The following is a 144179-nucleotide window of genomic DNA, read 5'->3' as shown; positions in this document are numbered from 1 at the left end:
GATGACAGGGTTCTTTTTTCTGATGACAGGAGCTTTTCAGTTTCATGAGGTCCCATTTATTGACTGTTGATCTTAAAGCTTGAGCTGTTGGTGTTCCGCACAGGAAGTTGTTTCCTGTACCAATAAGTTCAAGGCTCTTCCCTACTTTTTCTTTTAACAGATTCCATTGCTGATGGGAACATAAACTTGCATAACCAATTTGTAAATCAGTCTGGCACTGTCTTAGAAAATTAGGAATAGTGCTACCTCAAGATCCAGCTATACCACTTCTAGGCATATATTCAAAATATGTTCAAATATACAAGGACATTTGCTCAATCATGTTCATAGCAGCTTTATTCGTAATAGCCAGAATCTGGAAACAACCCTGGTGTCCCAAAACTGAGGAATGGACACAGAAATTGTGGTACATTTACACAATGGAATACTACTCAGCAATTAAAAACAAGGAAATCATGAAATTTGCAGGCAAGTGATGGGAACTAGAAAAGATCATCCTGAGTGAGGTATCCCAGAAGCAGGAAGACACACATGGTATGTACTCACATGTAAGTGGATATTAGACATATAATATAGGATAAACATACAAAAATCTGTACACCTAAAGAGGCTAAGCAAGCAGGAGGACCCTGCATAGGATGGTCAATCCTTATTTAGAAAGGAAAATGGCAATTGTGACAGACAAGAAGAGTGATACAACAGGGAACAGGATATGAACTCAGTTGCTGGCTCTTTGATCACCTCCCCCTGATGGAAGAACATCCCTGCTAGGACACAGAGGAGGTCATTGCAGCCAGTCCTAATGAGACCTCATAAGGTAGGGTCAAATGGAAGGGAGGTGGACCTCCCCTATCATGGATAGGAGGAGAGGTATAGGGAAAGAAGAGGGAGGGAGGGTGCAATTGGGAGGGGATGAGGGAGGTGGCTTCTGCTGAGATACAAGGTGAATAAATTGTAATGAAAATAAATAAATTAATTATCAAAATAATAAAATATGTTTCAGATTCTTTTTCTGTACCCACCTTTTCTCATTTGCATCGGCTTACTGAGTAGTTACTGGCTTGTTTATACACTTACATATACACTGATGAACTAGTACATTTGTACATTTGCCAATATAGCAAACGTTGCTACAAAACTCATCCATTGTCCTCAAGGATCCCATGTCAGTAAACAGTTAAGTGTTTTGTGGTTATTATTATTAGTAGTATAGTATTATGATATTATGTTTCACAAAATACTATATGAAAAACTTTTTTAGAGTTGCTACATAATTTTAAGCCATTTTATGGCTACCTGTAATGATTTGTGTACTGAAGGTTGAACCCAAAGCATCATATATCTAAGGTTTGTTATTGCTAAGCTGCACCTGGAGCAATTTTAAAAATAAATATTTTCACTTTGAATATTATTTTATTTGAAAGTTTAAATTAAGTTTATTAATGATGTTCCAAACTTAAAAAATAATTTCCAGAATCCACTAAATTGCCCTAGTTTATTTTCAGAGAAATCTACTCATTTGTGGTTTATGACCACAGATACTTAAAAATTATTTGCTTCCACACATCCTAATTACAAGTAACAGCAGATGAGGAAATTAATGGGACTAATTTCTTTTATGATGACATAAAATGGAATATACTACAAAAGCTTTCCAGCATTTAGGGCTTGGAAAGAAAGTTAATGATTTTTATTAAAGTACAGACTTATTTACTAATTATGAGACTTCGAAAAATGTACTTTAATTATCATGAACAAGGAGATGCAGCTAATCACATATTTAGGTACTGGAGTTATCCATTTACTTCTAGAGTATTTCCTGCTCATAGACATGTGAGTGCTGAATTTACGTCATAATCATTTATCTAACCGACATTAATGTTGACTTTTATATGTATGCCACTGTTGAAAATAAAGTTATATATAAGAAAATGTCCACCTAATGCATTTAATATGTTTCAGTAACTACATTACAAATATTTAATTTTTCCTTATTGAGCATTAAACTTTCATTAAAGAAAATATGCCTTCTAACTACTGTATATCCCATAGGCATTTAAGTGTAATAATTTTATAAAAAAATGATTATAAAGACAAAATTGCAACTTCATTAGTCTTCTTATAGATTTACTGTCTCTTCTCCCTTATATTTTATTCTGTTTACTGTCCAACCCTTAGCTCCAGATGGCAACACATGAAAATTTAGGTATAAAGCTAGTTGGAAATATGAGCAATATCATAAAAGTAAAATTAAAATGCTGACGTTAACATATTAGAAAATAAGTTTTTGAAATGTTTTTCCTTACAATGAATGATAAATATTTCATGTGAAATAGTTATTAGTTGCCTTAGGTTTGTTATTAAGTATTAAAGACATATCAGACCATAAACCTGTGCCCCATATATATTTACAACATATCAATAAACATTAATTTGAAAATTTTTCCTTAATATTTATTAAAAAGTGGTGCATTTACACAATGGGCTATTTAATTATCAAAATGTATTAATTTTTCAGGTAAATAGATATGGTTAGAAAAATCTTTACAACTGAAGTATTGCTGACATATATATATATATATATGTATATGTCTATGCTTTCTATTATATATTGCTATTACTATGAAGCCTTCTATAGCTTTGCTATAATCCATACACCAAAGATATTCATATAGATATAAAGCAAGTAACAAGTGCAAGAAGAGTAAGAGGGATCTCCCAAAGAAGTGTAAAGGTAATATATTGTTATAAAGAGACAGAGCAGAGACTGGAGTTTGAAGATTATGTGGGAAAGTGGAACAAGGAGAAAGAATACAGGGAAGGACAACTAATAAGGATTATATAGAAAATTATTGCTTCAAAAGCCTGACTAAATTCATGCATGTATGAAATATCTAACTGGATAATCAAATAATGGGTAGACAATTCCTAATTACACATCTTCTGTCATCTACCAGTGTTGACCTCCTACAAAAATTATGGTGAAATAGTGGCACTAAAGTAGCAGGACTAACAAATCACTCTCTACTTGGATTTAAAACCACTCCATGCCATGGAACACATGCCTGATATTGCTCCTATAGTTAAGAAACTGAGACAATATCGGCCATGGGCCTAAGGTAAAACCAAATGGTATTAATCTGCCAAAGGAACTTTATATTAAATTGACTCCTATAGACAGTCTCCTGTACCCATAGATCAGTGTCCCAGTTGGCCATTACCAGAGAAACAGAAAATTGAAGATGTGAAAAAAGTGAGAGTTTTTGAAACACTCATTCCTAAATGGGATGTCTTTATGAATACCTTCCCCGCCAGGCTCAGGAAGTTATACAGAAGAGGATGTAAAAAGGTAATACGAGCCAGAGGGGAATGATGATTCCACAATAACATTGTTTTCCAGATGAAAATTTACTGATGACCATTAAACTCACAGAGATTATGGCAGCAAGCACAGGGTCTATACCAGTTCAATCCAGATACAAACTCAGATGTAGAAGGAGGAATTGGATATGGACATTTATCTCAAATAAGGGGCAATTTGAAACTGACACCCATTTACAAAGACGAAAAATAGCTTTTTCATTGAAGTTTCTCTGAGTCAGGGTATATCTTATGCTCAGAATTAGATTGACAACAAAAATTAACTCAGTGGTATTTTTATACACTTTATGCCTCATAATACATTCTTTGTATACATTTTTTTTGTCTTATTGACTTGTTTGTATATCTGGTTTTTAGTTTTGTGTTTTTTGTAGTGTGTTGTGTGTGTGTGTGTGTGAACTTTTTACATTATTATTAATTTTTCTTTTTCATGTTTGTTTGTTATTCACGTGGTTGTTTTTAAAAAGAAAATGAGAGAAATGCTATGGTGTTGGGTGGTTGGGGAAATGGGGAGGATCTAGGAGGGCTGATGGAGGGAAAATCTATAATTGAAATATATTATTTTTTATTTAAAACAAAATAAATAAAAATATAGCTTCCCCTAACCAATTTGCTTTCAATGGTTATTACAATTTGTGTTCATAACAAAATATTGTATCTATGTTACATGTGCTTGTGTACAAACAGACACTGGAGGCTGATGATAAGTGTAATGATTTATGACTCAGTACCTTATTATCTTGAGAGACGAATGCCAATGAAGCTATAGTTATGATGGAAGCCAGAAACCAGTGATACTCCTGTCTCCATCAATCATCGAAAACCCTGGGAAGACAACAAATTTTGCTCCTTATCAAACCAACATATTTTTTTCCTGTTGCATCTGTTCTATATCCTTTAATTTTGAGATTATAATATAGACCATAGCACTTACCCCTTATATTTTCTTATGCTAGTACCCTCCTTTATACCCCTTATTGCCCTCTTCAAATTCATTACTGATTTTTCATTGATTGTTATTTGTTATTGTAGGCATATATATATATATATATGTGTGTGTTTGTGTGTATGTATATACATGTATATTCAAGTATATACATGTATATTTCTAAGTAGAACCTTCACACTCTGTTTAATGTTTCTTGTATGTGGTGTTTTAGGGACCATAATTTGGATCTGGACAATGGATTGTTGTGCTCTTCCCTGGGGTAGAACACCAAACCCACTTCCAGCTTTCTTTCTTGCTGTAGTTATTTGTTTTATAGGGTTAAAGTCTCATGAGCTCCTTCCTTTCAGCTTTGGTTTATTCATTGGTGTGATCCTTGTTCAGCTCACATTTGGGCACTCATATTGGGTCTGAATGAGCTAAGCTTCTAACAATAGTAGAGGACACAATCCCACGACAAACTCCCTGATCCTCTGACTCGTATAGTCTTTCTGCCCCCTCTTCCACAATGATCCATTAGCCATAGTTGTAAGAGTTTTATAGATGTGTCCATACGGACTGGACTCCACAACTCTACATTTTTATTGTTGTGGTTTTCTAAAAATCATACCATTAAATATTTATCTTAAAAAAAGATAAAATCTACCGAATACAGTGTACATAATTTTAAATTTTATTATTATATTTTCAAAATTTATCCACTTAGTATCCCGGGTGTAGACCCCTCCTTCATCTCTTCCTGGCCCCAACCTCCATCCCTCTTACCCCCAGTCCACCTCCTCTAGTCTAATGATAGTGGAAGTCTTCCTTCTCTACTATCTGACCCTATCCTATCAGGACTGCCTGGATCCTCTTCCTCTGTGATGTAGTGAGGCCACAGCAACAGGGTTGGTGATCAAAGAGCGGGCAACCAAGATCATGTCAGAGACTGCCCCTGCTTCCTTTTTAGGGAACCCAACTGGAGAGGGAGTGGCCTATACTTTACATTTGAGCAGGGTGTCTAGGTCCTCTCCATGCATGGTCCTTGGTTGAAGCATAAGTCTCTGCACACCCCATTGGGTCCAGATATATTAGCTGTGTTTGTCTCCTTGTGGAGCTACTGTCCCATCCAGGTACATTTTTCCCCACCTTCCAGAAGACTCCCCTTGCTCTGCCCAAAGTTTGATTATGAGTCTTAGCATCTTCTTTGATCCCCTGCTAGGTGGAGTCTTTCCGAAGACATATGTGGTAGGTTCCAGTTCTGTTTCCTTTTTTAAACACTTCCAATAAAACCTTTTGATTTGGTCAGTCAGTGTACCCTCCAAATATGACTTAAGAAATATCCAAAATAACAGACATGAGAAACTCTTTTTTGAGTTGTTGGACATTTTGCTGTCCCAGAGACCCCCCAAACTAACTTACAGCCTATTGTTGTTGCCTTGGTACTTAGGAAAGAGTGCCTTTTGATACCTGAGCTACAGCTTTGTTTTCATGGTACTGTAAGACATCATGCAAACTAGAAAAGAGAGTCAACCAACCACTAATACTCAGTTTTGATATCTGTTAATCACATCAATGAACAGCGTGACATGATAACTCCAAGGATACAGTAGTGGCATGCATACATTAGTAGTAACAAACAGCTCTGGGCTTTGATTAGGACCCAGAAAGTAAGGATAAAACCCCAATTAATAAATGTCAAAATAAAAGCCTCAACGCAAAAAAAAATAATCTTTTTCATCACACTAGTTTGTTACTGAGCAATAATTCGGTTAGATATACAAAACAGTATTATGCTATTGCCTCCAAACTCTGTGTGTGGGTCTGTCTGTAGCATACAGGACTCTTAGATATTTTAGATGAATACCCTGAATAATTAAAAAGCCTTTCAACAACAATATTTATATTGGAGAAAGTTGTGCAATTGTACACGTAATGCTCTCTGTCAGAGTGTTTCACAGATGACGAGTTCCATCTTCCTTGGGTTTGAACTAACAATATGTACACAAGAAGATATATAAGATATGCTTCTCATGTTGTGTGTGGAGATGTGTAGGTTTTCTTCAAAAAGGAAAGAGAACAAACCTACCTAATCAGCATCAGTTTTAACAGATCCTCCAGAAAATTCAAGATTAATGATTCCAAACTTGTTTCAAGTTGGTGAAAGAGCATTCAGATTACTCTTTTTGCTACATTACACAGGGTAGACATAGTAGGGTTCCTATTACTTGAAGACTTGTCAAGTTAATACTAGAATGGCAATTGGAACAGCAGTGAAAAGTATACATCCTCTCTCTCCATGTCTCTCTCTTTCTCTGTTGGTCTCTGTCTCTTTCTCTTTGCACACACTCACACAGAAAGACAGACTCACACAGAGACACACATTTACCTTTCAAGTTTTACATTAAGCACATATTTCTAAAACTTCATGATACACATTAGAAAATGCCATCAAAGCTGTAAGAAATTGAAGAACTCAGCCTCATTATAGGAACTTACAGAATAGTTTAACATACTGATGTATACAAACATATAAAGACCTAAATGATGATAAGTTCAAGATTTTACTATCACCTTAGCAGAACAATAGGAATAAGAACAAGTGAATTTCTAAGTGCTTACATGAGAGATTCCTGACATTTATATCTTACTTTTCTCATGACTGTGAGTAAGCCAACCAAGTTTAAAGGTCAAGGGACAGGAGATTGACTCAGACCTCATTACTGAAATCTACACCAATCTGTTTCTTACTAGGATATCCATCCATCATCCATATCTACATTGCTCTCTGCTACAGACCTTCCAGGTCTGATATTTTTTTTGACCTAAATTTCTAGCTCTTGAACTCTCTTCACTCTTTACTTTAAACTTATGTTCTCCTGGTTATGATATTTTTAGACTGATCTCTAATCACTGACCTTTTGGCCTAGGTCTAGAATTTATTATTATTATTATTATTATTATTATTATTATTATTATTATTATCATTGCAGAGGAGCATGTCTGAAATGCTGGGAAGTGTAGTGAGAAACTAATGTAAGAAAACATACTATTATTTTCAGTTATGAAACTGAAAATATATTTATTGTATAATATCAAAATAATAAATATATAATATATTTATATAAGTAATAAATAAAATAATACATACCACATCTAAATAATAGACATGGGTGATTATGTACCTTACCAAAAAAGTACTGGGTCTTGAGTGTTGTGGGCTAGGTATGTTGCTTTATGTTAGTCTTTTGTAATAAAATCATAAACCCAGAAGAAAAACAATGAAATTTTTGACATTTTTTCACATTATCATAACTACACATAAACTTGTTCTAATAGACTTCTGCAGAAAAGTAGAATAGAATTGAAGATGGTGTTGGCATAATAATAGCTGTAACGTTTTATGATTAAACACATTGTTAAGGGACAATGAGAATATAAATATCTAGGAAAAAATCTACAAACTCATATTAATGTCACAGATCATGTTGATATCTTAAGGTAACAAGGGGTTGAACTGATTGAAAGTGCATGACAGAGCATCTGAAGCACAAAGAACAGCTCCTATGGGTGAAAAAATCATGACTGCAATACTTCAGTCTGTCGGTCTCTGTGCAGTCACAGCTGTCCTGCTGAACAGCCACAGTGGTCAATATTCACCACCATCTTTGTAGTTATATGTCTATGGCAGGAACCAGGAAATCCTGAAAACAAGTATAATAAGCATATTTTGTAATAAATATATTTTACATAGCAAAGTGTGTCTCTACAATGTAATACTGTATTTCCCAGCATTCTATGACGGATTCAAAACAAAGAGGGATCATTGTTCATTCTTGAATGGAAACAACGAATGTATACAACCTGAGTACACAATTGTAATCATGTTTTTCTTTTCAACGATAATGTGGGATTGCCTTTATAAAATGCATTAACTGAGCAATGTCTTAGCAAATTCTACATGTCTTTCTAAATGTTGAACTTTTACATCTTGACCCAAACTTTTTTAATCAAAAGAGATATTTAAAATTCAAGTCAATGCTTACTTTTCTCATTAAATCTTATGATGTTTGATTTATTTATATATGGCTGCTAAGCTATTTTTTAAAATGGTCCACGATATATATATACATATATATATATATATATATATGTATATATATATACACACATATATATAATTTATATAATGTAAACTTATTAATTCAATCAATCCTGAGGGATTGTGGTATTCTAATACTTCACGGTTCTTTTAGTTGCTAAGATGGATTATCTTGGTTGTCAACTTTACATCTGAAATCAAAACATAATTTTTTGGGAAGTCCTTTACAGAGCCTTCCTGACCAGATTGTCTAAAGCCAGATATCTCAAATGTGAGAAACTCTTTGTGGTGAGGTCTAAAAAAAAAGGTATGGAAGAAGAAATCTTCTTTTTGGCTACTTGTCCCAGTTCTTATCTGAAAATTCATATATGCTGGTGATATCACATTCCATTGATGATATTAGGACCAATCTATTCAGTCATCTACTATAGATTGAATACAGCTCTCCAGGAATCATGTATGCCTTCAATACCAGATTGGTAGTAGTGTTACATCCAGAGAAGTGGATTGGTTAACTATAGAATATTTATCTCCTCCAGAGTAAGACCACCATTGTTGGACTACTTGGACCATAATGTCAAATTAATTCCTGTTTAATATATATTTTTGTTGGATAAAATTTGTTGTGGACTTGGAAAGGGGCATGCATGCAGAAAGTGGGGGAGGGACTGGGAGGGGAGGAGGTAGGGGCTTATGGGGGGATATAAAATGAATAAAGTGTAATTAATAAAAGTTAAATAAAAAATTAAAAAAAATTGTTCTATAGAGAACCCTAGTTGCAATCTTCTTAAAATGAAATGACTTTACAAAAAAAAAAAAAAAAAGATGATAACATTGTTAGTCTCACTCTCTATATATTAACCATATATTAAATAATGCTAAACTTTTTACACATTAAATGTTATAATCACTATAGGGACTAATTCACTTAGGGAATGCACTACTGGGTATGTGTGACTTTGTGATGAGAATATGTGTAAGATCAAATAGCTAACAATGATTTTTTTAAAAATAAACTTCTTTAGTGTTTCCAATATCATTTAAAAATCCCTCTTCATCCATCCTTATTTCAATCCTGCTGTCCTATATTGGTCTCTTAACTCTCTTGAGAATGAATATCTTTTCTCATCTACCATTAACCTTAGACTTAATGTTCCTAAGACTCACTCCAATTAATGATTGCTTCGTTATATAAAAAGACACCATTTTATAGCCCTGTGTAGTCTCTTGTTTTGTGTTAGTCTTGTACCTTCATTTCTGCAATCATTTTTTATGGAGGGATTTGTGTGCTTTGTTGTATCTGCTTAAATATAATTCAAGTAAGCAGGAAAAAATGTAGGAAACAGGCAAAAAAACCTTCTGTTAGTAAAAACAAATAAACAACAAGAATCTATAAACGTATGATAATCCACAGTGCTTTACCATGCTTCAGGGAAATAAGCAATTTTACAACATACTCTCATCAGGAAAAGATGAAGACATGTAAAGCAGAGGTTTCATTGTATTCATGTTAAATTATTTTTGCAAACCATGGAACATTTTAATATTGCTAATTTTGTTGTACAAAGTAATCTTTTTGTTATAAGGATTGCCCCTTAGTCACATAAAATATGTATGGTGTAGAGAGGATGAATATTACTTCCTAGTAAACATTCCCTTGCCTTGTGCATTCTAACTCTCACATTTGAACAAAGCCCTCAGTGTTTCTATTGTTCAGCATTACAATAGACTTTATAGCACAGCTTAAAGCATTTTTTGTAGTGCAGTAATAGCAGCAGAGTCAATTTCCTCGTTTGAGAAATAAGACATAACTCTGAAAGAGGCAGTAACATTATCACAATGACCAGGATGTGAGGAGAATATCACAAGGTTACTCCAACAGCTTATTTGACTCGAGCTTTATATTCAATCTCTTGAATTTCTAAGCTTTTGCTGAGGCATTTTGTATGAATACAAAACTTTAAAGATGTAAGGTACTGCCATTAGAAGGATACCTTGAAGTCATTAACTGGCATGTTGGTTGGCATGCTTAGTATCCTGGTGGATGAGTTTGAAGGTGACTTGGGTTGAAACTCCTGTTTATAAAAATACTTTAACATGTGCAGATCCTTTGGCAAGAGTATATTTTACTTATCCAAGGGAAGCCCTAAAATTCTACCAATGAGCCTATAAGTAGAAAGATATACCGCACTACTTGACCCAAGATATCATTCTAAGTATTCATGAAGCTACAGTATAGGTCATGCTATGTATAAAATTTCCATCTGATAACAGTTTAATCAACAGTTTAGAGGTTCAATTAGGAAATCCCTTGCGATAGCTTAGTAAGATTAATAGGGTATGAACATGAATAAAACACATGATATGAAGATGTAAAGCTATAAAAATGATACCATTCTCTTATATGCTTATTGTGAATCAGAAGTTCAAATATACCTCACTCCTTTTCAAAGCAGCCAAATAACTCAACATATGGAAGTAGATGCTGAAGAAATCTTTATTACGTTCAGAAAAACCTTACAGATACAGCACAACAAGTTTGCATTTCACAGTGAGTGAAAGGTTTAAACTTTGAGGAAGAAAATTAGTCAAAATACGCAAATTTATTTGAAATGTGAGAAAACAAAAAATAATTCATAAATTCACATCACATATGATTTTTGAACCTTTGACAAACTAAGTAAAATAAGTTTATAACATACTTGCCTGACAAAACAAAAGTAAGAATGTGGAATTTAATCTGAGATTGGAAGAAGGAAATGGTATCAGAGAGAAAAATAGATACAATTAAGAATAATATTATATGAATATATCAATACATAAACACACCATAAAGGTAATTGACAGAGATGCTGAAAGAATTTGGTCAGTGCCTATAATAAAGACATTAACACCCATTGGAACAATGGTCTATGTCTTGAGAAGCTGTGATTTTCTGGTAACCATTATTTAAATTTATCTTTACTGGGAGTGCTATGAGTAGAAAATAATAAAGAAATAATACTACAAATTTGAAAGTATATTTTCAATATAGAACATCTGAAGGTGAATCCATCAACAGTAGTAAACACACAGAAATGCATCCAGATCATTTCCTGAAGAAGGTAGTTATTAAAAAAAACTTTATTTAAAAAATGATATTTACTTTTGAAAGAGAAATGTTTCTGTGCATAGTATAAATTAAATGATGGACAGAAGTAGGTAACTCTTAGCAGAAGCTTCAAATACATTTGTTTGTAGACGGAAGGTAATTGTCCTCTGTCTCTGAAAGGGACCAGAAACATCTGTAATCCTGGTCAGAGAATGACTATGCCTTTTAGTCCAAGAAGAAGGAGCAGAAACTTCTATTTCTTGATTTCAGTGGCAATGAACTGGCTTCATCTTTCTTGTATCATAGAACTCAAGCACTGTGAACACATCCATGATTGTAGATATCAGAACAGTTGAACATGGCCGTTCCTAATGGAACTTTCATTATCAAAACTGAGATAACAGAAATGGAACAACATGAGGAATTGGCAATGTCATCCCCATGAAAACCATGAAACCCTTGCTCCAAAAAAGATAATACAATGTCAGGTTCTTATTTTTCGCTAAAGCTGGTAGCATTTTTTTTTTTCTTAACTCTATAGACTAATAAGTCTTTTTAGATGAAGTTGAGCAGTAATGGTTTCCTTTGCTTTCTTTCAAAGACTACCTTGATAAAACAATTTGAATATAGTCACCATATGTTATGTAATTGCTATGAATTTTCTCCAGTATAACTGAAACACCTAACACTATACTGCTAAATATGTAATCCCTGACTTTTCATAACAGCAGCAATTTGCGCTTCATCAAGGTTTGGCAAACAATGTGCAGTAACTGTATGTCTGAGTTATCTTTGTCTTTGAATTCTATGGTGGCTTTGAATGGAATTTACCCATTTATACTCTATATAGGTATGTCCTTGTGAAAAGAGAGAAACATCTGAATTATTTACACATGTAAGTGGCAGTTTAATTGTTCCTGGGTATTCTCTTAAAATAATTAATGCCTGTAGCTTAGCATCTTGGAAAACGTGACAGAGCAATCATTTATCTTAGTTTAAGTAAAACTGAAAATATAATATAAACACAGGCTAAGGAAGAAAAATTGTTTGTCAGTAAAGTCCAGAATGGGTCTAGGCTGTCATAAAAGAAACAAAAATTTTATTTATTAAAATAAAATAATACCCAAATTCATTTCTAATAAGTAGACAAGTATTTTGTCATATACAGATATATTCAAGGCAGTCAACAGAAATTAGAATTGTAAAAATTTAATAACCATAACTATATGATCTAATTATAAGATATTACAGTGAAGCTGAAGAAAAGGAGGGATGTTAGTTTTGTCTGAATTATACTATACATTGGCCCTTAAGGAAAGAGTCTTGTGTATTACTTTGTCCTCTGATTCTGTGTTAATAAAAATTCCTACTTGCTTTTTGCACATTCTTGGGATTGCAAATTATATTTTATTTGAAAACTGAAACAGCAGACAATGCCTCAAGAATGGACTGAAGAAACAAATCCCCGCTTCCCCACAATGATTAAGGATCTGTATCAGTGGTAGAGCATTTGTAGAGCTGTGTAAAGCCAGTGGTTCAATTCCTAGTTCTGCAAAATAATTACATTACTAAGGAGATATATTAGTATGCTTAACAAGTACAATCTTTCTATTAAACCAACTTAAATAATATTAAAGTTTGCCAAGACAACTTTACCAGGGTAATGATAATTAACCAATGACTTAAAAACAATGTATCTGAGAAAATTAGTTCACCTTAATAACACCATAATCCTTAGCAGATTTGGGCATATAATATTCTAGTCTCTGTAGTCTTTAAACCAATGACTTTGCAACTCTCTTCAGCATAGGAATTTACTCCCTAGTAGCCACAGGAAAAGTAAGAATAAATAAGAACCTTACCAAATCTCTATGAATTGGTATTCAAACATTCTCTGTGAATGATCAACATTTGTTCCAACTGGCTTAAAATAGTAATATCCAAGCAGCCACACCCTGGCATTTTTTAAACCATACTCCTCTGACATTTCTCACAAGTGATCAACAGTAATTGTTCAACATTCCAGCTAATTAAAATGGCAGTAACAGTTGAGAATAGTAACATGCTAAGTCAATAAAAAGGATAAAATATGAACAAGCTGCCCATGTAAGCCTGCTGAAATGTTGAGGAATTGTTCACCAGTTAAAAGCATGCACTGCTCATGTAAACCACACAATTTCAATTCCCAGCTCCACCTCAAAGTCACCTATAGCTGCAACTTCAATGAAGGGTTACATATTTAGTAAACACCATAAAACATGCTCACATGCATGCAACACACAAACACACACACACACACACATGAACACACACATTATTTTAAATATTAAAAAAATATAGTAGAACTCTAAAGACCATGTACAAACTCACACCTGTATTATTCTCCAGAAAACATGTGATGAGGTTCTAATTTCCCATCTATGCTTGATCTTAAGACTTTGTACAAGATACATGTACAGCTGTGAGAAGAAATAAGATACCTGATAAAGCGCTAACAATTCACCTCAAACCATTCATTAAAGCTTGGAAAACTTTTAACTTCAAATGCTTACCTCATTTATGGTGTAATAATTAATTGACTCATGACATACTCACTGAATACATATCAAGGTATCCACATAATAAAATGTACTACTCAGCAATTAAAACAAGGGAATTATGAAATTTGCAGGCAAATGGTGGGAATTAGAAAAGATTACCCTGAGTGACATATCGCAGAAGCAGGAAGACACACATGGCATATACTCACTTATAAATATATATTAGGCATATAATATGGGATAAACATACTAAAATCTTTACACCTATAAAAGCGAAACAAGAATGTGAGCCTTGTTTAAAATCTCCCCACCCCCGAAGGGAGGAGCAGTCCTGTTAGGCCACAGAGGAGGGCTTTGTAGCCAGTCCTGAAGATACCTGATAAAACAGGATCAGATGAATGGAGAGGAGGTCCCCCCTATCAGTGGACTTGGAAAGGGGCACGGTGGAGATGAGGGAGGGAGGGAGGGACTGGGAGGGAATGAGGGATCGGGACACAGCTGGGATACAGAGTTAATAAAATATAACTGATAAAAAAAATAAAAAAAAATGATCAGAAAACATAGGTTCTACTGTCAGGCTGCTTCTGGCAGAGAGATCTGGGCCTGGGATCTGGGATTGAGAACACTCAATCTAACTCTTTCCCGAGCTACCCCGGGAGCAGTCAACATAACCCCTCCTGGCAGAGGGAAAGGACAGAGAGGCAGCACACAGGAAAGGTGGACACCGAGTCATGCGGCCACAATGCCACAGAGCTGACTGTTAGCCTACCCACACATTTTCCGCAGCAGGAACAAATCAGAGAGTAGAGAGCAAGGGGAAACGCTGTGCATTCCAACTGGTCCTGCAAGAGAGTGAATGAGCCTTCTAGGGAGAGTTTGCCCCAGACCCAGGGCCTCTCCACAGAAGCAACCAGATGAGATCCCTGCCACCCATGCCCCTAGTGTGGGCATCATAGGGATTCTTGGGATAGCAACCCCAATGTTGCAGCCTCTGCCTTGTGGGTCCACAAGTATAATCCAGGCAAACAATCCCTGGATCTCAAACAGAACTGCGTAATAGTGGCCTGCAGGCCACTGCAATAGTCAGAGAATCCACCCATGCACACTGTGCCCACTCCCACTAAAAGCACATGCGAATAGGGCCAGCATCACATTCGATACTTCAGCAAAACTGAAACCACAACGCACATTCCCAAACCAGTGAACCTCTCTCATCTTCCTGAAAAAACAATCCAGAAAACAGAAAGAGACAATCATAGCCTGAACTACAAACATGAGGAACAAACAGTGAGGGTTATAAATAACCAGATGGCTAGAGGCAGACATAAGAACACACCCCCAAAAAAATCAGGACATAATGACCTCACCAGCAACCCCACAAACCAATGGACACTTCAATTCACTAGATATACAAGAAAACGACCTCAAAATTATGTTTCTCCAGCTATTAGAGGCCCATAAAGATGAAATGAACAAAGCCCTCAGAGAAATAGCCATAGAAAATGAGACAAAGAGGAAAGAAATAGAACTCTCAGAGAAATGACCACGAAAATTGAGGCAAACAAAGAAGAAATGAACAAAGCTCTCAAAGAAGTGTCCACACAAATGAAGGCAAATAAAGAAGAAATAAACAAAGCTCTCATAGAAATACGGGCAATTATAGCCAAAGAAGTAGAGGCACAATTAGTGATACAAAGAGAGGAAACAGACAAAAAATAGAAGCTGTCATTGAAAAGCAGGACTCCACATTCAAAAATATGAAGGAAATGGTGCAAGACATGAAAACAGAATTAGAATCAATAAAGAAAACACAAATAGAGAAAAACCTGGAGCTTGAGAACATAGAGAAAAGATCAGGAAATACAAAAGTAAGCATCACCAACAGAATACAAGAGATGGAAGAAAGAATCTCAGGAGCCGAAGATACACTTGCGGAAATTGACAGGTCTCTCAAAGAAAAAATAAAATCAGAAAAGTTCCAAACACAAAACATCCAAGAAATCAAGGACACCATGAAAAGACAAAATCTAAGAATAATAGGAGTAGAAGAAAAAGAAGACATCAGGCTAAAAGGTCCGGAAAATATTTTCAAGAAAATTATAGAAGAAAACTTTCCCAACTTAAAGAAGGAGATATCCATAAATATACTAGAGGCCTACAGAACACCAAGTAGACTAGATCAGAAAAGAAATTCTTCACGACACATCATAGTCAAAACACTGAACCTACAGAACAAAGAAAAAATTCTAAAAGCAGCAAGAGAAAAAGGCCAAGTAACATATAAAGGTAGACCTATCAGAATCACACCAGACTTCTCAACAGAAACTATGAAAGCCAGAAGGGCCTGGACAGAAATCATACAGTCCTTAAGGGACCATAGATTCCAACCCAGACTACTATACCCAGCAAAACTTTCAATCAACATAGACGGAGAATTCAAAATGTTCCATGACAAAACCAAATTTAAACAATATCTGCATAGTAACCCAGCTCTACAGAAGTTACTAGAAGGGAAACTCTAAACCAAAGAAAACAACTACATCTAAGGAAACAGGAAATAGATAACTCCACAACAACAACAACAACAACAACAACAAAAAAAAAAAAAAAAAAAAAAAAAGAATACAAGCAGTGAAACTCAGTGACACCACCAACCCCACATCTAAAGTAAGTAACAATTTTTGGTCACTAGTATCTATCAACATCAACGGACTCAACTCCCCAATAAAAAGACACAGACTAACAGAATGGTTGCGGAAACAGGATCCAACATTCTGTTGCATCCAAGAAACACACCTATGCAACAAAGATAAACACTACCTCAGAGTAAAGGACTGGAAAAAAGTTTTGCAAGCAGATGGTGCCAGAAAACAAGCTGGAGTAGCCATCCTAATATCTAATAAAATAGACTTTCAACCCAAGTTAATCAAAAAAGATAAGTAGGGCCACTATATTCTCATCAAAGGAAAAATCCACTAAGAGGACATTACAATTTTGAATATCTATACCCCAAATACAAGAGCACCGACATTCGTAAATGAAACATTATTAAAGCTTACATCATACATTGATCCTAATACCTTAATAGTGGGAGACTTCAACACTCCACTCTCACCAAGGGACAGATCAACTAGACACAAAACAAATAGGGAAATAAAAACAATTACAGAGTCCCTAAATCAAATGGACCTAATAGACATCTACAGATCTTTTCATCCAAACTCAAAAGAGTATATCTTCTTTTCAGCACCACATGGAACCTTCTCCAAAATAGACCGTATAGTTGGTCATAAAGCAAGCCTCAACAGATACAAAAAGATTGAAATAATCCCTTGTATACTATCTGACCACCATGGACTAAAGCTGGACATCAACAACAACAGAAATAACAAAAAGCCAACACGTCTATGGAAACTGAACAACTTGTTACTCGATGACAGCTGGGTTAAGGAAGAAATAAAGAAAGAAATTAAAGACTTCCTAGAATTCAATGAAAATGAAGGCACAACATACCCAAATTCATGGGACACATTAAAAGCAGTGCTCAGAGGAAAATTTATAGCACTAAGTGCCTGCAAGAAGAAATTTGTAACATCACATACAAGCACCTTAATGGCCCAACTGAAAAACCTAGAAAAAAAAAGAAGCAGATACACCTAAGTGGAGCAGAAAGATGGAAATAATCAAACTCAGGGCTGAAATCAATCAATTAGAAACAAATAAAAGTATTCAAAGAATCAATGAAACAAAAAGCTGGTTCTTTGAGAAAATCAACAAGATAGACAAACCCTTAGCCAAACTAACTAAAAAGCACAGAGAATCTATCCAAATCAGCAAAATCAGAAATGAAAAGGATGACATAATTACAGACACTGAGGAAATTCAAAAAATCATTAGGTCATACTACAAAAGGCTATATGCCACAAAATTTGAAAACCTAAATGAAATGGATAATTTTCTTGATAGATTCCATCTACCAACATTAAGTTAAGATGAGGTAGAAAGACTGAATAGCCCTATATCCCCAAAGGAAATTGAAGCAGTCATTCACAGTCTTCCCTCCAAAAAAAGCCCTGGGCCAGATGGTTTCAGTGCGGAATTCTACCAGACCTTCAAAGAAGTACTAACAGCAATTCTCCTCTATTCCACAAAATAGAAACAGAAGGAACATTACCAAAATCGTTCTATGAAGCCACAGACACCTTGATACCTAAACCACACAAAGACCCAAAAAATAAGAGAACTTCTTATGAATATTGATACAAAAATAAGGAATAAAATACTTGCAAACTGAATCCAAGAACACATCAAAGATATCATCCACCATAACCAAGTAGGCTTCATCCCAGGCATGCAAGGGTGGTACAACATACAGAAATCCATCAATGTAATCCACCACATAAACAAACTGATAGAGAAAAACCACATGATCATCTCCTTAGATGCTGAAAAAGCATTTGACAAAGTCCAACACCCATTCATGTTTAAAGTCTTGGAGAAATCAGGGATAAAAGGCACATATCTAAACATAGTAAAGGCAATATACATCAAGCCTATAGCCAACATCAAACTCAATGGTGAGAAACTTAAATCAATCCCTCTGAAGTCAAGGACAAGACAAGGCTGCCCACTCTCTCCATATCTCTTCAACATAGTACTCAGAGTCCTAGTCAGAGCAATAAAACAACTAAAGGAGATCAAAGGGATACAAATCGGAAAGGAAGAGGTCAAAGTGTCACTATTTGCAGATGATATGATAGTATACATGAGCGACCCCAAAAATTCAACCAGAGAACTCCTTCAGCTGATAAACACTTTCAGCAAAGTGGCAGGATACAAAATCAACTCAAAAAAATCAGAAGCCCTCCTATATACCAAAGACAAAAAGGCTGAGAAAGAAATTAGGGAAACAACACCCTTCACAATAGCCACTAATAACATAAAGTACCTTGGTGTGACTCTAACCAAGCAAGTGAAAGACCTGTTTGAGAAAAACTTCAAGTCTCTGAAGAAAGAAATCGAAGAAGATATCAGAAGATGGAAAGATCTCCCATACTCATGGATTGGTAGGATTAACATTGTGAAAATGGCCATCCTGCCAAAAGCAATCTACAGATTCAATGCAATTCCCATCAAAATACCATCTCAATGCTTTCCAGACCTTGAAAAAAAGATTCTGAGCTTCATATGGAGAAACAAACAAACAAAAAAGAAATCCCAGAATCTCCAAAACAATCCTGTACAACAACAGATCATCTGGAGGTATCTCTATCCCCGATCTCAAGCTGTACTACAGAGCAATAGTAATAAAAACTGCATGGTATTGGCATAAAAACAGAAAGGAGGATCATTCTGAGTGACATATCCCAGAAGGAGAAAGACAAACATGGTATATACTCGCTTATATAGACCTATAAGATATGATAAACATAATGAAATCTTTATACCTAAAAAAGATAATCAAGAGAGTGGACATGGGGTAAGATGATCACTCCTCGTTTAGAAAGACAGATGGGATGTGCATTTAACATATGACAGGAGTCTACTGAAGGCATCTGAAAGACTCTAACTAGCAGTGTTTTCAAAGCAGATACAAAGACTCATAACGAAACCTCCAGCAGAGTACAGGGAATCATATGAAATAAGGGGAGTTAGTCTGATGGGGAAAGGATAGGAGCTCCACAAGGACCAAATATATCTGGGCACAGGGTCTTTTCTGAGACTGACATTCAACCAAGGACCATGTAGGGATATAACCTAGAACCTCTGCTCGGATATAGCCCGTGGTAACCAGTAACCAATTGGTTTCCCATAGTAAGTGGAACAAGGACTATTTCTAACAGGAACTCAATGGCAGGCTCTTTGACCTCCCCACCCCCAAGGGAGGAGCAGTCCTGTTAGGCCATAGAGGAGGACTTTCCAGCCAGTCCTGGAGATACCTGATAAAACAGGATCAGATGAATGGGGAGGAGGTCCCCCCCTATCAGTAGACTTGGAAAGGGGCAGGGTGGAGATGAAGGAGGGAGGGTGGGATTGGGAGGGAATGAGGGAGCAGAATACAGCTGGGATACAGAGTTAATAAAATGTAACTGATAAGAAAAAATAAAATTAAAAAAATAAAATAAAATGATCAATCTTCACTCAGAAAGGCAAAGGGACAGACATCGGAAGAGGGAGAAAACATGGAACAGGACAGGAGCCTACCATAGAGGGCATCTGACAGACTATACCCAGCAAGGTATCAAAGCAGATGCTAAGTTTCATAGCCAAACTTTGGGCAGAGTGCAGTCTCTTATGGAAGAAGAGGGAGATAGAAAGACCTAGAGGAGACAGGATTACCACAAGGAGAGCAACCGAACCAAAAATTCTGGGCACAAATGTCTGTTGTGAGATTGATACTACAACTAAGGACCATGCATGGAGATAACCTAGAACAACTGCACAGATGTAGCCTGTGGCAGCTCAGTATCCATGGGCTCAGGGACTGTCTCGGACATGAACTCAGTGGCTGACTCTTTGATCACCTTTCCCTGATGGTGATTAGCCTTACCAGGCCAGAGAGAAATATAATGCATCCAGTCCTGATGAGACCTGTAAGGCTAGGGTCAGAAGCAAGGGGAGGAGGACCTCCCTTATCAGTTGACATAGAGAGGGGCATGGGAGGAGAAGAGAAAGGGATGGTAGAATTTGGAGGAGTTTGAGGGAGGTGCCATAGCTGGGATACAAAGTGAATAAACTGTAATTTATAACAAATAAATAAATTTGAAAAAGTACAAAAATATCAAATTAGACAGAAACAACAGATACTGTAGAAAATTGAAAATCTGACTTGGCATGTGGTTATTTTATTTAAAATGTTCATAAAAAAATCAAGGAATGTGAGAATACAAAGGAACAGATTGACCTGTGTGCAACCAACCAAAAGAGGAAAAAATAATAGATAGTCTGTAGGTCTTGTTTTTGGTTATGCCGAAAAATAGGACTTCTGGCAAGAGGGTTAAAATGAGCCCTTTGTAATTTTGCCACAAAGACGAGAGAAAACTGAGTCTATGGCATAAGGACAAAAGTGAAGCTATGTTGTCAAGTATAGAACAGCAGTGAGTGCACTGTTGGAATTTGCAAGTCTTATACTGTCCTGCGATTTGAACCCATGATCTCCTGAAGTGGTTTGGGAACCACCAGGGCATGGAAACAGATGTGGAATTTGAAGGTTATAACCTTCTATGGACTTCTATCTTCCATTTAGATCCCTGTCTCTGTCTCTATTTCTCTATCTCTACCTCTGTCTTTTTTTTAAATCTTCTATTATAATACACCACTCTGGTAGTTTCACCCTCCCTCCACTCCTCCCGTCTCCCTCTTTGTTTCTCTTGACCTTTTGCAATCTGAGTAGTTTATGTTACATGGCATTAAATCAAGAAAATGCGTCTCCACCAGCATCCTTCACTCAGTCTTCTGAAACTGAAAGGCAAAAGAAACTTCATTTCCTTATGTTGTTCTTTCAGATATTTTGTTAAAACTATGACAAACACACTTAAAAGAATACTGATGCTGTGAAGTGGGACTGTTTTTTATGATAAGCCTGATAAAGTGTTTTGAAACATTTGGAAGTGATTTCAAGGAAGTTTTCAGCTGTGGTCTAGGGATCAGTCTACTATGAATTTGGAAGATCAGAACATCAAGAGATGTATTAACAATAAAGGCAGTGTTGTTTAAATGATGAACATGGAATCTATCAGGAATAGGACTGGAGAATATTTTTTTGTTATATTTTGACAAAATCCTCTGGCTAGACTTTATCCTGTCCTAAAATTTTAAGTGAAGGTGAACTAAAATGATGGGGAAATTTATTTGACAGATGATATTTCAAACTAAAATATCAGTCAAGCTACAGCACAGCTATTACTGCCTACAGGCTTACAGTGAGAATAGAGAGAAAAAAAAAATCCTGTGAAGCATAACAATGTGACGTTTTCTAGTTTTAAGGGCACATGTAAGTTAAAACTCCAGATGAGGTGTGTTAGTATACACTGGCCACTATTGTCAGTATGAAATGTTTTAAGAACATACTCAATGATTTTTCTTATCAATGCATGTTAGCTAAAATACCTTAGCACATAAATTCTGAGCATTATGCTTAGCTTTTATTTTATTTTTTCTTTAATCTTAAGAATATTGTCAAAATAGTCTTCTCATTTTTTAGGTTATATGTATTGGTGAACTGAAAAAATATTTTATTTTTTTCTTTTTATTATTAGTTACCTTTTGTTAACTCTGTATCCCAGCTGTATCCTGCTCCATCATTCCCTCCCAATCCCACCCTTCTTCCCTCATCTCCTCCCTGTCCCTTTCTAAGTCCACTGATTGGGAGGACATCCTCCCCTTTCATCTGACCCTGTTTTTTTTTTTCTTTATTAATTACACTTTATTCACTTTGTATCCCCCCTGTGGCTCTCTCCCTCCTCCCATCCCAATCCCTTGCTTCTTCCACCCTCTGCATGCATGTCCCTCCCCAAGCCCACTGATAGGGGAGGACTTCTTTTCCTTCCTTCTGATCCTGGTCTTCAGGACTGGCTGGAAAGTCCTCCTCTGTGGCCTAACAGGACTGCTCCTCCCTTGGGGGTGGGGAGGTCAAAGAGCCTGCCATTGAGTTCCTGTCAAAAATAGTCCTTGTTCCCCTTACTATGGGAAACCAATTGCTTACTGAGCTACCACAGGCTACATCTGAGTGGAGGTTCTAGGTTATATCCATACATGGTCCTTGGTTGAGTGTCAGTCTCAGAAAAGACCCTGTGCCCAGATATATTTGGTCTTTGTGGAGCTCCTATCCTTTCCACGCCATACTAACTCACCTTCTTTCATATGATTCCCTGTACTTTGCCAAAGGCTTGGTTATGAGTCTTAGTATCTGCTTTGAAACACTGCTAGGTAGAGTCTTTCAGGGGCCCTCTGCAGCAGGCTCCTGTCATATGTTCAATGCACATCCCATTTGTCTTTCTAAGTGAGGATTGATCATCTTACTTCGTGTCTGCTTTCTTGATTATCTTCTTTAGGTGTACAGATTTCATTATGTTTATCATAACTTGCAGGTCTATATAAGCGAGTATATAGAAAAGATCGTTCTGAATGAAGTAGTATCCCTGAAAAAAATATTTCAATTGAGGTGTTAGAAATGGTTTCACTAAGATTGAAACCAAGATCAATTCATTGCTATGCAAATACTTGATTCACTAACTCAGTTTACTCTTCTTATTTAACACCCAATGAAGAGAACATATTTAGTCACATAAATGAAGCAGAGTTTTGTTGATTATCAAATCCTTTATCAAAGAATTATAATGGGAGTCAATTTTCAGTATTATTACCATGAACTTCCTTCATCTTATTATTCATGAATCCAATTGGATGAGGTCATCTCTCTCCAGGAGTTCTCTCATTTTAAAATGTGTTTGCAGATATTAGATAATACTTGGTGGACACAACAATAAGCATTATGCAAATGACAAATAGAAAGAAAATCCTCCAGCAAACAGTCTATGGAACAGAGGTAAACAAGGAAATACAATCAGAAGTGGGCAAAGCCAACTTACACAGACAGGCAAGATTAAGCAGAGTGTACATGGTTTCCAAGCTGTTTACAGAGGCTTTCCCTCACACAAGCTACAAGGATCAGGTTTTGACGTTCATTTTTAAACCCTTTTGATGTGAATTTTGGGGAACCTATCTTTTGATGGCATCTTTTCAGTCTTCTAAATTCTTTCTATGCAGTAATTTATTTTATGTTAATTTTGTTTACTTGCTTATTTAATGTTTCTTTCATTGAAAATCACAAAAAAATAACTTGAATTTTAGGGATAAGTCTGAAAGGAAAATTAATTTTCACTTTTTGCAGATGGATCCAAACCCATGCAGGGTTAGTAAAACTAAACGATTTATCCTCTAAAAAATGAGAGCCTTTTTTCTTGTGCTCACTGTACTTCTACACCAACACTCACACCACTTTATTATAAATTTGTATTAGGTACATTGTCTTAAATAAGTAACATTTCCTTGTTTTACTTTTACTTTTTCTGTTTTTATTTTTCTTATTCTCAAATACAATAAATAAACCAGTTGTCTGTCAGAACATTTGCTTCAGGGACCCGCTAAGCCTTTTAGGGGCTCTCTATAATGAACAATTCTAACCTTCTGACCTTGAGAAATCTGCCAAATCTCCGCATTAAATAATTTTATAGTATTATTTTTTTTTTCTTGGCCATACCAAAAGAATAATTTACTTTCAGCAATTTGAAGCAGACAGTCTATCTCCTAAATCAGATAAAGTTCATAGCAGAGTAAATCTCCAGCTTATGCTGCTGGAGTTTGTTGCACCCTTCCACCACGGCTGGTCTTTGCCTTAAATTTCCTTCCTAACATATCACAGTAGGGATATCATTCTTCAAACATATATTCTAAATGAACAAAAGGTTGAATTTTCACCCTTCCTTTGAAGGTAAATTTTCAACCACATTTTAAGAGTTTAAAACTGTTCAAAAGATCAGTTTTCATTATGATGCCGCACTGTAACTCACATGCTAAGGGTCGCTGTCAGTGCTGTGCTGAAGGCATTTTACGAACACGCGGTGGACAGAACTGGCAGATGCCATGGCTGGATCTGGCATTTTGAAGATTCTTCTATTCTCCTCTAGTCAGACCAATGTCGTTAATTAATTGCATAAGTTTAAATATTACAATTAGTTACTATCCAAGTAAGGTAGATGCTCAACACCAAGCAGGAGATATTATATCCAGATTGGGATACACTCCCAAAGAGTCTGAATTTTATTTTCAAGAAGGCCTGGGGGCTGAACCAATCACTCATCAGATAGGAGCTCAAACTGTTCATGCAAAGGACATGAGTATGGTTCCCAACATCTCTTAGCTGGCTCAAAACTTTTCAACTCTAGGTCCAGAAGGATCTGATTCCACTGGGTACTAGGACATATATGCATATATTACATGCAGACATACACCCATACACAATATTAAAAATAATAAAATGGTACATCCCTGTTACACAGGGGAGCATACCATTATCATTACTCAGAGCAGAATGTCATTATTACTCATGGGGCACATCATTATTACACAGGGGAGCATGTCATTATTACACAGGGAAGCATGTCATTATTTCATGGCAGAGCATGTCATTGTTACACAGAGGAGCATGTTATTATCACACACTAAAGCATGTTGTTATTACACAGGGAATCATGTCATTATTACATAAGAGGACATATATTTTTTTTTCTTTTTTCCTTCCCTCCTTTCATTTCTTTTTTTATCTTTCTTTCTTTCTTTGCTCCTCCTCCTCCTCCTTCTTCTTCTGCTGTTTTTGTTTTTCTAGACAGGGTCTCTTTGTGTAATCTTGGCTGTCCTAGAACTATCTCTGTAGACCAAGCCAGCCTCTGCATACTTCTGAAGTGTCCACCACTAAAGCCTGGCTTAGAGGCAAAATATTATTAAATAGGAGAGCATATCATTATTACACAAGGGTGCAAAATATCGTACACTGTTCCAAACAAGAAATGGTGTTAGTGTGGACAGTTTGTATAGTTTGCTTACTGAAAGTATTTCTGCACATGTGAATTGTAATTTACACACATAGACATGCACACACTTTAACCAAGTAGTTTCTTTCTCTGCAGAGCATGCAGTAGGGCGTCAGTCACTTGAAAGAATAAATTTCAATTGACACTTAATAGGTTTTGTTAATAGTCTCTCTCTGTGTGTACCTATGCATATGTATACAAGTGAAAGGTTTTAAAAAAATTAATTTTGAGTTTGAATTTTACTTAGCATTAATTGTTTTTAGAATTTATTCCATATCCTTTAATATAATTAATGAAAGTTTCAAAATGGTAATATAAAGATTTCTTTATCAATAAACATTGTAGGACTTACATAGACTGTAAAAATAATGGTTAAAATGTCTTTTCTCCACTGGCCTGCTTGTAAATAAAAATTTCAAAGAAAAAAACAATAAAATGGAATTATTTAAAAATAAGATAACAGGATTTATAAGTAGAAGTTAAATGAATGACAGCACATCCTTGAAAATGATAATTGTATTAGAAAATCACAAAGAAATGTAACAATATAAGTGTTTTGACAGTTTCATTACAAGAGAGTAATAATTATAGGCACACAATCAAGTCATACATGGCTTACTCATAATAAACAGATTTACTATTTTAAACTCACTAGGCTTCATGTTTATATACCATCAGCAAATATGAAGCTTACAATCAGTGCTGGCGTATGGGTCATTAAAGAAATAATAAAATCATGAATCGAAATAGGTTGGAGAGATACAAGCCATTAAATACAATTATGTGACTAAATTTCTTAGTTTCAAAATCATATTTCTTGCCATTCACTGTATTTCTAATACTCGGCTTTTCATTGCTTTAGTAACTCAGTGTTATATTCCGACATGAACGCAAAAACCCGCACTAATATAGAGAATGATATTTTTCAGGGCCTCTGCCTGCAGAGCTTATAATCAAGGCATCCAGTTATTTCTACATGTGTTTGTTATTCCTTCAGTATTTTTGTTCAAGCAAAATACCATATAAATAATATCTGCAATACTGGTAAGGAGTATGTAAACTATCTCTCTAACTAATATTTTTATAATTGTTTTAACTAAGTGAGAGTGAATATTTTGGAGATAGAGAGTTTGGAGAATGAAAAATGACACAAATACCTCAAATTGCTGTGAAGACACACATAGTTTTATATATTAAATGTGTGCCCACAAGCAGAAATAATAAATCTGATGAAACTGTGTGACTAACTCTTCTCTGAGAGAGACAAAGCTTCAAATTTTGTCTTCTGGTATAATGTCCATTATCTAATTAGTTTGAAATCATACAGATGTATTCTTGGTTGGTTAGTGATTGCCTTAAATGTTCATTGCTATCTGATTAGTAGCAGCCATAATCGGATTGGTAAAGAGGATTCTGCTTCCCATTGTGACTTGAATTTAAACAAATCAATATATTCATCATACAGGAGCTGAAATAATTCTTTTCACATAAAATACCAGCTTTTCTCCGGCATATTTGATTCACATTTGATCTCATTTTGACCTGTCTTTTCTTAAATTTTATACTTTGTGCTTTCTTAATTTCAGAATGTTTCTGTGTTTTGTTTGATTCACTTAGGGTGACTTCATGCCTGAAACAAATCCTGTGGACAAGAAGGTAATGTAGATGAGCTATGAGATATATCTCTGCTCTATACATATAAGTAACTTCATTTGCTTAAGATAGGCTTTATCTTAATTATGAATTCTGTGTACTGCTTTCTTTGCTAAATATATTGCATTTTATCCCTTATAAAAGATATAAAGTTATTGTTATGCTTTTATGTTTCAAAATATGCAAATATCAACCAATTTCTTTGGAAATTACCTTAAAAACACATAACCCAGTTGAAGCTCAATTTATCACTGGCTCTTATTTTTATTTTTGTTATAAAAGAGGGTCTTCAAAAAGTTTGGCAATGAATCTCAACATATGTTTTGATACTCTGCTTGGTAGAGTTTTTCAGAAGCCCTCTGTGATAAGCTCCTTTCCTGTTTCCTGTTTACTCCCTCTTCTGATGTCCATCTCATTTGCTTTTCTGAATGAAGATTGGGCTTCTTGCCAGGGTCCTCCTTCTTGATTAGCTTCCTTAGGTATACAGATTTTAGTATGATTATCCTATTGCAAGGAATCTTATGAAAGAGGGGGAGATAGAAAGACCTGGAGGGAACAGGAGTTCCGCAAGGAGAGCAACAGAACCAAAAAATCTGGGCACAGGGGTGTTTTCTGAGACTGATACTCAGAACAAGGACCATGCATAGAGATAACTTAGAACCCCTGCACAGATGTAACCCATGGAATCTCAGTGTCCAAGAGGGTTCCCCCAAAATAGAAACAGGGACTGTCTCTGACATAAACTCATAGGCTGGTTCTTTGATTACCTCCACCTGACAGGGGAGCAGCCTTACCAGTCCACAAAGGAAGACAGACAGTCCTGATGAGACCTGATAGACTAGGGTCAGATGGAAGAGGAGGAGGAACAACCCTATCATTGGACTGGGGGAGAGACATAGGAGAAGAAGAGGGAGGGAAGGTTGGACTGGGAGGGGCTTAGGGAGGGGGCTACAGCTGGGATACAAAGTGAATAAATTGTAATTAATAAAAATAATAAATAAATAAAAATTAAAAAAAAGAAAAGTAAAAAAATAAAATAAAAGAGGGGTCTGATTTTTGTCTCTACTCATGACTACTGAAGGCCATCCTGCTTTCAGAAATTTCAATGTGTTTGTTTGAGATCATCTTTCACTATGTTAAGAGCTGGAGTTTTCTCTCTGTCTAATACTCTTCTATTGACTTTTATGGCACTGTTCCCTTGAATAGATTTCTGATAGCTTCCTTCTTAATCATCTCCTTCTCCAAGTCTTTTGGCCCAAGCAACCTACACTCAGGCAGCCCAAGTGTATTAAAAATAGGAAAAAAAATGTAACTGTGAATAGAGTTGTTCTACGGATCAGACACAGAGGTCACACAGGAATTATTTTCAGAAGCATGACATAACAGTATTATTCAAATTAAATATTTCACTAGAAATATAAGGTAATAGTAAACATAGATGAAGAGAGTAAAAAATGTAACTAGTAAAATATGTCATGCAATGTATATACTACATAATGTTTTCTCAACAAGAAATAAATAGAAATTTTTTTTAGACAGAGAGCAAATACACTCAAGTACATCACAAGAACTTAAACACAGAAACACAGAAATCCTTGAATGGTAAGAGTATAGCTATTCTTTGAATAAAAGAGGGATCTTGGAACTAAATCTAAGAAAGCTCTGTGCAGAAACTCTAAACCTTGGGAATCTCAACTATGATGAACTCTGTAGACATAACGCTTGGTCTTTCTCTCAGTATGCAAGTGTTTTATAATTGTTTGACTGTAAGAGAAAGACCTTGTCATATTGAATAGCAGGTGTACTCCCACCAAGACAACACCATCTCTCCTGAGGTAATGTGAAGTTACTATCTAGAAAAGTATAGAGTACAATAAAAATGATTACTGAACTCTGTAGAGTAACTTAAGACAATAGGTATATAATCTATATGGGAGAGTGTAAAGATTATTTTTTTCATGCATAGAAGTTGAAGGGAATAGAGAATAATGCACCCCATTCAATAAGAGTGTTTATGAGCATAGTCATAGTCTACCATCAACCTAACAAGATCCTAAAGATTAGTCAGAAATACCTAAATCTCAAGTTAAGAATTTTTTGGAGGTCAGAGGGGCAAGATGGCGGTGCCGGGAGGACTCTCATTCTGAGCAGCAGCAGCAGGATCAGCACAGTGACCAGTAATCAGAACTCACGGGCATAAAACACAGTCAATGTGTTTCCCAGGTGAGAGGATACCCCATGGTGGGGGATTCAATCAGCTTTTAACTCACCTGGCTAAACCACAGAAGAGATCCTGGTTCCACCAGATGCTTGGCTGCTGGCCACCAGCCCCAGCCCCAGCCCAGAGCCACAAGCCAGTGTCTCTGGTCACGGTCCCAGACTGAACTGTGTGCATCACACTATCAGAGACTGGAATTTTCAGTCGAGAGATAACCCCAGGGTACAGGAAACGATTGGGACCGGCCTTAGGTCACCCAGACATACCCTGGAAAAGGCTCGGGTTCCACGGGCACCCCAGGAGCCATCCCGGAGCCAGAGCCGGGGACCCAGGCTCCAGCACAGAGCCCTGCCTGCCTGTGCGCCTGATTCGCCGCCTGAGATAGAACTGTGGGCACCAGGGCACCAGCGAATGAGTTTCACTGTCCAGTGCAAACACACAGGGAGGGCAACGGTTGGTCTGATCTCAGAGCACTCAGCCGACACCCCCAGCCTGAAAAGGTTCCTGGAAAATTACCCACCTTAGGGAGGCTCCTAGGCTCCCAAAGTCAGTAAAGGCAGACACAGGCAGTTTCTGCGCACCAGACAGCTGGCAGAGACTGAGCAGTACGCACCAGGGCAAAAAAAGACACTGGGAGTCCTTGTCTCCAGAGAATCCACAGGGAAGGAAGGAAACTGTACTGACTTAAATCACCCAATCCTTCCCTAGAAAAAGTCTAGCAGACCAGTGGGGCCGAGGAGCCAACACTCAGCTGTGCTACAGACACAGGCACAAACAGTTGCTGCTCGCCTGATGTCCAACTGGGTCACAGCAGCTGATCATTAAATTTACAACAAGAAACCCAGAAACAGGGCAGCTGCCCTCAGGACTTCGCTGGGTGAGAGGAGAACCCTTTTGACTAACAAAGACCACAGTTACCACTCAGGTCTATATCCCTGAGGTGAGCAAATCCTGAAAAAACACCAGCCATCCAGGGACTATACCTTCAGGTATATACCTTCAGAAGACATCCTTCAGGAAAAACTAGCTTTCTGCAAAAGGGATTCTCTCCACCACAGGATCCCCAGGAACCACCAGAAAATAACCCCAAACACCTAAGATAGCACAACGGGTAGAGGCCAGCGTAAAAGCTCAAGCAACAAAAGACAGAGCAATATGGCATCTCCAGAACCCAGTTACCCAGGGGCAAGTAGCCCTGGACACCCCACCATAACTGAAATCCAAGAAGATGACCTAACAACTATGCTCATGAAGATAATAACAGAGGAAACAAATATACGTAAAGACATAGAGGAAGATAAACTCAAACAGAATATTGCCATCGATAAAGAAATAGAGGAAGCTGCAGCCAAACAGTTTATGGCCTTTAGAAAGGAAATGCTTAAAGCACTGAATGAAATAAAAGAAACAGAGTTGAAGGAGCTAAAAGAAAAACAGGAAAGTACAATCAGACAGGTGAAGGAAGTAAACAAAACAACTCAGGACCTGAAGATAGAATTGGAAAAATTAAAGAAAACACAAATGGAAGAAATAATGGAAAGGAAGAATCTAGGGAAGAAAACAGGAACTACTGAGGTAAGCATAACCAACAGACTACAAGAGATGGGAGAAAGAATCTCAGGTGTAGAAGATACAATGGAAGAAATCGATGTATCTGTCAAAGAAAATGTTAAATCCGAAAAATTCCTGACACAGACTGTCCAAGAAATCCAAGACAATATGAAAAGACAAAACCTAAGAATAATAGGTATAGAGGAAAAAGAAGACTCCCTTCTCCAAGGCACAGAAAATATTTTCAACAAATCATTGAAGAAAATTTCCCCAAGCTAAAGGAGAAGCCAATTAGAATACATGAGGCCTACAGAAGACCCAACAAATTTGACCAGAAGAGAAAATCCTCCCGCCACATAATAATCAAAACAGTAAGTATACAGAACAAAGAAAAAATACTAAAAACTGCAAGGGAAAAAGGCCAAGTAACATATAATGGCAAACCCATTAGAATCACACCTGAGTTTTCTTTCTTTTTTTTTTTTTTCAATGCAGTTTATTCAGGAACCTTGAACAATCCTCGGACCCTGGGGAAAGCCAGCCCACAGCTTAAACAGCCTCTGGGTAGCCAACCCAGGCGTGCCACGTGGGCAATGCAGATAGGTCCACATACATGGAAGCAAGCCAGATCCTCGGCCTTAGCCAAATGTGGAGTTGTTCGTGACAGAGAGCACTCACCATCAGGAAGGTGGAAGGCGGAAACCAGCTCCATCTTTAAGGCATAGCATTCCGCAGCTCTCTACAGTTCCCCCTTTTTGTTTTAGACGCATCAGGCAAGAGTAGAGGTCTGATCTCTGATATTAGAAATAACTTGGGACTTTGTACCGATGTTCATTTAGGTGTCATCCACCCAAAGAGCATCAGACCCGTCCGATACCTTTTTCTCAGAGGCGGGACCTGGGGCATCAACCCGCATGCAATCAGACATGCTCTTCTCTGGGTCGAAAGCTGCTGACCCTGAGTGCAGTGCTTAGCCTCGTATCCTGAGCTTATCATTTTAGCTTTTTATGGTATCCAACCATGCTTCGGTAGAATGTCCTGCTTCAATGGCTGTAAAGGCCTGAATGATCATGGCTGCATCACACTGTTGTGAGACTCTAATCTTTCATATATACCACAGGCAAAACAAGGAGACCAACACCAGAAGGCCTGCTAACGCTCCCATGCCCACCCATTCCTTCAGATGATTCATGGCTGCAGCAATCCATGTTGATAATCCTGTGGCTAGTCTTGTGTCCACTCTGGTAGAATGTACTGTGACAATGGCCACTCTCAGCTGCTCCATCGTAGTATCGAATTCTCCAGTCCAATTACCTAAAATATAGCTCGACAATTGTTTAGACAAATTTGCAGCAAAGGAAAAATTCTCCTTAAATGACTTTCAAAATTGGAGGAAAACATGGAATTAGTCAATGGGCATGGAGCACGTCTCGCCCCTGGGGGCAATGGTCTCCTGAACCTACTCAGACCTCGGACACCACCACTGCTAGTTCTAGAACTGACGCAGGATGTTCCAACGAGGGGTTAAGGCTTCTCATAATATTTCCTATAAGCCCACACCACACCTGTTTGTTTATATCCCCCATTTTTATTCATTATTAGCCACATAGAGCCAAGTAATTGTGGTAATGATACTTGCTTTTTTGTCCAATGCTGGAATGCTACTAAATTTAGGTATGCCCTGGTTACTCGCATGCCTCACTGGGTGCCTGTGCCCATTGATGCCCCTCATGTTATGACTCTCTTCAGACAGAAAAGGGATCTTGGAACTACAGCCACCATTGCTACTACCATCTCATTGGCGGCTGTTGGAGCTACCACCAGGGCATTAGCCATGAGTCATACTGGGCAGACTGCTCAGACCCTGAATAATCATTTAGCCAATATAGCTCATGCCTTAGTTGTACATAAAGGAATTAATGCTCAACTAAAAGGAAGCTTGATTGTGGTCAATCAGAGGATTGACCTCTTGCAGGAGCAAATTGTTACCCTCTGGCAAATCGCTCAACCTGGCTGTCAATGAAAGTATGCTGGACTTTGTGTCACTAGCACACCTGACTTTTCAACAGAGACTATGAAAGCAAGAAGGGCCTGGATGGATATCATGCAGACCCTAAGAAAACACAGATGTCAGCCCAGGCTATTATAACCCGCAAAACTCTCAGTCCTCATAGATGGAGAAAACAAGATATTCAATGACAAAAACAAATTTCAACAATACCTACAAACAAAACCAGCATTACAGAAGACACTATAAGGGAAAATACAACCCAGGAAAACTAGCTACATTCAAGAAAACACAGGAAATAAATAACCTCACTTCAGTAAAACAAAAAGCAACCAAGCACACAAACTGATGACCACAGCCAACATCAAAATCAAGGGATCTAACAGCCACTGGTCAGTAATCTCTCTCAATGTCAGTGGACTCAACTCTCCAATAAAAAGACACAGATTAACAGACTGGATACATAAACTAAACCCAGCAATCTGTTGCATACAAGAAACACACCTAAGACACAAAGATAGACATTACCTGAGGGTAAAGGGTTGGAAGACGACTTTCTAAGCAAACAGACCCAAGAAGCAAGCAGGAGTAGCCATTCTAATATCTGATAAAATAGACTTTCAACCAAAATTAATCAAAAGAGATGGGGAAGGACACTTCATACTCATCAAGGGAAAATTCCACCAGGAAGACATCACAATCCTGAACATCTATGCCCCAAATAAAAGGGTACCCACATTTGTGAAAGAAACATTGATAACATATAAACAACACATAGATCCCCACACATTAATAGTTGGAGACTTCAACACGCCACTCTCAACAAAGGACAGGTCAACAAAACAGAAATTAAACAAAGAAACAATGTCCCTGACAGAGGTCATGAATCAAATGGACCTAACAGACATTTACAGAACTTTACACCCAAACGCAAAAGAATTTACCTTCTTCTCAGCACCTCCTGGAACATTCTCCAAAATAGACCATATAGTGGGTCACAAAGCAATCCTCCACAGATACAAGAAGATTGAAATAATCCCTTGTATCTTGTCTGACCACCATGGAATAAAGCTGGACCACAACAATAACAGAAATAGCAAAAAACCTACACACACATGGAAACTGAACAACTTGTTACTAAATGACAGCTGGGTCAGGGAAGAAATAAAGAAAGAAATTAAAGTCTTAGATGTTAGATCCCTTGATTTTGATGTTGGCTGTGGTCATCAGGTTGTGTGCTTGGTTGCTTTTTGTTTTACTGAAGTGAGATTATTTATTTCCTGTGTTTTCTTGAATGTAGCTAGTTTTCCTGGGTTGTATTTTCCCTTATAGTGTCTTCTGTAATGCTGGTTTTGTTTGTAGGTATTGTTGAAATTTGTTTTTGTCATTGAATATCTTGTTTTCTCCATCTATGAGGACTGAGAGTTTTGCGGGTTATAGTAGCCTGGGCTGACATCTGTGTTTTCTTAGGGTCTTTAAAGAAATCAATGAAAATGAAGACACAACATACCCAAACTTGTGGGACACAATGAAAGCAGCGCTAAGAGGAAAGTTCATAGCACTAAGTGCCTTCAAGAAGAAATTCAAGACAGCTCATTAAAAGCACCTTAATGGCTCACTTAAAAACCCTAGAAAAACAAGAAGCAGACACACCAAGAAGGAGTAGATGGCGGGAAATAATCAAACTCAGGGCTGAAATCAATCAATTAGAAACAAATAAAACAATTCAAAGAATCAATGAAACCAAGAGCTGGTTCTTTGAGAAAATCAACAAGATCAACACACCCTTAGCCAAGCTAACTAAAAGGCAGAGAGACACCACCCAAAATCAACAAAATCAGAAATGAAAAGGGGGATATAACTACAGACACTGAGGAAATCCAAACAATCATTAGGACTTACTTCAAAAGTCTATATGCCACAAAATTTGAAAATCTAAATGAAATGGACAATTTTCTTGATCGATTTGACTTACCAAAGCTGAATCAGGACCAAGTAAATCAACTAAATAGTCCTATATCCCCCAAAGAAATAGAAGCGGTCATCAAAAGTCTCCCATCCAAAAAAAACCCAGGACCAGATGGCTTCAGCGCAGAATTCTACCAGACCTTCAAAGAAGAGCTAACACCAATTCTCTTCAAACTGTTCCACAAAATAGAAACAGAAGGAACATTACCAAACTCATTCTATGAAGCCACAGTCACCTTGGTACCTAAACCTCACAAAGACTCAACAAAGAAAGAGAATTTCAGGCCAATCTCCCTTATGAACATTGGTGCAAAAATACTTAATAAAATACTTGCAAACCGAATCCAAGAACACATCAAAGATATTATCCACTATGACCAAGTAGGCTTCATCCCAGGTATGCAGGGGTGGTTCGATATACAGAAATGCATCAATGTGATCGACCATATTAACAAACTGAAAGAAAAAAAAACACATGATAATCTCCCTAGGTGCTGAAAAAGCATGTGACAAAATCCAACATCCATTCATGTTTAAAGTAGTGGAGAGATCATGGATCCCAGGCACATATCTAAACATAGTAAAGGCGATATACAGCAAGCCTATAGCCAACATCAAACTGAACAGAGAGAAACTTAAATCAATCCCACTAAAATCAGGGACAAGAAAAGGCTGCCCACTCTCTCCATATCTCTTCAACATAGTGCTGGAAGTCCTTGCTAGAGCAATAAGACAGTTGAAGGAGATCAAGCAGATACAAATTGGAAAGGAAGAGTCAAATTATCACTATTTGCAGATGATATGATAGTATACGTGAGTGACCCCAAAAACTCTACCAGGGAACTCCTATAGCTGATAAACACCTTCAGCAAAGCGGCCGGATACAAAATTAACTCAAAAAAATCAGTAGCCCTCCTGTATACAAAAGACAAAAGGGCTGAGAAAGAAATAAGGGAAACAACACCCTTCACAATAGCCACAAATGACATAAGGTACCTCGGAGTAACCATAACCAAGGAAGTCAAAGACCTGTATGAAAAAAAAATTTCAAATCTCTGAAGAAAGAATTAGAAGAAGATATGAGAAGATGTAAAGATCTCCCATGCTCATGGCTTAGCAAGATTAACATAGTAAAAATGACCATCTTACCAAAAGCAATCTACAGATGCAACGCAATGTCCATCAAATTACCAACACAATTCTTTACAGACCTGGAAAGAAAAATTCTCAACTTCATATGGAATAACAAGAAACACAGAATTGCTAAAACAATCCTCTACAATAAAAGATCTTCTGGAGGTATCTCCATCCCTGATCTTAAGCTGTAATATAGAGCAACAGTTTTAAAAACTGCATGGTACTGGCATAGAAACAGAATGGTGGATCAATGGAACTGAACAGAGGACCCAGAAATAAACCCACACACTTACGGACACCTGATCTTCGACAAAGACGCCAAAACCACTCAATGGAAAAAAGATAGCATCTTCAACAAATAGTGCTGCTCCAACTGGATGTCTACATGTAGAAAAATGAAAATAGATCCATACATATCACCCTGCACAAAACTGAAGTCCAAGTGGATCAAAGACCTCAACATAAAACCAGACACATTAAATCAGCTTGAAATAAAAGTGGGAAATACCCTAGAACTCATTGCTACAGGAGAAAACTTCCTGAACAGAACACCAACAGCACAGGCTCTAAGAACAACAATCAATAAATGGGACCTCATGAAACTGAAAAACTTCTGCAAAGCAAAGGACACCGTCATCAAAACAAAGCGACCGCCTACAGATTGGGAAAGAATCTTCACCAACCCTCTATTTGACAGAGGGCTAATATCCAGTATATATAAAGAAGTAAAGAAGCTGAAAAGCAGCAAACCAAGTAATCCATTTAAAAAATGGGGAACAGAGTTAAACAGAGAATTCTTTGTAGAGGAATACAGAATGGCAGAGAAGCACCTAAAGAAATGCTCAACCTCACTAGCCATTAGGGAAATGCAAATCAAAACAACCCGGAGAATTCACCTTACAACCATGAGAATGGCCAAGATCAAAAACTCAAGTTACAACACATGCTGGAGAGGTTGTGGAGAAAGGGGACCCCTTCTCCACTGCTGGTGGGAATGTAAACTTGTACAACCACTCTGGAAATCAATCTGGCGCTTTCTCAGACAACTAGGAATAGCCCTTCCTCAAGATCCAGCCATACCACTCCTGTGCATATATCCAAAAGAGGCTCAAGTACACAAAAAGGACATTTGCTCAACCATGTTTGTAGCAGCTTTATTTATAATAGCCAGAAGCTGGAAACAACCCAGATGCCCCTCAACCGAAGAATAGATGCAGAAATTGTGGTACATCTACACAATGGAATATTACTCAGCAATGAAAAATAAGGAAATCATGAAATTTGCAGGTAAACGGTGGGATCTGGAAAGGATCATCCTGAGTCAGTTGTCCCATAAGCAAAAGACACACATGGTATATACTCACTCATATAGACATACAACATAGGACAAACCCACTATAACCTGTGCATCTAAAGAAACTAAGCAAGAGAGAGGACCCTAACTAAAATGTCCAATCCCTATCCGGAAAGGCAAAGAGGATGGACTTCAGAAAAAGAAGAAAACAGGAAATAACCTAGGAACCTACCACAGAGGGCCTCTGAAAGCCTCTGCCCTACAGAGTATCAAAGCAGATGCTGAGCCTGATGGGCAACTGTTGGGCAGTACAAATGGAATTTTATGTAAGAACTGGGAAATAGTAAAAGCTGGAGAGGACAGGGTCTCCACAAGGAGAGCAACAGAACAAGAAAATTTGAACACAGGGAACTTCCCAGAGACTCATACTCTAACCAACGACTATTCATAGAGATAACCCAGAACCCCTGCACAGATGTAGCCCAGGGCAGTTCAGTGTCCAATTGGGTTACATAGTAATGTGAAGAGGGAATGCCTCTGACATAATCTGATTGGCCTGCTCTTTGTTCACTTCCCCCTGGGGGGGAGCAGCCTTACCAGGTCATAGTAGAGGACAATGCAGCCACTTTTGATGTGAACTGATAGACAAAGTTCAGAAAGGAGAGGAGAACCTCTCCTATCAGTGGACTTGGGGAGTGGCATGCATGCAGAGGGAGGAGGGAGGGTGGGATTGGGAGGGGAGGAGGGAGGGGCTTATGGGGGGATGCAGAATGAATAAAGTGTAATTGATGAAAAATTAAAAAAAACCAAAATAAACAAACAAATGAACAAATAAAAAAAAAGAATTTGAATTCAGAAAAAAAAAAAAGAATTTTCTGTGGCTTAAAGCAGAGGCCGTGTCAGAGGCAATAAGGGATGGGTTTCTCAATCCGTAGAAATCAGATAATATATATGATCATCTACCTACTTTATTAGAGAAAAAATGTGATGATCCAAGATATACTATGCAATTTTTCATATCCCTCCCTTTCTTCTTATGTCTTCTTCTCACATTATTCCTTTGACTTTATAACACTGTGTTCTATCTTCCTTTCTTTGACTACAACAACCCATGGCTCCTTTCTAATATACTTTACCCTCTAAGGATATTTCAAATAAACCACACATATCTAATGATTAAAAAAATAACATTCACAACATGCAATATTTGTCTTTATTGTTGTTGGTAACCTCATTCAGAATGATTAATTCCATTTCTGTTCATTTAATTTCAAATTTCATAATTTTCTTTTTCAATTCTGAAACTGAGTACATTAAACCATGCCTTGAACTTACAGATAGGGAGCTCAAAGTATACAGATAGAAGTCACTACTATTATTTTATGAAATAAGCATTGTATCAAACTGCTTTCCAAGTAATTCTTTTTTTAATTTTTAATTTTTATATTAATTACAGTTTATTTACTGTGTATCCCAAACGTATCCCCCTCATTCATCCCCTTCCAATTCCAATTGCCCTTCCACCTCTCCTCCCACACCCCTCCTCCAGGCCACTGATAGGAGCTATACTCCTCCATTTCCTTCTTACCCTAGCCTATAAGGTCTCATCAGGACTGGCTACAATGTCCTCCTCTGTGGCCTAGCAAATCTTCTCCTTGCTCTGGAGTGAGGGGAGGTCAAAGAACCTGCCACTGAGTCATGTCAGAGACAGTCCCTATTCCCCTTACTAGGGAAACCCACTTGGATACTGAGCTGCCATGGGCTACATTTGAGCAGGAGTTCTAGGTTAGATCCAAACAAGGTCCTTAGTTGGAGAATCAGTCTCAGAAAAGACCCCTGTGCTCAGAAACATTTGATCATAGTGGAGCTCCTGTCTTCTCCAGGTCTTACTATCTACCCCTTATTTTATATGATTCCCTGCACTCTGCTGAAGGTTTGGTTATGAGTCCCAGCCATGATCCAGTTTTGGTTAACTTTTCTATTCGTGCCACATTTGAGGCTCATTATTTTTCATGGATATATTTAATTGTTCCAACCTAAATGTTTTGAAACTATTATCCTTTCCCTACTAAATCGTTTTTGCACCTTTGTCAAACTCAGTCTTCCCCCTTAGAGATATTCAAATAACTCTTCCCCCAGCAACACTAAAGTTACATTGTTCTCAAGAGCTCATGAAACATACTTTAAGATAGACCACATATCAGTCTCAATAAATACAAAGCATACAAAGGATCTTCTAAGACCAAATCAGAATAAAGGTGGAAATGAGTAATGGAAGAGCAGGTAGACAACTTCAAAATATGTGGAAATTAACCAACACACAATAGGACAGCTGATGGTTCAAAGAAGAAATCACAGGGTGAAATGAAAAAATACATCAAATTTTATGAGAACAGAAATGCAACGTGCCAGAACTTACAGGCTGCAGTGGAGTATTCACTGGCTGGACACTGAGAGCTGTGAATCATTCCATTACAAAAGCAGAAAATATCAATCAGTAACTGACTTACACCTTGAATAACTAGGAGAAGAGCGAACCAAATCCAAAGGTTCCAGAGAACCATCATCCACATTACGCTAAGAAGATGGAACAAATAGGGTAGCCTACCCTTTGACACTAGCAGACAGGAAATAGTATGTTTATGGCATCACCACAAGGGAATTTTATTGTAAGGTCAAAAGAATAAAAAAAATGTATAGCTGTTAGGTAAATAATAAAGTTGACATTTGTATGTCATTTTTTATGAAATACGCTGTAGCTTTGGAAAACACAGATTTAACACATCTTGACCTTAAAATTCTACACATGGTGTTTCTGCATACAGATGTTTATTCTGAGGTTATAGTTCATATATAATATACTAATGGGGGTTATGTGGACCATCCTCTTTACCATAACATGTTCTCATAACATGAAGCCCCTGAAATATTCTTCTTTGTATAATAAAAGACAGACATGAACTTCTAAGAGGAATCATCAGGCATGCTTAGGGTAAAAATTTTAAAGATAAGATAGGCATTGATTACCTTTTGACCTCTGGAGTTAAAGAAAATTTCGTCTTACCTAGAGGATTTTGCTTTAACACAAAAATGACCAGTCCTGCCCATCTGTGGGATGTTTGAATTCTGTTTTATCTGTGTAAGAAATTATTAGTCATCATTCAGTTTCTGAGGAAAAGAGGCAATTTTCTGTTCTAGCTGACACACCAATAAAGCTAAACGGAAATCTCAGGATAATCATGAAGTTGACATGCCAGCATCTGCTTTGATACACTGCTAGATAGCGTCTTTCAGGGGCCCTCTATGGTAGGCTCCTGTTCTGTTTCTTGTTTTCTCCTATTTCCAATGTCCACATCATTTGTCTTTCTAAGTGAAGACTGATCATCTTACCGCAGGTACTCTTTCTTGTTTAGCTTTTTGGATGTACAGATTTTAGTATGTTTATTCTATCTTTTAGGTCTACTATCCATGTATAAGTGAGTATATATCATGTGTGTCTTTCTGCTTCTGGGATGCCTCACTCATGATGATATTTTATAGATCCCACCATTTGCTGCAAATTTCATGATTTCCTTGTTTTTAATTGCTGAGTAGTATTCCATTGTGTAAATGTACCGCAATTTCTACATCCATTCCTCTAATCAGGGAAATCAGGCATGTTTCCAGATTCTGATTATTACAAATAAAGCTCCTATGAACATGGTTGAACAAATGTCCTTGTTGTATAGTTGAGACTCTTTTGGATATATGCCTAGGAGTGGTGTAGCTGGATCTTGAGGAAGCACTTTGTCAGTTGTCTGAGAAAGTGCAAGATTGATTTCCAAAGTGGTTGTACAAATTTGCACCCCCACCAGCATGGAGGAGGGTTCCCCTTTCTCCACAACATCTCCAGAATGTGTTGTCACTTGAGTTTTTGATCTTAGCCATTCTGAGGGGTGTAAGGTGAAATCTCAGGGTCGTTTTGATTTGTATCTCCCTTATGGCTAAGGACACTGAGCATTTCTTTAGGTTTTTCTCTGCCATTTGATATTCCTCTACAGAGAATTCTCTGTTTAGTTCCATACCCCATTTTGTAAAAATTGGATTACTTGATTTGTTGCTTTTTAACTTCTTTAGTTTTTTTATATAATCTGGATATTAGCCCTCTATTAGATACAGGGTTGGTGAAGATCTTTCCCCAGTCTGTAGGTTGTCTTTCTGTTCTGACAACAGTGTCTTTTGCTTTACAAAAGCTTTTCAGTTTCACGAGATCCCATTTATTAATTTTTGATCTCAGAGCTTGGGCTGTTGGTGTTCTCTTCAGGAAGTTTTCTCCTGTGCAATGTGACTGGATACAAAATAAACTCAAACAAAATAAAATCAGAAACCCTCCTGTATACCCAAGACAAAAAGGCTGAGAAAAAAAAATCAGGGAAACAACAACCTTCACAGTAGCCACTAATAACATACAGTACCTTGGTGTGACTCTAACCAAGCAAGTGAAAGACCTGTTTGAAACAAAACAAAACAAAACAAAAAAAACTTCAAGTCTGTGATGAAAGAATTTGAAGAAGATATCAGATGATGGAAAGATCTCCCGTGCTCATGGATTGGTGGGATTAACAGAGTCAAATTGTCATTCTTCAAAAAGCAATCTACAGATTCAATGCAATTCCCATCAAAAGACCAAAGCAGTTCTTTACAGAGCTTGAAAGAAAAATTCTCAACTTCATATGGAGAAACAAAAAACCCAGAATTTCCAAACCTTCCTGAAAAACAACAGATCATCTAGAGGTATCTCTATCCTTGATCTCAAACAGTACTACAGAGCAATAGTAATAAAAACTGCATGATATTGGCATAGAAATAAAATGGTGGATGAATGGAACCGAATAGAAGACCCAGAAATAAATCCACACACCTAAGGATATTTTATTTTTGACATAGAAGACAAAACCATTCAATGGAAATCAAAACAAAACAAAAAACAAAAACAAACAAACAAAACCCAGCATCTTCAACAAATGGTGCTGGTCTAGCTTGATGTCTAAATACAGAAAAATGAAAATAGATCCATATTTATCACCCTGTACAAAACTAAAATCCAAGTGGATCAAAGATCTCAACATAAAACCATTCACACTAAATCTATTAGAAGAAATAGTGGGAAAGAGCCAAGTAATTCTTTATATCCACTGATGAGCATAGCTTCCAGTCCTTTTTCTGAGGTGTTTCATTTTGGAGTTACTATGAAATAATTCAAAGACATACAACTATATAAGTTAAAATATGTTGTTAGAAAGAATTGTATACTTCACTGCCTACACTTCATGGCTGAGGAAACATCATGAAGAGGTATAGAAAGACTAAAAATAAAATAGAGTAAAGATACTAATATAAAATTGTTTCTTCTGAATATGACAGAGTTGTGACTCACAATTTTTATTTTTTATATTAATTATAGTTTATTCACTTCGTATCCCAGCTGTAGTTCCTTTCTTCATTCCTTCCCAATCCCACCTTCCTTTCCTCTTCTTCTTCCATGCCCCTCTCCAAGTCGGCTGATAGAGGAGGTCCTCTTCCCCTTTCATTTGACCTAGTCTATCAAGTTTCATCAGGACTGGCTGTATTGCCTTCCTCTATGGCCTGGTAAGGTTGCTCCCCCATAAGAGGAGGTGATCAAAGGACAAACCCTTTAGTTCATGTCAGAGACAGTCCATGTTCCCCTTACTAGGGAACCTACTTGGACATTGGACTTCCATCTGTGCAGGTTTTCTAGGTTATCTCCATGCATGGTCCTTGGTTGGAGTATCAGTCTCAGAAAAGACCAATTTTAAGTAATTGTTTCTTTGACAAGACCTGCAAAGGATCAAGCCACTGTAGCTTGATACATTCCAGCATGGATCAAGAAGAGATTCACTAGTCCTAATTCTTAGCTATGGAATTATTGGCATCTGATAGCTATCAAGTACAGAGAACGAGTTTTGTTCAGCACTGTGGTCATTACTCGGTTTTCCATGCTCTACTGAATGGCCCTAAGCCCACACATACATGGTTATGATTAAGGACTCAGCGGGTTACAGAAATCAAAACAAACAAAACAAAGTTTAAGTTGAGAAAGGAATATGAAGGGAATCTAAAGAATTTTTTTCTTTATTAATTACACTTTATTCACTTTGTATCCCCCCTGTGGTTCCCTCTCTCCTCCCATCCCAATCCCTCCCTTCCTCCAACCTCTGCATGCATGCCCCTCCACAAGTACACTGATAGGGGAGGACTTCTTTTCCTTCATTCTGATCCTAGTCAATTAGGTCTCATCAGGAGTGGCTGCATTGTCTTCTTCTGTAGCCTGGTGATTCTGCTTCCCCCTCAGGGGAATTAAAGAGCAGGCCAATCAGTTCATGTCAGAGACAGTCCCTGTTCCTATTGCAATGGAACCCACTTGGATACTGATCTGCCATGGGCTACATCTGTGCAGGGGTCTTAGGTTATCTCCATGCATAGTCCTTGGTTGGAATATCAGTCTCAGGAAAGACCCCTGTGCTCAGATTTTTTGGTTCTGTTGCTCTCCTTGTAGAGTTCCTGTCCTCTCCAGATCTTACTGTTTCCCACTTCTTTCCTAAGATTCCCCGCACTCTGCCCAGAGGTTACCCATAAGTCTCAGCATCTACATTGATAGTCTGCAGGGCAGAGCTTTTCAGAGGTCCTCTGTGTCGGGCTCCTGACTTGTTCCCTCTTTTTACCTTCTTCTGATGTCCATCCTCTTAGCCTTTCTGGATAGGAATTGAGCATTTTAGCAAGAGTCCTCCCTCTTGATTAGTTTCTTTAGGTGTACAGATTTTAGTAGGTTTATCCTATATTATATGTCTATATGAGTGAGTATATACAGTGTGCATCTTTCTGCTTCTGAGATTGCTCACTCAGGATGATCTTTTCCAGATCCCACCATTTACCTGCAAATTTTATGATTTCCTTGTTTGTTATTCCTGAGTAATATTCCATTGTGTAGATATACCACAATTTGTGCATCCATTCCTCCACTGAGGGGCATCTGGACTGTTTCCAGCTTCTGACTTTTACAAATAAGACTGCTACAAACATGGTTGAGCAAATGTTCTTATTGTGTACTTGAGAATCTTTTGGATATATGCCTAGGAGTGGTATTAAGGGATCTGGAAAAGTAATATATAAAACACACACACACATATATAAATATGAAATTTTCATATGCTAACATTTTAAATGGAAAGAATAACAATAATAAAAACTAAATATAATATATTATGATAAATGTATACTTACATATATAATTACATATATACATATGTATATACGTATGCATTATATATAAACATATTATATATACATATATGTGTATATATACACTATATATGATATATAATTATATATATATCAGAACATAGGGCATATGAAATATTATTTTGAAAGCATGGCAGATTTTTAATGTTAAACATATATTGCTGACTCTTAATAAATATACTCTGGCATGTTAACAACACTCAATAAATTTTCCTAATAGAATGACCATTTTGTCTCTCCATTTTTCTGCAAATGATTTGAATGCTATGTTTTCTTTTTTCTTAGTTACTGGAAACTTGAAATTATAAAACAGTAGCAAATTGTAAAGAAGTACAAGTTGCATTTTTCACATGACATTCAAAAGCTTTAAATTATACTGAAATGCTTATTAAGGAACAATATTTGTATGCCTTTAACTTGGACCATCTTCTGCATAACTTACCAAAATACAAAATCCAAGATGAAATGCAAAGTGATGATTTATCAACACACTTGAGAATTTGTGATGGAAGGTCTAGGGTATCAGCTTAACAGAGGATCTTGCTAGGACAGAAAACCTGACTATTCTTCATATGATATATAAATGTTTCAAATGAAATAGCATAGGCAGATACTAGTGAATATGTATCACTTGGTTACATTCATTTCACATAAGCAGTTATTTGTTCTATGCGTTTGAACCAGTCTGTTTTAGTTTTGCATTCATTTCTACCACACACTTTTTCTGCTTATGATTTCTATTGTCTAGTCTGTGGTTTAGTAATGCTGCATCCTTAAACTGAGGTTCACTATACCCAGGTGAATCTAATTTTGTCAAATTATTATTATTATTATTATTATTATTATTATTATTAAAAAGGGAGCAATTGGGAGGAGACGAGCGAGCGGGCCACAGTCAGGATAAAATTTGAATAAATAGTAAATTATAATATATATATGTATATATAGAGAGATATACATTTAAAAGTATGAGTGTGGGCATCTGCTTCCATACCCTGATAGGTAGAGTCTTTTAGAGACCCCCTGTGGAAGGCTCCTGGCCTGTTGTTTCCTGTCTTCTACTTCCATTGTCTATCCTGTTTGCCCTTCTGAATGAGGTTTAAGGGTCCTCATACTTGCTTAGCTTATGTCTGTAGATTTTAGTATGTTTATCCTATATTATATGGTTAATATCCACTTATAAGTGAGCATATACCATATGTGTTTTTCTGGTTCTGAGTTACCTCACTCAGTATATTCTTTTCTAGTTCCTGCCATTTGCCTGCAATTTTCCTGACTTTCTTGTTTTTCCTTAGTAGTATTCCATTGTATATATAACATTGTAAGTATACAACAATTTCTGTATCTGTTCTTCAGTGGAGGGACACCTAGGTTGTTTCCAAATTCTAGTTATTACAAATAAAGCTGCTATGAACATTGTTGATCAAATTTCCTTGCTGTATGGCTGAGGATCTTGTGGATATATCACCAGGAGGGTTATAGCTGGGTCTTGTGGTAGCACTATTTCCAGTTTTCTAAGATAGTGACATATTGATTTCCAAAGTTGTTGTACAAGGTTACATTCCTACCAGCAATAAAGATGGGTTCTTCTTTTCCACATCCTCTCCAGCATATGTTGTCACTTGAGTTTTTAATCTTAGCCATTCTTATGGGAGGAGGTGGACTCTGAGAGCATTTAATTTGCTTTTCCCTGATCACTAAGGACATTGAACATTTTTATATTAATTTTTATTTTTTAATATTAATCACAGATTATTTACTTTGTATCCCAGCCATAGCCCCCTCCCTCAATCCCTCCCAATCCTACCCTCCCTCCCTCATCTCCTCCCTGTCCCTTTCCAAGTCCACTGCTAGGGGAGGTCCTCTTCCCCTTCCATCTGACTATAGCTTATGTGACATCTTCAGGACTGGCTGCAATGTCCTCCTCTGTGGCCTAGCAAGGCTGTTCCTCCCTCAAGGGGTGGGGGGAGGTAATGGAGCCAGTCATTGAGTTCATATGATAAAAGGGGTGTAAGTATGACCGGGTGAGGACAGGAGCTCCACAAGGACAAAATATTTCAGGGCACGGGAATCCTCCATGAGACTGTTTCTCCAACCAAGGACCATGTATGGATATAACCTAGAACCCCTGCTCGGATGTAGCCCATGGTAGCTCAGTATCCAAGTGGGTTTACCTAGTAAGGGGAACAAGAACTATTTCTGACATTAAACATTTGTAAGTGTTTTTCCACTGTTTGATATTCATCTGTTGAGAATGTTAAACATATATTTAGCTCTGTACCCCAATTTTTCTGATTTGTTTTATTTAATTTTTCTTTTTCTCACAATTTATTCATATTCGATTGAAGCCCCCTCCTATCTCTTTCCACTAGTCCACAGAAAGGGGGGGTGTTCTCCTCTTCTGCCATTTGCCCATAGCTTATCAACTCTCATCAGGGCTACCTGGATCCCTTTCCTCCGTGGCCTGGAAAGACCACATCTTCAGGGGCGAGTGATCAAAGCGCAGGCCACTGAGTTTATGGAAGAGGCTGGCCCTGCTCTCCTTACTCAGGAAACCCACATGGACACTAAGGCTGCCAACTGGATACCTTTGAGCAGGGGGTCTGTATCCTCTATGTGCATGGTCTTAGTTGGCACATCAGTCTCTGCAGGACCCTGTGGGCTCAGATATTTTAGCTTTGTTGGTTTCCTTGTGGAACCATTGTCTGTCCACCCTCCATGGTCTTCTATCTCCCCCACCCCCCAACCTTCTTCCATAAGACTCCCTGCTCTCTGCCCAAAGTTTGGACGTGATTCTCAGCATTTGCTTCGATCCCCTGTTGGCAATGCATCCTTTCAGAGTATCCTCTATAGTAGACTCCCATCCTGTTTCCTCTGTTTCACTGCTTCTGGTGTCTATCCTGTTTGCCATTCTGAATAAGTTTTATGCACCTTCCCTAGAGACCTACTTTCAGAGTACCCTCTATAGGTAGACTCCCATCCTGTTTCCTCTGTTTCACTGCTTCTGGTTTCTATCCTGTTTGCCATTCTGAATAAGTTTTATGCACCTTCCCTAGAGACCTCCTTAGTATTTAGCTTCTTTAGGTATGTAGATTTTATTATGTTTATCTTATATTATATGGTTAATATCTGCTTATAAGTGAGTGTATACCATGCCTGTTTTTCTGTTTCTGGGTTACCTCACTAAGGATGATCTTTTTCTAGTTCCATCCATTTGCTTGAAAATTTCATGATTTCCTTGTTTTTAATAGTTCTGTAGTGTTCCATTTTGTAAATGTGACAAACTTCTGCATCCACTCAGCTGAGGGCGGTCTAGGTTGTTTCCAGATTCTGATACTGGCATAGAAACAGACTGGAGAATCAATGGAATCAAACTGAAGACCCAGAAATAAACCCAACACCTATGGACAACTGATTTTTGACAAAGAAGCCAAAACCATACAGTGGAGGAAAAAAAAAGCACAAAAAGCAAAACAAAACAAACAAACAAACAAACAAACAAACAAACAAAAAAACATCCACCATCTTCAACAAGTAGTCCTGGTCTAACTGGATGTCTATTTGTAGAAAAATGCAAGTATATCTGTACTTATCACCCTGAACAAAAGTAAAGTCCAAGTGAAACAAAGACCTCAAGATAAAACCAGGAGGAGAAGAGGGAGAGAGTGTAGGACTGGAGGAGATAAGGGAGGGATCTACAGCCAGAATACAAAGTGAATAAATTTTAATAAATAATAAATAAAATGTTGTTACTTGGAGTATCCTCTTGAAAATCATTTAAATATAAAATCAAATAACACTCAGCTCTTAAAATGCACTTTACACTAGCATTTATCCATATTAATAAGGCTACTTATTTAATTAGCACAACAAATACAGAGCACGGTATAATTTCCCCCATATATATAAGATTTTCCAAAGTATTTTATTCTCTGATTATTTTGGACACTAAATTTTCTTTTTTTTAAAAGATTTATTTATTTATTTATTATTAATTTATTTATACAGTATTCTGCCTGCATGCCAGAAAAGGGCACCAGATCTCATTATAGATGGTTGTGAGCCTCCATGTGGTTGCTGGGAATTGAACTCAGGACCTTTGGAAGAAGAGCCAATGCTCTTAACCTCTGAGCCATCTCTCCAGCCCCTAGACACTAAATTTTCATTGAAATGGCTAACCTATTTTTAATCTGCTTATTATTTGTCCACAATACACTTAACTGATGTTAAGTTGAAAAATAAAATTTTCTATTTAAAATAAAACAAGGCCCTTGTAATCAACTATGCAAGGCACTTAGGAGCTCACAGACACTTAATTTTCAAGTACAGGGCTTATAGTGGTCTGTACCAGGTCTACAATGTATAATTTACAGATATTGGCCTAGTATTTTAACATATATATTCGAAAGTATATTTGAATATTTTGAATATATATTATAATATATAAGTATGTATAACTAATTTTACATTTTGACCACAGTTTTCCCTCTCTCCTCTCCACCCACCTTTTCCCCCATCCACTCTTCTCTATGTCTCTTCGGGAAAGGACTTATCTCCAATGGATATCAACATAGCCTAGTATTTTTATGTGGTTCCTGTCTCTAGAATGGGTATTTTCTGTCATTCCTTCTCTTGGGTTGCCTTGTCCAACTTTTTTAGGAACCTCTGATTTCAGCTTATTATATTTTATTTTGTAATGTTTGGTTGCTTAGTCTTAGAAGCATTTTTTTTCTAATGAGCAACAGAAATGAAGTGGATCCAGAGGAAAGGAGAGTTGGGGAGAAATTGAGAGAAGTAGAGAAATATTGAGTCAATATAAAAGCATGTTGTGGAGCAATGTTGGCCGTCATGAATCACAACCCTGTACAAAACAGATTCTATTCTCTAACAGCCATTAATTGCAGAAAAACTCACAGCTATTAGTAAGAATTTATGAATCTTTCCCTAATTCATATTGAGATTTTGGTCAGCTTGATCTTCTTAAAAACAAACAAATAAAAAACAGCTTCCATGAGTTCATGTTTATAAAGTCTTTCTTATATTCATCAAATTCTGTTTCCCTGAAGATGTCTATACCTTCTAGTTCTTAAGAGCTCTATGTTTCCACTAAGGCAGTGCTTTGAGCTTTGGGGGATTTGTATGATATGGATGCCCCATTTGGAACTGAATACTCTAATCTCCTTTTCTCTGTGCATTGACCAGTTGTTGATCTCTACATTAATTGCCATCTACTGAAAAAGAATCTTCTCTGATGAGCATTGAAATATGTACTGATATATGACTATTTTTCAAGTTCTCTTTAATAATGCCAATTTAATCATGATACCAAACTCATGGCAGGTCTGATAAATAATAATGCAAAAAAATACCTCACTGAAATATTTGCAAACAAAATTTTAAAACACAAAAATCATCTGCTTGATTAAGTCAACTTTTCAGAGGTACAGGTTTGTTTCCAACTATATCCATGAATAAATGCAATCCACCACATAAATAGAATTAAGAACAGAAACCACATAATCATCTCATTAGATGAAGAAAAAAGTATTTGACAAGTTCAACATTTTCATGATGAAAGTTTCCGTGTTGGATCAATCCAAGTGCTCTGTTCTAAATACATTTATACATGAACAATGTTTAATGGAGCCAGTGGATGACATTTGACAAGAAGGGAGTAATGAGAACAGTTAGTGTGGGGGGGTGTGGGGGATGGAGAAATATATGAATTTAGTGCTTAACTTTAAATTCTCATAAGATTATGAAATTTTAAACTATCATGGAGAACCTGGGTGTACAGGGTAATGGACAATAAATAACAGATGAAATCAAATTAAACACACTAAATTAAAAAAAAGAAACACTCAAAAGATTTCCACTAAAATTTGGGGGGAAACAAAGATCCTCACTTTCTTTAATTCTTTTGAAGTCTTAGCTAGACCAAAAGATGAGTGAAGACACAAAATGAAAGGAAGAAGTCAAATTATTTTTTCCCCAGATGACATAACCCTATACTTGGCCCCATAGACATTACTGGAAACTTTAGATCTGAAAAACACCTAAGATGAAGTTGCGGAATACAAAATTTTTATGAAAAACCCATTTGCATATACCAACAATGCACCCCAAGAAAAAGAAATTAGGAGAAATATCACAGTCAGAATAGCTCAAAAAAAAAAAAAATAAGCGCTGGAGAACACATATAACCAAAGACAACAAAGACATCTTCAAGAGCTTAAGACTTTGAAAAGGGAGAGCAAAGGTGAGACTACTTGACAGAGTTTCAAGTCTACTGAACTGGCAGGACTCATTTTGTGTAAAGGGCTTTACTTAAAAAAAATTAACCTGCATGCTTTCAATACCTATCAATATTTCAATATCATATTGTACAAATGTGTAAAAACTGTCTAAGAATTCATGTGGAGTCACAAAATGCTGTGAAGAGTTAAAGAAAAGCTAAGGAGAAAGAATGCAGTTGGAGGTATGACAATATCTGACCTCAATTTATACTACAGAACTATAGTGATAAAGTCAGCCTGGCACCAGCATGAAAGCTGGCATTTAGACCAATTGAACAGAAGAGAGGACACAAAAATAAATGGGCAAAACTCTGCCAATGTAATTTTGACTAAGAGGCAAAAATAGGTAGTGGAAAAAAGATAATCTGTTCAACAAATGGTGCTGGTAAAAGAGAATATCCACATGCAGAAGGATGAAATTGTATTCACATCATTTACCTTTTCAAAAATAAAAATAAAAATGGATCAAAGACCTTAATTTTAAACCTAAATCATTGAAACTACTAGCAAAAAACTTGGGTAAGCAAGAATTTTCTGCAAAGAATTGCAATAGCACACTAACTAACTCCACTTATAAACATATAAAAAACATGGAAGTAGAACAAAAAACTCGAGTTCTAGTAGAGAGATATGGAAGATTTGAGGGAATATGATCAAAATATATTATACAAAATATTAATATAAAGGGTGTGTGTCCAGCGAAGGAAGCTGTCAACAGAACACACAGCCTATGAATGGAAGAAAAGCTTGACTATCCATAATTCTAATAGGGCTTATAGCCAGAATGCGCAGAAAATACGATTCGCCTTTTAGTGCCTGAGACCTGTTCAGGTGCTTGCTCCTTTCCTGGTGTGTTTGGAGGTAATATGTGCTCTAGCACTTGAATAGAGTTCCGGTTGCTAATTGCTGTCAGGCTTCCCCTGCCTTAATCTGTATTTGAGTCAGTGCTGTTGAAACATGTAAAATCCATGCTTGGACTCTTCAGTGGGACTCTCAAACCGTGCAAGCCCTTGTGTTATTACAGATCAAATAATCTGTATCAACATTATGGGAAATGTATTTTACAAAATATATTATATGTACAGATATCCAAGTTATAAAATAAAATATTACATATTACTTATAATTTTTGTGTGATAGCATCAACATCTCACTGCATGAAGGAAAGCCTATGTAGATTAGATTTTTATTAAGTATGAAAATATAGGTGGGGAGCCAAGATGACAGCACCGGGAGAGCACTGTGGCTAAGAAGGGGGACAGCACTCTCTATGCAGCAACCAGGAGACTGAACTCTGGACCCTAAAACTGCAGTGATCCTGTTTCCCAGGTGAGGGGAGGCTCCCAAGGCATGGGAATCGGTCAGGTCCACTCTTGGCTGCCCAGCCAGAACCCAGAAGAAATCCTGGGTAACACAGGCTTTGGGTCTCCGGGCTGGAGTCACAAGCCTGCTTGTCCCAATCACTTTCCCAGGCTGATCAGTGGGCACGAGGGTGCCTGAGACTGGGAATCCCAGTTGCAAGAAAACCCCACAGGGAAGCAAAGTTGCGAGTCTGATCACTGGTCACCCAGTCTTTCCCTGCAAGGTCTCAGGGACTGCAGGTACCCTCCGCCATCACAACTGAGCTCCCACCACACTGAGAGCTGCGCACCCAGCTCAGCAGTATAGACAAGCTGTGCGCCCCAGGGCAAGAGGGACTGGTAGAGGGCCCGGAGAGAGCCCCACAGGGAAGGAAGAAACCGTGCTGCTGGGGTCACCTAGGCTGTGCCTGAGGAAAGTCTAGCAGACTGCAGATCGCAAACAGGCAGGTACGCCCAGCCATCAAAGATCTGGGACCAAGCAGGGAGCACAGAGATATTGGGAACCCAGTCCCCACAGACTAGCAGGCGGGCACACGCTCTGCCAGCCCAGAGGCCTGCTTTGTACCAACTACTCCTTACAAACAGAACTGTGTGCCCCAAGACACCAGAGTCTTAGAGTCACTGTCTAGAGAAACCCTCACAAGGAACAAGGAACAAAGCAAAGGGGACAGACTTAGGCAACCCAGTATATCCCTGAAAAAGGTCCCACAGACTGGCCCAACCCAGGGAACTGCTCTGCCCCAGATAGCCTGCTGTTACCAGGAGAGCAGTATTCACCGGCCACAGATTACCTCTTGAGTTCTGGGGCACAGAGCCCCAACCTCAGACCTACAAAAGACCGGGAACCCTGAGATCAACCCCCAGATACTGCTCCAAGGGACAACCAGTTATCCCTAACAAAACTGATCAAACCATGGTACACACAGGTTACAGCAGCTGATCACTAAATTTACAGCAAGAAACCCAGAAGGAGGACAGCTGTCTCCAGGACTTCTCCCAGTAAGAGGAGAGCCCTCTTGACTAATCAGGACCACAGTTACCACCCAGGTCTCTATGCGTGAGGTGAGCTGTAGCAACTCCTGAAAAACACCGGCCATCCAGTGACTATACCCAAAAAGCTGAGAAGGCTTCCTTCAGGAAAAACCATCTTCCTGCCAAAGGGATTCTCTCCACTACAAGACTCCAGGAACAACAATAAACTAACTTCAAACAACTAAGATAGCCCAATGGGTAGAGGACAGCATAAAAGTTCAACCAACAAAAGCCAGAGCAATATGGCATCTCCAGAACCCAGTTATCCAGGGGCAGATAGCCCTAAACACCCTAGCATAATTGAAATTCAAGGATATGACCTAACATCTATGGTCATGAAGAAGATAACAGAAGAAACAAATACAATACGAAAAGAAATAGAGGAAGCTGCAGCCAAACAGTCTGTGGCCTTTAGAGAGGAAATGCTTAAATCACTGAATGAAATAAAAGAAACAGTGGATTGTTCAAACAAACAGCTGAAGGAATTGACGGAAAAGCATGAAAATACAGTCAGACAGGTGAAGGAAACCAACAAAATAGCTCAAGACCTGAAGATAGAATTGGAAAAATTAAAAAAAAAAAAAAAAAAAAAAAAACACAAATGGAAGAAATGGTGGAGAGAAAGAACTTAGGGAAGAAAGCAGGAACTACAGAGGTTAGCCTAACCAATAAGCTACAAGAAATGGAAGAAAGAATCTCGGGTGTGGAAGATACAACGAAAGAAATAGATGTATCTGTCAAAGAAAATGTTAAATCTAAAAAATTCTTGACAGAGACCATGCAAGAAATTCAATACAACATAAAAAGACAAAACCTAAGAATAATAGGAATAGAGGGAAGACTCCCTGCACCAAGGCCCAGAAAATATCTTCAACAAAATCATTGAAGACAATTTCCCCAACTTAAAGGAGAGGCCAATAAGAATACAAGAGGCCTATAGAACACCCAATAAATTAGACCAGAAAAGAAAATCCTCCCGCCACATAATAATCAAAACTGTAAGTATACAGAACAAAGAAAAAATATTAAAAGCTGCAAGAGAAAAAGGCCAAGTAACATATAATGGCAAACCCATTAGAATCACACCTGACTTTTCAACAGAGACTATGAAAGCAAGAAGGGCCTGGACGGATATCATGCAGACCATAAAAAACACAGATGTCAGCCCAGGCTACTATACCCCGCAAAACTCTCAGTCCTCATAGACAGAGAAAACAAGATATTCAATGACAAAAACAAATTTCAACAATACCTACACACAAATCCAGCATTACAGAAGACACTGAAAGGAAAAATACAACCCAAGAAAATTAGCTTCTGTCAAGAAAACACAGGAAATAATTAACCTTACTACAGTAAAACAGAAAGCAACCAAGCACACACCTTATGACCACAACCAACATCAAAATCAAAGGATCTAACAGCCACTGGTCATTAATCTCTCTCAATATCAATGGACTTAATTCTCCAATAAAAAGACACAGACTAACAGAATGGATGCATAAACAAAACCCAGCAATCTGTTGTATACAAGACACACACCTAAGTCACAAAGACAGACATTACCTGATGGTAAAGGGATGGAAGACAGCTTTCCAAGCAAATGGATGCAGGAAGCAAGCAGGAGTTGCCACTCTAATATCTGATGAGATAGACTTTCAACCAAAATTAATCAAAAGAGATGGGGAAGGACACTTCATACTCATCAAGGGAAAATTCCACCAAGAAGACATCACAATCCTGAACATCTATGTGCCAAATACAAGGGCACCCACATTTGTGAAAGAAACATTGATAAAATATAAACAACACATAGATCCACACACACTAATAGTGGGAGACTTCAATACTCCGCTCTCAAAAAAGGACAGGTCAACTAAACAGAAATTAAACAAAGAAACAATATCTCTAACAGAAGTCATGAATCAAATGGACCTAACAGACATTTACAGAACCTTACACCCAAACACAAAAGAATTTACCTTCTTCTCAGCACCTCATGGAACCTTCTCCAAAATAGACCACATAGTTGGTCACAAAGCAAGCCTCAACAGATACAAGAAGATTGAAATAATCCCTTGTATCCTCTCTGATCACCATGGAATAAAGCTGGACCTCAATAACAACAGAAATAGCAAAAAGCCTACACATACATGGAAACTGAACAACTTGCTCCTAAAAGACAGCTGGGTCAGGGAAGAAATAAAGAAAGAAATTAAAGTGTTTCTAGAACTCAATGAAAATGAAGACACAGCATACCCAAACTTGTGGGACACAATGAAGGCAGTGCAAAGAGGAAAGTTCATAGCACTTAGTGCCTTCAAGAAGAAATTTGAGACAGCTCATTCAAGCAACTTAATGGCTCACTTAAAAACCCTAGAAAAAGAAGAAGCAGACACACCAAAAAGGAGTTGATGGCTGGAAATAATCAAACTCAGGGCTGAAATCAATCAATTAGAAACAAATAAAACAATTCAAAGAATCAATGAAACCAAGAGCTGGTTCATTGAGAAAATCAACAAGCTCGATAAACCCTTAGCCAAGCTAACTAAAAGGCAGAGAGACACCATCCAAATAAACAAAATCAAAAATGAAAAAGGGGGACATAACTACAGACACTGAGGAAATCCAAACAATCATTAGGACTTACTTCACAAGTCTATACAGAACAAAATTTGAAAATCTAAACGAAATGGACAATTTTCTTCATCGATTTGACTTACCAGAGCTGAATCAGGACCAGGTAAATCAATTAAATAGTCCTATATCCCCCAAAGAAATAGAAGCGGTCATCAAAAGTCTCCCAACCAAAAAGAGCCCAGGATCAGATGGTTTCAGCTCAGAATTCTACCAGACCTTCAAAGAAGAGCTAACACCAATTCTCTTCAAACTAATCCACAAAATCGAAACAGAAGGAACATTACCAAACTCATTCTATGAAGCCACAGTCACCTTGGTACCTAAACCTCACAAAGACTCAACAAAGAAAGAGAATTTCAGGCTAATCTCCCTTATGAGTATTGATGCAAAAATACTCAACAAAATACTCACAAACAGAATAGAAGGACACATCAAATATATCATACACCATGACCAAGTAGGCTTCATCCCAGGTATGCAGGGGTAGTTCAATATATGGAAATCCATCAATGTGATCCACCATATTAACAAACTGAAAGAAAAAAACCATATGATAATCTCCCTAAGTGCTGAAAAAGCATTTGACAAAATCCAGCATCCATTCATGTTTAAAGTATTGGAGAGATCAGGGATACAAGGCACATATCTAAACATAGTAAAGGCGATATACAGCAAGCCTATAGCTAACATCAAACTGAACGGAGAGAAACATAAAGCAATCCCACTAAAATCAGGGACAAGACAAGGCTGCCCACTCTCTCCATATCTGTTAATCATAGTTCTGGAAGTCCGTGCTAGAGCAGTAAGACAGTTGAAGGAGATCAAGGGGATTCAGATTGGAAAGGAAGAAGTCAAATTATCACTATTTGCAGATGATATTATAATATACATGAGTGACCTCAAAACCTCTACCAGGGAACTTCTACAGCTGATAAATGCCTTCAGCAAAGTGGCCAGATACAAAATTAACTCAAAAAAAATCAGTAGCCCTCCTGTATACAAAAGACAAAAGAGCTGAGAAAGAAATTAGCGAAACAACTCCCTTCACAATAGCCACAAAACATGAGGTACCTCGCAGTAACCCTAACCATGGAAGTCAAAGACTTGTATGAAAAAAAATTTCAAGTCTCTGAAGAAAGAATTAGAAGAAGATATGAGAAGATGGAAAGATCTCCCATGCTCATGGCTTGGCAGGATTTACATGGTAAAAATGGCCATCCTACCAAAAGCAATCTACAGATTCAATGCAATTCCCATCAAATTACAAACACAATTCTTTACAAAACTTGAAAGAAAAATTCTCAGTTTCATATGGAATAACAAGAAACCCAGAATTGCTAAAACAATCCTCTACAATAAAAGATCTTCTGGAGGTATCTCCATCACTGATCTTAAGTTGTACTATAGAGCAACAGTTTTAAAAACTGCATGATACTGGCATAGAAACAGAATGTTGGATCAATGGAACCAAACAGAGGACCCAGAAATAAACCCACACACTTATGGACACCTGATCTTTGACAAATACGCCAAAACCATACAATGGAAAAAAGATAGCATCTTCAACAAATGGTGCTGGACCAACTGGATGTCTACCTGTAGAAAAATGAAAATAGATCCATACTTATCACCCTGCACAAAACTGAAGTGCAAGTGGATCGCAGACCTCAAGGTAAAACCAGACACATTAAATCGGCTAGAAAAAAAAAGTGGGAAATACCCTAGAACTCATTGGTACAGGAGAAAACTTTCTGAACAGAACACCAACAGCACAGGCTCTAATAGCAACAATCAATAAATGAGACCTCATGAAACTGAAAAGCTTCTGCAAAGCGAAGGACACCCTCATCAAAACAAAGCAAATGCCTACAGATTGGGAAAGAATCTTCACCAACCCTTTATCTGATAGAGTACTCATATCCAGTATATATAAAGAACTGAAAAGCAGCAAACCAAGTAATCCACTTAAAAAATGGGGAACAGAACTAAACAGAATTCTCTGGAGAGGAATATCGAATGGCAGAGAAGCACTTAAAGAAATGCTCAACCTCATTAGCCATTAGGGAAATGCAAATCAAAACAACCCGGAGATTTCACCTTACACCCATCAAAATGGCCAAGATGAAAATCTCAAGTGACAACACATGCTGGAGAGGTTGTGGAGAAAGGGGAACCCTTCTCACTGCTGGTGGGAATCTAAACTGGTACAACCACTCTGGAAATCAATCTGGCGCTTTCTCAGAGAACTAGGAATAGTGCTTCCCCAAGATCCAGCCATACCACTCCTGGGCATATATCCAAAAGGGGCTCAAGTACAAAAAAAGGACATTTGCTCAACCATGTTTGTAGCAGCTTTATTTGTAATAGCAAGAAGCTGGAAACAGCCCAGATGCCCCTCAACTGAAGAATGGATGCAGAAACTGTGGTACATCTATACAGTGGAGTATTACTAAGCAATGAAAAATAAGGAGATCATGAAACTTGCAGGTAAATGGTGGGACCTGGAAAGGATCATCCTGAGTGAGTTGTCCCAGAAGCAAAAAGACACACAAGGTATCTAATCACTCATATACACATACATCATAGGACAAACCCACTAAAATCTGTGCATCTAAAGAAACTAAGCAAGAGAGAGGACCCTAACTAAAATGGTCAATCCACATCCTGAAAGGCAAAGAGGATGGACATCAGAAGAAGAAGAAAACACGAAACAACCTAGGAACCTTCTACAGAGGGCTTCTGAAAGCCAGAAGAAGAAAACAGGAAACAAACTAGGAATCTACCACAGAGGGCCTCTGAAAGCCTCTGCCCTATAGACAACCAACGTTGAGGCTGAGTCAGATGGCCAACTGTTGGGCAGAGTGAATGGAATTTTATGTAAGAAGTGGGAAATAGTAAGAGCTGGAGAGGACAGGGTCTCCACAAGGAGAGCAACAGAACAAGAAAATTTGAACACAGGGGTCTTCCCAGAGACTCATACTCCAACCAAGGACTATTCATGAAGATAACCTAGAACTCCTGCACAGATGTAGCCCATGGCAGTTCAGTTTTCAAGTGGGTTACATAGTAATGGGAAGAGGGACTGCCTCTGACATAATCTGTTTGGCCTGCTTTTTGATCACCTCCCCCTGAGGGGGGAGCATCCTTACCAGGCCACAGTAGAGGAAAATGCAGCCACATTTGATGTGAACTGATAGACTAAGATCAGGAACGAGAGGAGAACCCTCCCTATCAGTGGACTTGGGGAGTGGCATGCATGAAGTAAGGGGAGGAAGGGTGGGATTGGGAGGGGAGGAGGGAGGGTCTTATGGGGGGATACAAAATGAATAAAGTGTAATTAATAAAATAAAATAAAAAAGAATGAAAATATATAGGCTTTTTGAATTATGTACTAATTTCAACATTTCTCCCTGATCTTCCCTGCCTTCAAACACTCTGATGTTCCAGTTTCTACTCTCCTTTAAATTCATGACCTATTTGTTTAATTATTATTACACACATATGTGTATGTTTATATATACACATAAATGCACATATATGTGCATATATAAACTTAATGTATATTATACCCTATATATACTTATGTGTACACATATGTATATATATATATATTTTTTTTCCTAGCTATGACCTTCTTCTAAATATAATCAGCTTAGACTTAGTCCATGCAATTATTTTATGCACATTTTTCAGGGCAGACCATTTGAAACTGGGCACCCAATTGATGTGCATTTCACTGTGGAAGATCCCCTTTCATTTTCCCAGGTTTCCACAGTTTCCCATAGTTCTTTATATAAGGTTGAGGCCCAGTGGATTTCTCTTTGTAAACTTTGGAGTGTCCATTGATGTCATTTTTCTTTAGCTCACATTCAGGAAGTTATGTTGGTGTGACTGTATGGGGTATCATTTACCTAAAAATACTGAAATGAAGGAAATATAATGAGAAACATGGACTGGAGAGATGAATTAGAGAAACACGGGACAGGAAAATATATTTCAAAATAAATGCCTTATATATGACATATAAAACTCTACCAAAAATTCCTAACTTCAATCATAACAACCTAATTAATCAATGGCCCAAATAAAAAGCAAAAAGGATTTTAGTAGATATTTCACTAAAGAAAATGCATAGAAGAAAGATTACCATATACAAAGATAGTCACCGTTTTGCCACTTTTTTTAGTTTCAAATTTCAAACAGCAGTAAACAAAAAAATCCTGACATTGTGGTAATGTAGCAGAAAGGACTCACATTGGTAACTGCTTAGATCCACAGCAGTTTGGAGGCTAGGTTGGAGAGCTTGATGGCTTCTTATAACGCAGCATTGTCTACAATATAACCCACTCAAGTGTTTACCTAAAGCATTTGTACAAAGATTTCCTCATAAAAAGCAGCAGAATGGGGATAGCCATTTAATTTATAATAAAAATTTAAAGTACAAAAGCCTACATTTTCTACAGTATGAACCAAATTGAAATTATCAGGCATAGGGAAGACAGCTAGCAAAGAAATTATGTTTGTTGACTCCACTTATGTGAAGGTTCACCTTGTAAAACCTAAAAGAGAAAGATTTTCTAGGGATAATTCATTGTTATTGAGAAGTAAAAAGTGCACTTTAGTGATAATGGGGTTTTAATTATTTATTTAACTACTTTTATTCATTTTTAGTCTGTGTGGATGTTTTCTGTTTACAAACAAACCCATGCATGATTTTACACATAAGTTTGTACAGGCGTAACACAGCACCAAAACAAAAGATCCTCAGTTTACTGTGATTGCTGTGTAAATATTGATGGAGTATGGAAAAAGTTTTGTCTTATTCTTTAATATTAAAAATAGATTTTTTATATAACACATCCTGACCACAGTTTCTCTCGCCAGCTCACCCCATTCTCCACTCTCCTTCATCTTACTTCTCAGCCAGACCTACTTCTCCTCTATTTCCCTTCATAAAAGAAGCAGGCTTCCAAGAGACAGCAAGCCAACAAGACAAAACAGGATACAACGACACAAGGCAAAATCCCTCATATTGAGGCTAGACAAGAGATCCCAATAGGATGAAAAGAGTTCCCAAAGCAGGAGAAAGAGTCCTCATACACTCACTCCCACTTTTACAAGTCAAAACAAAACAAAACAACAACAACAACAACAAAACCCACCAAACTAACTGTCATGCATACATGCAGAACCTGGTGGAGAACCATGCTTACCCAACAAGTCTCTGTAAGCCCGTGTGAACCCTGCTTAGTTGATTCAGTGGGCCATGTTCTCCTGGTGTACCCAAGCCCCTATGACTCCTATGATTTTTCCTATCTTCAACAGGATTCCCCAACCTCTGAGAAGGGATGCAATGGATACTTCTAATTTAGACTTTCAGCATGATATGTGGCTGTGGGTCTCTGCATCTGCTCTCAAATGCTGCCAGAGTAAGCCTTTCTGATAACAACTGGACAAAGCACCCATCTATGAGCATAGCAGACTATAATTATGAATCATTTCATTGATTATATTGTTTGCCAGCTATTTTGGGGTCTAGCCAACTCTGTGTTATATAGTCTCTGGTTCTTGGACATCAAGGAAGTGAATGGCATGGACTTCCTATGATGGCATAGACCTCACTTTAAACGAGACATTTATTAGCCTCTCCCTCAAGTTCTGCACCGCCATTGTCCCAGCACATCTTGCAGGGAGGACAGATTTTAGGTCAAGCGTTTTGAGCCTGGGTTGATTCAGAGGTTTGTTTCTCTTTCTGTATCCTACAGAGTAACTTCCAGTTCCAAAGAGACAGGAATATAGGAGTAAAGGCTCCATGCGGGCCCTAGATTGACCTATCTGTGACCTGTGTGTACATTGACCTTGGCCATGTGGTGTCTTTGTCAATTTTTGAAGAAGGATACATTGTCCTAGCATTAGACTGTGTTGTTTAGGCATTGCCACAGGACCCCTCAGCCAACAACTCACCTGAATGAAACCCATACCCAACACTAGAAGCCTTACCAAGGGAAAAAGGATGACCAGTTCATACTATTTATCCTCCATTACTAGGAGTCCTCCAGGTCACCCTCATTGATTTCAGGAAGTTTCTCCTGTCCTGGGTTTCTCTACCTCCTCCCAAATATCCCCAATTAAGCTGTCTCTCCTTGCATGCTCTTCCCATTGCTCCATACCTAATCACTCCAGCTCCTGTCCTTACCTGTCCCCCAGTCCACGTGCAAAATCTTTTGCATTTGTCCTTCTCAGGGAGATAACAGTGTCACCCTTAGAGATCTTTGCTTTACACACCCTCTCTGAGTCTGTGAACAGTAGTATTTTGTCATTTACCTAATAGCTAATATCCACTTATAAGTGAATTCATTAAATATTTATCTTTCTTGGTCTGGGTTACCTCTCTTAGGATGATGTTTCTTGTTTCTTAGGTGCATCCAACTTAAAATTAAGCCTAATGTTTATCATAATTATATACATCCATACATCTCCCTGAATATACAAAAACATCCACTGAGTTTTATACATTAAGTTGCTGAATGGTATATTCTTTAAACAATATCTAAGTAAACTAAGTGAAAATAATCTACAGAAAACTGTATACCACTATATTCCTCTTGGAATGAGTGGTAAATCTGAAGAAAATAGGCTTCAGTAGCTTAAAAAGCTACTTTACTTCAGAAACCACTACTTATGTGTCATTTTGCTGAAGTATTCTTTATAGTGGAATTGTCCTAATAAAATATTTTCCCTAGAGTCATGTATATTGATGAGCCTGAAAAGAGACTATGATTGACAGCCAAGTTGAGCGATTTGCCATAGGGTATCAATTTGCTCCTGCACGAGGTCACTCCTCTGATTGAACACCATCAAGCTTCCTTTTAGTTGAGCATTAATTCCTTTATGTACAACAAAGGCATGAGCTACATTGGCTAAATGATTGTTCAGGGTCTGAGCAGTCTGCCCAGTATGACTCATGGCTAATGCCCCGGTGGTAGCTCCAACAGCCGCCAATGAGATGGTAGTAGCAATGATGGCTGTAGTTCCAAGATCCTTTTTCTGTCTGAAGAGAGTCATAGCGTGAGGGGCATCAACGGGCACAGGCACCCAGTGAGGCATGCGAGTAACCAGGGCATACCTAAATTTACTAGCATTCCAGCCTTGGGAAAAAAAGCAAGTATCATTACCACAATTACTTGGCTCTATCTGGCTAATAATGAATAAAAATGGGGGATATAGACAAACAGGTGTGGGCTTATAGGAAATATTATGAGAAGCCTTAACCCCCTCGTTGGAACATCCTGCATCAGTTCTAGAACTAGCAGTGGTGGTGTCCGAGCTCTGAGTAGGTTCAGGAGACCATTGCCCCCAGGGGCGAGACGTACTCCATGCCAATTGACTAACTCCATGTTTTCCTCCACTTTTGAAAGTCATTTAAGGTTCTTAAATTATTTTTTCCTTTTTTTTAAAATTTTTCATCAATTACACTTTATTCATTCTGCATCCCCCATAAGCCCCTCCCAATGCCACCCTCCCTCCTCCCTCTGCTTGCACGCCACTCCCCAAGTCCACTAATAGGGGAGGTTCTCCTCTCCTTTCTGATCTTAGTCTGTCAGTTCACATCAAAAGTGGCTGTATTGTCCTCTACTGTGGCCTGGTAAGGCTGCACCCCCCCCCCAGAGGGAGGTGATCAAAGAGCAGGCCAATCAGATTATGTCAGAGGCAGTCCCTCTTCACATTACTATGTAACCCAATTGGACTCTGAACTGCCCTGGGCTACATCTATGCAGGGGTTCTGGGTTATCTCCATGGACTGGAGAATTCGATACTACGATGGAACAGCTGAGAGTGGCCATTGTCACAGTAAATTCTACCAGAGTGGACGCAGGACTAGCCACAGGATTATCATCATGGATTGCTGCAGCCATGAATCATCTGAAGGAATGGGCAGGCATGGGAGCGTTAGCAGGCCTTCTGGTGTTGGTCTCCTTGGTTTGCCTGTGGTATATATGCAAGATTAGAGTCTCACAACAGTGTGATGCAGCCATGATCATTCAGGCCTTTACAGCCATTGAAGCAGGACATTCTCCCCAAGCATGGTTGGATACCATAAAAAGCTAAAATGTTACGCTCAGGATGCGAGGCTAAGCACTGCACTCAGGGTCAGCTGCTTTGGACCCAGAGAAGAGCATGTCTGGTTGCATGCGGGTTGATGCCCCAGGTCCCGCCTCTGAGAAAAAGGTATTGGACAGGTCTGATGCTCTTTGGGTGGATGACACCTAAATGAACATCGGTACAAAGTCCCAATTTATTTCTAATATCAGAGATCAGACCTCTACTCTTGCCTGATGCATCTAAAACAAAAAGGGGGAACTGTAGAGAGCTGCGGAATGCTATGCCTTAAAGATGGAGCTGTTTTCCGCCTTCCACCTTCGCGATGGTGAGTGCTCTCTGTCACAGACAATTCCACATTTGGCTAAGGCTGAGGATCTGGCTTGCTTCCATGTATGTGGACCTATCTGCATTGCCCACGTGGCATGCCTGGGTTGGCTACCCAGAGGCTATTTAAGCTGTGGGCTGGCTTTCCCCAGGGTCCGAGGGTTGTTCAAGATTCCTGAATAAACTGCATTGAAAAAAAAAAAAGAGACTATGATTGAAACATCTTATAGAGTAAAACAAAAGAAAACATTTTAAATAATCACTTTTTCCAACAAGTTTCTTATATTTAAAGGTACAAAAATAACACTAACTCTGAGAATAGAAACTGTAGTCTCTACATCTTCATCAAAACGGAAATATATCATGAAATGAACATCATAATCAGAAGCACAAACCACAGAATGTGCCTAGCTGGATACCAGCCGTGACAGTAGTCATGATTACATTTGCTGTTTGCAGTGGCGTTTTCATCCTGAGGAGCAGCAATAACTATTCTGTCGCAAAAAGAGACCCTTGACCTGAACACAACAGGTCCATTCATATATGAGTTAATAGTAATTATGACAACATGCAAAAAACATGTACAGGTTTAAACCATACTAAATTACAGCATGGAGAGGATGTTGGTATGTCATTACAATACTAGCAAAGAAATTACTTAGTTGACACCTGTTGAGGGGGCAGGAATCAATTTTCTTTAAGGCTGCAGCCTTTGGTTGGTTAAAGAACTACCCATAGAGAACAAATATTCAAAAATATATGGGTAACACAAATTCGACTAGCTGCTTCTTAAAAATAAAGATAGAGTTGGATAGGTTGAAAAGGCAAAGAAAATTGGGGATCACTGGGGAGTGGTGAATATGATAAAAGTACTCTGTGCAAAATATTCATAAAATGAATACAATGACAAAAAAAGGGGAAAAATTTTTATATTAAAAAGACAAAATTTGCCATATATTTTAAAATAGTTTTCTAGATATTTAATAATTTTTGCAATACAGAGGGAGAAAATTAACACTCAACATACATAAATCTGTTACTAATAATTATTATTCAATACAATTTGACAATAATTACGCTTTATAATTAAATAAGCTCATTAGTGACTAAAGGAACTATTTCAAACTTCAGAAGTGTTGTCTGCAATAGTTATTGTAAAAGGCAGACAAAAACGCTAAGGTTGACTGGTAGGAGATGACCTCCTGCCCTTCTATCTGACCCTAGAGGAGGGAAGGTGGGTGAAAGTGTGAGGAGAAGAAGGGGGAGCTACAGCCAGGATAGAAAGTGAATAAACTGTAATCAATCAATCAAATAAAAGGAAAAATAATAAAACTGCACAAAACCAAATAAATGTAGTTGCTGCTGAAATAAAAGCACCATGGTTGAAGAACAAAATAGAGAAAAGAATGGTAATTTTATATCATCCATCATTAGCCAAATTATAAAATATGAAAAGAAGATATGCAAAGTAACTGAGATTAATCGTAGCTAATTGAATGAAGTCACAATACCAAGAGTTGCTTTAATTTGTGATACTAATGCCATTTACAAGGTTAATTACTGTGTAGACTCACAGCCCCCAGTTATTTTTCATGTTATATTAGAGAAGTGTGAACAGATGGACCTGAATAACATCTGGCTCAGGTGAGGAGCAAGGCTACAGCTGACATCCTGGAATGATTTCATTCAATATCACAGGAAATAATGAGAAACATGTAGGTGACAAAAATAGACAACTTGATAATACAAATATGAGCAGAGTGGCTTTGCCAAATCCCAGAGGAAAACATAATCAGCATACAATAGCTTAGTGGAAATTTTAGTATCAATAAAAACATTTGTAGACATTTACATTTGATTTAATCAATTGATCATCAAAATCTTACTTTCAAACTCTCTCACAAGATTAAATTTAGATGTGCATTGAATTGAAAACACTTATTTTATACAAAACTGTTTTTTAATTATATTTTTCTAGATCCCCAGAATAACATGAAAAAATTGTGGTATTAAATATGGCATGTAAACTAGTAAGTCCCATACAGATGTATCCTAGTTTAAAAGAGAGACAATGGCAAACAATGGTAAGAAACCAGAATTCATGAGTTGAACAAATTCTACTCATATTTACACTTATTGCACACATTTAAATTTATTTTAATCAAACAAAAAGGAAGGATTCAGTTAATAATTATGACAATGAAAACTTCTAAAGAATTGTCGTGTGATTGGAAATGACTACCAGAAATCTTCCTGCTCTATTTTAAGGAATGTTAAAACCGTTTTGTTTCATACATGAGGAATTTGATCCCAAGTATTTCAGTATTTCATGCTTGTACCAACTGGACACATTGCAATTCTCATGATATGCAACAGTATCATTCACAGTTTTCAAAATATGCACACAATGCAAAGTGAAAAAATTCAGCCAAATTAAAAATACAATCTCATAAGAGAGAAAATGATCAGAAATGCAAAGAATCTTCTCGTCTTTAAAACCAGGGTGAACTCTTTCTGCTGTTTGTTGATGCAATGTACTTTGGTATTACTAAATACCTTCTCCGTCTAGTAATGCTTATTACAGAGACATGAATGACAGTTGTCTCTTGTAATACTCATATATTTTTAATATTTAGCCTTAACTGGTCATTCTCTGATCAAGCAAAAGCTGCATCCTTAAAGAAAATTGACTCTTGTTCTCCAAGCAGCTGTCAATTACAAGAAATTTTTTTTTCCATGAAAAAAAAAAAAGAATTTTATTTTGACAGTGACTGAAGAGCTTATTGATTTGACTTCATCAACAAAATATTAAAATAGATTAATTTTTTTTAAAAAAAGAAATTTTTTAGCTACTTTGTAATATCATACTAATTTCCTCCTCATGCTATGATTTAGTATGATTTAACTTGTACATGTTTTTTTTTTTCGTGTTGTCATAACTACTATAAACTCACATATGAATGGACCTGTTGAGTTCAGAATACAGTGTTTCATGTGGTCTTCAAAATTTGTGGCTTTTACAAGTTTTCTGCCTATTCTCTTCCACAATGACTTCTAAGCTTTGGTATAAAGGATGAAATACAAGAGTCTAATTAGGTCTGAGTATTCCCCAGCCTCTTATACTCTGAATTTTGACAGTTGTGGTTCTCTATGCTAATTGCCATCTACCACAAAGGGAAGTTTTATATTTTTCTGATAAGGATTGAGGGGTGTATTAATGTAAGGGTATAAATATAATTTATTAAAAAATAGTTTGATACTGTGTCCATTTAGCAAAGTAATAGCACGAGATACTTTCTTAGAAACCATAGTCTTTTTAGAGACAGATTCTTGCTGCCACATTTTAATTTTCATATAGAAAATGTTTGGTTACTCTCATAATATACATGCCATTCTCGTACTAGTGGTCATGTCTCTAGAGCTCATAAGGTTCAGAACTGTTCCAGATTGATCGTTACTTTTCTCCCCAGTAGTCAGCTAAGCATAACTCAGTACTGTGAAAACTAGCCAATAAGCCAGGTAGTGGTGGCTTTAATCTCAGCACGTAGGAGGCAGAGGCAGGTAGATCTCTGAGTTCAAGACCAGCCTTGTCTACAAAACATGGACAGCCAAGGATACACAGAGAAACCTTGTCTCAAAAACCAAAAAGAAAGGTTATAAGATGAACAATTAATAAATGGGGCCTCATGAAATTAAAAAGCTTCTGTAAGGCAAACAACACTGTCAATAGGATAAACATCGGCCTACAAATTAGGAAATACATCTTCCCCAATCCAATATCTGATAAGGGGCTAATATCTAATATATATATTAAGAACTCAAAAAATTAATCACCAGCATTCAAAATAATCCAATTAAAAATGGGTACAGTGCTAAACAGAGAATTCTCAACAAAAGAATATTGAATGGCTGAGAATCATTTCAAGAAATGCTCAATGTCCTTAATCTTCAGAGAAATGCAAATCAAAATATCCCCGAGATTCCATCTTAAATACAAAATATGGTTAAGAAAAAAACAAACAAACGATAAAACCTCAAGTGACAGCACATGCGGGAGAGGATGTGGAGAAAGGGGAACACTACTTTATTGCTGGTGGGACTGCAAACTTGTACAACCACTTTGTAAATCAATATGGCTCTTTCTCAGAAAATTAGAAACAGAGCTCTACCTCAAGACCCAGCTATACCACTCCTGGGCATATATCCAAAAGATGCTCTACCATACATACAATAAGGGCACTTACTCAGCTATAATCATAGCAGCTTTATTTCTCATAGCTAGAATCTGGGAACAACCTAGATGTCCCTCAGCCAAAGAATGGATGCAGGAATTGTGGTACATTTACACAATGGAGTATTACTCAACTATTAAAATGAAATAATGGAATTTTGAGGCAATAGAATGGAACTAGAAGGACCAAAATGAGTGAGATAACCCAAACTCAGGAAGACGTACATGGTAGCTACCCACTTATAAGTGGATGTTAGCCGTATAATACTGGATAACCATACTACAACCCACAGACTAAGAGAAGATCAGTACCAAGGAGTACTGAAGGAAGGAAGCTTAGTTCCCACTCAGAAATGGAAATAGAATATACAGCAGAGATTGTTGAAGACAGGGAAGAGGGTAAGAGAGGGAACTAGGAGACATGGGAGGGGTGATATAAGACCTGGGCAGAGTGGGGACAGGAAGTCAGAGGGATTGCAGGGAGAAGAGAATCCTTGGGTGGTGAATTCTTTGTGAAAAGCTCAAGACCTCTGACAGGCTAGGTTCCGGGGGATATATTAGCTCTTAATAACAGGGGTCATGGAGACTGAAGAGGTCTTTTGTTAGACATGACTCCTCCTGGAGGGAGGCAAACACCAATCCACCCACAAAAACTTTGACACAAAGTTTATGCTGCCTACAAGATGGGCAGAGACAAAAATAAAGCAGAGATTGAGGGAATCAATCTCCAACCATTAATTGGCATAACCTGAGACTCACCTCAGGTGAATCAGCCACCCCCTGACATGATAAAGGATCTTCTGCTAAGAAACCATATATCTCACAGAGGGCTAATATCCAGAATATATAAAGAACTCAAGAAGTTAAAAAGAAACAAATCAGTCCAATTAAAAACTGGGTTACAGAGCCAAACAGAGAATTCTCCATAGAAGAATAACGAATGGCAGAGAAACACTTAAAGAAATGCTCAACTTCCTTATTCATCAGGGAAATGCAAATCTAAAGGACCCTGAGATTACCTTAAACCTCTCAGAACAGCTAAGATAAAAAACTCAGTGACACCACATGCTGGAGAGGATGTGGAGAAAGGGGAACCCTTATCCATTGCTGGTGGGGGTTCAAATTTGTGCAACCACTTTGGAAATCAATCTGGTATTTTCTCAGACAATTAGGAATAGTGCTTCTCCATGATCCAGCTATACCATTCCTAGGCATATATCCAAATGCTCAAGTACACAACAAAGATATTTGCTCAACCACCTTCATAGCAGCTTTGTTTGTAATAGCCAGAACCTGGAAACAACCTAGATGTCCATCAACGGAAGAATGGATACAGAAAGTGTGTACTTTTACACAATGGAATACTCCTCAGCAATCAAAAACAAGGAAATCATAAAATTTGCAGGAAAATGGTGGGATCTCGAAAAGATCATCCTGAGTGAGGCATCCCAGAAGCAGAAAGGCACACGTGGTATATACTCACTTATAGGTGGATACTAGACCTATAAGATAGAATAAACATTCTAAGATTTGTACACATAAAAAAGATAAACAAGAAAGAGGACCCAGGGTCCTACTTCCAATGTCCATCCCATTTGTCTTTCTAACTGAGGATTGATGATCTAGTTATCAGTCCTCAGTCTGTTTAATTAATGGCCTTTGCTTTATAGAAGTGTTTTATATTTGTTAGATACTGTTTGTCAATTTTTGGTTGCAATGACTCTGGTGTTGAGGTCCAATTCAGAAAGTTCTTTCAAACATATTCTTTTCTTTCTCCTCCATCAGATTTATGGTATCAAGTATCAGATAGACCTTACTGATCAACTTGGAGTTGAACTTTGTTCAGGGTTAAAAGGTAAGTATCTACTTTTATTTATCTATATGTATCTATTCAGTTTGTACAGCACCATTTATTGAACTTTTTATTGCTCCAATGCGTATTGTTGGGTGTTATGGGCCATAGGAGTGTGAGATTTTATGTGGGTCCACAAGTTACTCCTTTGCTCAACTTGCCTTTCTTTTTATTTTATGCAATGCATATGTTTTATCATACTTTTGACATATAACTTGTAATATGAGAGGGTGATACTTTCAGCCATTTGTTTTTTCAGGATTATTTTGTCTATTCTGAATCTTCTGTATTTCCATATGAAATTTTAAACAGTTTTTTCAATTTTTGTGAGATTCTGTAAGATCAATTGGGATTTTGACAGAGATGGTGTTTGTAAGTTGCTTTTATTTAATGGATATTTTCTAGGCATACTCTAAACAGTGCTGAGCATGGGAGAGCTCCTCTGTGTTTCCTCAGTGGCCTTTTTCAGTGTTTTAAAGGTTTCATTGTGTCTTTTACTGCCTTTCAAAGATTTATTCTAAGATATTTTTTAAACTGCTGTGAATGTAATTGTTTTTCTACGTTTCTTTCATGGTATATTTTCCAATTGTGTTTGAAAAGAGTACCTATTTTCTGTGCTACTAAATCCTGTTACTTTCCTAAATGTGCTTATCATATGTAGGAATTGTGTGATGGAGTCTTCAGGGCTCTTTATGTATAAAATAATATAATCAACAAACTGGATACTTTTTTATCTTAGGAATACAAGGCACATAACTAACCATAACAAAGTTGTTTAAAACAAGCCCATAACCAACATGAACTTAAATGAAAAGAAACTCAAAGCAATTCTATTAAGTTAGGAATAAGACAAGGTTGTCCACTTTTTCCATGTCTATTCAATATTGTACCTTAAGATATAGCTAGAGCAGTAATACAACTGAAGTACATCAAGGATATATACATTTTAAAAAGAAGTCAATGTACTTTATTTGCAGATGATATAACAATATATATCAGTGACCTTAAAAATCTCACCAGGGAACCCTTACATCTGATAAACAGTTTCAGAAAAGGAGCTGGATATAAAATTAACTCAAAAAAAAAAAAATAGGAGTCCTAATACAAATTACAGACTAAGAAATCAGGGAAACAACACCTTTCACAGTAGCCTCAAGCAACATAAAATATCCTGTGGTAATTCAAAGTAAGCAAGTTAAGAACTTGCATGATAAAAATTTTAATTAATTGAGAAAAATATTGAAAAAGATGTCAGAAGATGGAATGATCTCACATACTCGTGGATCAATGAGTTTCACATAAGAAAAATGGTCATCTTACCAAAAAATGATCTACAGATTCAGTGCAATCCCCATCAAAATTCTAACACAGTTCTTCAAAATGTTACAAGGCTTATTCTTAACTTCACATATAAAAACAAAACAAAAACCTTGCATACCTAAAATAATCCTGAGCTGTAAAAGAACTGCTGGAGGTCTCACCATTCCTGACTTCAGGTTGTGCTACAAAGCTGTAATAATGAAAACATCGGAGTATTGGCATAAAATTGATACACTGATAATGGAATTAAATTGAAGACCCAGGAGTAAATCCGCACACCTATGGACACCTGATATTTCATAAGAAACCAAAAATACATACTGGGGAAAAAAAAGTAGCCCCTTCAACAAATGATGCTAATCAAATTGTATGTCAGCAGGAATGCAAATTGATCCATACTTACCACACTGCACAAAACACAATTCCAAATGGGTCATAAAAGATAGAAACTCCTTTAAATTACTTGTTTATTCACTTAATGGAAGAGTTTTTAATCACATCAGTGTAAGTAGCAATTTATTATTGGATTGTGTTTCTCACCAGTAAGCTTTTGTCATATATATAGGTAATATAGATACACACTTTTTAAAAATCAGTTGCTTTTTTGTTGCTAGAATTAGCCATCCTTCCCATAGTTCTATGTCAAAAGCTACACCCATTTGACTTTCTACAGTGTTATCTAACCTGGACCTATTTGTCTATATAATAGACCGAAAGAGTTAAACCCATAACATTTGTTCATGAATTCCACCAGGCATTCAAAAAGAAGAATGGTTTGAGAATATTTCCTAACAACAATAATTCTCTTCTTCAATGACTTTAAATAAGAATATGACTTTGAATTATGTGACTTTACTAACAGAAGCCTCAAAACACGTAGAAAGATATGAAATTGAAAGTTTGTAAGTACTAATGATCAAGCATTAAAATTGGATTAAAGAGATTAAAATGTACTTCTGAAAATAATTTTACTCGAATTTAATCAATGTTAAATCATCATTTAATTTAAAGCTCTAGATAAAAATTAAGTCTTAAGGATTTACCAGATTTCCTAAAGTCTTTCCCGTAAATAAGGTCATAAGTGTCAAGTTTATTCAATGTAAAGAAAATAGCAAGATTGAAGGATAGAAAGATACAAATAGCAACCAGAAAATTTGAGAGGGAATTACTTTTGTAGTGATAACCACCACTGTAGCCATATTTCCATCACTGTGACAAAAATACGGAGTAATCTTAAAAGTAGAGACATTTCTTTTGAATCTTTGTATCTTTATTTCAGGGAAAACATTTCAAGTTCAGTTGCCATTTATTGTTTGAAATAAAGGTTTGTGATGATTCAGTAAGGTCGGTGTGACAAGGATCTCATGATTGGAGCAGAGCTGCTTACTTCAAGATGGTTGAGAATCAAGGAGGGTTTATAGGATCATTGGTCCATCATAAGCACACTATCAATTGCCCACCAACCTATCACCATGGCACATCTCTTAAATGACGCACCATCAGTTTTGTGGCTCACGACTTCACAACTTGAGATGTTGAAGCAGCTTCAGGTACTGCAGAAACTAAACTGGGATGCATAATAACCTGGCCCAAAAAGTGCTAAAAAATGACAAAATCCAAGAAAAATAAGCACAGAATTAAAAAAACTATAATTTCTTGCTGACAGAACTTTTATGTTGAAATTAAAAAAAATAGTGTTGGTGAAATAGCTCAGTGGAGAAAGGCATGTATCACCTATCAGAGTGGCTTCAGTTCAGTACAAGGAACCTCCACAGTGGAAGAAGAGAACCAGTTCCTAAAAATTATCTTTTGATCTCCAGGTATGTGCGTATGTGTGTGTGTGCATGTGTTTGTGTGTTATGTATTTGTACAAATATCCCCATCTTATCTACTTATCAATCAATCTATCATCTATATATCTATTTATATATCTATCTACCTACCTATTATCTATCAATATCATCTATATTTATGACTGTACAATCTATCTATCTACATACACATAAATATAGTTTAAAAACTCCGAGGTAGAGCCTCCTTTTGATCTGCTTGCTGATATTTTAAAATTGATAAATAGTGAAAACATTGTGATATCCATTTTGTTTAATTATCTCAGTTCTGTAGATTCTGAGACAAATCAAAACTTTATGCAAGCTGTGTTATACATTTCTCTTCTTATTTCTTAGAAAGCTGGTAAAGCAGCTCAGTCTCCATAGGGATTTCCTAGAAAGTGGAGCAGAGGCCTTCACTGGTATGAACTTGATTGCTTGTTCTTTGATCACCTCCCCCTGGCAGGGCAATCTTACCAGGTCACAGAGATAGAGGCTCAAGACAAGGATAAGACCTGGTAGGGTAGGGTCAGAGAGTAGGGGAGAAAGACCTCCCCTATCAGTAGACTAGAGGAGGGACACAAGGAAAGAGAGAGGAAGGGTGGAACCCACAAAAGATGAGGGAGGGGGCTACAGCCAGGATACAAAGTGAATAAATTGTGATAAATAATAATAGTAGTAGTAGTAGTAATAATTAAAGAAAATTTTTAAAAAATAAAAAGAAAGCTAGTAACTACCTATCTTTTTCTACCTACCTTTTCTCTTTTTTTTATTAAGAATACACAAAACATGATAATGTCTCACTGTGGAGAATTCTGTACATTCTCCTATTGATTGACTAAAACCATATTGTGTCAAGGATTAGTTTTCTCTTCATCATAACTACTTTTCATTAAACAAACAATACAATAGAGAACACAACAATACTAAATAAAGATGTGTTCAGGTGTCAGCGATGTCAAGGACAGTAATAACATTCAAACAAAGTAGAGAATCATAGATATGAAAGCTCTTTGTGGTTTCTCTGATTCCCCAAACTTCTACTTTTGAGGTCTCCATAATTTGAATGTTGCAAATATATCTAGCATCCACTTTACACAGTCTCTCCTTCATGCCCAACCTCTTAAATAAATATTTTTATTATTTATTATTTTTCATGAAAAACTAGGAGTTTCTAGACAATGTCTGCCTTTTGAAACTCTTCTGCTACTGTTACCTGTTTTGATGTCTTTATTGAGATCTTTTGCCTGTGTCTTGTCTCTTTCTATTTTAGTTAATTCTCAAAAGCTACTGCTTCATTTTAGTATGTTCTTTGTCTAATAATTAATTCAGACTAAACTCTTCGCAACTTTTATATAATTATATTTTAAACTCTTGAAATTTGTTGTCTTAATTTACCCTTTTTGTATATGAAAATATTGAACTCCCTTCATATTCACTGTATTACTGGTAAATAATTTTACATGTAGTTACTATTATCTGTATATGTTAGTAAAATTATTTTCTATAGAGAAGACGTTACATATTCATTCTTTGTTTTAGTATAAACAATCTTAGTTCATAGCCAAAACTCTATGAGCATGTGACTGTTTTTTTTTTTTTTTAATAAAATTCTATGTTACACTTTATATTTTTATCAGCTCTTTGACAAAAGAAAGTCCTATATCCTTGTAGGGAGTTTCGGGAAGATAAAACTAACATGGACTTGCTGGCAGGGTTTACAATTCATTCTCTTGTAATAAACAGATTAGTTTATATTTACATTCAGAATCCATTTGAGCAAGTACTAAGAGATACAATAAATGTATATTATTTACTGAAGATGAAAGTACAGTTCAGTCATAGACATATTGATTAGTATCAAGCCTTGGGTTACTTCCAACAGCAAAGACAATTAAACTACTGAACAAACGCTTTTTTACCATAGCAATACATACGTGAAACATAAACATATTCATATCACAACATAGTAATATGGTTTACATAAACACATTGATATGCACTAATTATGCAATTATGTAAATAACAATATTTTGTTTACATATAAATTTATATATTTAGTATTTACATGTCATAGATGTTATTAATCAAAGTGTATATATATCCTTATATGAAAAATAATAAGAAGAAATAGATTGTTAACATTTTCCACTTCAATTAAATTCCATTCTTCTATTTTCTTTTGTATCTTCATAAGATTTGAGACAAATTATCCTTTGTTTCTACTTTAACTTTAAAAAGACCTGCTATAAAAAGCAATTGTTAAAAATCTTTCTCCAACATGTTCTTTAATAAGAATGAACAAGCTTGCCTAAATCTGGTTAACACTTTTTTCCATTTCACGAAGTTTGTTTTTACTTTAAATGATGTATATTTATATATGAGTAAGTACACTTGATTGTAATGCCCATGGAGGCTGGAGGAATGAGATCCCTAGAAGCATTAGTTACAGGAAGTTGTGAGCTGCCTGATGCTTGCAGGGCCTAGAAGTGAATTCAAATCCTCTGGGAAACAGTGAGTATGCTTAAGAATTAAAAGATCTTCTGTCCCTAAATACCACTCCTTAAATGTGAGGACTCTAGGTCCTCCAAACTGGGTGATTTTTGTTAAAAGTAGTCAGAAATCTATAAAAAGAGCACACAATTGAATTTTAATACCACCTTGAGTAATACTGCTTAAAATTATATGAGTTTCCAGAACTCAATGTAACTTTTCTAACATACCATGGAAACAGCATATAACACACACACACACACACACACACACACAGCCATCTCCACCAGCAACAACAAAATAACAGGAGTCAGCACTCACTGGTCATTGATATTTTTCAGTGGCAATAGTATGAATTCCCCAAAGAAAAGGCAGAGATTACCAGAACAGATGCAAGGTTGCATCCAAGGAATACGCCTCAATATCAATGATAGAGTTTACCTCAGTGTAAAATGTTGGGAAAAGATATTTTAAACATGTATGCCACAAATTCAAGAACACACAAGTTTATGAAAAAAAATACTACTACAGATCAAATAACACTAAGACTCATACACTAATAGTTGGAAATTTGAATATTAACACTCATCATAGATAGGCCATTCTAGCAAAAACTAAACAGAGTGAAAGGGTTAGACTAACTCTGTAACCTGTATGTCTTCTAAAGCCTATAGCTTTGAGTTTTAGGTTCAGGTTAAGCTAAATCCTCTTAGTACCTTTCCAGAGAATGGAGGAATGTGACCCTGTCTGTGAGGACAGATATATATATAAGCAAGCAAGCAATGATCTTCACTCAGCAAAAAGAAGGACCAGTCCCTTGTCTTTGAGATAGCGTTTCTTAGCAATGAACCCAGACTTCTTCTGAGTAGCTTTTGACCTGCAGCCAAGAGCCCGCAGCCCTAAGCTTCAAGGATGAGCTAACCACCCCCACCTTCACTTGCAGCTGCATCCACACTTGGCAGGACTGGCCAAGCTTGAACACCTAAGACTAACCAATTATCTTACTTTATAGCTTCCTCATCCAACCAAGAGCCCACAGCCCTAATTTTCAAGGATGAGCTAACCACCCCCACTTTTAATTGCAGCTGCATCCACACTTGGCAGGACTGGCCAAGCTTGAGCACCTAAGACTAACCAATTATCTTACTTTATAGTTTCCTCGTCCAATTCTAAATTGCCAAGACTGCAACTTCAAATCTCCCGCAATTTTTCTTTTAAAAACCTAAAGGCCTTTGTCTCCCGGTGCCACTCTTTGCTGACCAGCAGGGGTAACCCCATTGCTCAATGGTTAATAAACCTCTTGCTTTTGCAACGAGTCTTGGTCTGGGGGAGTTTCTGGGAAGGGTGCGATCTTCAGCTCCTGAGCTGTGAGACCCCAAATCTTACAAGAGAAATACTGGAGCTAACAGATATTATAAACCAAATGGACCTAAAGATATTTGAAGAAACTTTCACCCAAACACAGAAGAATATACCTGCTTCTCACTACTTCCTGGAACTTTCTCCAAAGTAAACCACATATTCAGACACCAAACATGACTCAACAGATATAAGAAAATAATTCCCAGCATACTATCATACCACCATGGATTAAAGCTGGTTATTAACAAAAACAGAGAGCTTACAAACTCAGAGAAACCAAACAACTCTACTGAAAGAAAAATCGGTCAACAAAGAAATCAGGATATTAAAGTCTTCTTAGAATTCAATGAAAACAAATATGCAGTATACCCAAACTCATGAGATAAAATGAAAACACTGCTAAAAAGTGAGTTGATACTCTAAGTGCTTATATGGAAAAAAATGGAAAGATATTATACTAGCAACTTAACAGCATACTTGAAAGATTTAAAAGAGAAAAAGGAAATCACACCCAAAGACACATCAAGAAATAAACATGCACAAAGATCAACAATTAATAAATTGAACTTCCTGAAGCTGAAAAGCTTCTGTAAGACAAAAGAAACCATCAAAAAGATAGAACAGTAGCCTACAGAATGGGAAAATATTTTCACCAACTCCACACCTGACAGAAGGCTGACACCCAAAATATATAAAGAACTCAAGAAATTAGATCATACAACAACTAGTTCAACAAATTAAAAAGTGAGGTATAGATCTGAATGAAGAATTCTCAACAGAAAAATCTCTAGTGGCCAAGAAGCCACTTTCTTCAATGTTCAATGCCCTTAGTCATCCAGAAAATACACACAAACACACACACACACACACACACACACACACAAACAAACAAACAAAAAAACTCTGACATTCCATTTTAAATATATCAGAATGGCTAAGAACAAAAGCTCTATTGACACCACATGCTGGTGAGGATGTAGAGCAAGGAGAACACTTCTTCATTGCTGGTGGGAGTACAAACTTGCACAACTCCTATTGGAAATCAATTTGAGGGTTCCCCAGGAAATTGGGAATAGGTCTACCTCAAGATACAGCTATACTACTCATGGGCATATATCCAAAAGAAACTCTACTATAACACAAGGACATTTGCTTAACTATCCTAATCACATTTTTTTTTTCATATAGCCAGAAACTGGAATCAGCTTAGATGTCCCTCTACCGAAAAATAGATAAAAACAATGTGGTATATTTCCATAATAGCATATTACTCAGCCATTAAAAGCAATGATACCATAAAAATTGCAGACATATTTATGTAACTAGAGAAAATCAGTGTGAGTAAATCAGTCCAGACCCAGAAAAACAAACATGGTATGTACTGTCTTATAAGTTAATATTAGTCATAAAGTATATGATAACCATGCTACAATCTACAGACCCGAAGAAGCTAAGTAAAAAGAACACCCAAGCTTCCCAAGGGGAAGCTTGAATCTCATTGGGAAGAGGAACTAGATTAGCTATTTGGGGTGGATAGAGAGGGACAGGACTAGGTAGAGGAGGATGAGGTGGGGATAGAAACAGGAGGAATCAGGTGGGGTGGGAATGAGAGAGGAAGGGAGTACAAAGTGAGACAACTCAATTAGAAAGGTGTCATCTCTAGGACCTAGGACACTAGAAAAATCACCATGGACAATGGAAAAATTTCAAAAATCTATGAGAGTGATGCTAGCTAAAACTCCTAGCAATGGGGGATATTAAGTCTGAAGCTGCCATCTCTGGTAACCATGGAAGACTTCCAATATAGGTATTATGACACCAACACAGCCATAAAATCTTAAATTTATCCTGCCTACAAGAAATTCAGGGGTAAAATAAGAGGCTGAGTTTGAGGAAGGGGCCAACAAATGATTGGCCCTGCTTGAAATTCATGCAATTTGAGGGAGCCCATCCTTGACAATTTTTTAAATTTTTATTTTTTAATATTAGTTATAGTTTGTTAACTTTGCATACATGCTGTATCCCCCTCTCTCTTTCCCTCCCAATCCCACCCGCCCACCCTCATCTCCTCCCTGCCCCTTTCCAAGTCCACTGTAAGGGAGAACCTCCTTTCCTTCCATCTGATACTGGTTTATCAGGTGTCTTCAGGACTGCTGCAAAGTCCTCCTTTGTGGCCTAGCAAGGCTGCTTCTCGGGGGGGGGGGGGTGGAGAGTCAAAGAGCCCGCCATTGAGTTCATGTCAGAAACAGTCCCTGTTCCCCTTATTAGGGTACCCACTTGGATACTGAACTACCAAGGGCTACATCTGAGCAAAGGCTCTATGTTGCATCCATACATGGTCCTTTTTTTGGAGAAAGAGTTTCATAAAAGACCCCTGTACCCAGATATATTTGGTCCATGTGGATCTCCTGTCTTCTCCAGGTCGTATTAACTCCCCCCCCCCCTTTTTTTTTTGGTTCCCTGCATTCTGCCGGAGGTTTGGTTTGAGTCTTAATATCTGTTTTGATACACTGCTAGGTAGAGACTTTCAGAGGCCCTCTGTGGTAGGCTCCTGTCCTGTTACTTGTTTGCTCCTACATCCAATGTCCATCCCATTTGTCTTTCTAAGTAAGGATTGATCATCATACCCTGGGTCCTCTTTCTTGTTTATCTTCTTTAGGTGGATAGATTTCAGTATATTTATCCTATCTTATAGGTCTATAGAAGTGAGTATATACCATGTGTGTCTTTTTACTTTTGGGATACCTCACTCAGGATGATCGTTTCTAGGTCCCACCATTTGCCTGCAAACTTCATGATTTCCTCATTTTTAAATGCTGAGTAGTATTCCATTGTGTAAAAGTACCACAATTTCTGTATCCATTCCTCAACTGGGGAACATCTGGGTTGTTTCCAGGTTCTGGCTATTACAAATAAAGCTCATTTTTTATGATATTCTGCTATATTTGCAGACAGGAACCTAGTATAAATGCCATCAGAAATATTTCATCTTGGATCTTATGGAAACTGTTGTAGAGACCCACACTCAAACATTAAATGAAGTTTAGGGAATCCTGTGGAAGATGAGGACAAAGGATTGAAGGAGACAGAGTGGTCAAGGACATCACCAAACATCCTACAGAATCAACTAACCTGGACTGAACTAGCATGCATGGGACAGGAGCAGGCCCTCAGTACGTATGTAACAGTTGTGCACCTGGGTCTTTAGGTGAAACTCCTAAAGCAGGAGTAGGGGCTGTCTCAGACTATCTTGCTTGCTTTTTGATCCTTTTTACCTAACTAGACTGCCTTGTCTAGCCTCAGTAGAAGAAGATGCAGCTAATCTTACTAAAACTTGGTCTGTCAAGACTCGTTGATACCCATGTGATGCCTCCACTCTTCTGAGGAGAAAAGAAGTAATGGTTGATAAATGAGTAGAGGGGGAGAGTGGAAGGAAAGGTGGGAAGAGAAGCTGTAATGTGAATGTAAGTTAAATAAATAACTTAATTAATAAAAAAAGAAAGATTCAAACAGAAGGCTGAAATTTATAACCTAGAAACAAGGATATCAATACCAATAATCAGTAAAACAAAGAGTTGGCTCTGGGAAAATCAACAAGGTAGACAAACCCTTACCCAAACTATCTAAAAAACACAGAAAGAATATCCAAATGAACAACATCAGAAATGAAATGGGACATAACAACAGTCACCAAGGAACACCAGAGAATCATAAGGACATATATTAAAAACCTATACTCTACAAAATTAGGAAATCTCAAAGAAATGACTAATTTTCTCAATAGGTTCCATTTATCAAAGTCAAATAATGATCATACGAACAAGGTAAATAGACTTATAAGCTCTAGTGAAACAGGAGCAGTCATTAAAATTCTCCAAAGAATTTTAATGTCCAGCTCTACACAGTATTAGCACAATGCCACCAGACAAAGAATAGTTAACACCAATTTATTTTATGAGGTCAAAATTACCCAACTCTTAAAACCACATAAATGCTCAAAAAGAAATATAATTTCAGGCAAACTTTTTTAATGAACATAGATGTGAAAATACCCAAAGAAATGCTTACAAAAAGAATTTAAGAATACATTAAAAAGAGTATTAACCATGACTAAGTAGGGTTCATTTCAGAAAAGAAAAAAAGATGGTTCCTTATTAAAAAAAAATGAGTAAACATAAACCTCCATATAAACAAATTGAAAGTCAAAATCACATGAGTATCTTATTAGATGCAGAAAAAGTCTTTGGCAAAATCCAACATCATGATAAATGTCCTAGGGAGATTGGGGATAAAAGGGACATATCTAAACATAATAAAGGCAGTATTCAGCAAGCCTATAGGAAATATCAATTTACATGGAAACACAAAACAATTCCACTAAAATAAAAAACAAGACATGGTTTTCTAGTCTCTCTATATCTATTTAATATAATACTTGAAGTATTAGCAAAATCAATAAGACTATCTAGGTATATTAAGAGCATACAAATTGGAAAGGAAGAATGCAAAGTGTCATCATTTTCAGATGATATGATGCTATGCATAAGTGTCTCTAAAAAATTCAACAGTGATCTCCTACAGCTGATAGACACTTTTCAGTTAAGGGTCTAATTACAAGATTTACTCAAACAAACAAACAAAAACAGAAAAAAGTAAGCCCTCCCATGTACAAAGGACAAATTGACTGAGGAAAAAGATCAGTGAAACATCACCTTTGACAATAAGCTCCAACAATATAAAATATCTTGGGGTAAATCTAGCCAAACAAGTAAGAGTTGTATGGCCAAAAAGTTTCAAGTCCTTGAAGAAAGAAATTGGAAAAAGCCAGTAGTCATGGATCCATGGATTACTGTAGTAAGAATGACTATCCTACTATGGCAAACTACAGATTCAATAAAATCTTCATCAAAATTTCAACACAATTCTTTACAAAACATAAAAAAATATACTGAACTTATAGAAAAAAATACAGGAAAGCTAAAAATTTACACACAGTATAAGAATTGCTGATTATTACCCTCCTTGATTTCAAGCTGTACTGCAGAGCTATAGTAATAAGAGCCACTAGTCCTGGTATAAAAACAGACACCATTACCAAAGGAATGAAATTGAAAACACAGACATATAACCAAGCACATATTGACACCTGAGTTTTGATAAAGAAACCATATATACACACACTGGAAAAAGTCAGCATCTTCAAAACGTGGTTCAGGTCAAACTAAATATCTGCCTGCAGAAAAATGCAAATAGATCCGCATTTATCTCCCTGTACAAAACTCAAGTCCAGATGGATCAAAAACCTCACCCTAAAACCATATACACTAAACTGGACAGAAGAGAAAGTGGGGAATAGCTTTGAAATCCTTGGCACAGGAAAAGTCATTCTAATCTGAACACAGATCATAAAGGCACTAAGATCAACAAATAATTAATGGGAACTCATGAAACTGAACCTTCTGTAAGGAAAAGGACACCATAATTTAGACAAAATGGCAATGTAAAGAATGGAAAAGGATTTTTACCAACTCCACATAGTGATACAGATATAATGTCCATAATATTTAAAGAACTCATGAAACTAGAAATGAAAAACCAAGTAATTCAATTAAAAGAAAAAAAAAAAAAAAACACAACAGGGTACAGATGGAAAAAAAGAAATTTCAGTGGAAAAAAATTCACATGCCAGAGAAATACTCAGACATACTCAGCATCCTTAAAAATCAATGAAGTTCAAACCCTCAAAAATATGTAATTCCCAAGGATGATAAACATTGCAGATGGTGGAATTTCTTCTGTATTCCACACGTGGTTGAGGGAAAGTATATATTCTGTCTTGGGTTAAATAAAATGCATGTAGAGTTTATTTAAAAAAATAAAAAAAATTGAAAAAGAGGGGGTGGTGCCAAGCTGGCGACTAGCACACACAGTTTCTGAGCTGTGGAAGGGCAGAATGCCTGAGTAGGTGAGTGGAAGGACTTCTGAAGCCAGGGAAACAATGTAGAGGCTTTCTAAACAACAGGGAACATCATGCGAGGTGAGAACTTTGGTCTCTGGTCACCTGTGGACTTCTTAGGGGAAGGAGAGAAACGATCCTTTGATTTTGCAGAACTCCCCTTTCTTGGACTTCCATCCTCGTCAGCACAGCCAGCTCACTGAGATTCTCAGCTCAGAGCTCACTGCCTGGGGTCTGCAGCAGCTGAGGCAGAGCTCCTAACCCCTTAGCGGCAACTGCCAGCTGTAATGGTCTTGGAGTCCCAGACCTGCAGCACCATCCTCCCAGGGCCTGAGTCTGCTAACCACCATACTGGCTCTGCAAGTTCTCTCAGCCACTGACTGAATGGCCTGCCCAATCACTCAGTGACAGATATTATGCTATATACCCACCAAAGCCCAGCATACTGAACATACAAGCTAGGCGTACCAGGCACTGGGCCTCTCAGGCTTGGAGAGCACAGTGGAGGGTCCCCAGGACTTCCCAGAAGGCATCTGGAATGGCATCCCAACCTCCAGCTACAGTTGGACTTCCTAACCTGGCAGCTACAGCAGCACTGAGCTGTTGGAAGACATCAGTCCTCCTGCAGACCAAGCAGGGCTGAACCAGAAAGCACAGTGCCTGGATACCCCAATCCCTGCCAATGTGACCTGCTTGAGAGTGAGGGCGCCCTTGAGTGTCTACAGAGCCCCAGATCCAGGGGCTTCTAAAATAGAAGCCAGGCATCTGACCCCTCTCACCCACATACCCACTGTGGGAAACAGAGGGTCACTTGGGACATTGAAACCCCTGTTCTCCAGGTCTAACTGGGGAGTTAAGGCAGTTAATGCCAGAAATTGTGCAGCAACCATCACCAGCTTCTGCTAAATATACAGTGCAAGCACAAATAACCATCTAGAAGCCTGAAATGCAGAACCTCTCCCACATACTCAAGGTTTCAACATTCTCTATCACTCTGTCCCCTGAGACACACTTCCACGAACACTTTCACCAACACCCACACATTCACATGTGCACGCCAGCGAGGCTGCATTTGCCATTCTGCGCCCGCATACTTTCCTCCCAGAGGTAAAGATAGTGCACCAACACACATGCTGAGGCCACAGGACCTCTCTCAGCTTCCTGAAGAACTCTCCAGATGACAGCTACCAGTCTGAACTGAAGAATCCAGAAACAAACAGGGAAAGTTTCAGATAAGCCAATGGCCAGAGGTAGGCGAAAGAATACATCCAACATAAATCATGACATCATGACTTCACCAGCAACCCCCAAAATTGATAGACACTCCAATTCATCAGAAGCACAGAAAAATGATTTTAAATCTATGCTTACTCAATTATTTGAGGCTCATAAAGAGGAAACAATTCTCTCAGAGCAATAGCCATGCAAATTCAGACAGTTAAAATGAAATGAACAAATCTATCAAAGATTTGGCCAGTCAATTAGAGGCAAAGAAAGAAGGAATGGACAAAATTCTTAAAGAAACAGAGGCAAATATAGCCAAACAAATAGAAGCACAAGTAGAGATACAATTAGTGGCATATAGAGAGGAAATGAACAACAACAACAACAACAAAAATAGAGACCATCATAGAGAGACAGGAATCCACATTCAAATGGATAAAGGAAATGGTGCAAGGCATGAAAACAGAATTAGAATCAATAAAGAAAACACAAACTGAGAAAAACCTGGAGCTGGAGAACTTGGAGAAAAGATTAGGTAAGCATCACCAACAGAATACATGAAATGGAAGAGAGAATCTCTGGAGCTGAAGATACACTCGCAGAAATTGGTATTTCTCTTAAAGAAAAAGTAAAATTAGAAAAGTACCAAACACGAAATATCCAAGAAATCAAGGATGCCATAAAAAGACTAAATCTAAGAATAATAGGAATTGATGAAAAAGAAGACTCCAGAGTCCAGAAAATATTTTCAAGAAAAGCATAGAAGAAAATTTCCCAACTTAAAGAAAGAGATGTCCATAAATATAAAAGAGGCCTACCGAAGACCAAATAGACTAGACCATAAAAGAAACACATCATGTCACATCATAGCCAAAACATTAAATCTACAGAACAAAGAAAAGATATTAAAAGCAGCAAGGGAAAAAAGCCAAGTAACATATGAAGGTAGACCTATCAGAATCACACCGGACTTCTCATCAGAAACTATGAAAGCCAGAAGGGCCTGGACAGGTATCATGCAGACTCTAAGAGACCACAGATGCCAACCCAGACTACAATACCCTGCAAAGCTTTCACTCAACATAGATGAAGAAAACAAAATATTCCATGACAAAACTAAATTTACACAATATCTACACAGCAAACCATCCCTACAGAAGATACTAGAAGGAAAACTCCAATCCAATGAAAACAGTTTCACCCAAGAAAAATAGTATACAGCAAATATCCCAACAAAAATTAAAAGAAAACAAGCAATGGAACACAGTAAGACCACTAACTCCAATATAAAAGAAACTATCATTCATTGGTCACTGTTATCTATCAACATCAATAGAATCAACTGTCCAATAAAAAGACACAGACTAACGAATGGGTGCAGAAACAGAATCCAACATTGTGCTGCATCCAAGAAACTCACCTCTGCAACAAAGAGAAACACTACCTCAGAGTAAAGGGCTGGAAAAATGTCTTTCAAGCAAACGTACCCAGAAAACAAGCTGGGGTAGCTATCCTAATAGCTAATAAAATAGGCTTTCAACCAAAATTAATCAAAAAAGATGTGGAGGGGCACTACATTCTCATCAAAGGAAAAATCCACCAAGAGGACATCACAATTCTGAACATATATGACCCAAATAAAAGAGCACCTACATTCATAAAGGAAACATTATTAAAACTCAAATCACACATCAATCCCAACTCCTTAATAGTGGGAGACTTCAACACCCCACTTTCACCAAGGGACAGATGATCTAGACAGAAGCCTAATAAAGAAATAAAAGCAATCACAGAGGTCCTAAATCAAATAGACCTAATAGATGTCTACAGAACTTTCCACTCAAACTCAAAAGAGTATACTTTCTTTTCAGCACCTCATGGAACCTTCTCTAAAATAGACCATATAGTTGGTCACAAAGCAAGCCTCAACAGATACAAGAGGATTGAAATAATCCTGTGTATTCTATCTGACCACCATGGACTAAAACTGCACTTCAACAATAATGGAATTAGAAAAAAGCCTACAAGACCATGGAAACTAAACAACTTGCTGCTCAATGACAACTGGGTTAGGAAGAAATAAAGAAAGAAATTAAAAACTTCCTAGAATTCAATGAAAATGAAGGTACAACATACTCTAATTTATGGGAGACAATGAAAGCAGTGCACAGAGGAAAATTCATAGCAGTAAGTGCCTTCAAGAAGAAATTTGTGATATCTCATACAAGCAACTTAATGGCCCAACTGAAAGCCCTAGGGAAAAAAAAAGAAGCAGAGACACCCAACAGGAGCAGATGGCTGGATATAATCAAAATCAGGGCTGAAATCAATCACTCAGAAACAAATAAAACTATTCAAAGAATCAATGAAACCAAGAGCTGGTTCTTTGAGAAAATCAACAAGATAGACAAACTTTTAGCCAAACTAACTAAAAGGAAGAAGAAACTATCCAAATCAGCAAAATCAGAAATGAAAAGGGGGACACAACTACAGACAATGAGGAAATCCAAACATTCATTAAGTCATACTACAAAAGGCTCTATGCCACAAAATTTGAAAATCTAAAAGAAATGGACAATTTTCTAGATAGAGTCCATGTACAAAAATTAAGTCAAGATTAGGTAAAAAGGCTAAATAGTCCTATATCCCCCAAGGAAATAGAAACAGTCATCAACAGTCTCCCTCCAAAAAAAGCCCTGGCCCAGATGGTTTCAGTGGAGAATTCAACCAGACCTTGAAAGAAATGCTAACTCCAATTCTCTCCAAACTATTCCACAAAATAGAAACAGAAGGAACATCATCAAACTCATTCTATGAAGCCACAGTCACCTTGATACCTAAAACCCACAAAGACCCAACCAAAAAAAAAAAAAAAAGAAAAAGAAATTCTTATGAACATTGATACAAAAATACTCAATAAAATCCTTGCAAATGGAATCCAAGAACACATGGTGGTCCTCCACCATGACCACCATGACCAAGTAGGCTTCATTCCAGGCATGCAAGGGTGGTTCAACATACAGAAATCCATCAATGTAATCCACCATTTAAACAAACTGAAAGAAAAAAATACTACATAATAATCTCCTTAGATGCCGAAAAAGCATTTGACAAAGTACAACACCCATTCATGTTTAAAGTCTTGGAGAGATCATGGATACAAGGCACATACCTAAACATAGTAAAGGCAAAATACAGCAAGCCTATAGCCAACATCAAACTCAATGGTGAGAAACTTAAATTCAATCCCACTGAAATCAAGGACAAGGCAAGGCTGCCCACTCTCTCCAAATCTCTTAAACACAGCACTTATAGTCCTAGCTAAAGCAAAAAGACAATTAAAGGAAATCAAGGGGATGCAAATGGGAAAGGAAGAAGTCAAAATGTCATTATTCACAGAAGATATGATAGTATATATGAGTGACCCCAAAAATTCAACCAGAGAACCCCTTCAGCTGATAAACACCTTCAGCAAAGTGGCAGGATACAAAGTCAACTCAAAAAATCAGATGCCCTCCTATATACCAAAGAAAAAAGGTCTGAGAAAGAAATAAGGGAAACAACACCCTTCACAATAGCCACTCATAACATAAAGTACCTTTGGGTGACTCTAACCAAGAAAGTGAAAGACCTGTTTGAAAAAAAAAAAAACAAAACTTTAAGTCTCTGAAGAAAAAAATTGAAGAAGATATCAGAAGATGGAAAGAACTCTTGTGCTCATGGATCAGTAGGATTAACATTGTGAAAATGGCCATCCTGCCAAAAGCAATCTACAGATTTAATGCAATTCCCATCAAAATAGCAACTCAGGTCTTTACAGACATTGAAAGAAAGATTCTCAGTTTCATATGGAGAAACAAAAACCAGAATCTCCAAAATGATATTGTATAACAACAGATCATCTGGAGGTATCTCCATCCCTGATCTACTACTACAGAGCAATAGTAATAAAAAAAATACAGCAAGAAACAGAAAAGAGGATGAAGGGAACTGAATAGAAGACCCAAACATAGAAACAGAAAGAAGCATCAAGGGAACCGAATAGAAGACCCAAACATAAGCACACAGATGTATAAATACTTGATTTTTGACAAAGAAGCCAGAACCATTCAATGGAAAAAAGACAGCATCTTCAACAAATTGTGCTGGTCCAACTAGATGTCTACATGCAGAAAAATGAAAATAGATCCATATTTATCATCCTGCACAAAACTAATGCCCAATTGGATCAAAACCTCAACATAAAACCAGTTACTCTAAATCTGTTAGAAGAAAAAGTGAGGAAGAACCTAGAACTCGTTGGCACAGGAGACAACTTCCTGAACAGAACACCAAAAGTACAGGATCTAAGATCAACAATCAATAAATGGGACCTCATGAAAATGAAAAGCTTCTGTAAAGCAAAAGACACTGTCATCAGAGAAAAAAGGACAGCCTACAGACTGGGAAAGGATCTTCACCAACCCTATATCTGACAGAAGGCTGATATCCAGCATATATAAAGAGCAAAAGAAGTTAAAAAGCAATAAATCAAGTAATCCAATCAAAAAATGTGATATGGAGCTAAACTGAGAATTCTCTGAAGAGGAATATAGAATGACAGAAAAACATGTAAAGAGATGCTCAACATCTCTAGCAATCGGGGAGGTGCAACTCAAAATGACCCTGAGATTTCACCTTCTACCCATCAGAATGGCTAAGATGAATAACTAAAGTGACAACACATGCTGGAGAGGTTGTGGAGAAAGGGGAACACTCCTCCATTGCTGGTGAGAATGTAACCCTGTACAACCACTTTGGAAGTCAATCTGGTGCTTTCTCAGACAATTAGGAATAGTCTTTCCTCAAGATCCAGCTATACCACTCCTAGGCATATAACCAAAATTGGCTCAAGTACACAAAAGGACATTTTTTCAACCATGTTCATAGCAGCTTTATTTTTTATAGCCAGAATCTGAAAACAACCCAGATGTCCATAAACTTCGGAATAGATACAGATATTTTGGTATTTATACACAATGGAATACTACTCAGCAATCAAAAATAAGAAATCATGAAATTTGCAGGCAAATGGTGGGATCTAAAAAAAGATCATTCCAGTGAGGTATTCCAGAAGGGAAAAACACACATGGAATATACTCACTCATATAGTCCTATAAGATATGATAAACATAATGAAATCTATATACCTAAAGAAGATAAACAAGAAAGAGGACTCGGGGTAAGATAATCAATCCTCACTTAGATAGACAAATGGTAGGTACATTAGACATAGGAGAAAGCAAGTAACAGGACAGGAGCCTACTGCAGAAGGCCCCTGAGAGACTCTACCTAGCAGTGTATCAAAGCAGATACTAAGACTCATAACCAAACCTTCGGCAGAGTGTGGGGAATCATATGAAAGAAGGGGGAGTTAGTATGATGTGGAATGGATAGGAGCTCCACAAGGACCAAATATATCTGGGCACAGGGGTCTTTTCTGAGACTGACACCCCACCAAGGACCAGGTATGGATATAACCTAGAACCTCTGCTTGGATGAAGCCCATGGTAGGTCAGTAACCAATTGGTTTCCTATAGTAAGGGAAGCAGGGACTATTTCTGACAGGACTATTTCTCAATGGCTGGCTCTTTGACCTCCCCACCCCCAAGGGAGGAGCAGTCCTGCTAGGCCACAGACGAAGAGTTTGTAGCCAGTCCTGAAGATACCTGATAAAACAGGGCCAGATGAAAGGGGAGGAGGTCCTCCCCAATCAGTGGATTGGAAAGGGGCAGGGAGGAAATGAGCAAGGGAAGGAGAGTTTGGGAGGGAATGAGGGAGTGGAATACAGAGTTAATAAAATGTAACTAATAATAAAATAATAAATAAATAATAAATTGAAAACAAAACTACTTTGAGATTTCATCTTTTTTAAAATTTATTTATTTTTTATTAATTACAGTTTATTCACTTTGTATCCTTCCTCCCATAAGGCCCTCCCTTCTCCCCTCCCGGTCCCATCCTCCCTCCCCTTCTTCATGCATGCCCCAACCCAAGTCAACTGATAGGGGAGGTCCTTCACTCCTTCCTTCTGTTCTTGCTCTATTAGATCACATTAGGTGTGGCTGCATTGTCATCTTCTGTGGGCTGGTAAGGCTGCTCTCCCCTCAGGGGAGGTGATCAAAGAACAGGCCAATCAGATTATGTCAGAGGCAGTCCCTCTTCCCATTACTATGTAACCCACTTGGACACTAAGCTGCCATGGGCTACATTTGTGCAGGGGTTCTAGGTTATTTCCATACCTGGAATTGGTTGGAGTATGATTCTCTGGGAAGACCCTTGTGTTCCATTTTTCTGGTTCTGTTGCTCTCTTTGTGGGTTTCCTGTCCTCTCCAGATCTTAATATTCCCCACTTCTTACATAAGATTCCCTGAAAGTTGCCCAACAGTTGGCCATAAGTCTCAGTGTCTGTTTTGATAGTCTGCAGGGTAGAGCCTTTCAGCGGCCCTCTGTGGCAGGTTCCTGTTTTCTTCTTCTTCTGATGTCCATCCTCTTTGCCTTTCGGTATGGGGATTGAGGATTTTAATCAGGGTCCTCTCTCTTGATTAGTTTCTTTAGATGTACAAGTTTTAGTAGGTTTATCCTAGGTTACATGTCTATATGAATGAGTATGTACCGTGTGTCTATCTTCTTCTGGGACAGTTCACTCAGGATGATCCTTTCCAAGTCCCACCATTTACCTGCAAATTCCATGATTTCCTTGTTTTTCATTGCAGGGTAATACTCCATTGTGTAGAAATTGTGTACCACAATTTCTGCATCCATTCTTCTAAAGAAGCTGAAAAGTAGCAAACCAACTAATCCAATTAAAAAATGGGGAACAGAGGTAAACAGAGAACTTTCTCTAGAGGAATATCGAATGGGAGAGAAACACTTAAAGAAATGCTCAACTTCATTAGCCATTAGGGAAATGCAAATCAAAACAACCCTGAGATTTCACCTTATACCCATCAGAATGTCCAAGATGAAAAACTCAAGTGACAACACATGCTAGAGAGTTTGTGGAGAAAGGGGAACCCTCCTCCACTGCTGGTGGGAATGCAAACTCATACAACCACTCTGGAAATCAATCTGGCTCTTTCTCAGAGGACTAGGAATAGCACTTCCTCAAGATACAGCCATACCACTCCTAGGCATATATCCAAAAGGGGCTCAAGTACACAATAAGGACATTTGCTCAACCATGTTTGTAGCATCTTCATTTGTAATAGCCAGAAGCTGGAAACAGCCCAGATGCCCCTCAACTGAAGAATGGATGCAGAAATTGAGATTTCATATCATATCTGTCAGAACATCAAAGATCTAGTACACAAGTGACAGCTCATGCTAGCTAGTATGTGGAGAAAGGAGAACAATCCTTTTATGAGGGTGGGAGTGAAAACATCTACAGTCACTATGGAAATTGATATGGTTGTTCTTCAGAAGATACAGAATTGATTTACCTTAAGAGCCACCTAAAATTCTCTTGGGCATATACCCAAAGGACACTTTATCATAACCTACAAGTTTGCTTAACTATAATAACTGATGCTTTAGTCATAATAATTTTAAATTGAAAAGAATCTAGAAGTCACTCAGCAGAAGAATGAATAAACAAAATATAGTACATTTATGTAACAGAGTATTATGCTCACACCACTAAAAAAAATGACACCATGAATTTTATAGGCAAATGGAAGCATCTTAAATGTGGTAATGAAGAGTTTAAGTTAGCCTGGATGACTCCATTTTGAAATGAGAAGCCATCTTGACTGGAGCTGAACTCAGGTACCAGGAAATATCACGGAATGTGCACTTGCCAACAAACAAATTTAACTCTCCTAACAACAGCCTCCAGGAAATATCACAGAATAAATACTTGATAGAAAATAGAGACAATCTCCCTTGCAATAATCAATGAGAATCGGTTGGGAAAATTCTCCTCCAAATTCCAGATGTAGTTTAGAAGAATGACAATTGTGATTATGTAGAAGGTCACCTTGCCTGTATGGATTTTACCCAAAACTGTAATGTTTAGGCATGTACCCCCTGCTTGCTGTCATGGAAACCCCTGTTTGTGGTTTTTCTGCTTTGAAAACCTTGCTCACCCAGGTCTCGAGCCCCACTTCTCTACTTCTGCATCAGAGAGATGGGTTAGTGAGTTTGATCGCTCTTGTATTAAAGCTTTCTTGCTCTTTCATACAGCTGTCTCCTGGTGGTCTCTAAGGGTTCTCGTCATCCTGGCATAACAATAACATAGTTATAGGGGGGAAAAGTGATACATGTTCACTTATAAGTTGATATTTTTTTAAATAAATGATAAGTAAACTATAATCTGTAGAATCAGAGAGGTTAGGCAATATAAGGGAATCTAGGAAGAAATCATGGATATTTCTGCAAAACAAACCAGAATAGATTTTGCAGGTCGATTGCAGACAAGTTTGAATGGGAACAGAAAGGGTCAACCAGAGAGGATAGGGATAGAAAGAGTGAGGTGAGAGATGGCTGGAATTGAGGGGAGGGGTTGTGGGACTATGAGAGACCTGAGTGCAGTGGAAACTTTCTGGACACCAACCCAGCCACTAAACCTTCACTCTATAATGTGTCCTTCCTGCAAGTTCTGCTGGGGGAATGATGGTGCAGGACTTGTGGGAGTGGCCAACAATAACTGACTTAATTTGAGACCCCCTCAGGAGAGGGAGCCCATGCCAAACCCTGCCTGGATGACTTGGAAGTGGAAACTTGATACCAGAAACCTAGCTAATAACTAAATATTACAGGTCTTTAAATCAGTGGCCGCTCTTTGAACACCTCCCCCTGTTGGGTGCAGCCTTGCCAGGCCACAGAGGAAGATGATGCAGCCAGCCTTGATGGTACTGGATAGGCCAGGGTCAGATAGAAGAGGAGCAGACTCTCCCCTAACACTGACACAGGAGAAGAAAAGAGAAAGTGGGTGGGTCTGGGAGGAGAAGAGGGAGGGGCTGCAGCTGCAATACAAAGTGAATAAATTGTAATAAATAAATAAATAAATAGATAAATAAATGAGTTAATTAATTAAAAATATTAAATATCAAATGCAATTATTTTTTTATGCAATTCTGCTATTCTTGAATGGTCCCTACTACACTCATCATCGGAGGCTTTCTTCAGTAGAAGATGGGAGTGGGTAAAAAGTTCTATAGTCAAATATGCGGAGAGAGAATGTCTAAATTTGAGGTTTCCATCGGTTCTTACCCCTTGGTTCTCCAAGAATCCCTCGCAGGAGCAGGCAAAAACACTGCATGGGTCAGAAGGAATGGGGGACATCAGGAAAACAAGGTCCACTGAATCAAATAAGCAGGTCTCATTGTGGTTCCAAGAGACTAAAGATGAAAAAAAAAAATAGATCTGCAGTGGTTTGCACCAGGCCTTCTGCTAACTGTTATGCCTATTAGCTTGGTATTTTTGAGAAACTCCTAATTACTGGCACATTATGGCTTGGATTCTTTCTTAATATTTGTTTACCTTGTCCAGTCTCAGAAAGAGGGCATTTGCCTTGTCTTATGTTTGGTTTTGTGTTTTGTTTTGTCATGTTTGATTATTGTCTCTTAGGAGGCATTCTATTTTTTGGTGCAAGATGGAGGGAAAATGAATCCGGGGAGAGAGGAGGTAGCAGGGTGGCTAGGAAAAATGGAGGGAAAGGAAACTATGGTCTTGATGTATGGTCTTGATGTATGGTATGAGAGAAGAATCTACTTTCAAACTAAAAGAAGTAAGAAATTAAAAGCACTTATTTTATAAATATTAATCTGGACTTGAGGTCCAATTTCTCTGCTCATTTTTTTTTCTGGAAAAAGAAATGCTAGGGAACTGTAATTTGAATGTAGTTCTGACCCTTAATTTCTTTGCAGTGAACAGAAGCTAAGCAATTTTTTCTCTTTCACTAATTTCCTTTCAATGCCATTCATTATGCTTTCTTTTTGTATTTCTAAGAAACATTTAACAAAGCATTTTTATTTTTCTATTTCTTCAGTTAAATATACAGATAACTATTGGTGAATACTTTTGAGTAGACATTTTCATCATGAAATGATGGTCATTGACAAAAGAAGTTAGAAAAATTTATGTGAAACAGCTGCAAGTCTGAGTCTTACTTTATGAGAACTTGTTTAAATATTCATGAACTGCAAATAATAAATTATGATTATGCAATTTAACTTTAAAGTTAGTCTGAGTATATGTATGTGAGAAAAAAAAGGAAGAAAGAGAGAGTCTGTGTATTTTGCACATGCTTGTGGATGCCCTTGGAAGTTATAAGAGGGTGTCAGATGCTCTGGACCTCTGTGAATATGAGTCATGTGGCTTATGGGAATGAAACTGAAGTTTTTTGAAAAACCAGGAAGTATATATAATTCTTCTGCCAGTTCCTATAGTAGCAGATGACTTATTTTGAAACCAGTAATAAATGCACAGTAACTCTGAGCAAATATTTGAGTATTTGTGATATCATCTTAAAGTGTGTTGAGTATTAAAATATTGATTAATTTAATATAGTCTGTGAAATGTCTTTCTGCTATTGATTTATTTTGTGATTTTTATTCTCCACCCCCCTTTTTTAACTAAAAGGCCATACTAGTTATTTAATCCCCTTTCTGTCACTGTATGTCTCTGAGTAGAATTCCATTGTGTAAATGTACCACAATTTCTGTATCCATTCCTCAGTTGAAGGACATTGTTTTTTTTCCAGATTCTGGGTATTATGAATAAAGTTCCTATGAACATGGTTGAACAAATGTCCTTGTTGTATACTTGAACATGTTTTGGATATATGCTTACTCGTGTATACTATCATATCATCTGCTAATAGTGACACTTTGACCTCTTCCTTTCCAATTTGTATCCCCTTGATCTACTTTAGTTGTCTTATTGCTCTGGCTAGGACTTCAAGTACTATGTTGAAGAGATATGGAGAGAGTGGGCAGCCTTCCTCTTGCTATGAATAGTCCTTGGTTGGAGTATGAGTCTCTGGGAAGTTCCCTGTGTTCAAATTTTCTTGTTCTGTTGCTCTCCTTGTGGAGACCTGCATGCCTCGCTGGGTGCCTGTGCCCGTTGATGCCCCTCACTCTATGACTCTCTTCAGACAGAAAAGGGATCTTGGAATTACAGCCGCCATTGTTACTGCCATCTCATTGGCGGCTGTTGGAGCTACCACTGGGGCATTAGCCATGAGTCATACTGGGCAGACTGCTCAGACCCTGAATAATCATTTAGCCAATGTAGCTCATGCCTTAGTTGTACATAAAGGAATTAATGCTCAACTAAAAGGAAGCTTGATGGTGTTCAATCAGAGGATTGACCTCGTGCAGGAGCAAATTGATACCCTATGGCAAATCGCTCAACTTGGCTGTCAATGAAAATATGCTGGACTTTGAGTCACTAGCATATAACATGAGAATTTTTCCTGTGCTGCAAATCTATCTAAACAATTGTCGAGCTATATTTTAGGTAATTGGACTGGAGAATTCGATACTACTACGATGGAGCAGCTAAGAGTGGCCATTGTCACAGTAAATTCTACCAGAGTGGACGCAGGACTAGCCACAGGATTATCATCATGGATTGCTGCAGCCATGAATCATCTGAAGAAATGGGCGGGCATGGGAGCGTTAGCAGGCCTTCTGGTGTTGGTCTCCTTGGTTTGCCTGTGGTATATATGCAAGATTAGAGTCTCACAACAGTGTGATGCAGCCATGATCATTCAGGCCTTTACAGCCATTGAAGCAGGACATTCGCCCCAAGCATGGTTGGATACCATAAAAAGCTAAAATGCTACGCTCAGGATGCGAGGCTAAGCACTGCACTCAGGGTCAGCCGCTTTGGACCCAGAGAAGAGCATGTCTGATTGCATGCGGGTTGATGCCCCAGGTCCCGCCTCTGAGAAAAAGGTATTGGACGGGTCTGATGCTCTTTGGGTGGATGACACCTAAATGAACATCGGTACAAAGTCCCAATTTATTTCTAATATCAGAGATCAGACCTCTACTCTTGCCTGATGCATCTAAAACAAAAAGGGGGAACTGTAGAGAGCTGCGGAATGCTGTGCCTTAAAGATGGAGCTGTTTTCCGCCTTCCACCTTCCCGATGGTGAGTGCTCTCTGTCACGAACAACTCCACATTTGGCTAAGGCTGAGGATCTGGCTTGCTTCCATGTATGTGGACCTATCTGCATTGCCCCCGTGGCACGCCTGTGTTGGCTACCCAGAGGCTATTTAAGCTGTGGGCTGGCTTTCCCCAGGGTCAGATGATTGTTCAAGGTTCCTGAATAAACTGCATTGAAAAAAAAAAGATATTCTTAGTAAGTAATGTCTTTCTGGAGCTGAGAGTGGGCAGAAATGTTAGCTCCTGTTTCATAAACTGCCACATCACCTAACTTCAAGGATTATCACCTATGGTGCATTCAATGCATTTGTTAGGTAACCTTTAGTTCTAACTGTTTTGCCTCAGAAAGTACTGGGCTCAAGGAATCAGTTCTAAGATATTGACATGGCTTCTGTATTTTCTGAGAATAATAAAATTCAGGAGAGTCTTATCCAAGAAGCCTCACAGAAGCTTTTATAGAATGTGTGTGTGTGTGTGTGTGTTTATAAAACTGTGAAGCTTGAGTTGTAATACTGCAAAAAGCATAACACCATATAGCTTCACAATCACCAGTTTTAATGTTAGTGTAGCCCCAGCTGCAGTAATTGCAAAGTCAATATATTTCTAAGTGAATTACATTCTTACATTCTGACTCAAGTTATATCACATTTCCTTAAAATAGAACAAATTAAAATGATAAAGGAAAGAAAAAGATAGCAGCTTTCATTGCCTGAGTAATATTTTTATATAATAAAATCCATGAGCCTAATCAGTATCTTATAGTAGTGTGACCCTACTTGCCTATTGATGGTGACCCTACAGTATGAACGTTTGTTTCACATGGCTCTTTTTTTTTTTTTTAGGTTGAATTTATTCTGTACCTTTGATGACTAATCATGGTTGTCAACTTGATTTTATTGACAATTCAATAAAATTCTAACAGTTGTGTACAACTCTGAAGGATTTTTCTTGATTAAATCATTTGCAGTGGGAAGACCCAATGTCAATCTGGGCTACATACTCTGGCAGCAGCTATATAAAAAGGCATGGAAGAAGGAGCCTGACGCTTATTGAGTGCTTGTCCTCATTTTCCCTGGTTAGTCCTCCTATTCAGATGCCTAGGTATAATTTTGTTAGCATTGGAGTGTACATATTCAAGATTCCAACATATTCAAGATTCCAAAATATACTGAAGACCATCTGAGACATTCAAGCATGGCTAATAAAGAACTATTGTTTTGTTCTTACTGATTTTTTTTTTTTGTGTGTGTGTGTGTGGAGGGTTTGGGGGGTGAACTTTCTCTTAAGAAAGCTTAGTTGTTGTGCAAGCATGAGCACAGTAAGCAACTCAAAGAAAATTCCAATCTAGAGTGTATAGGCCATTTCATCAGTTCTATGTCTCTAGATGAACCTGACTAATTCAATATCTATCATGCTGCCTTCTCCTTACTCACGCATATATAATTCTATAAGCTGATTTCACTTTTTACCAGGTTGGTCATGGTTTAAATTTTTCTCATTATTGTGCACTATATCACGTACTCCAGAATGCATGTCCGAGCCATTAGACTCTACACAGTCTCTCTTTCTATTCTGTTAGGTAGCAGACATATTTAGTTTTCAAAGTTTGGAGGCTGTTGTGGTTGAAATCAAGTCTGAACCACAGTAGAGAATGAAAATATTGATATCAATATTAAATATTAATATTTAATTAACTACCAGCAATAATGATAAACTTCTTCACAATGCTGAAACTCACTTTCATCTTCTCTTCACTTTTTCTAAAATATTTTAAGGCATGTAAAAACAATCTGGAAAGCAATCTGGCACTTTTTCAGACAACTAGGAATAATGCTTCCTCAAGATCCAGCTATACCACTCCTAGGCACATATCCAAAATATTCTCAAGTACACAATGAGGACATTTGCTCAACCATGTTTGTAGCAGCCTTATTTGTAATAGCCAGAAGCTGGAAACAGCCCAGATGCCCCTCAGTGGAGGAATGAATGCACAAATTGTGGTATATCTACACAATGGAATATTACCCAGCAATAAAAAAAAAGAAAGAAAGAAATCATGAAATTTGCAGGTAAATGGTGGGATCTGGAAAAGATCATCCTGAGTGAGCTATCCCAGAAGCAGAAAGATGCACACAGTATATACTCACTCATATAGACATATAATATAGGATACACCTTATAAATCTGTACACCTAAAGAAACTAATCAAGAGGGAGGACTCTTGCTAAAATACTCAATTCCTATCCAGAAAGGCAAAGAGGCTGGACATCAGAAGAAGGAGAAAAAAAGGGGGAACAAGTCAGGAGCCTGACACAGAGGACCTCTGAAAAGCACTGCCCTGCAGACTATCAATGTAGATGCTGAGACATATGGGCAACCTTGGGCAGAGTGCAGGGAATCTTAGGAAAGAAGTGGGAAACAGTAAGATCTGGAGAGGACAGGAACTCCATAAGGAGAGCAATAGAAGCAAAAAATCTGAGCACAGGGGTCTTTCCTGAGACTGATATTCCAACCAAGGACTATGCATGGAGATAACCTAAGACCCCTGCACAGATGTAGCCCATGGCAGTTCAGTATCTAAGTGAGTTCCATTGTAATAAGAACAGGGACTGTCTCTGACATGAACTGTTTGGCCTGCTTTTTAATTACCTCCCCCTGAGGGGGAAGCAGCATTACCAGGCCACAGAAGAAGACAATGCAGCCACCCCTGATGAGACCTAATTGACAAGGATCAGAAGGAAGGAAAAGAAGTCTTCCCTTATCAGTGGACTTGTGGAGGGGCATGCATACAGAGGGTGGAGGAAGGGAGGAATTGGGAAGGGAAGAGGAAGAGAAACACAGGGGGGATACAAAGTGCATAAAGTGTAATTAATAAAGAAAAAAAACAAATAAAATTATGCTATAGTTATGAGCATTATAATGTTTATAATTAGACACTGGTCTTGAAAAATTAAATTCAAGAGAGACTTAATTGGGATTTAATAATTAGAACCATAGTATCCCGGCATTTGACTTTGCTACTGCTTCCTAACTTCTGCAGTCGTAGGATCTTTGAATTTCTACGTATGGTTTGCATCTATTTCACCTTTAATTACTCTGGCTTGTGTCCACATAGCCTTTCCAGTCTCCACGTTTGCAAACATAAAACATAGAAAACTTCTTATCTAAAATCTGCATCAAACCTTGAGTTTCAGCTACTCCATTCTAGAAGCCTACAAATTTCAACTGTTCCTTTCTGTTCAGATACATATCACACACAGATAGTTGAAGTACAAGTATTTCTTCCCAAAAGCCTGTGGAAATCATTCAACAAAACATCTCTCAGTGTCTTAAAGCCAGTATCTCATAAAAGATACTCATTAAAAATCTCCTTCTCTAACATTGACCTTTTCTCTCTCTGTTCTTTTTTTAAATAGTAACATCATTCAACCATTTGATTGATTCTAAAAACAGATACATTCATTGAACTATAATTCTTTATTATATCCATAGCCAGTTTTAACATTTCTCATGCTACTGATTTCATATTCATTTATTCCATTCATTAATTATTCTAATAAGTATGTATCAATGACATAATAAATTTCTTGTGCTGTTTTAAGTGCTGCAGTTATAGCATAATTAACTCCCGTTTTAGGGTATCACATAGGAGACTATGCAATAAATAGTAGATACAGCTTAAGACTATAAAATATCAGCATTTTTTCATAGAATATTTTAACAAATTTTGTCAGTTGTTACTTGAAAACATCGGCAGCAACAGTTTTTTATTTATTTTATTATATTTTTCTTTATTAATTACACTTTACTCACTTTGTATCCCCCCCCCCCCCCGGTACCCTCCCTCATCCTGTCCCAATTGCTCCCTTTCTCCACCCTCTGCATGCATGCCCCTCCCCAAGTCCACTGATAAGGGAGGACTTCTTTTCCTTCCTTTTGATTCTAGTCAATTAGGTCTCATCAGGGGTGGCTGCATTGTCTTCTTCTGTGGCCTGATAATGCTGCTTCCCCCTCAGGGGGAGGTAATTAAAGAGCAGGCCAAACAGTTCTTGTCAGAGATAGTCCCTGTTCTTATTACAATGGAACCCACTTGGATACTGAACTGCTATGGGCTACATCTGTGCAGGGTCTTAGGTTATCTCCATGCATAGTCCTTGATTGGAATATCAGTCTCAGGAAAGACCCCTGTGCTCAGATTTTTTGGTTCTGTTGCTCTCCTATGGAGTTCCTGTCCTCTCCAGTTCTTACTGTTTCCCACTTCTTTCCTAAGATTTCCTGCACTCTGCCCAAAGGTTGCCCATAAGTCTCAGCATTTACATTGATAGTCTGCAGGGCAGTGCTTTTCAGAGTTCCTCTGTGTCAGGCTCCTGACTTGTTCCCTCTTTTCTCCTTCTTCTGATATCCAGCCTCTTTGCCTTTCTGGATAGGAATTGAGCATTTTAGCAAGAGTCTTCCCTCTTGACTAGTTTCTTTAGGTATACAGATTTTAGTAGGTTTATCCTATGTTATATGTGTATATGAGTGAGTTAAACAGCAAAAATCAAGTAATCCAATTAAAAAATGGTGTACAGAGCTAAACAGAGAATTCTCTGCAGAGGAATATCAAATGGCAGAGAAGCATTTAAAGAAATGCTCAACCTCATTAGCTATCAGGGAAATGCAAATCAAAAGACCCTACAATTTCACCTTACACCCACCAGAATGGCTAAGAAAAAAACTCTAGAGACAAAAAATAAGTATCATTACCACAATTACTTGGCTCTATCTGGCTAATAATGAATAAAAATGGGGGATATAGACAAACAGGTGTGGGCTTATAGGAAATATTATGAGTAGCCTTAACCCCCTCGTTGAAACATCCTGCGTCAGTTCTAGAACTAGCAGTGGTGGTGTCCGAGGTCTGAGTAGGTTCAGGAGACCATTGCCCCCAGGGGCGAGACGTGCTCCTTGCCCATTGACTAACTCCATGTTTTCCTCCACTTTTGAAAGTCATTTAAGGTTCTTAAATTATTTTTTCCCTTTTTTTTTAATTTTTCATCAATTTCACTTTATTCATTCTGCATCCCCCCATAAGCCCCTCCCTCCTCCCCTCCCTGTCCCACCCTCCCTCCTCCCTCTGCTTGCATGCCACTCCCCAAGTCCACTAATAGGGGAGGTTCTCCTCTCCTTTCTGATCTTAGTCAGTCAGTTCACATCAAAAGTGGCTGCATTGTCCTCTACTATGGCCTGGTAAGGCTGCTCCCCCCGAGAGGGAGGTGATCAAAGAGCAGGCCAATCAGATTATGTCAGAGGCAGTCCCTCTTCACATTACTATGTAACCCAATTGGACTCTGAACTGCCCTGGGCTACATCTCAAGATTAGAGTCTCACAACAGTGTGATGCATCCATGATCATTCAGGCCTTTATAGAAATTGAAGCACGACATTCGCCCCAAGCATGGTTGGATACCATAAAAAGCTAAAATGTTACGCTCAGGATGCGAGGCTAAGCACTGCACTCAGGGTCAGCCGCTTTGGACCCAGAGAAGAGCATGTCTGATTGCATGCGGGTTGATACCCCAGGTCCCGCCTCTGAGAAAAAGGTATTGGACGGGTCTGATGCTCTTTGGGTGGATGACACCTAAATGAACATCAGTACAAAGTCCCAATTTATTTCTAATATCAGAGATCAGACCTCTACTCTTGCCTGATGCATCTAAAACAAAAAGGGGGAACTGTAGAGAGCTGCGGATTGCTGTGCCTTAAAGATGGAGCTGTTTTCCGCCTTCCACCTTCGCAATGGTGAGTGCTCTCTGTCACAGACAATTCCACATTTGGCTAAGGCTGAGGATCTGGCTTGCTTCCATGTATGTGGACCTATCTGCATTGCCCACGTGGCACGCCTGGGTTGGCTACCCAGAGGCTATTTAAGCAGTGGAAAAAAAAAAAAAAAAAAAAAAAAAAAAAACCTCAAGAGACAACACATGTTACACATGTTGAGAGGTTGTGGAGAAAGGGGAACCCTCCTCCACTGGCTGGTGGGAATGTAAACTTGTACAACCACTCTGGAAAGCAATCTGGGGCTTTCTCAGACAACTAGGAATAATGCTTCCTCAAGATCCAGCTATACCACTCCTAGGCATATATCCAAAAAACCTCAAGTACACAATAAGGACATTTGCTCAACCATGTTTGTAGCAGCCTTATTTGTAATAGCCAGAAGCTGGCTATTACATTACATTACATTGGCCCAGATACCCCTCAGTGGAGGAATGGATGCACAAATTGTGGTATATCTACACAATGGAATATTACTCAGCAATAATAAAAAAAAAAAGAAAATCATGAAATTTGCAGGTAAATGGTGGGATCTGGAAAAGATCATCCTGAGTGAGCTATCCCAGAAGCAGAAAGATGCACTGTTTTTTTTTGTTGTTGTTGTTGTTTATTTTATTTTATTTTTTTAAGGGTATGGTATAATGAGTACAAACTTGCCTTTTTCATTGATGAGAATTATGATCCTAAAGGAAAAAAAGGGAGAACTAAATGATCAGGAAAATTTAAATAGTTTTTCATGAGTTTTTAAGTAAACAGAATTGTCATTTTTTTTGGGAACCTGGATTTTTCATCTTAAATGTAATTATATAAAATTATTATTGTGAGTATAAAATACATTCATTTAATTAGTTAACTAGAAAAAAAAACATGTCATATATATGAATATTCACTTAGTATAAACATTTGCGGTGGTTTGCTTTCATTGACAACCTCACTGGAGTTAAAAATGCTAAGTAAATAGGTGGAGCACACCTCTTCTACACCTGAAAAGGCATAGTTATTCCAGAGAGAATAACTGAAGTGAGAAAGCCTGCTCTGAAGGTAAATGATAAAATTCCATGGGGTGAAGTTCCCAAAAATTGAAAGAAGACAAAGAAAAACTCAGCCAAATGGAGAAAATCCCTTCTCTCTGCTTCCTTTTTATTTTTTCTTTTTCTTTTGTTTATAAGATTATAATATAATTGCAACAATCCTCTCTTTATTTTTATTCTTTGAGCCCCCATCTATATATTGCTTCCTGTTTTCTTCAAATTCCCAGCTTTTAAAAAAAACATACAAATATGTATGTTCCTATAGTATTACTTGTATATAATTTTTCAGGGCTTTTTAGTATTGATATTTGCTGCTCATCATGTTCTTGCAGGAATTCTAAATTGAGTACTATGAAACAGTATATAAAGGAAATTATTCATCACCTAGGCAATTTTAGTCAGCTGTTTGGGTCACATTAATGATAGGATGTACTAAGAACGGATTGGCACAAAGGTGGGATATTTCTCTAAATAAACCTGTTGAATGGTCCTTAAATATTTAGAGACGGTGTCAGAAGTATTTGGAAGAGTACCAGAAACTGGCCTGAAGAAATACATAGAATGCTCTAAGCAGGGAATAAAGGGCCATTCTTGTGGAAATCACATGAGAAGCAGAGTGTCATGTTTGAACATGATGCTGTGGTGAGGTTTTAGATAAGAGTACAGATATAAAAAGAGAATTGAGTAAGATGGAATTCCTGCTCTAGTCTAAAAAAATAATGTGTCTATAATTTTTCTGCTTTGGAACAGTCTTTGATGCTGATTTTAAATACGATGGACAGAAGAAATGACAGGGCATCATTGCATTCATTCTCTAACATGGACATTGCAGTGTTGTTTTTCTTCATTTGTTCATTTTTGTTTTTGTTTTTAAATAGTTATTAAGAGATAGTAAGAATCTGCAGATAATGGTAAAGAAAAATAATGTATAAAGTATGTAGTTTGGTCAAAAAAGTAGCAAACTGAAAGCTATGAGAAGGTTGGTTTGATTGTCAACATTGGCCCCAGTAAAAATGAAATCATGCACTCTGCACTGAAACAGTAAAAAAGAGGCATTATGGATATTTCTGAGATCAGCACACCCATGAACATAATAGCCTCCAAAATATAGAATTGTTGTGCCATTCAAAGACTTTTCCTTGAATAGAGAGAACTGCTGGAAGGCCCTGGTAAATAGAGCTTCCTGGGAATATAATTTCCCTGATACATAAAAGCATGCTGTTGACACTCTAGCCATAGTCTGAGTAGGCCAACTACTGCTCAAAATAGCAGCAAATTTTGGCATCATACTATAAATGATATCGGTTTAGAAAACCTAAGAATGCAATGGATACATGTTCATGAAGGCAATGGCTCATACCTCCTAGAAAAGGATATATGGAAAGCCAAGTGATGTGTGGGCTTGTGGTGATATGTGAAGCCTCAGATGCACTGCAAATATTCTGATATTGGTGATGAAAATCTGCAATGCCTGCCAAAGACACAGATATGCAACCTGTAGCACTATACAGTAGAGAGGTCATATGTGTTCTAAACGGTGAAGCTACAATGTCTTAGGCTTTCATTGCTGTAAGCAGACATCATGATCATGACAGCTCTTATAAAGGAAAACAATTCATTTGGACTGTCTTACTGTTTCAGAGGTTTAGTCTAGTATTGATTGTCATAGAAAGAAGTAGACTGCAAGCCACACTGGGTGTAAGGTGAGCATAGACCGCAAAAACAGCTCCCACAGTGATACACTTTACTCCAACAAGGTGACAACTCCTAGTATTGCCACTTCCTATGGGCCAAGAACTCAAACACATGAATCTATGGGGGACATTATATTCAGACCACCACACATAAGAACATAGCAGGCCAGATTCCTTGAAGTTTATGTCATGGCAACACATGCCATAGAAGCTAAGACATGTAACTCCAGGAACTGATATTTTTCTTCTTCTGTTTTATTTTTTTCTTCGCCCCAGGATTTTGTTGCTATTCTTCCATCCCTACTATCTGAAACAGATATGTTTACTTTTAACAGTCCTGTGTTAGCAACATGTAACTTGACCTTTATTTTGTAGGAGCTCACAGATAAGGTTTGCTGGTACCTTGCAGGAATTTTCAAAATTGGATATGAACAATAGTAAATGTTTTGAGACTCATAGAAATAGATTGAAAGCATGCTTCATTATGAAAATAAAAGAAAATACTTTTAGTGGCTTGGTGTGATTATTATCTAATAGATTTTAGCATGAATTTGATAAGTGGTGGACTCATAATTGTGATTACCTTTAACCTTAAACATGTCTTGGTTTAGAGTCATCTAGGAGACTGGTGAAATACACATCTGGTTAAATCTATAATTACAATAGTGCATATTATTTGAGGGGATCAGATTCTATCCTAATGTGAACGATACTACCCCATGGATGAAGATATAGAAGAAGTTTAGTTGAGCATAGGCAAATATATTTATTGGCTTGCAGTCTATCATGAAAAATTTTTCATTGTGTTTTCTTGGCTGTTTTAGTCAGAGGATAATTCAAATTTTATATAGTTTTTTGAACAAATAAAATACTGTTCTATTCACTTACAAAATACATGAAAACCGTTATTCAAAGGCAATGATAAATAATACATACACAATATGTGTGCTTCTGTTAACAAAATTAGTTACTACCATTCTTCAATGTGAATATATTCATGTATTTCCAGGTTCTAGGAAGACCCATTAAGTCAGTCACAAAGGAGTGTTAATTACATAAAAGACAAATTCCAGTCTTTACCTGAACAATGGGAATTTAAAAGCAGGACAAGAGCAGATAATTTCTTATAAATTAAATTATAAAACTTATTTTTAAAACTCAGTTGATATTTTTAGGGAACTTTTATTCAATTTGTTATCACCTGTGATTCTGCTATTGAAAAGGAAATTCATGCTCAGATTTTCCTTTTCAATAATGGTTATGTTCCCTGCCTGTTCGTCCTTTGGTCTGCCTGTCCATTGTATTAGAGGTCTGGATGAATTTATTTATAGCCATAATCTTTTCTTTGGATAATAGCTAAAGCTAATGGTGTATCATCTGTACAACCCTGCAGTCTATCTTTTCTGATTCCTCGGGGTAGCTATCCCCTGCACCTCATCAGTCCATTGGATCTCGGAACAGACATCATCCTTAAAATCCCATTTGTACCATTTGGATCAGGTCAGGAAGAGTAATAGCTCTAATCTTCTTGGAGTGATATTATTAATCTTGAGCAGGTGAGCTCCAAGGTACTTTCTCTAACCTACACATTTGGAAGGCAGAAGCTTCAGGGCTGTAATGAATAAGGCTAAATGGAAGCCTGCAGCCTGAAAGGAAATGATTGCAAGATTAAGCTGTGCTTTAGGTTTGTACTTAACCCCTGTTTACACTGCTAAATCAAGAGCTTTAAGAAAACTAAAGACCAATATTAAATAGCTCTCAATTTGACAACAGTTAGACTGCCACTCAATTATTTATGTTTTATTTTTTCAGGGGCTGCATAGAAAGCATGGCTCAGTGAATTTCGTTCTAATATTTTATGAAATTTCAATGGCTTGCTGAAAGCACTGGCTTTAATTTTTTTTTCATAGGCCTGTTTCTGTATTTGACAAAGCAAACTAATATTCCCACATGCAAAGAAAGCATGATAAGTATCCTTATTTACTCTTACCTTCATTGCATTTGTAAACCTCATGCTACTGGGTGAAATCCATTTCTTATGTGCAACATAAAGACTGTGGTTTCTTTGCTATACATATCTGAATTTCCATTTAAGAAACCCCTCCCTCTGTGTTGATATATCATAATGTTTTCTATGGACTGTATACATAAAATAAAAATTGTATTTTAATATTAATATTGAAACCCCGGCATTTTGTTGTGCAATGTTTTTTTTTTTTTTATTAATTTTTCCTTCTGTGTATTATCAGGATATGATGTTGGGGAACTGCAGATGTACATGAATTTGATGGCAACATACTGAAACTTCCTCTTTTGGTAACAGGGAAAATATGTAAAACTAAAGAAAAAGAAGTTGGTTTTCTATTCAGTTTGATTTTTCTTTCTGTTTGGAGACTTGATATAGTACTATTTTTTTCATGGACAAAAAATTATTTTATATTGTTCTCATGATTCATAAATCTTGACATTAGATTCCAAAAAATTATCAGTTATGGTGGTAATGTGTATTTTGTAAGCTTAAAATAGTATCTTGAAAACTCAGGTTATTAATTTGACATGAATATAAATAGATAAGATTAAAGATTGAGGAATGAGTCCAATATTTTCCCTATTATGTTAAAGCTAATCAACATGATGGATGTTACTATCCTTTGTTTGTCATGTCTCCCTCGAGAGTAAAATGGAAAGCACAGTATTTTTATTAGGGGAACTTGTTATGTATTCATAAAGCCATAGCCAAGAGTTATGAATAGATTATTTGGGCTGAGCCCTGAGCATTTCTACTTAACTATTCCTACTCTTAGGGCCTGGAAGCTTTTAGCCTCCATACAATCTAATCTCCTCTGCAAGCCCAGACCTTGAAGGCTTCAGCTTCCAGCTTCCAGCTGATAAACCTAGAATGTTTTCAGCCTCTGAGTCTTACTGATGAATAAACTCATCCTTTTCAGGTCTTTCTGATCTGTTAGGCTGATTCAGCTTAATTGTTCTGGCTCAAACTCCTCTCAAAGATGACTGATTCATATTAGTTTCTACTGGCTTCTCATTGAATTGTTCTGCTTGGAAAACTGCCCTTGAACTCCATGCACTGAACTGCACCAAACTGCCTGCAGTGAACTCAACCTAACTGCATGGAATTGGGCTGTACTGACTGCATGAACTCTATTGCTTTACTGTACTCTCCTCTTCTCTACTCTAGCTCACTGCTCTTAAGTAGCTTTTCATTTTTGTCTGTTCTAGAAAGAGTTGGGCTTATCCTATCTCTGACTTATTCTTTGTTATCTTTCTCTGATTCCTCATTTTGTCTGTCCTTCAATTAGATGTCACTGCTTGGAACTGCAGGTTTGTATTGTAGCCAGAGGGATTAAAGGTGTGTGTTCTAGCCAAAGGGGTTAAAGATGTATACAAAAGGCCTGTCTGTATTCCAGCCAGATAACACAGACCTATGTCTTTTGATGTGAGCCCTTGTGAGAGTATCCATGTTATTGAATGAAAATTCCTCTTCTTTATGGTAACATTATAATTTAAGTATTTCTCTAAGTTCTTTAAGAAAATATTAACATCAATCATATTAGGATTACTTTATGTGTAAGACATTGATGCTAATATACTTTAAGCTATAGTTCAAAGCCTTGTATATATCAATACTAGAGCCAATATTAAAATCCGGAAATGTGGCATAAGATTTGCAATTCTAAAATTTAACATTATGCTTCTCTTTTTGCTCTTATGTTGATAAAAGTTCTATAAAGATGAGAGGCATTAATTCTCAAACGTTGATAAATATAGTGCTAATATTTTGGAAATGGTCATTTTCGCACAAACTCAACTGTAGACTACTTGAATACACCTAATTATAATTGTAAAATATTATGTATATATTTAAAATATCATATTTGTGTAGCAAATGGTTTTATTCATACAGAGAAGACAGGGCTTTATGTGACATAATATAATGAATTTCTTGATTAGGTAGAGATTATTCCAACTCTGATATCTTTATCACTTGCTTCTTAGAAATCAAAGTGAAGGTGGTTTGTGCTATGTCCTGCTAAGGCAAATTTCAGAGGCTATTCACAAACAATTTCTAATAATCTTTACCCCTTTTTATTCATATTTTGATTGAATTAATTTTTACATAATCTGTTTTTCATTCCACTTGGTTTAAATTCATTTTAGAATAATTTCAAATAAGTTCCTTCCTACTCTAAGGAAGATTCATTAAATATTCTTTTATTTTTTTTATTACTTTATGCCCTTTTATTTTGAGACACATAAGCCAGCAAGCCTATTCCTCCTGCTTCTACCTTCACAGTCAGCCATTCTTGTGCTCCATGTTGGCTGGTAACTACTCTTTTTTTTTTTTTTTTTTTTTTCTTTTTTTTTCAATGCAGTTTATTCAGGAACCTTGAACAATCATCGGACCCTGGGGAAAGCCAGCCCACAGCTTATACAGCCTCTGGGTAGCCAACCCCAGCGTGCCACATGGGCAATGCAGATAGGTCCACATACATGGAAGCAAGCCAGATCCTCAGCCTTAGCCAAATGTGGAATTGTCTGTGACAGAGAGCACTCACCATCGGGAAGGTGGAAGGCGGAAAACAGCTCCATCTTTAAGGCGCGGCATTACGCAGCTCTCTATAGTTCCCCTTTTTTGTTTTAGACGCATCAGGCAAGAGTAGAGGTCTGATCTCTGATATTAGAAATAAATTGGGACTTTGTACCAATGTTCTTTTAGGTGTCATCCACCCAAAGAGCATCAGACCCATCCAATACCTTTTTCTCAGAGGCGGGACCTGGGGCATCAACCCGCATGCAATCAGACTTGCTCTTCTCTGGGTCGAAAGCGGCTGACCCTGAGTGCAGTGCTTAGCCTCGCATCCTGAGCATAACATTTTAGCTTTTTATGGTAGCCAACCATGCTTGGGGAGACTGTCCTGCTTCAATGGCTGTAAAGGCCTGAATGATCATGGCTGCATCACACTGTTGTGAGACTCTAATCTTGCATATATACCACAGGCAAACCAAGGAGACCAACACCAGAAGGCCTGCTAATGCTCCCATGCCCACCCATTCCTTCAGATGATTCATGGCTGCAGCAATCCATGGTGATAATCCTGTAGTTAGTCCTGCGTCCACTCTGGTAGAATTTACTGTGATAATGGCCACTCTCAGCTGCTCCATCGTAGTATTGAATTCTCCAGTCCAAATCTTTTGGATTATATAATACACATTTAATGCAAAAGCAAAAATGATCAAGAAAAATATTTCTAACTTTGACATACATCACAGGATTATAGTTCATTTCAACTCTAGCTATCCAACCCTAACTTGAATGTCTGTAAATCAGTATGCACAAACTATTTCATAGTATCACATGCTTAACATACTACTGAAATATGACCTGGGTAGAGCATGTTACATACATCTTCAGTTCAGCACATTTCACAAAGTGAAGATAGAAGCTGATTTATGCGCATAGCATCAATCATTTCATTTTTAGTTCTTTAAGTCACTGATATTTTACAGAACTACTAAAAGTATTTAGTATTTAGTTTTCTGAAATATTATCTAAATATTTTTCTACATTTAAAAGACATTAAACAAATGCAAACATACATAGGACAGCCGATTAGAGAAATGTTGCAATCATCTATTCTTTTATCTTTTTCTGCTATTTATATTCATTTTTTTCATAAAAGCCTTCATCTCATGTCATTCACACTATCTACACATATTTTAGTAAGTACTGACTTTCATACAATTATAAACACTCTTTTCTATCTCTCCCGCTCTCTCTCTGTCTGTCTGTCTCTCTAAACATTCTTTCCTCTCTCCACACACTCTGGGATTTATACCCTCTATGAGTATTCAGAATTAAGTTAACTGCATCTGGCAAAGACCATGACCTTCTCTGAAACACAGGAGGCAATTATCAGCTGTGGGCAAATTAAAAGCAGCCCCGCATCTCACAGTTGGGATTAAAACAGAAACATATTTACATAATGTAATTGGGTTAAAATTTTTCATTTATTTTTATTAATTATGGTATATTCTCTTTGTATCCCAGGTATAGCCCCTCTCTCTTTCCCTCCCAATCCCATACTCCTTCCCTTATCTCCTCCCATGCCCCTCCCCAAGTCTACAGATAGGGAAGGTCCTCCTACCCTTCCATATAACCTAGCCTATCAGGTCTCATCATGAATGGATGCATTGTTATCCTCTGTGGCCTGGTAAGACTGCTCCCCCATTGAACAACCAGCCACTGAGTTCATGCCAGAGAAGCACCTATTCACATTACTCGGGAACCCATTTAGACAATGAGCTGCCATGGACTAAATCTGTGCTGGGCTTCTAGCTTACCTCTATGCATGATCCTTGGTTGGAACATCACTCTCAGAAAAGACACCTGTACCAAGATTTTGGGTTCTCTTGATCTTCTTGTGGAGTTCCTGTGCCCTCCAAGACTTTCTATCTCTCCCTTCTTTCATAAGATTTCTGGCACTTGCCCAAGGTTTGCCTATGAGTCTCAGCATCTGCTCTGAAAACCTGCTGGGGAGGGTCTTTCAGAGGTCCTCTGTGGTAGGCTCCAGTCCTGTTCCCTGTTTTCTTCCTATTCTGATATCCTTGCTGGTTGCCTTTCTGAATGAGGATTGAGCATGTTACCCAGGGTCTTCATTCTTTTTTTTTCTTTATTAATTACACTTTATTTACTTTGTATTCCCCCTGTGGTTCTCTCCCTCCTCCCGTCCCAATCCCTCCCTTCCTCCACCCTCTGCATGCATGCCCCTCCACAAGTCCACTGATAAGGGAAGACTTCTTTTCCTTCTGATCCTAGTCAATTAGGTCTGATCAGGAGTGGCTGCATTGTCTTCTTCTGTGCCCTGGTAATGCTGCTTCTCCCTCAGGGGGAGGTAATTAAAGAGCAGGCCAATCAGTTCATGTCAGAGACAGTCCCTGTTCTTATTACAATGGAACCCACTTGGATATTGAACTGCCATGGGCTACATCTGTGCAGGGGTCTTATGTATCTCCATGCATAGTCCTTGGTTGGAATATCAGTCTCAGGAAAGACCCCTGTGCTCATATTTTTTGGTTCTGTTGCTTTCTTTGTGGAGTTCCTGTCCTCTCGAGATCTTACTGTTTCCCTCTTCTTTCCTGAGATTCCCTGCACTCTGCCCAAAGGTTGCCCATAAGTCTCAGCATCAACATTGATAGTCTACAGGGCAGTGCTTTTCAGAGGTCCTCTGTGTCAGGCTCCTGACTTGTTCCCTCTTTTCTCCTTCTTCTGATGTTCATCCTCTTTGCCTTTCTGGATAGGAATTGAGCATTTTAGCAAGAGTCCTCCCTCTTGATTAGTTTCTTTATGTGTACAGATATTACAGATATTAGTAGGTTTATCCTATATTATATATCTATATGAGTGAGTATATACTGTGTGCATCCCTTTGTTTCTGGGATAGCTCACTCAGGATGATCTTTTCCAGATCCCACCATTTACCTGCAGATTTCATGCTTTCCTTGTTTTTTTTTTTTTTTTTTTTTTTTTTTTTTTTTTTTATTGCTGAGTAATATTCCACTGTGTAGATATACCACAATTTGTGCATCCATTCCTCCACTGAGGGGCATCTGTGCTGTTTTCAGCAAACAAAACGAAAGCCTACAGATTGGGAAAGGATTTTCACTAACCCTATATCTGACAGGGGGCTAATATCCAGTATATGTAAAGAACTAAAGAAGTTAAACAGCAAAAAATCAAGTAATCCAATTAAAAAATGTGGTACAGAGCTAAGCAGAGAATTCTCTGCAGAGGAATATCAAATGGCAGAGAAACACTTAAAGAAATGCTCTACCATGTCTGATTGCATGCGGGTTGATGCCCCAGGTCCCGCCTCTGAGAAAAAGGTATCGGACGGGTCTGATGCTCTTTGGGTGGATGACACCTAAATGAACATCTGTACAAAGTCCCAATTTATTTCTAATATCAGAGATCAGACCTCTACTCTTGCCTGATGCATCTAAAACAAAAAGGGGGAACTGTAGAGAGCTGCGGAATGCTATGCCTTAAAGATGGAGCTGGTTTCCGCCTTCCACCTTCCCGATGGTGAGTGCTCTCTGTCACGAACAACTCCACATTTGGCTAAGGCCGAGGATCTGGCTTGCTTCCATGTATGTGGACCTATCTGCATTGCCCCCGTGGCACGCCTGGGTTGGCTACCCAGAGACTATTTAAGCTGTGGGCTGGCTTTCCCCGGGGTCCGATGATTGTTCAAGGTTCCTGAATAAACTGCATTGAAAAAAAAAAAAAAGAAATGCTCTACCTCATTAGCCATCAGGGAAATGCAAATCAAAATGACCCTAATATTTCACCTTACACCCATCAGAATGGCTAAGATCAAAAACTCAAAAGACAACACATGCTGGAGAGATTGTGGAGAAAGGGGAACCTTCCTCCACTGCTGGTGGGAATGCAAACTCATACAACCACTTTGGAAAGCAATCTGGCACTTTCTTAGACAACTAGGAATAATGCTTCCTCAAGATCCAGCAATGCTACTCCTAGGCATATACCCAAAAGATTCTCAAGTACACAATAAAGACATTTGCTCAACCATGTTTGTAGCAACCTTATTTGTAATAGGGTCTTCATTCTTGATTAGCTTCTTAAGGTGTACAGATTTTAGTATGTTTATCCTACATTATATGTCTAATATCCACTTATAAATGAGTATATACCATGTGTGTCTTTCTGCTTCTGGGAGAGCTCACTTGGGATGATCTTTTCTAGTTCCCAGCATTAGCTTGCAAATTTAGGATTTTCTTGCTTTTAATTGATGAGTAGTATTCCATTGTGTAAATGTACCACAAGTTCTGTATTCGTTCCTCGGTTGAGGGACAACTGGGTTGTTTCCAGATTCTGGCTATTACAAATAAAACTGCTAAAAACATGGATGAGCAAATATACATGTCATATACTTGACCATATTTTGTATATATGCCTAGGAGTGGTATAGCTAGATCTCGAAATAGTACTATTCCTAATTGTCTGAGAAAAACGCTAGATTGATTTCTAAAGTGGTTGTACAAGTTTACATTCCCACCAGCAATGGAGGAGGGTTCTCCTTTCTCCAAATCCTCTCCAGCATGTATTGTCACTTGAATTTTAGATCTTAGCCATTCTGATGAGTGTAAGGTGAAATCTCAGGTTCTTTTTGATTTGCATTCCCCTAATGACTAAGGATATTGAGCATTGCTTTAAGTGTTTCTCTGCCATTTGATATTACTCGATTGATAATTTTCTGTTTAGCACTGTACCCCATGTTTTAATTGGATTTCTTAAATTTTTATTAAGTTTTTATTTTTTAATATTAATAACAGTTATTTACTTTGTATCCCAGCTGTAGCCCCATCCTTCATTTCCTCCCAATCCCACCTTCCCGCTCTTAACTCCTCCCTGCCCCTCTTCAATTCCAGTGAGATGGGAGGTGTTCCTCCCCTTCCATCTGACCCTAGCCTCTCAGATTTCACTAGAACTGGCTGCAATGTCCTTCTTTGTGGCCTGTCAAGGCTGCTCCTCTCTCAGGGGTGGGGAGTTCAAAGAGCTAGACACTGAGTTCATTACAGGGACAGTCCCTGTTCCCTTTACTAGGGAACCAACTAAGCTGCCATAGGCTACATCTGAGTAAGGATTCTAAGTTTTATCCATGCATGGTCGTTGGTTGGAGAATCAATCTCAGAAAAGACTCCTTTGCTCAGATATGTTTGGTCCTTTTGGAGCTCCTGTCCTCTCCACATCTTAGTAACCCCCCCTTCTTTTATATGATTCCCTGCACTCTGCCCAAGGTTTGGTTATGAGTCTCAGCATCTGCTTTGATACACTGCTGGGTAGAGTCTTTCAGAGGCCCTCTATGGTAGGCTCCTGTACTGTTCTCTTTCTCCCACTTCCTTATGTCCATCCCATTTGTTTTTCTAAGTGAGAATTGATCATCTTACCCTGGGCCCTCCTTCTTAATTAGCTTCTTTAGTTGTCAGGTTTTTGTTTTGTTCTTCAAAGATTTTATTTATTTATTTATTTATTTTATATGTTTTAGTGCTCTATCTGCATGTGCACACCACCCCTGAAGAGGGCAGTAGAGGGTGTAGATGGTTGTGAGCCACCCTGTGGTTACTGGGAATTGAACTCAGTTCCTCTGGAAGAGGAGACAGTGCTCTTAACCACTGAGCCATCTCTCCAACCTGATTTAGCTTTTTTAGGTCCACAGATGTTAGTATGTTTATCTTATCTTATAGGTCTAGTATTCACTTATAAGTGACTATATACCATGTGTGGTTACTTGATTTTACCTTTTTATCTTCTTGAGTTATTTATATATTCTGAATATTTGCCCTCTGTTATAGGTAAGGTTTGTGAAGATATTTTCTCAGTCTGTAGGCTGTATTTTATTTTTCTAATGACGGTGTCTTTTGTTTTACAGAAGCTTTTCAGTTTCATGAAGTCCCATTTACTGAATTTTTAAAGAAACCAAAGCTTTCACTACAGCCTGGACTAAGCAGAAGAGAGGTAAGCAGAGCTCAGATTTGGAGGCTAGGGTGTCACAGAAGGAGCATAAGAATAGAGGGCAAAGAAGAGAGAAGCAACTAGTCATGGGCTAGAACCAGGAAGTAGAAGCACATGGCTGTGAGAAGCTCTTTCTGAAGACTGGCATGGCATATGGAAAAGATATGCAAGTATTTAAGGAGGTTTAGGCTGGAAAATAGGCAAAAGCTTAGAGAGTTAAACTATGTCCAGCAAGAATCGGCAAAATGGCGGCACTGACTAGGCAGAGTATCTGACCAGCTGCTCAGCAATGAGAGCAGGGTGACTGGCAGTCCATACTGTGGATCCAGAAACCCTGAAGTCTGTGTTTCTCAGTTGAGAAGAGAATCCACAGGGATATTTGAAGGTCCTTCTTCAGACCACCTAATGAAACCAGGAAAAATTTCCAGTCTCCAGTCCAGCATTGCCACATTCTTAGGCCACCAGCCCAATACCACCATCTGTGGATAGCTTCCTACAACCAGTGGTTAGCCTCAGACCTTGGGTGTTCACATTCACTGCCTGTGGAGTGGACACTCTTTCTGATCAGAAGCACAGCAGGATCTTCACAGTGACCAGTAGATGGAAGTCTGGACCCTAAAACACCAGTGATTGCATTTCCCAGGTGGGAGGAAACCCCATGGTGTGGGAATTAATCAGCTTCAGATCACACAGTTAAACCACTGTACAGTTGCCGAGTCCCACCTGGAATTCCATCCCCAGGCCTGAGCCATAAGCTGGTGTGCTCTGATCACTTTCTTAGACTAAACTGAACCCCACAATACCAGAGACTGGGATTTCCAGCCAAGAAAAAACCCCATGTTGCAGCAAGCAGTCAGGACCGACCTTAGGTCATCCAGACAATCCCTGGAAAAAGACCAGGGTCTAGCAAGCATGCAGCCGACAGCCCAGAGTGGGGTGAGCAGGCTCCAGCACAGAGTCCTGACTGAGTGCCCAACTCATCTTCTCAGACAAAACTGAGGGCCCCAGGGTAAGAGAAACTGAGTTTCTCTGTCAGGTGGAACCCCACAGAAAGGGGAACAGCAGGTCTGACCTCAGAGAACCCAACCAACACCCCCCCCCTCCCAGAAGAGTTATTGGAAAAAGTTCCCAGGTTCCTGCAGGCACCCGGGCACCCAGTCGCTAGCAAGGTGGAGCCAAGTGCATGTGCCTGCTTGTTCTACTCACCATCCTAGACAGAACTGCAGACCTCCTTCAGAACCCTGCCAAAGGGATTCTCCCCACCACAGGATTCCAGCAGGCACCAGAAATTAAGAGACAATACCTGAGACAGCAAGATGGGTGGAGACAAGCATAAAAGCACAACCAACAAAGGCAAAGAAATATGGTATCTCCAAAACTCAATTATTCAGGAACAAGTAGCCCTGGGCACCCCAACATGAGTGAAATTCAAGAAGATGACCTTAAATCTATGCTTAATAAAGAGGATAATGGAGAAAACAAATAAAATACTTAAAGAACTAGAGGAAGATAAAGTCAGATTATGGCCATCAGTAAAGAAATACAGGAAGAAGAAGCCAAAGAGTTTGTGGCCTTCCGACAGAAAATAATTAAGTCACTGAAAGAAATAAAAGAAAAAGAGGAATGCTCAAACAAACAGGTGAAGGAATTAAAGGAAAAACAAGAAAATATAGTTAAAGAGATGAAGGAAATAAAAAATAACAGTGCAAGATCTGAAGATAGAATTGGAAAAATTAAAGAAAACACAAATGGAGGAAACCATAAAGAGAAAGAACTTAGGAAAGAAAACAACTACAGAGGTAAGCATAACCAAAAGACTACAAGAGATGGAAGAAAGAATCGCAGGTGTGGAGGTTACAATGGAAGCAATTGAAGTATCTATCAAAGAAAATAATAAATCTAAAAATTCCTGACAAAAACCATCCAAGAAATCCAAGACAACATAAAAAGACAAAATGTAAGAATAATAAGAATAGAGGAAAAAGATTTCCATTTCCAAAGCCCAGAAAATATTTCCAACAAAATCATAGAAAACAATTTCCCCAATTTAAAGGAGAGGTTTATAAGCATACAAGAGACCTACAGAACAAATAATAAATTAGACCAGAAAGAAAAATCCTCTTGTTACATAATAATCAAGATTGTAAGTATGCAGAACAAAGAAAAATACTAAAAGCTGCAAGAGAAAAAGGCCGAGTAACATATAATGATAAACCCATCACACTTGACTACTCAAAACAGACTATGAAAGCCAGAAGGACCTAGACATATATCACAAAGACCCTAAGAGGACACAGATGTCTATACTATACCCAGCAAAACTCTCAGTAATCATAAACGGAAAAAACAAGATATTCAATGAAAAATAAAAATTCCAACAATGCCTACACAGAAATCCAGCATTACAAAAGATACGAAAAGGAAAACTACAGCCCAGGAAAATGAACTACTCTCAGGAACACAGGAAATAAATAACCTCACTACAGCAAAACTAAAAGTAGCAAAGCACACTCAATATAACAATCAATATTAGAATTAAAGGATCTAACAGCCACTGGTCATTAATCTCTCTCAACACCAATGGAATTAATTCACCAATAAAAAGACACATACTAACAAAATGAGTGCTTAAACAAGACCCAACAATCTGTTGCATACAAGAAACAAACCTAAGTCACAATGACAGATAATATCTGAGAGTTAGGGCTGGAGGATGATTTTCCAAGCAAATGGACCAAAGAAGCAAGCAGGAATAGCCATTCTAATATCTGATAAAATAGACTTTCAACCAAAATTAATCAAAAGAGATGGGGGGAAGGACACTTCATACTCATCAAGGGAAAATTCCACCAGGAAGATATCACAATCCTAAACATCTATGCAGCAAATACAAGAGCACCCACATTTGTGAAAGAAACATTGATAAAACTTAAACCACACATAGACCCCCCACATTAATAGTGGGAGACTTCAACTCCTCACTCTCAACAAAGGGCAGGTCAACAAAACAGAAATTCAAAAAAGAAATAATGACTCTAACAGAGGTCATCAATAAAATGGACCTAACAGATACCTACAGAACCAATCACCCAAATATAAAGGAATTTACCTTCTTTTCAGCACCTCATGGAACCTTCTCCAAAATAGACCATATAGTTGATCACAAAGCAAGCCTCAACAGAAGATTAGAATAATCCCTTGTGTCCTAGCTGACCACCATGGACTAAAGCTGGACCTCAACAATAACAGAAATAGCAAAACACCTATACACACATGAAAACTGAACAACTCGCTATTAAATGACAGCTGGGTCAGGGAAGAAATACTGAAAGAAATTAAAGTCTTTCTAGAATTTAATGAAAATGAGGTGCAGGACATACCAAAACTTATGGGACACATTGCTAAAAGGAAAGTTTATAGCACTTAGTGCCTTCAAAAAAATTCAAAACATCTCATTCAAGCAACTTAAAGGCCCACCTGAAATTGCTAGGAAAAAAAAAAAAAAGCAGACACTCACAAGAGGAGCAGACAGCTGGAAATAATCAAACTCAGGACTGAAATCAATCAATTAGAAACAAATAAAACAATTCAAAGAATCAATGAAACCAAGAGCTGGTTCTTTGGGAAAATTAACAAGATAGACAATGCCTTAGCCAAACTAATTAAAGGCAGAGACACAATATCTAAATCAAAAACAGCAAGAAATGAAAAGGGGGACATAAAAACAGACACTGAAGAAATGCAAACAATCATTAGGTCTCACTTCAAAAGCCTATATGTCACAAAATATGAAAATCTAAATGAATGGTACATGGTACATTTTTATTGATCAATTCCACTTACCAAAGATGAATCAAGGCCAGGTAAATCAATTAAATACTCCTATATCCCCTAAAGGAATAGAGGATGTCATCCAAAGACTCCCATCAAACAAACAAACAAACAAACAAACAAACAAAAAACCCAGAGGCAGATGGCTTCAGCACAGAATTCTACCAGACCTTCAAAGAAGAGCTAACACCAATAATCTTCAAACTATGTCACAAAATAGATACAGAAGGAACACTACCAAACTCATTCTAAGAAGCCACAGTCACCTTGGGACCTAAACCTTACAAAGATCTAACAACGAAAGAGAATTTCAGGCCAATCTGCCTTATGATCATTGATGCAAAAATATTCAAAAAAATACTTGCAAATAGAATCCAAGAACACATCAAAATATCAACCACTATGACCAAGTAGGCTTAATCCCGGGTATGCAGGGGTGGTTCAACATCTGGCATTCCATCAATGTGATCCACCACATAAACAAACAAACAAACAAACAAAAAACAAAACAAAACAAAACAAAAAAAACCCCACTATATTCTCCTAGATACTGAAAAAGCATTTGACAAAATCGAATGCCTATGTATGTTTAAAGCCCTTGGAGAGATCAGGGATACAAGGCACATATTTAAAAATAGTAGAAATAATATATAGCAAGCTCATAGCAAACATCAAACTAAATGGAGAGAAACTTTAAATCAATTCCACTAAAATCAGGGTCAAGGCAAGACTGCCCACTCTCTCTGTATCTTTTCAACATAGTACTTGAAGTCCTAGCTAGAGCAATAAACAAAGAAAGGAGATCAATGGGACACAAATTGGAAAGGGAGAAGTCAATGTTTCAGTATTTGTAGATGATATGATAGTATACCTGAGTGACCCCAACAATTCTACCAGGGAACTCCTAGAGCTGATAAATCACCTTCAGTGAAGTAGGTGGATACAAAATCAACAACAACCCCCCCAAAAAAACACAAAACAAACAAACAAACATACAACAACAACAACAACAAAAAAAACCCAGTACCTTTCCTGTATAGAAAAGACAAAATGCCTGAGAAAGAAATTAGGAAACAACGCCCTTAACAATAGCCACAAAGGACATAAAGTACCTTGGTGTGACTCTAACAAAGCAAGTCAAAGACTTGTATGAAAAAAATTTCCAGTTTCTGAAGAAAGAATTAGAAGAAGATATCAGAAGATGGAAAGATCTCCCATGCTCATGGCTTGGCAGGATTAACACAGTAAAAATTGCCATCTTACCAAAAGGAATGTGAAGATTCAACACAATTCCCATCAATTTACCAACACAATTCTTTTTTTTTTTTTTGAGATTCTAATAGTTGTTTTATTTCTTTTTTTTTTAATTTTTCATCAATTATACTTTATTCATTCTGCATCCCCCCATAAGCCCCTCCCTCCTCCCTCTGCTTGCATGCCACTCCCCAAGTCCACTGATAGGGGAGGTTCTCCTCTCCTTTCTGATCTTAGTCTATCAGATCACAACAAAAGTGGCTGCATTGTCCTCTACTGTGGCCTGGTAAGGCTGTTCCCCCCTCAGGGGGAGGTGATCAAAGAGCAGGCCAATCAGATTATGTCAGAGGCAGTCCCTCTTCCCAATACTATGTAACCTACTTGGACACTGAACTGCCATGGGCTACATCTGTGCAGGGGTTCTGGGTTATCTCCATGAATAGTCCTTGGTTGGAGTATGAGTCTCTGGGAAGTTCCCTGTGTTCAAATTTTCTTGTTCTGTTGCTCTCCTTGTGGAGACCCTGTCCTCTCCAGCTCTTACTATTTCCCAGTTCTTACATAAAATTCCATTCACTCTACCCGACAGTTGCCAATCAGGCTCAGCATCTGCTTTGATAGTCTGTAGGGCAGAGGGTTTCAGAGGCCCTCTGTGGTAGGTTCCTAGGTTGTTTCCTGTTTTCTTCTTCTTCTGATGTCCATCCTCTTTGCCTTTCCGGATGGGGATTGGACATTTTAGTTAGGGTACTCTCTCTTGCTTAGTTTCTTTAGATGCACAGGTTTTAGTGGGTTTGTCCTATGTTGTATGTCTATATGAGTAAGAATATACCATGTGTGTCTTTTTGCTTTTGGGACAACTCACTCAGGATGATCCTTTCCAGATTCCACCATTTACCTGCACATTTCATGATTTCCTTATTTTTCATTGCTGAGTAATATTCCATTGTGTAGATGTACCACAATTTCTGCACCCATTCTTCAGTTGATGGGCATCTGGGTTGTTTGCAGCTTCTAGCTATTACAAATAAAGCTGCTACAAACATGATTGAGCAAATGTCCTTTTTGTGTACTTGAGCCTCTTTTGGATATATGCCTAGGAGTGGTAAGTGCCTTCAAGAAGAAATTCGAGACAGCTCATTCAAGCACCCTAATGGCTCACTTAAAAACCCTAGAAAAAGAAGAAGCAGACACACCAAGAAGGAGTAGACGGCTGGAAATAATCAAAATCAGGGCTGAAATCAATCAATTGGAAACAAATAAAACAATTCAAAGAATCAATGAAACCAAGAGCTGGTTCTTTGAGAAAATCAACAAGATCGACAAACCCTTAGCCAAGCTAACTAAAAGGCAGAGAGACACCACCCAAATCAACAAAATCAGAAATGAAAAGGGGGATATAACTACAGACACTGAGGAAATCCAAACAATCATTAGGACTTACTTCAAAAGTCTATATGCCACAAAATTTGAAAATCTAAATGAAATGGACAATTTTCTTGATCGATTCCACTTACCAAAGCTGAATCAGGACCAGGTAAATCAACTAAATAGTCTTATTTCCCCCAAAGAAATAGAAGCGGTCATCAAAAGTCTCCCATCCAAAAAAAGCCCAGGACCAGATGGCTTTAGCGCAGAACACAATTCTTTATAGACCTTGAAAGAAAAATTATCAACTTGATACAGAATAACAAGGAACCCATAATTGGTAAAATAATCCTCTACAATAAAAGATCTGGAAGTATCTTCATTCCTGATCTCAAGCTGTACTAAAGAGCAACAGTAGTAAAACTGCATGGTACTGGCATAGAAACCTACTTGCGGATTAATAGAATCGAATAGTAAAACCCTGAAATAAACCCACACATTTAAGGACACCTGATTTTTTGACAAAGATGTCAAAAACATACAATGGAAAAAAAAGATAGCATCTTCAACAAATGGTGCTGGTCTAACTGGATGTCTACATGTAGAAAAATGCAGATAGGTCCATACTTATCACCCTGCACAAAACTAAAGTCCAAGTTTATTAAAGACCTCAATATAAAACCAGACACAATAAACCTGTTAGAAGAAAAATTGGGGAAGAGCCTTGAACTCATTGGCACAAGAGACATCTTCCTGTACAGAACACCAACAGCACAGGCTCTAAGATAAGCAATCAATAAGTTGGACCTCATGAAACTGAAAAGCTTCTATAAAACAGAGGACACTGTTGTCAGAACAAAAAGACTGCCTACAGACTGGGAAAGGATCTTCACCAACCCTATATCTGACAAAGGGGTAATATCCAGAACATATAAAGAACTCAAGAAGTTCAACAGTAAAATATCAAGTAACCCAATCAAAAAAATGGGATACAGAGCTAAACAGAATTCTCTGTAGAAAAATATTTTCCTTTTCCCAGATTTTCTGTACTTCCCTGCCTACTCAACACCAAAACTCAACATTTTGTTTGTATGTACATCTCTACTTTCTACATCCTTATTCATCCAATTACACAATTCTGTCTCTCTTTCTCTCTCTGCCACCTTCACTCTCTGTGTTCCTCCCCTCAGTCATCCCCTTCTCTTTGAAAAACAAACAAACAAGAAAAAAAATACTTGAAAATTTGAATAAATGATCTGCATTAACAAAGCAATAATATAAAAATATAACAAAAGAAAAGAAAAAGCACTCTCTCTCCCTTTCTCCCTTTTCCTACTTTTCTCTTTCCCTTTCTCATTCTCTCTGGATCTATTTCTCTCTCTTCCAAACACATGCTCACAGAGAAACACACACACACACAAACAAACACACAATATAGAGTCAGTTTTTGTTTGTCAACTACTCCTGGACTTGAGGTATTCCTGAGGCACAGTTAATATATTGTAACACTGTAGGAGAAAAAGTTTTCCTGTTGGTATCAGTTGAAAAAAAAAAAAAACTTGATTAGACATGGAAATTTTGCCCACCTCACTTTCTTGCTTTTGGGATTTTTTTCTGACTTAAATTTGTACTGGGTTGTGCATGCTGTCACAATAGCTGTGTGTTCATATGCTGTGAGTCCTTTTGTGTCTGGAAGGCACTGTTCCTAACAGTCATCTACCACTTATGCATATTAGAAAATTTCTGTCTCCTCTTCTAAATACATGCTTGACTCTGGAGGTGAGGTATTTGATGAAGACATTTATGGATGATATGTTGCAAAGCCTCTCACTTTCTTCTTTTTTTTAATTTAATTTTATTTTATTTTCAGTGCAGTTTATTCAGGAACCTTGAACAATCATCTGACCCTGGGTAAAGCCAGCCCACTTTAAATAGCCTCTGGGTAGCCAACCTCAGCATGCCACGTGGGCAATGCAGATAGGTCCACATACATGGAAGCAAGCCAGATCCTCGGCCTTAGCCAAATGTGGAGTTGTTCGTGACAGAGAGCACTCACCATCGGGAAGGTGGAAGGCGGAAACCAGCTCCATCTTTCAGGCGTGGCATTACGCAGCTCTCTACAGTTCCCCCTTTTTGTTTTAGGCACATCAGGCAAGAGTAGAGGTCTGATCTCTGATATTAGAAATAAATTGGGACTTTGTACTGATGTTCATTTAGGTGTCATCCACCCAAAGAGCATCAGACCCGCCCAATACCTATTTATTCTCAGAGTCTTGACCACATTAGCTTTGTCAGTTATAGTGAGCTTTCAATATAATCAAAAAGTTGTTCGTTACACCTACAAAATCTTTGCCAATATTGTACCATTATATCTTGCAGGCAGGTTGCAATGTAGGTTGAAGGATTTGTACCTGGCTGATACTTTGATTAATATTCTTCCCTGAAAGCATGAATAGTAATTTCAAGCAAAAATAACATATGTCAGTAGGGGTGAAGCTTCTAGTTGGACATCAGGTTGGAGTCTTCATGTTCAGGTTCATAAGTAAATGGTATCTTCAACAATGGAATCTTACCATCAGTTGTGATGCTAGTATAAGGACACTTAATATTTTATTTTCATTTTATTCAAGGTGATAAGTTTATTCATGGCCTTTCATGAGTTTTCTCCAATATACGAAGGCCGAAAAGAAATACAGTAGCCAACAAGGAGTCTTTCTTTGATCTTCTGTTAGGTCTTAAGAAAGCTTAGCAAATTCCAACCAAGGACTATGCATGGAGATAACCTAAGGCCCCTGCACAGATGTAGCCCATGGCAGTTCAGTATCTAAGTGGGTTCCATTGTGATAGGAACAGGGACTGTCTCTGACATGAACTGATTGGCCTCCTCTTTAATTACCTCCCCCTGAGGGGGAAACAGCATTACTAGGCCACAGAAGAGGACAATGCAGCCACTCCTGATGAGACCTAATTGACTAGGATAAGAAGGAAGGAAAAGAAATCCTCCCCCATCAGTGGACTTGGGGAGAGGCATGCATGCAGAGGGTGGAGGAAGGGAGAGATTGGGACAGGAGGAGGGAGGAAACCAAGGGGGGGTACAAAGTGAGCAAAGTGTAATTAATAAAGAAAAATAAAATAAAATAAATAAGTAAATAAAAAAGAAAGCTTAGCAGACCCTGTCATTTTATAACTTGAATTACATGGTGAACTCAAAATTTTGAAGGAATGAAGATGGAGAGTTGGGAGAAGGTTCTTTTGTAGAGATATAAAGGATTATGCATCCTCCAAAATACAATGGCTAAACAGTATTCCAGTATACAGAAGGAATAGAGGCAACTAGGTAATATTTAAATTCTAGAGCATAAGGATTTTTCAGGAATGGCTCAACTAAATGAACAAAGTTAAAAAGTGGAAGAAATGAGGCATTGCACTGAGAATCCAACCTACTGTCAGAAAACAGTACCTCATGCAGAAAAATAAATGTGGAAAATGTGCAGAAAAATAATGTGGGGTTAACTAAACATATAACATGCCTAAAAACATAATGTTGATGTTGAGGACTCACAACAGGAAAAATCACAAAGTCCATGCACAGTACGGAGGGCTATTTGGGTTTGGAACATTGCATTTGAAAATTTATAGAAATATTTTGTTTCCTAGGAAAAAACATCAATTTTTAGTAAAAGAGATTTAGCTTGAAATGTCAACATCAAACCAAAATATCACTGCCAAAAAGACCATTTTGCCTTTCATTCTTTAGTATTATTTTTCTGTGAATGTGATGTTTAAAAGGTCATCAGCAAAGGCAAGAAAATGGTCTAGAAAGTTAATAATGGTAATTGAAGTCATTCCCGCCCTTCCCTAAAACCCTCAAAAGGGACAACAAGGAAATGTTAAGTGAATTCTGGAGATATGATTATACCAACACAGATTTCATGAAATGACTGATTTTCACTGAGCATTAGAGGGAATTCTATAGGGTTTCCTTCAGCTTTGGCAAAAGGAGCAGGTAATTCTTAAAATAATGGGAACAAAATAAGGTTGAGTTATAGTTATGAGTTCTTATTTTGAAATAATACCATAAATTCTGTACAGAGGTGATAAAATCAACTCCTCAACATGAATGAGGTTATACGTGTTTGGTTATAGAAGGAGGATATACATGATTGCTTACAAAAGGATGTTGAAAAAAACTTCACAAGAAGAAATTTTCCTAAACTTTTAAGCTTTATAGGGATGTCTAGGAGTTCCATTTTTGTAAATATTTCCTGAATATTATATAAGGAAATAAAAGTCATGTTTCCAAATATGAACATGACCTTGACAGGGTGATAAATATGAATCTATTTTCAGTTTTTTGCATGTAGATATCCTGTTATACCAGCATCAAAGAGATGCAAAAAAAAAAAAATAAAACAAAAACAAACCCCTGAGATTTCATCTTGCACCCATCAGAATGGCTAAGATCAAAAACTCAAGTGACAACACATACTGGAGTGGTTTTGGAGAAAGGAGAACCATCCTCTGTTGCTGGTGGGAATGTTAACTTACACAACCACTTTGGAAATCAATCTGGCGCTTTCTCAGACATCTAGGAATAGCGCTTCCTCAAGATCCAGCTGTACCATTCCTAGACGTATATCCAAAATATGCTAAAGTACACAAAAAGGACATTTGTTCAACCATGTTTGCAGCATGTTTATTCCTAATAGCCAGAACCTGGAAACAACCCAGATGTCCATCAATGGAGGAATGGATACAGAAATTGTAGTACTTTTACACTATGGAGTGATCAATCCTCACTTAGAAAGACAAATGGGATGAACATTGGATGTAGGAAAGAACAAGTAACAGGATAGGAGTATACCACAGAGGACCTCTAAAAGACTCCACCTAGCAGGGTATCAAAGCAGATACTGAGACTCTGCAAACTAACCAAACCTTCTGCAGAGTAGAGGGAATCATATGAAAGAAGGGGGAGGTAGTATGACCTGGAGAGGACAGGAGCTCCACAAGAACCAAATGTATGAGACTGTATTTCCAAGCAAGGACCATATATGGATATAGCCTAGAACCCCTGCTTGGATGTAGCCCATGGTAGCTCAGTATCCAAGTGTGTTCCCTATTAAGGAGAACAGGTAAAATTTCTGACATGAACTCAATGGCTGCCTCTTTGACCTCCCCATCCCCTCCCCGAGGGAGGAGCAGGCTTGCAGTCAGTCCTGAAGATACCTGATAAGCTAGGATCAAATGGAAGGGGAGGAGGACCTCCCCTATCAGTGGACTTGGAAAGGGGCAGGGAGGAGATGAGGGAGGGAGGGTGGGATTGGGAGGGAATGAGGAAGCGGGCTACAGCTGTGATACAAAGTTAATAAACTGTAACTAATATTAAAAAGTAAAAATTTAATTAAAAAATGAAAAAATAAATAAACTAAAAATCCAGAAATACACACTGGAAAAAAAGACAGCATATTCAACAAATGGTGTTTCTCAACTGGATGGTTGTATATAGAAGAATGCAAATAGATCCATAACATCATTCTGCATAAAATTCTACTCTAAATAGATTAAAATCCTCAACACGAAATTTGACACACTGAACCTTATTGAAGATAAAGTGGGGAATAGTCTTGAAGTCATTCCCACAGAAAAAGGCTTTATGAACAGAGCACCATTAGGGCAGGCACTAAGGTTAACAATTAAACCATGGGACCTCATAAAATGGAAATGCTTCTATAAGGCAAAAACACTTTTTTTTAGACAAAGTAGCAGTATATAGGATGGGAAAGATTTTTTTACCAATTCCACATCTGATAGAGTACTAATATTCACAATACATAAAAAAAAACTCAAGAGATTAGCTATCAAGGAAACAAATTAACCAATTTAAAAAAAATGAGGTATGGGCCAAATAGAATTCTTGATAGAGGAAACTTAAATGGCTGAGAAACATTGAAAGACATGTTAATATCCTTTTCTATCAGGAAAATAAAAACTCAAAGCTGTTTTGAAATTCCATCTTACACCTGTCAGAATAACTAAGATTGATAATACAAGTGACAGTCTATGATACTGAGACTACAGAGTAAAGGAGAACATTCATTCATTGCTGATGGCAATAGAAACCTGTATGTCCAGTATGGAAATCTATATGGTATATTTTCAGAAAGATAGGAATCAGTATACCTTAAGATGCGGCTAGGTAGCTTCCCAGTGTATCAATGCAGATGCTGAGACACATCGCCAAACCTTCCCGCAGAGTGCAGGGAATCACATGAGAGAAGGGGGAGTTAGTATGACCTAGAAAGTAATAAGAGCTCCACAAGGACAAAATATATCAGGGCATGGGCGCCCTCTATGACACTGATTCTCCAACCAAGGACCATAGAAGGATATAACCTAGAACCCTTGCTCTGTTGTAGCCCATGGTAGCTCAGCAATCAAGTGGGTTTCCCTAGTAAGGTGGACAGGAACTATTTCTGACCTGAAGTCAAAGACTGACTCCTTTACCTCCCCGCTCTGAGGGAGGAACAGTCTTGCTAGGCCACAGAAGAGGACTAGTCCTCCTCTATTTCCAGTCCTGAAGATACCTGATAAGCTAAGGTCAGATGGAAGGGGAGGAGGACCTCCCGTAGCAGTGGATTTGGAAAGGGGCAGGGAGGAGATAAGGAAGGGAGGGTGGAATTAGGAGGGAATGAGGGAAGGGTCTATGGCTGGGATACAAAGTAAATAACCTGTGATTAATATAAAAAAATAAAAATTAATATTAAATAAATGCAGCTATACTACTCTTGGTCATATACCCAAAGGACACTTCATCGTACCAGAGACAATTTCTCAACTGTGTCCCTTGCTTTAGTATTCACAACTGCCAAAAATGGGAAGCAACCTACATGACCCTCAACAGAATAATGAAATTTTTGGTGTATTTACAAAATGGAGTATTACTCAGCTGTTAAAAACAATCATGAAATTTGCAGGCAAATGGATAGAAGTAGATAATCATCATGGGTGATATAACCCAGACCCAGAAAGATAAATGTGTATATATTCACTTATATCTGGATGTTAGCTGTTAAATAAATGACAACCAAGCTACAGTCTGTGGATATAAAGAGACTAGGTATAGAGGAAGTGACTAGGGAGGAGGGACTACATGGATCTCCCTGGGGGAAAATGAAATGGATTTCATGGACAGACTGGGTCTGTGAAGGGAGACAGGAATGGTAGAATCACGGAGAAGGCAAAGGGAAAATGAGGCTGGGGGGAACGTTGGGAGAGACAGCTAGAATTGAGGGGCATTTGATGGCGTGGAAACCTAGTCTAGTAGAAATGTCTCAAAAATGCAAGAAAACGATCATAACCAGTGAGACAGAGTCCCAGTTTCCCGTCTCTTGTCACCAAAGGAAGCTTCTAGTACTGAGACAGGGTTAGAGACAATTGAGTTTTTGGCCAAATATGTGCCCTGAAAGATCTCCAAACAACAAGACCCTCCCCCAGACAGTTGGACTTTCTCTACAAACTGACAGTAAGGCCCTATTGCTGTAAACAACAGCCACACTACTCCTTTAGTATGGAGAGTTCAAGCTGGTACCTACGTAGACTCTTAACATCCATGTTTTTATATCTTTGGTACGGGAAGATACTCTGTAGGCTACCAAAAGAAAATTATATGTACCAATCCAACCAGAAAACCTTTGGTCTACAATGCTATTCTGCCTGAGTAAAATGCTTGTTGAGTACCTAACCAATGTCTGATTCGACTTAAGGCCCATTCCACAAGATGGCACTCGTACTCAACATTGCTTGGTGACCAAGAAACAGAGACCATATAGCTCTAGTGTATAAGTCAAATAGTACTTTAAAAATATATTATGGTTTTCAGTTTAGTAGTTTTATTGGACACCAAGAGTATGAATGAAAAGGTCTCTGATTCTTATGCCTTCTCTTGTTCTCTTGAAGCTTTTTTTTTTTTTTTCTGTTGGTTTGCCTTGTCCAAGTTTGGTACAATTGTTTTTGTTTTATATAACTATATGTTTTATTTAGCTATGTTTTATTTGGATATCTCTTAGATTTTTGTCATTAATTCTATTCATGTAGTGCATTATGTTTTAGTTTTGATTTGCATATGTTGAACTGATCTTGCATTCTTGAGATAAAACCAACTTTATATTAACATGTGGTCTTAATATGTTTGTGAGTTTTATTTGAACGTATATGTTGGAATCATTTTGCATATATGTTTCTCCATGAAATCGATTTGAGGTTTTGTTTTGTTTGCTGTTACAAATTCATCATTTTTTTGTATCAAAATAAAAACGACTCATTGAGTGAAAAAAAAAGAAATATGGTTCTTTTTTATTTTAATTTTATTAATTACACTTTATTCATTTTGTATCCCCCCATAAACCCCTCCCTCCTCCCCTTCCGATCCCACCCTCCCTCCCTTTTCTGCATGCATGCCACTCCCCAAGTCCACTCTTAGGGGAGGTTTTCCTCTCCTTTCTGATCTTAGTCTATCAGTTCACATCAAAAGTGGCTGCATTGTCCTCTACTGTAGCCTGATAAGGCTGCTCCCCCCTCAGGGGGAGGTGGCCAAAGAGCAGGCCAATCAGATTATCTCAGAGGCAGTCCCTCTTCCCATTACCATGTAACCCATTTGGACACTGAACTGCCATGGGCAGGGGTTCTAGGTTATCTCCATGAATAGTCCTTGGTTGGAATATGAGTCTCTGGGAAGACCCCTGTGTTCAAATTTTCTTGTTCTGTTGCTCTCCTTGTGGAGACCCTGTCCTCTCCAGCTCTTACCATTTCCCACTTCTTACATAAAATTCCATTCACTCTGCGCAACAGTTGACCATCAGGCTCAGCATCTGCTTTGATAGTCTGTAGGGCAGAGGCTTTCAGAGGCCCTCTGTGGTAGGTTCCTAGTTTGTTTCCTGTTTTCTTCTTCTGGCTTTCAGCTCATTAGCCATTAGGGAAATGCAAATCAAAACAACCTTGGGATTTCACCTTACACCCATGAGAATGGCCAAGATCAAAACCTCAAGTGACAACACATGCTGGAGAGGTTGGGGAGAAAGGGGAACCCTTCTCCACTGCTGGTGGGAATGTAAACTTGTACAACCACTCTGGAAATCAATCTGGCGCTTTCTCAGACAACTAGGAAGAGTGCTTCCTCAAGATCCAGCCATACCACTCCTGGGCATATATCCAAAAAAGGCTCAAGTACACAAAAAGGACATTTGCTCAACCATGTTTGTAGCAGCTTTATTTGTAATATCCAGAAGCTGAAAACAGCCCAGATGTCCCTCAACTGAAGAATGGATGCAGAAACTGTGGTACATCTATACAATGGAATATTACTCAGCAATGAAAAATAAGGAAATCATGAAATTTGTAGTTAAATCGTAGGACCTGGAAAGGATCATCCTGAGTGAGTTGTCCCAAAAGCAAAAAGACACACATGGTATATACTCACTTATATAGACATACAACATAGGACAAACCCACTAAAATCTGTGCATCTAAAGAAACTAAACAAGAGAGAGGACCCTAACTAAAACGGTCAATCCCCATCCTGAAAGGCAAAGAGGATGGAGATCAGAAGAAGAAGAAAACAGGAAATAACCTAGAAATATGGTTCTTAATGCTATCAGGTCCATATTTGTGTTTGCTATTTTTATATCATTTTTTTTTGTTTCTTATGTTTATTCTTTCCTTTTTTTCATTATAAATGTGATAAAATTGTTAATCTTTTTATGATAACTTTATAACACTATTTCTAGAATGTGAAAATTTTATCATTTTTGTTAAAATATGATGTATTTAACAACCTTTCTCAAAGTATAAGAAATGCTTAAATTTAATTTTTATTTTCTACTGAAAATGAAAAAGATGCTGAAAACAAAACAAAACAAAAAAACCCCATAGCCATTTTGTTTGATTTTTGTTGTTTTGTAAGTTTATAGTTACATGAAATATTAAACTGTGAAAGTTTGTATTTATTACCACCAAATGCATTACTTGATAGTTATCATAAGAACCAGTCAACAGCCTTTGATATTAATTAATTGAGGCACCGCTGCTTTATAATTTATCTTGCATTGGAAAATAGAATGTCAATTTATTAATTATGAGATGAGGTGATTAGAAAATACATTAAAAAGAAAATTAGATTTACTAACTAGAATCTCTGGTTTGTACTAAAATAACAGATTCTGTCCTTTGAATACTCACTATAAAAAATAATGGCTACACGCAAAGCAATGATAAATATATTTTAATGGAATATATTATTAATTTAATTTGAAAATGGACATTAAAGGAAATAAAATGATCTTATGATTAGATGAAACATGATAACATGAGTTTGAATATCTGAAGGAAGATGTTAAGCATGTTGAGCCTTTAAACAGTAGTGCACCTACATAACCCTTAAGTCAGTATAAAGCAAGTACTTTTTGATGTATGTCTTTAATATTGCATCTAATGAAGAGAGAGAGAATACTAAAAGGTGACTTATTTTTTCTTGGGATGATGTATTTCTAGATTAGCGTACGCTCAGACAACCTTGTTACTTTGAATGCTCCCTCCACAGTACTAACCCTGCAGTTCTGTCCAAAAAGAAACACTCAACATTGTAAGGGAGAAAAAACAATCTAGGAGAAGCCAAGTATACAGTTTCTTTATTTCCAAAAATTAGGTGTTATATGATAGGGTGTTTGTAGAAATTTATTGACTATGGATGTTTACAGATTATGTATTATGAACTCTACTTAAAATCATGTTAATTTCTAAAATATTCCACTGAATTAGAATATTTTATGTTAATTTAGTACATTTTATTTAATGAATATTGCCAAATTAAACTTAACTTAAATAACTCACCCAGGACATAACACTCACCATTAAAACAAAACAAATTTGTTGTTATTACCCAAGATTGCCTCTAAATGTTCAGCCTTATCAATTGCATTATTGTGGCTTCATTTCCTATATATTAATTTCATAATTTTACCCAACATTTAAACGTATATCTCTTATATTATAGACTTAAAACTGTGTGGTTTTCTTTTTGCATAGAAAAACAGGCATTAATTTTAGTAAACTGAATTACTGGCATAGTAAACTACAAAATATTATAATTTCTAAACATTTTAATGCTATCATATGCTTATTCTTTGATTAGCTATATAAATATAATTAGCATGGTCTCTCACAGAACCCCAGTACAGTTTGAATGTAGATGTTTTTATAGTGAGATTTGACAACATTTTCACAACCAAATGTGAATGTTCATCTAAAAGTATGATAGTTCCTCATCATACTTTTGGACTTGAAATATTCTACTATATTATTTGCAATGTAAATGAGTAAGGTGCTATTGTCATTGTACTGATTATGATTGTTGGCTTTTTTTTTTTCAAATCTTTTTTTTGGGGGGAAATTTTGGCTTTATTTGGTGTCCTTTATTTTTTTAATTTTAATTGTTATATTAATTCCAGTTTATCACTTTGTATCCCCCCTGTGGTTCTCTCCCTCATTCCCTCCAATCCCATCCTCACTCCTAATCTCCTTCCATGTCCCTCCCAAAATCCACTGATAGGGCAGGTCCTCCTCTCCTTCCCTTTGACTCTACCCTATCAGGTCTCATCAGGACATTGTCTTCCTCTGTGCTCCCCCCTCAGGAGGCAGTGACCAATGAGTCAGCCACTGAGTTCATGTCAGAGACAGTCCCTGTTCCTCTTACTAGGGAACCCACTTGGAGACAAACTGCCATGGGCAATATCTGTGCAGGGTTCTCCAAGAATCTACCCACCAGTGATACGCACCTGCTTCTTCCAGACACAGAAACACAAGTAGCAGAGCATGCATCTCACAACTGCATTTTATTTTCTTACCATTAATCTTGAAATCTTTTTTTTTTTTCTGTAAATATGGCAGCTCCCAACCTCAGTTAAACCTTTCTAGGTATGTGGGGTCCTGCCAACAGTCATTTTTTTTAAAACTAAATTTTTATTTTTTAAATTAATTACATTTTATTCATTTTGCATCCAAGCTATAGCACCCTCCCTCATTCCCTCCCACTCTCACCCTCCCTCCGTCATCTCTTCCCACGCCCCTCTCCAAGTCTATCCATAGGGGAAGACCACCTCTCCTTCCATCTGACCCTAGCTTACCAGGTCTCATCAGGACTGGCTGCAATGTCCTCCTTTGCAAGAGAAGAGGGGCTGTCTCTGACAAGAACTCAGTGGTGGGTTCTTTGACATCCCTGCCCTCTCCTCCGAAGGAAGGCCAGAAGTCATTTGATTTGAGATTTTCAACTCCATATGGCATTTGGACAAATGTAGATAATAAAAGGTTATTTGTGGGTCATCTACATTGTGCTCATTTGTCCAGAATTTGGTAAGTTTCATCACCACAATCTCTCTCTCTCTCCCTATTCCCCCTCTTTCCCCCCTCTCTCCTTCTCTCTTTCTCAAAGGTTTTTATTTTTTTAAAGCTATATAAGTTCAATGTACTGTCAGATTTAAAAATGGATAGTTTTCATTAGAATAAGCCTTTGCTAAACACTAAATATACAATTATTACAACTATTATAAATAATATAATATTAATCATTTATGTAAGTACTCAGAAAATAATGCCCTAATTCATCAGAGGTAAAACATTATTAAGAACATTTGTTTTGTAGTAATTACTTTTCTCATTGCTGTGAAAAAAAAAGAAAACCTGACATCTGGAAACAGTAACTTAAAGAAAGAAAGATTTTTTTATGTCTCACATTTTGAGGGTACAGTCAGTTATGGAGAAGGCATGGTAGCAGAAGCATGAGACAGTTTATCACACTGCTTGTGTTCCCAGTCAGAAACCAGAGAGTGGTGAATGATGGTGTCCAACTTGATTTATTCCTTCACTTTAGTTTGGAACAACAGTTTATGCAAACATGTCACCTATAGTAAGATTGAGTCTTCCAAACTCAATTAGTTTCCTCAGGATAGGACAGCATATATATGTCAAGAGGTGATTTTACACAGTGGTTCTAAAGCCAGCCTGGCTAAACAATGAAGAACAAACATTGGAGCCTCATACAGGTGCCCTTGCCTTTGTGCTCTTACGACTAGGCCAACACCACAACACAACAATAAAATAGGTATAGAGATGTGAGGGGAATGTGTCTGACTAGTAATAAAAAATACTATTCTAGAAAGGAGAAGTCCATGTTCCCATTCCACCTATCGGGACCTTCAAATTCATGAGCCATAAACACAGAACCTGAAGAATTCAGGGACTTTGTCAAGTTACTCTTCTGTGCAGCCGCATTCTAGAATGCTTGCACTTGCTAAAGAAGACAGTGAGGCAATTAAGCTTCCCATGGAATATCTAAGGCTGCCTACTAATTCAGAATCCTCACAGTTACTAAAATCTCAAGAAATGTATTTGCCTTTCTAAACTAGCTACAATTTTTAGTCTTAAGTATTTTATTTCTCTTCATTTTGAGACATTTGTGGTGAATTCTTAGGCAAAATAAATATGTTCTCTACTCATAAAACTATGTTTCTTACATAAATTTGCAGGCACATGTGTATGCAGAGTTTTGCACGGTATCTTTGAGAAGTTATTTCATAAAAGATAAGCAATATTAATTTCAATCTCTATAAATTTATCTAACCATAGTTGCCACAAATAAAATTGTGCCTCCCTTATAGGTATTTTGTGAGGAAGAAATGCAGGTGGGAATCTTACTCTCTGCAGGTCATTGTAGGATCATTAGACATACCAGATCAAGGGTCACAAACCAGGTGTTTGAATATTTTTGCTTGCTTTTGTATTTGTATACATTGGTAACAATAGTTTTAAAAGGGCCCATCAATTTGAGAGAAAGCAAGGAAGGACAAATGGATGGGGTTAAAGATAGAAAGTGAAAGGAGAAAATCATAGAATAATAGTAAACTGTATTTACTGTTAAAAAAATATCTTCCAGATTTAGATGGACAGCACCTGCTATACCAGAGGCCATGCATGCCACAAAAACTCCAAATAGGCTGCCCCTTCATAAGCATTTCCCACTCTCTCTGTGCCTGCCCACTCTCTCTCAAAACTGGGTCCCCTTCAGTTAATCGTGTCTCAGCTCCAAACTTGGGCAAAGTCACCCTGCTAGGCCACACAGTGCATCAGGAACAGAGATCTGCCACCTGGCAGTGGACTTCTACCTCTCTCTCAGTGCTCACACCTATCCCAAGTACTCCTTCCCCTCCTTATCACCATGTCAGCCCTCACTCTGGCCTGAAGACCAGAGAGGAAAAAGAAACCAAGGAAGAAAATACCCGTCCAACGAAGACAAACTCAGAAGGCATACCTAGTCCTATAATTCACCAAACTCAGAGGCCTACATGCCAGCATAGAAAAAACAACAACAAAAACAGACAATCAACAGCATTGATTGTTAAAAGCAGAGCCCAGCTATTCTACTACAAGAAGCCCTAAATGTTCCAATGCAATAGAAGCATAAGTAAAAGACCATAAAACTGAATTTCTAAAAATGATCGAGTTCCTTATACTGGAAATAAATCCCTTGGAGAAATCCAGAAAAAAAAAAGATAAAAATTGTTGGAGGAGATGAATAAATTTCTTTTAAAAAAGACAAGAAAATGTATAAAATCCGAAGAAATAATTGAAGGAAATGAATGAAAAAAGTTTAATACATCGAAATGGAAATAGGAGGAATAATAAAAACACAAACTGAGAGAATTCTGGAAATGAAATATCTAGGCAAGTAAACAGGAACTACAGACACAAGAATCACCACAAAGAAAGTAGACACAGCAGTCAAAGAAAATGAACCATTCCTGACCCAAAATAACCAGAAAATCTGAGACACTATGAGAAGAATAAAACTAATGATATTAATAATGGTAATAATAATAATAATAGAATAAGAAAAAAAGGAATTCTTGTTCAAAGACCCAGAAAATGTTTTCATAGAGCAATAGTAATGAAAAATGCATTGTATTGGCATAGAAACGGAATGGTAGATCAATGGAACCGAATAGAAGACCCAGAAATAAACCCACAAACCTATGGGTACTTGATTTTTGACAACAAAGCCAAAACCATTCAATGAAAAAAAGACAGCATCTTCAACAAATGGTGCTGTTCCAACTGGATGTCTACATGTAAAAAATGAAAATGGATCCATATTTATCACCCTGCACAAAACTAAAGTCCAAGTAGATCAATGACCTCAATATAAAAACAGACATACTAAATCTGTTAGAAGAAAAAGTGGGGAAGAGCCTAAAACTTATTGGCACAGGAGACAACTTCCTGAACAGAACACCAACAGCACAGGCTCTAAGAGCAACAATCAATAAATGGGACCTCATGAAACTGAAAAACTTCTGTAAAGCAAAGGAAACTGGCATCAGAACAAAATGTCAGTCTACAGACTGGGAAAGGATCTTCACCAACCCTATATCTGACAGAGTGCTAATATCCAGAATTCGTAAAGAAATAAAGATGTTAAAAAGCAACAAATCAAGCAATCTAATTTAAAAAAATGTGTTACAGAGTAAACAGAATTTTCTATAGAGGAATATAGAATGGAAGAGAAACACTTAAAGAACTGCTCAACATCCTTAGCCATCAGGGAGATGCAAATCAAAATGACACTGAGATTTCACCTCACACCCTTCAGAATGGCTGAGATGAAAATCTCAAGTGACAACACATGCTGGAGAGGTTGTGGAGAAAGGAAAACCCTCCTCCACTGCTGATGGGAATGTAAACTTGTACAAGTACTTTTATCAGACGGGTCTGATGCTATTTGGGTGGATGACACCTAAATGAACATCGGTACAAAGTCCCAATTTATTTCTAATATCAGAGATCAGACCTCTACTCTTGCCTGATGCGTCTAAAACATAAAGGGGGAACTGCAGAGAGCTGCGTAATGCCGCACCTTAAAGATGGAGTTGATTTCCGCCTTCCACCTTCCCAATGGTGAGTGCTCTCTGTCAGGAACAACTCCACATTTGGCTAAGGCTGAGGATCTGGCTTGCTTCCATGTATGTGGACCTATCTGCATTGCCCACGTGGCACACTGTGGTTGGCTACCCAGAGGCTATTAAAGCTGTGGGCTGGCTTTCCCCAGGGTCAGATGATTGTTCAAGGTTCCTGAATAAACTGCATTGAAAAAAAATGAATAAAGTGTAATTAATAAAAATAAAAAATTCTATAAAAAAAATCTGGTGCTTTCTCAGACAATTAAGAGTAGTGCTACCTCAAGACTCAGCTATACCACTCCTAGGCATATATCCTAAAGACACTCATGTACATTTTTGTAGCAGCTTTATTCGTAATAGCCAGAACCTGGAAACAACCCAGATGTCCCTCAAAAGAGGAATGGATACAGAAACTGTGGTACTTTTACACAATGGAATACTACTCAGCAATTAAAAACAAGGAAATCATGAAATTTGCAGGAAAGTGGTGGGAGCTAGAAAAGATCATCCTGAGTGAGGTATCCCAGAAGCAAAAAGACAAAGACAGTACAAACTTACTTATAAGTGGATACTAGACCTGTAAGATAGGACAAACATACTAAAATTTGTACAGGTAAAGAAGATAAACAAGAAAGAGGACCCTGGGTGAGATGATCAATCCTCATTTAGGAAGACAAATGGGATGGACATTGGATGTAGGAGAAAACAAGTAACAGGACAGGAGCCTACCACAGAGGGCCTCTGAAAGACTCTGCTTAACAGTGTATCAAAGCAGATGCTGAGACTCATAACCAAACATTGGGCAGAGTGCAGGGAATCATGAAAGAAGAGGGAGTTATTAAGACCTGGAGAGGACAGGAGCTCCACAAGGACCAAATATATCTTGGAACAGGGGTCTTTTCTCAAACTGATTTTCCAAGCAATGACCATGTATCAATATAACCTAGAGCCCCTGCTCAGATGTAGCTCATGGTAGCTCAGCATCTAAGTGGATTCCTAGTAAGGGGCACAGGGACTGTCTCTGACATAACCTCAGTGGAGGGCTCTTTGACCTCCCCCCCCCGCCCCTGAGGCACTAGCAGCTTTGCTAGGCCACAGAGGAGGACATTGTAGCCAGTCCTCATGAGACCTGATAAAATAGGGTCAGATGGAAGGGAAAGAGCACCTTCCCTTTTGTTGGACTTAGAAAGGGCAGGGAGGAGATGAGAGAGGTAGAGTGGGATTGGGAGGGAATGAGGGAAGGGACTACAGCTGGGATAAAAAAATTAAATAACCTATAATTATAAAAAATAAAAATTTAATTTAATTTAATTTAATTTAAAAATTTATTTTACATCCCAATGGTACCCCTTTCTCCTCTCCTCCCAGGCCCTTCCTTCCACCTTCCCCCTTTTCTTTTTCTCCTTCTGCTCTCCTTTTCCCACAGAAAAAGGGAGCCCTCTCGCCAATATCAACCTTCCCAAGCACATCAAGTCACATAAAGCCTGAGCATTTCTTCATCCCCTGAGGAGAGGCAAGGCAGCCCTGCTAGGGGCGTGTCATCCAAAAGCAGGCAATAGAGTTCATGTTAGAAACAGCATTCCCTCCACACACTAGGCAACCCATACGAAGACCAAGCAGCTCATTAGCTACATGTGCGCAAGGTCCCTAAGTCCAGATCGTGCATGCTCCTTAGTTGATGTTTTAGTCTCTGAAAGCCCCCATGTCTTAGTCTCTTTTGGTCTACTTGTGAAGTTCCTGAAACCTCCAGGTCCTTCCATATTTGCCCCAACACTTTCAGAGAACCCCCAGAGCTCCGCTCCATTCCTGGATGCCTGCTTTCAGATAACTTCCCCTTGGGAGATCTGCCCTCAGGGGATGAAGATAGCCTCAGTCTTCATGTGACATGATATGCTGGTGGAGGTTGAAACAGGGAGAGGAGGCTCTTCTTTTCTAGGAAGAAAAGGAGAGAGGAAGGGATAGGAAGGAATTGAAGAAGAGGATGGAAGTCATACTCTTGGAATGTAAAATAAGTTAAAAAAGGAAATAAAAATAATTTTTTAAAAAGTCATAAAAACTATTGAGTTATCAAATGTCCAATATGATATGCAAATAACTCTATAACTCTGCTCTCTTTTAAATCTTAAATTATCATAGTATTTTATAACAAATAATGAACAAATATTACTAAATAATTAATAGTATAACTTTACTTATTTTCTTTTTAGATTTACATCTCTTTAGAATTTTCTTTGATAGTCTGTAGGGCAGAGGCTATGCTGAGCCTGATGGGCAACTGTTGGGCAGAGTGAATGGAATTTTAGGCAAGAACTGGGAAATAGTAAGAGCTGGAGAGGACAGGGTCTCCACAAGGAGAGCAACAGAACAAGAAAATTTGAACACAGGGAACTTCCCAGAGACTCATACTCCAACCAAGGACTATTCATAGAGATAACCCAGAACCCCTGCACAGATGTAGCCTAGGGCAGTTCAGAGTCCAATTGGGTTACATAGTAATGTGAAGAGGGACTGCCTCTGACATAATCTGATTGGCCTGCTCTTTGATCACCTCCCCTTGGGGGGGAGCAGCCTTACCAGGCCATAGTAGAGGACAATGCAGCCACTTTTGATGTGAACTGATAGACTAAGATCAGAAAGGAGAGGAGAACCTCCCCTATCAGTGGACTTGGGGAGTGGCATGCAAGCAGAGGGAGGAGGGAGGGTGGGATTGGGAGGGAAGGAGGGAGGGGCTTAGGGGGGGATGCAGAATGAATAAAGTGTAATTGATAAAAATTTAAAAAAAAATTTAAAAAAATATTTTTCTTGTCTTTAACTCTGTGATTTAATTTTATGTGTTCATTTACTATTTTCAAGTAATATGGTTATTTTGTAAAAATGTTTCTCAGTTAAATTTGTCTGGTATTTTTATTATGATTAAATTAGGTCTATAACTGCAGATGTCTGCATGATTAAGAACCTTGGATGCTCTTGAGCCATCAAGCACTCTTGTAATAATAAAAAGTGAAAAGAACTTTACTTCTACGTTCTTTTCTTTTTAACATACTTCTCAAAAACTATCCATGCATAACATTTTAGTCAAGTCTACGTAACTATATCTGCAGTTATAGACCTAATGTTTGATATCCTCATTTTAAGACACACGCATTACCATGTATCACCTGAAATAAGATACAAATAAAATGTAATTCTTTAATGGCTTAATTTCAAGTTTTAATTATGTTTTAAATAATTTCATATTTAAAATGCCTACTATAAAATATTACTTCTTCCAAATCAAAAATTAAAAATATTTTTTCTATCAAAAAGTGTATTAAGACAGGTGCTCTACAAGGACCAAATATATCTGGACAAAGGGGTCTTTTCTGAGACTGATTCTCCAACCAAGGACCATGTATGAATATAACCTAGTACCCCTGCTAGGACGTAGCTCATGGCAGCTCAGTATCCAAGTGGGTTTCCTTAGTAAATGGAACAGGGACTGTCCCTGACATGAACTCAGTGGCTATCTCTTTGACATCCCCACCGCCTGTGAGAGGAACAACCTTGCTAGGTCACAGAGGAGAACACTGCAGCCAGTCCTGAAGAGACCTGATAAACTAAGGTTAGATGGAAGGGAAGGAGCACCTCTCTTATCACTGGACTTAGGGAGAGGTAGGGAGGAGGCAAGGAAGGGAGTGTGGGATTGGGAGAGAATGAAAGAGGGGCTACAGCTGGGATACAAAGTAAATAAAGCATAATTAATATAAAAAATAAAAAATAAGAAAAAAGAATAAAACAACAACAACAACAAAATAGTATTCATGTTATGATAGGTAACCAAACATTTTGAAATCTTTGGCCTCAAACTGAAATATATATTTAAAGTACAGTTCATATCATGTGTAAAGTGTTTTTCTCAGTAAAGGAATACATATTCAATCCTGAATCTTCACCATTTAAAACAGAAAAAAGATAATATTTAAAAAATGTATTATTATTATTAGTAGTATTTATTATGATTTATTCAAATTGTATCCAAGTTCTAGCCTGCTCTGTCATCTCCTCCTAGTCCCACCCTCCATCCCTTCCCCTCCATACCCCTCCCTTAGTCAAGTCATAAAGGAGGTCCTCCTCGCCTACTATCTGACCCTAGGCTATCAGGTCTCATCAGACTGTCCAGATTCTCTTTCTCTGTGGCCTAGTAAGGACACCCCACCAAGACATGATCAAAGATCAGGCAACTGAGTTAATGCCAGAGACTATCCATGATCCCCTTACTCCAGAGAACCTACATATAGACTGAACTGCCCAATGGGCTCCATCTGAGCAGGGGATCTAAATTTTCTCCATGCATGGTCTTTGCTTGATTCATCAGTCTCTGGAGGCTCCCCTGGGCCCAGAGTTTTTGGCTCTGTTGGTCTTCCTATGGAGATTCTGTCCCCTCCAGGTCTTTCTGTCTCCTGCTTCTTCCATAAGCTTCCCTACATTATGCCCAAAGTCTGGCTATGAGTCCCAGCATCTGCTCCGATACCCTGTTAGGTACAGTCTTTCAGAGGCCCCCTGTGGTAAGCTTTTGTCCTGATCCCTGTCTTCTCCTGATTCTGATGTTTGTTTTGTTTGCCCTAGAGACATAAAATTCACTATCACCACCTGAAATCTGGTAAGAATTTTCAGAGTATCCTATTTGAGAAACATTTCTGTGGTAGACTGCAAATCCTACCTCAGTAGACAATCTTGCTCTACTGGTGGCAAGAATCCTTGTCACTCACACTTGACAATGAGATAACTAAGCAGCTATAAATTCTCTCTGCTAAAACCAAAGCAAAATGAAGTGTGGAAATTTTGGCGCAGCATTGAAGCCTTCACTGTGTTTTGGGTCATGGTGTTGGTGGTTCACAGTCAGTCTAGAAACATCAAATATTTGCAATTATAACTTACCCTGCACATCGGAGACATTTGCTCTCAGTATAGTTGGCTTTGCCATTGTCTCTGCATTTTGCTCACACTCTTGTACAAACTTTGTTTAAATCATCTTAAACCACAAAAAAATGCTTTTAATGAATTGGAGTAGCCTCTCTGACAGCTACATCATAAACTTAGCATATCATTTGTAATAAATTTAGGAAATGAATGGAACTGGATATAATCATGGTAAATGAATTAAATGAATAAATCATATTCACAAACAAATTATCTCATGTATTTCCTTATCTGTGCAGTGTGTGTGTGTGTGTGTGTGTGCGAATGTGTGTGTGTGTGTGCAAAAACAGACATAAAATTAAAAGGTGAGCTACTAAAGGTATGAAAGTGGAAAGAAACTAAAGAGAAAGAGACATGAGGAAAATTAAAATGAAGGTGATTGTGAGAGTGTGTTATGTACTTGTCAAAAATATCAAAATGAACCATTTTCTATGTGTAATTAATATATGCTGTTTATAAGCAGCCATATATGTCAATTTTAGATAAGTTGACATATGTCAGCTTGATCATGATTGGCTCTTTTATCCTGTATATTTAACTAACGGTGCTTTTTTTTCCCCACCACAAGCATCATTGCTGAAATGATGAATTATACCACCACCCTATTTTTGAGGAACTTGACATTCTCAGTAACATATCACTATTTGAAAAGGTTGCTTGTGAGAGAGAAAATCAGGGTCAGGCCAAGTTCAGAACCATGGTAACTTTATAAGCTTTGATCAAGTGCGCAGAACG

Source organism: Meriones unguiculatus, chromosome 2 (assembly GCF_030254825.1).
Source record: "Meriones unguiculatus strain TT.TT164.6M chromosome 2, Bangor_MerUng_6.1, whole genome shotgun sequence".
NCBI lineage: Eukaryota > Metazoa > Chordata > Mammalia > Rodentia > Muridae > Meriones > Meriones unguiculatus.
Note: the sequence above shows the minus strand (reverse complement) of the source record.